The following is a 139,564-nucleotide window of genomic DNA, read 5'->3' as shown; positions in this document are numbered from 1 at the left end:
TTTCTCTTACGAAGTGGTAACAAAAGTGGTCCAGTAATTGTTTAGTGTAAGGGTTTGATGTTTTTTGTTTCGTTCTTACGTAGAGGCAACAAAGGTGGTCTAGAAATATTTAGATGTAATAGTACGAGGCTGCTTTTATATAATGGTAGTGAAAGTAATCGAATACTTACTGTGAGGCTAATGAAAATTATTTCAGTTGAATTAATTAGTCAATAATTATTTTACCTTATTTGTTGTCTTTAACACGTGTTCCAGAACTCCCATTAGCCTCCTACTTGCTCAAAGAATACAGCCACAACAATTTTAATTTTAATATTACAACTTAGTATTTTATTTCATATAGATGAAGCTACAACTGCAAATGAAAGTGGAAGTAGTACACGAGTGTGCGTGTATGAGTGTGGTCAGTTTTGATTGTGTGACTGGTATCTTTAAATGTACCATAATCTTCCAATGAATGGACCTTCAACAACGTCTGCTAATTGTTATATCTGGATTGTAAGTATTTTTCCCTCAGGAATGGGTGTGTAACTGGTATCGCAAGATCTGCCATGCATCAGTTTTCACCAATACTTTAAAAAACAATCTTTCACCTTTATTCTTCTGAGATAGTACTTAATATAGCGAAGAAGGAAAACAGTCCGATAGAGGCCGGACGGAACAACATACAAAGCGGTAGATTACGAGCATGCTTGCAAAAATATTGCACGAACAACTGTGAGAGCTGGTTTGTTTTTTCTTCTCAATGTTTAAACATAATTGGCGACAAGCTAACAAGTGTTAAATGTTATATTGATTTGTATCATATCTACCGTTGCACTATCTTTGATGAACCGATGATACATCGTAATAAATTTCGCTTGTTAAGATTTCAGTATTCATAATGCATAATCTTTTTGAATAGTCAATGCAGCTTATGTTGTCAATACCGTTCGATAGAGGTTTAGAAAATGCGTGCTAGTCCCATATTAATAAAACTTCTGTTGTCAATAATGTTTGATAAAGGTTTAGAAAATTCGTACTATACCCACATTAATGACACCTATATTGCCAATAAATGTTTAGAAACCTTAGAAACAGCATTACAGTCCGTCTTTAACGAAAACATGTAATCATTGTACCTGCTCAACCCAGCCATTTCCCCTCCATGATACTTTGGTAGGAAAATATACCGAATATGTAATTACATAATCAATGCACGCGATTAGTTTGGTTACAAGACGAGCTACATTTCATTTCTTAAGATATATATATATATATATATATATATATATATATATATATATATATATATATATATATATATATATATATATATATATATATATATATATATATATACAAAATAATAATATCATACAGATAAAATAATTTGTAATTCATACTCTATGGAAGTTCGAACCGAGAGTACGACTAAAAAAGATCTAACCTGTATGATAGTATTATTTCTGTTAAAATATTAATTCTGCCTACTATTATTAAGCATTCTTTCACAGGAAACCAGGGATAGCACTTTCCGTTCTGTCTGGTGTATATGTATAGTTATAATTCTGTGTGTGTGTGTGTGTGTGTGTGTGTGTGTATATATATCACATTTTGTCCAAGCCATTAGATTAATAATTAATCATCTCCAGTTTATATCATCTATGATTCAGCTTAGGAAGCTTAGAATGAACAACGTATTGAGCGTCCTACGTATTTATTTCATATAGTTGTGTGACACACGTATTTCACGTGGTTATCTGTGGCTCAGGTAGATGGCCATGTCTCACAATTTTATTTCAAGTGGTTGCTTCTGAGTGATCTTATCACACTAAAATTAATAATGACGATCCAGCACAGGTAGACGTATTTCATAACTTTAAATCTAATCGTCAGTGGTTGATCTGGGTTCTTGTAAATACATCTATAAGTATTCTTATCTACCTTATTAAACTGTTGGTATAATTTTGTAACTATATGCTTAAATTGCTTCTTCTGTGTTCACTTTATCCAAAAATCCGTTATTTACCGTAGTTGTTATGTTTATTCTTTCCCATTTTGTCGAAGTGCTACTACGACAAACCAATTCATTTGGAATTACGAAACAAAGTTACCAAAAGAAAGGATGACAATTTCGTCCCCATTTAATGCTGATGCGAGGTTTTGTCAATAATATGGTTTGTTGTTGTTATTGTTGTAGGGTTTAACGCCATTTTTCAGCACACGATAGGCTATACATGGCGGCCAGTATTAATGGTGGAGGAAGAACCCGGGAAAACTCCGGAAAGAACCACCGACACACGAGAAACTACTGGCAAGCTTTCTCACATCACCCCATTAGCCGAATCCGAGACTCAAACCCACGCAGACAGAGGTGAGATGGCAGTGATCCGTAACGGAGAGCGCTTTAGACCACTCGGCCACTCGGGTCCCCATATTATGGTTTGTACCGAAGTGCACCCTCAGTCAGGGATCACAGGGACTTTATATGCAATAGATGCACCCCGGTACCTACTGCAAGTAACATGCCTTGTGATGCTAGAATAACGTTATATGCAATAGACACTCCAGTTTAATACTTAATTTAACATCCCATGTGATGCAATAATAACTTTCTATCCAATGGACAAACAATAGTTAAGTCAGGAATGACATATCGAGAGTGATGTAATTGTAACCTTCTAAGCAATCGACACTCTTCGGTAGCTACTGAACATGCAAGTGTACCTTATTTAATTATCGCTTTTAGTTGTTATGGAAAATCACAATTGTTTACACTAAAGAACATACCATCTAAACTTAAACTAACCTTTTTTATTCGTTCCCTGTTCTACCATTTTAATGTCTTGAAGTTCTGTTTCATGCGTGATACACATTATTTACAACGAATTTTTTTCCTTGCACAGGCAAAATCTTGACAGAGTTAAGACAATGCGACGTTAATTTAATGATTCTGCCTCGTATCATTTCGGACATGTTGGTTGGTTAATTCTCATCGAATGAATACGGACTGTTAAACAACATGATCACAGTTGTACGTTGAAGATGCAAATAAGAACTAACCAAATATGCGTGTAAGATTTTAAGTATTATCACAAATGATAACTTTTACAATGAACCCACTCTCCCCCAACCGCTTGGTTATAGCGTTCGTTTCCGACAGTTAAGGGCAGTTTTGAAACATGTTGTTATGACACGGTGATTGAAACAAACCATATGGGACTTATGCATGACTAATGTTCACTGTTGTTATAACAAATTGGCAAGCCATACATTAACCAAACTCAGTTGATATGGATATAATTTGCACACCATCTGGATTACGTGAAAGTAGTAACCCTTTAGATATTGTGCAAATATACAGATCATAAACATTCAGTTTTCACTGAAATTTACATTTTAATTTTAACTGACCCTAAGCTACAGATCTGGGTACAGTCATGTTCAGAGGATACATATATTAAAGAAACTAAACATCGAGTATTGAATGAATGTAAATGAACACATTAGAGAAGAAACAGAAAAGAGAACTGAATGGGAAAGTGGAAAAATAAAACAAAGCAGAACAGTATGTAGCACAAAGTTTTTTAATAGATAGAAAATTAGATAAATTGGAGAATTTATTCCAGATTGAGAAATCTAATAATTAATGTCCGTTACACTTGCACTGAAACTCAGTAGCAATAAACTGGTTAACTCTCTTTAATGATGTCAACATATTAAATGAATTTAACGACATAAAACGTTTCCACATTCCAATTTGAAAGAATAGCACTTTTTAGTTTTTATTGACGACTGTATAAAAATATATGGATCACATTATGACACTTTATTGCGGAAGAAGTATGAATAGTTTGGCATTTCTTTAATGCATTAGTATACATAGTGCTAGTGTTCAAGTCAAAATGTAAATTTTCTTTTAATTACCGGTGTATAGATGGCACTCATACTTTGTCACATTTGAAGTAAATATAGAATATTGTCATCTGGAGTACATCCATGCTTTGTCAGATATTGTCACCTTGTGTATATCCATGCTTTGTCAGATATGACTATAGAAGTAATTATCGAATATTGTCACCTGGCGTACATCCATGCTTTATCAGATATGATTATAGAAGTAAACCTATAATATTGTCAAATGGTGTACACTCATACTTTGTCAGATATGACGATATAATTAAATATAGAATTTTGTCACCTTGTGTACACTCATGGTTTGTCAGATTTGACTATAGAAGTAAATATACAATAATGTCACCTGGTGTACATCCGTGCTTTTATCAGATATGACTATATAAGTAAATATTGAATATTGACACCCTGTACACCAATGGTTTGTCAGATATGACTATAGAAGTAAAGATAGAAGATTGTCAAGTGGTGTCCACCCATGGTTTATCTGATATAACTATAGAAGTAAATATATAATATTGTCACCTGGTGTATACCCATGGTTTGTCTGATATGACTATAGAAGTAATTATAGATTATTGTCACCTGTTGTACACCCATGTTTTGTCAGATATGACTATAGAAGTAAATATAGAATATTGTCACCTGGAGTACACCCATCGTTTGTCAGATATGACTATAGAAGTAAATATAGAATACTGTCATGTGATAAAGCTTACCAGTAGTTTGCAATAGGCCATTCGTTTTTACCGAGTTCTTACGGATTGCTCCTTCACCAGTTTTACTGGCTGCCAGTTGTATCCTATCGTGTGCTGAACAATGGCACTATAATCAACACAGCAGCACACATAGCTGTTACATTGAACATCAAATGCAGATTCTGTTTTGACAATATGAGACGGTGTGAAAAAGAATACGCACTATACAGTCGGTTTGTTGTTGTTGTTGTTGTTGTTGTGGGGTTTAACGCCATTTTTCAGCACGATAGGCTATACATGGCGGCCAGTATTAATGGTGGAGGAAGAACCCGGAAAACCCCGGAAAGAACCACCGACCCACGAGAAGCTACTGGCAAGCTTTCTCACATGCCCACATTGGCTGAATCTTAGACTCGAACCGCCCCAGGCAGAGGTGAGATGGCAGTGATCCGTAACGAAGAGCGCTTTAGACCACTCGGCCACTCGGGGCCCCCACAGTCGGTTTCGACAATATCAAACAAAAAACAGCTATATAGTATACACTATATTTTTCTTTCTTACCTTGATACAATTCGTATAGGTTAGCAATGGGTACACTAGTTTTACTATTTCCTCGTTTATCCCCTAGTTTATTCACTCTTGTCAGTCACAATGTCTTACTTTAATGACCTACCTGTAGTAGTATTTATTTTGTTACCTTTGTAGTTAAGACAAGGTATTCTGGCCGTGTTCTGTCTTTCTATTCACGAGAATTTTGCTCACGTTGCACATAATGATATTCTGAAGTTTATTATGTGGTTTTAGGTGTATCATTATTTTGCGTGTTATTTATATAGGAAGGATTGTAGGAGTACACTCAGGAATTAAGCATAGCTAGTGCGACGGGAAAAGGAAAATATGGAACACGTGCAAACTTGATAGAAAATGTTGAATGAAATGGACGAGAACCAGTTCTGAGGACATACGAAATCTATGTAGATGCTAGATCTGATATGGTTTAATTGTTCAGATAGTTTACCAATTTCTTACTTGGTACATGGTTTCTATACTCATATGGGTACAAAATACGAATAACAAGCAAATTAATGTTAAAACAATGACGAAAAATGCAAACTCTGAAAGGAGAAACAAATTGTCCAGCACGCATAAGCAACCGGCTTTTCTGACTGCCAGTAATCTAAGGAATCTATACTGCTACTCATCTATGCTAACTCGAACAACTATTGGATAAGTTTACTTTCTTGTCCTTTCGAGATGGAGTAAAATAATTCAACTTTTGTATTGTTATCTTTAATTATAAAGGATGGTTCAGATGCTACACATGATTTCATATTATCAGTGAGACGGTCATTATCATAAGCACTAAGAACATGTTTCGGGATTACATCCTTTCCTGCAATAAATTATTTCAAGTTATTTCTTACTACTTAGGAACGTATTAATCCATTTTATATTTAACCTACGTAACAGTTTAAAGTCATCATTAGTTAAATTTCCAAATCTCAGTATCAACTAAATGAATCATAGCAAAGACGAAAACAAGATGAAGCCATGATAAGCGAAGATCCTGTAAAGGTTATATCACACAGAAGGGCGTTAGGGTAGAACTGAATTTGGAAGACAACATGGAAAATAATCATAGGAATTTTATGATGCTTGGAGATCCTGTAAAGGTTATATAACAAAGAATGACGTTATAGTAGAACTGAACTTGGAAGACAACATGGAAAGCAATCATAGGAATTGTATGATGCCTAAGCCACGATTTTAATGAATGCATCTCAGTAACATAAAATGGCGAAGCATTTTTAAAACACAGCACTAGGTGCTGAAATCACGCAAAGCGAATGAAATTAAACACTATTACACTATGTATTGCTTGGATACATGTCTTTGCAGCAGTTTTAGGAATCTGATTTGTTAGGTCAAACTATTCAGCATTTTATTTTCAATATCTTCAACGTAAACGATCAAGAAAATCTAAACATATTGTCCCTAAAGGATATGCCAAGCGTTTGTCTACATGCAACCCAGTGCCGGGAAATTCTTTACGGTAACTTTAAAATCTGCGTCAGCGTTCGCTGGCGTTTCTGGCAAGATACATAAATGAAGAAACCTTCAATAAAGATTGTGCAGAGATTAGAAGTATTGTAACTTGGCTATGTCAATTCGAGGTCGACAAATGGATAACGCATGGACTTTTACATGTTAAAATTGTAAACAGCTGACAATGTAAAATCAGATATTAACCTTTCACTATATATAACAGTACATATACAAGAAAACGAAAAACATTTCCAAAACAATTTACCACGCAACATTATGCTGTCTACATTATACTTCATACAAACTATTTACGATTATAAACAACTGGTCTGCCAAAAAGCTAGATACTGAAGAATGATAAAACTAGTGGGTTTTACAACTGTTTTACAACCAGGAACTGGTCTGTCATCAACAATAATTATTGAAGACGTGTTAAAGCTTGTAATTCCATTTTCATTTAGCCAGACCACAATCAAGAATATGATAGCAAAAGGACTTTTGCATGACATAACTGCAATTCGGTAACAGTTAAATTAATTATGTTTTGACAAAAATTAGTTTCTATAATTTCAATGAGCGAAATATAAATGGAAAAACACCATAATATTGTCTACAAAACCTTATAGCGATTACAAATATTAGGTCCAAGGTCCATTATAAAGGCATGATAAGTAAATATATAATTCTATGAAATTTACTCAGTTAGTTTGAGGCTTCATCTACACAGGTTTAGTTTTGCTGGTGTTTCAGCAACTGGATGACATATCATAAAGCTAATACAATTGTTATTCAACTAACATATACCAAATTTGGTAAGTAAATATAAAATAGCCTTTGCATGACATTATCCATTTCACTTCTTTTCAATATGTCTTGTTATGCTGAGGAATTATCTCCGCTCAAATTTCTCTACCTCGTCGGTTGTCTTTTCATCCAACTGATGGTTGAGTCTAGCTACACCTTTACAGAACTAGATTATGTCATTTTTATGAACGATACTCTTCAATCTGATCTGAATGAATTTCTAAGTCTTCAAGAAATTATTCTGTATTAACATGATACTCTCCGTTCGTTATATATATATATACATATATATATATATATATATCTCGTACTTTAAAAATAAAATGGCTTTTAAAGTGTTGATATAAAGTCACTTGATATGGAAATACTACTCGTATATCAAATTATGGGCAATAATACGAATGTACAAACATTCTAGGAACTGATCTGTCCTATAGATCAAAGATTTTCGACTCATTGATCATTGGTGAGGTATGAAAATAACGATAAAAAGTTATAATAATCCCCGTTTTCTAAATGAATTTAACATGGTACACAATTTCATCGCAATTCTTTCTCATTCCCCCTTAATGCATAAGGGATAAAATACGCATAAATCTAGAGTGAGAGAGAAACAGTTTTGGTCTGGATTATAACCTAAAACTGAACTTGCGCCACGTAACTTACAAGACATACGATTTCTCGTACCATATATGTATACATCCATTGGGATCTATCTCTAGTGTTGATATAATCAATGATACAAAGTTACAATAGCCTGTCTTAGTTGCCGGGACACACGTAATGTAATGCATTTAATCCTTTGTTTTTTGTTGTCGTTTCTTAAACCTATAATCAAGTTCTAAAAATCGATTATTATTAATCAAATATGGAAATGTCCAAAGCCCCTCCCCCCCCCCGTTAACCATCGTAGCAAGATACGGATGAAAATCAATGAAGAGAGAGAGAGAGAGAGAGAGAGAGAATTTGTGGTCGGTAGTAATGTGAATAATATCAGAATAATGACTGTAAATATAATACAATATTTTAACAACAGTTTGCTGGTTCGTCATTTCGTTTAGTTTATACTCCATACTAAAGGCAATGCGCCTGTGAATGGCTGAGCGTTCAGTGTTCAAAATTGTAATGATGCGTTTGTAGTAATCTACGTTCTTTATTAAAGCCATCTTTCAATTAGAAATCATAAGTGTCTTATATTGATTAAATCAATGCGAATAAAAATAGAAACTCAGAAAGAAACTAATCAACTTATTAATATGCAATGGTGATTGTGAATAGCCATAAAATGCATAGAACTAAATTTTGTAGCGGACACACTCAGCAGGGATGTGAGTTCATTCACTCGGTCAATATTTGAGTTGCCCGTAGTCAGTCTTAACTGCGTTCACAAGGCAAATATGTGTACTTGTATGTGAGAAAAATAAAATGTATGCATAGTATATACGCTGTATCAAAGATATACCAGCCGTTGCATACATTTTTCATTTAAAGTAAACTCGACAAGCCTCGTTTCCTTTCAATCAAATATGTATACATCACGTGGTCTATCAGTGCTTTTTTAAAAGTGAGAGCTTTAATATACATTCGGAAAAATGATTGTCTCATTATCTTAATCTCTTGACATGGAGGTTGTATTTATTGGAACTAAACTACTTTGCTCATTATCTTAATCTCGCGCTACGGGTGCTGGATATTATTGATCTGAACGTTTCCCTCATTATCTACATTTGCTATCATGAGAGGGTTGTATGTATCAGAACCGACCTTTGCCGCTTTATTTAAAATGCCCTGCCACAGGTTACGTGCTTTGGAACTCAAGTACCTGCTAGTTTAGAAATCTCAGTAAATTGCTACTCCCTAATTTCTGCGGTGTACAATGCGCACTCAATTACCTATCGAGCGACCTTACAAAATAAAGCACATTTTTTAACAGAGGGACACGATTGTCAGTTCCCTACTACTCTCAGTAAATCTACCGCTTATAACGCTCACTGAATTATGCTATTATTTACGTTCTCACTGATTACGAATGCAACAAGCTGGTTGGGTGGTGGGTAGCATGTACTCACTATGATTAGTAAGACGCGGTGAATGGCATTGTCTTTATCAGTACATACTCGAAGATTAGAAAAAACAAACTGCACTCACTAATGCTTAAATGACTTACATGAGCGTCTTTTTAAAACTTATTTTAAAAGACCTTTAATAATAGTATTAGAAAATGTATTTAAGTGTATAGTACAGCCAGGACTGTAAAATAAGGTTTTAAACATTAGAATATTATTTAAGTGTATAGTATACTAACTACTGTGGAATACAATCTTAACTTTCAGAGCAAATTATAAACACTAATGTAGAATGAGGTCTTAAACTATAGAATGTTATTAATGTCTTAAACTCTAAAACACAATTTAAGTGTATAGTACAGTCAATAATAATGTTAGTGGTCATTACCTTTGACCTTATGGCACAATTCCACTTTAATATCGTTGTTACAATTGAATTTGTACTGAGCGTGTCCTCTCCACAACGGTAACTTTTCCTTGTGGCCGGAGTGGCAAGCAATGTTAATAGTACGGGCGTGTGACACACATTATAAATCTTGCGGACATTTTTAGCATTATTGTCCCCTTGCATCAGAGTGGCACAAGTAAAAATGGTGGTGAAATTTTAAAACATCTCCATGTACCCAGGGAGAAAATACTGTTCCTTTCATCTACTTTTACATCTCTTTTTTAATAATACGTATTTTTCACGATGACTCAGGCAAGTAAATACTGTTTAAATCACACTGTAATAAGACTGCCTATTCCTTATGTGTTAATAATAATGGCTGCTTCGGGACTTTACAGAAAGAGGAAATTATAACGGAGCATGTCAATCCATGTTATCTACCCTTGAGGTATTTTTTGGTGGCAATGTGGTCCCGCTTTGGGATTGAACACAAGTAGCATCAATATACACATCACAACAAAAATGCATGTACTACAGCAATAGCAACACTAGACAACACTCCCAACAAAGTGCATATATTACATCATTAGCAACAATAAACACCACTTCAAACAAAAGTGCATATATTATAGCAGCAACAGCAATAAACACCACTCCCAACACAAGTGCATTTATTAAAGCAGCAGCAATACTGGACACGACCCGCAGCAATGCATGTATTATGGCAGCTAGAAAGACAACAATTATATAGATTGCATCTCCAGTATTGGATGCATTTCCTTAAAATATAGAATTTGCTTGTAAATTAGCGGTAGTAGTTGTCTAGTAATATAAGTAGTGTAGTCGTAGTGGTAGTGATAGTGGTAATAGCAGTTCTTAATGCTGCAAAATAGTAGCAGCTGAAATAGTAGCAGTAATAGTAGTAGTAGAAATAGTAGTAGTGGTAGTCGATTTTGTAGCCCTGAATGAAGATTGTATCACACGGCAGGCAATGAACATTTATTTTCTTCTTAATTCGTCTTCTGCAAATCCTGCACGATAACAACCCAAACATTTTAAACGGTTGGACCCTACTCAAAATTACACGTGCAAATATTGACTTGGAAATTAAGCATAGTGTCTGATAAGGTTCTAAACGCGCACATACCTAGAGAGCTCTCGTATACATGGGAAAAGCAATTTGGTCTCCATAAAACAACAAATGGACAGACTGGATTCATATATCTTGGAACTTTTGCTCATCGTTATACAAATTAATTATCGAATCGAGAGGCACATTATTGTTACAAATAGGCTGGACTTAAGGCAGTGAACTACTACTATATATATTTGTTTGACTAAAGGAAATGCACTGTACGTTGAAAAGAAACAAAGAATTTTGTTTAAAAGAAAAGACTCGTAATTATTTGCATTTTAATTATGTTTCTATGTATTTATTCGATTTTTAAACATTTTCTGAATAATCTGACATTTGTTGAAATGTTTGAATTTGTCTGTGTGCCTAATGTGTTCCTTACGTGGATTTTGAAACCCAGTCGAATTAAAAATATATTTGATTTCTTTCAATGTGTTACAACACCATTTCCAGCATATTTTAATAATATTTATATTGAACGTTACATAAATTCAAATCACAATGAAAGCATAAATTCAAGCCACAAAACAATGTTAAGCGACTACGTACTACAATTCAATTAAACATTGTCCTTATCAAAAAGGGGTCATACAGCATGACTCTAACATCAACCCCAGACACGAGTGGAGTTCATCCCTTGCCAACAACCCATTATGCGTTACCTAGTATAAAAAAACGTGGTATAAAAGTAGCTCTATCTTTCAAAATGTAACGTATTCCATGCAAATATAACGACTTGTAGATGTATGACGCGAAAAGTGTGTAAAGTTTTGTCAATAGTAGTACATTTAACTCTTATCTCTGTCTCTAATCTCTAACTACAAATCATTCAATACAATACATATACTAACTAAACTAACCTAGGGAGCGAGGTGAGACATCTCCTCTATCTAAATTCGATTCGCTCTGTCTTCCAGAGGCGGAATAAGGTATTGGTATACAAAATCCGGCACTGAACTCTATTCCTTAGAACTTTTTTTAGCGTATTGTATTCTGATTGCCAACGACACGACCTTATTGGAACCCATATTTAGGTTGTCATTCGTGGTGCTTTCAATCGGTATGCACTTTAACGAAGTAAAGTGGTATAAATATTATTTAAAGCATCATATCCAGAATCTTTATAACCGCTATAGCCCATGTGTACCTTGGATATCAGATTAGCAACAGAAGTTAATACGTAATCTTTGTAACCGATATTGCCCTTGTGTGTCTTGAATATCATCTAGATTAGTAACAGAAGTGAATACATCAACTTTTTAACCACTATGCTCTTGTATGTCTTGAATATGAGATTAGTAACAGAAGTGAATACATCAACTTTTTAACCACTATGGCCCTTGTGTGTCTTGAATATCAGATTAGTAACAGAAGTGAGTACATAGTCTTTGTAAACGCTATGGTCCTTTTGTGTCTTGGATATCAGAAGTGAAAACGTAATATTTGTAACCGCTATGGCCCTTGTGTGTCCTGAATATCAGATTAGTAACAGAAGTGAATAAACATTCTTTGTAACCACTATGGCCTTTGTGTGTCTTGAATATCATATTAGTAACATAAGTGAATAAATAATCTTTGTACCACTATGGCCTTTGTGTGTCCTGAATATCAGATTAGTAACAGAAGTGAATAAACATTCTTTGTAACCACTATGGCCTTTGTGTGTCCTGAATATCAGATTAGTAACAGAAGTGAATAAACATTCTTTGTAACCACTATGGCCTTTGTGTGTCCTGAATATCAGATTAGTAACAGAAGTGAATAAATATTCTTTATAACCACTATGGCCTTTGTGTGTCCTGAATATCAGATTAGTAACAGAAGTGAATAAATATTCTTTATAACCACTATGGCCTTTGTGTGTCCTGAATATCAGATTAGTAACAGAAGTGAATAAATATTCTTTATAACCACTATGGCCTTTGTGTGTCCTGAATATCAGATTAGTAACAGAAGTGAATAAATATTCTTTATAACCACTATGGCCTTTGTGTGTCCTGAATATCAGATTAGTAACAGAAGTGAATAAATATTCTTTATAACCACTATGGCCTTTGTGTGTCCTGAATATCATATTAGTAACATAAGTGAATAAATAATCTTTGTACCACTATGGCCTTTGTGTGTCCTGAATATCAGATTAGTAACAGAAGTGAATAAACATTCTTTGTAACCACTATGGCCTTTGTGTGTCCTGAATATCAGATTAGTAACAGAAGTGAATAAACATTCTTTGTAACCACTATGGCCTTTGTGTGTCTTGAAGTCCAGATTAGTAACATAAGTGAATAAATAATCTTTGTAGTCACTATGGACCTTGTGTGTCCTGAATATCATATAGATTAGTAACAGAAGTAATTACAAAATATTTGTAACCAATATGGCCCATAGTGTGTATTGCATATCAGATTAGTAACAGAAGTGAATACGTAATCTTTGCAACCACTATGATCCTTGTGTGTCTTGAATATTATCTACATTAGTAACAGAAATGAATACATAATCTGTGCAACCACTATGGCCCTTGTGTGTCTTGAATATCATCTAGATAAGTAACAGAAGTGAACACATGATCTTTGTAACAACAATGGACCTTGTGTGTCTTGAATATCATCTCCATTAGTAACATAAGTGAATACATAATATTTATAACCACTATGACCTTTGGGTGTATTGAATATATTAGTAACAGAGGTGAATACGTAATTTTTACAAACGATATGGCCCTTGTTTTGTCTTGAATATTAGATTAGTAACATAATTGAATACCTAATCTTTATAACCAATATGGCCTTTGTGTGTCTTGAATGTCAGATTATATATATATATATATATATATATATATATATATATATATATATATATATATATATATATATATATATATATATATATATATATATATATATATATAATATTGATAATCAGAAGGGCATTCCGCCTTATTTATTTCAAAACGTTCATGTACAAAATTGTTATTATATGCGCATATGGCTTCGTCAGTGAATCAGTGTTTCTTGCATAAAATAATATAACACAAAAACTCATTTTTCAGTGAGTCACAAAATCTTACATACAATATTATAACATAATACAGCGTTCTGTCCTTGGACCTTTATTGAAGCTTAAGCCAACTTTGTTTAAGTTAACAATGCGGCTTAACGAACACTCTACCAAAAATGTCAGTGTTTCCAGACACAGCGGTTTAGTTTGTGATAGAACTGACAAGTGTTCTATAATTGATGCTAAATCTCGTTACCTGACACAACGGTTTATTGTTTTTTTACAGATCTGGGAAGTGTTCAATGATTGATGTCAGGTCTTGCTAGCGAGGACGGTTTGGTTTCCGTTAAATGCTATTAACCTATTGTGTTTGCAGAAGCGATGCTTACCAGTCACGACAATATTTTGTTATTAAAAAACTGACTTGAGATTGTGTTATGTAATGAAGAAGGATACCACAGGAGATTGTGACATGGTTTGGTCATAGAGAATGATTACCATATGACATTGGGACATGGTTATGTCACGAAAAATGATCACCGTCAGAGATTGTGACTTTGTCATCTCATGAAAAATGTTTACCATCTGAGATTGGGCTATTGTTTAGTCACGCAGAATTGAATAATTGTAATATACTGTGACATGGACTAAGTCATGAAGAAGACTGTGACATGGACTAAGTCATGAAGAAGACTGTGACATGGACTAAGTCATGAAGAAGACTGTGACATGGACTAAGTCATGAAGAAGACTGTGACATGGACTAAGTCATGAAGAAGACTGTGACATGGACTAAGTCATGAAGAAGACTGTGACATGGACTAAGTCATGAAGAAGACTGTGACATGGACTAAGTCATGAAGAAGACTATGACATGGACTAAGTCATGAAGAAGACTGTGACATGGACTAAGTCATGAAGAAGACTGTGACATGGTTATACATGAAGATTGATTACCTTATGAGATTATTATTCACTTGTGATAATGATAAATGTCTAAAAGTTAATCAGCGCTTTTGGACTTTAATTAGAATTATTCAAACACATATGGATAAAGCATGTAAAATCTTCTGAAAACAATGTCTTATTTAAAATTAGGGAACTTTCGTTGAATACATGTTTAGCATATACATGTCTGGGATACTAGAATAGCATTTAAGTCTCAGTTTTACTTTGAATTAGGGAACATTCCTCGAAAACAAGGTTAGTATAGAACTGTCTATTCTGGATAAAGTCTCAGGAGTTATATATTTAATTAAATTCCTATGTTGATGAGATATAAAGGTCCTCTTGTGAAGTTATTTAATTCTGAGATACGAATTCATCTATACAATGGAGACGCAACATTTCAGTTGGTAAAGTGTCGAAATCATGATACAAAAGACTCGGGTTTTATAATCGTCCAGCTGACCTAAGTTTTCTGCTTCGCTGTGTCATTGAGAAAGGCACATGTCTCTCATTTACTCGCCATGCTATTGCTAGTAATGTGCTAGACGTGTCCACAATGTCAAATATGTGCCAGACGTGTCCTGAAAGGCAATAATGTCCTCGACGTACAATTAAACCCAATAATATCCTTGACGTGTTCAAAAGCCAATAATGTCCTGGACGAGTCACTGAAGTCAATAGTGTGTTATACGTGTAGCTAAGCTAAGAATGTAATAAAATTATCGTTAAAGCCAAAAATGTGCTAGATGTTTTGCTAAAGCCAATAATGTGCTAGACGGGTCATTGAAGCCAGTAATGTGCTAGATGTGTGATTAAAGCCAACAATGTGCTTGGCGTGTCGTCAGAGCTAATAATGTACTAGATGTGTCGTTCAAGCCAGTACTATGCTATACGTGTCGTTAAAGCCAATATTGTGATAAACGTGTCGTCATAGTCACAAACATTCTTGACGTATTGTTAAAGCCAATAATGTGTTAGGCAGGTCGTTTAAGCAAATAGTGTGTATATAACTCTCGCATGAGATACACCTGTCTACTCTATATAATTCTTGAGTGTTATTTATACTTTAAACATATACCACATACAACATTTTGATATAAGGAGACCAATGTAAATTAATGGAGGTTAAGGTTGTGCTGGCTATGTTCTCATTTTTCTATATGTGCTTACGTGAGAGGAATCTTTGGATTTGGATGTTTTTTTAACGTAGCTTTAACAATTTTTCAGTCATATCGCTACGATGTCTGCGGTGTAACAGTATATAGATTATGTCTAGCACTGGGACATCATGCTGCAGACATATAGCATGATATCTCACCCAGTCGCATTATCCTGACACCAGGCCGATCAGTTAACACTAACCTCTTAATGTTGAGCGCCATTTCTGTAATTCTTTGGTATGACTCTACCGGGGATCGAACCCACGACCTCTCGCATCCGAAGCGGGCGCTCTAACCACAAAGCCACCGGAGAGGGAAATCTTTAGATCGTAGTGGAAATAACGTCTTTTATGAATCAAGCCTCCTACTTGCATAGTTCCTAATGTGCTCTTTGCAGGTGGAGGAATGCCTCCCAATGTGCTCACTGTCTGTGGATGAATGCCCCCATGTGATCTCTGTAGGTGGGGGGAATACCTCCCAATGTGCTATCTGAAGAAGGGTGTCTTTTAAATCCTATTTAAAATTATATATTTTAGGAGGTCAGTGAAAGAAGGAGACCGACAAAACAAAAATAAACGAAAACTTGACAGTATACCATGGACGAAATGTACTTTTGTGCCAAATGGTGTTTAGCTCAAGTCAGAAATACAACAGATTTTAAATCAGTGGTCCTACCCTTTTATTGGGCTGTGACCCTACAAATATTTTTTGAGGTGGGGCCTCACAAGCCACTCTTCCACATTTTGATAAACTTTGCCACCATAAACAAATCATGTCAACCATCTGCGAGCCTCCAGAACGTCCTCTTGACTCTGCTTTAAATGAATATGTCAAATACTGGATAAATACAAATTAGTGCATGATTTACATGAGGAACCATGTCATACACACCCCACTTGCGCCTTCGAAAAACTGCAGTAAAGGTGAAGTAGAAGTTAACGTTTTATACGCTTACCTTATGGGTGAGCATATACTACTAAAACCTTTGTGTCCGCCAGCTGGTCAATATTTCCAATAACTTTTATGTTTCTGCATGATAAATTTAGTCTTTCGTCATGTACTCTTCCAAACCTTTTGGATGACTTGCACTTGTGACCAAGGAGAAAACTGATTTGGGGGTCAAAAGGTTAAATAACTCGGTCTCATTAACTGAAAGAAGCAAGATGATTTCGGCACAATAACACTCGTTCTACATCATATACCAACTGTTACACGCCTCCAATTGTATTATTTCCAAAAGCGGAGAAGGATATTGTCAGAATCAAAGTCATACTTCACACTAAGGAAAATTATGCCCAGCATAACACAAACTAGGATAGCGTCAAAGTCAGACTTCACGCCAAAGGAAACATACCGAACATAATACAGAAAAAGATCTGGTCCAAATCAAAGTTATACTTCAAAGCAAGGAAAATAACACCCAACATAAAGCAGACTAGGATATGGTCAGTCATACTTCACAAGGATGTAAATAATACCGAGCATGATACAGAAAAAGATATGGTCCAAGTCAAATTCATACTTCACACTAAGGACAAGAACATCATAAAGCAAACTAGGATGTTGTCAAGGTCATACATTTAAACCATAGAAAATAATACGTAACATAATACATTCTTTGATAAGGTTAAAGTCGTAGTTCACACCAAGGATGTGAACACCTTGCAACATACAGTTTTGTAAAAGGTCAAAGTCATAATTCATACCAATGAAAATAATACCCAGCATAATACAGAATAGGGTAGCGTCAAAGTCATAATTCATACCAAGGAATAAAAACGCCTAGCATAATACAGAATAGGGTAGCGTCAAAGTCATAATTCATACCAAGGAATAAAACGCCTAGCATAATACATAATAGGGTAGCGTCAAAGTCATAATTCATACCAAGGAATGAAAACGTCTAGCATAATACAGAATAGGGCAGCGTCAAAGTTATAATTCATACCAAGGAATAAAAACGCCTAGCATAATACAGAATAGGAGATGACCAAAGTCATACTATGCAGCAAGGAAAATAATGCAGAGCATAATACAGGCTAGGATATGGTTAAAGTCGTGCTTCACACCAAGGAAAATACTATCGAGCATAATGCAGACAAATATTGTCAAAGTCATACATCATACCATGAAAGATAACACCTAGCCTAAAACAGACTAGAGCATGGTCAAAGCCATACTTCAAAACCAAGGATAATAATACGGAGCATTATACAGACTACGTTATGGTCAAAATCATAGTTCACATCAAGGAAGATAACACCTTGCATCATATATTTTTGAATATGGTCAAAGTCATACTTCAAACCAAGGAAAACAATGCCCAGCATAATTGTCACAAATCAAGGCAAGAAATAACTTGGTTTCGCCTTAGATTGAATTGATCATTTTTGTCGTACATTCGTACACCGTTATCTAGGATGGATACTTCTTTTTCTAGGTAAGCGACTGAACTAGCATGTATCTCGGTATAGATCGCTTGCGGCGAGAAACGCCAAGAGCACAGTATCCACGGATATGTTACCCTTACTAATACTCATTCTCCTGTAGGTTTAAGACAAGTTCTCTTTCTAACAGACACACTGGTCCTTTGGATCATGTGAAGGAGTGAACGTTCTCCAGTTTTATTCTGAAGGCATGGGGAAAGTGTTACGTTTGTATTTCATCATATAAAATAAAGCATATTCAGTTTTTAATGTCGTGGCTTGAAATGATGCCTTTACTACTACGCGGACATTAAACGTTGTGAACCTTTGAATTACATGTTGCTATTAGAATTTAAATGAGTAGCATGTATCTATAGATTTTAATTACCTGTTATTGTGACCAGTTTGGTTTTATTGTAGCCATGTGTACGTATGTCTGGTTGATCCTTGAAGGGTGGGTGTGGCCAATACATGTGTGGGCCAACCCAATTCAGGAGAACTGTGTGCTGTCTGTACGTATGTGTAAGCGGGTATATCAGGCTGTCTGCCTGTTCGCCTGTGCGGCTGTATGAGCATATATAACCATCAAGGCCATTCAAAGACGAAACCGTTGAGTGGTAAACTTGTGCGCATGGTGGATCTATGAAGGGTGTGTAGGGCCGATACAAGTGTGGAGCAACCCAAAATTTCAGGAGAACTGTGTTTATCATTGGGAACATTTGCTTGTTTTTACAAATATGTATGAATCATACGGTTGTACAAAATGAATGATTCATGTTTGTTTTAATCAATTGTTGATTCAATTAAGTACAACTGAGTCATTTTTATTGCATGAGATCATTTGAATCTTACTTTCATCACGTGAGATAATATGAATCTCAGTTTCATTACATGATCTTATTTTGAATCTTTTTGTTCATTCTATGAGATTATTTTAATCTCACTTTCATTATATGAGATTAAATGGGATTATTTGAATCTTACTTTCATTACGTGAAATTATGAGAATCTTACTTTCATCACATCAGATTATTTATAATCAAGGATGGTTAACAGATGGATTTCATCATCAGGTGCATATTCTAAGCATTATGCATACTATAGAACATAATCTTGAATGAAAGTTCATAACTGACTTAATTAAATAAAATGCTATTTTCAATACTAAGTTTAACTTTGTTTTCTTTATCTGTTTGTGTTGTTGTTGAGTAAGCAAGGAATTATGTTTCACTGTTTTATTATTTCCAATTATCTTCTTTTTCATTTGTTTTAATGTCAGTTACAAATATCTATACTGGTTACATAATTACACTTTGATATATGATTTATATCCATTGTGCCCAACAATTATCCATTAAGTATTTTAAAATGGATTTATTTAGGGCATTGGATTGGAATGTTTCCACATGAAGAGAAATATATTTTCATTCACTTCATTCTGTCTTATAATAAATCAATATCGACCAGTGGCAATACCTACTGGAAATGTTTCTAGTGTAATTAACTTCATTCTGTCTTACAATGGGTCAATATCGACCAGTGGCAATACCTACTGGAAATGCTTCAAGTTTAATTTAGTTCATTCTGTCTTACAATTGGTCAATATCGACCAGCGGCAATACCAACTGGAAATGCTTCTGGTGTAATTCACTTTATTCTGTCTTAAAAATGGTCAATATCGACCAGCGGCAATACCTACTGGAAATGCTTTTAGTGTAATTCAGTTCATTCTGTCTTACAATTGGTCAATATCGATCAGCGGCTCTACCTACCGGATATGTTTCTATTGCAACCTCCATACGTTAAATAGGTCAAAAAGAAAGGGAAAATAATGAGGTTATCGAAAAGGGCTATAACCTAAGCACATAAGCACAAACATACATAGAAAACATTCCGTAAGTGCATACAGACATGCAATGGAGCTATGTCATATGCATATACAAACATTGATCCATGCCATAAGTACTTAAATACATTTTGCATGATCATTCATGATAACAAAGTGTTCATCAAAAGATAAACCAGACAGACATGGAAACCATGCCATAGATACATGCCGATATGGAACATAACCATAAGCATATACAGACATAGAACTAAGGCATAATAACACACACTTAACCATATCACAACTACAAAGTTTCTCTGAACATATTTAAGCACACAATGCAATTAACCATGCCACAAGCACAGAAAGACACTGCAACATGCCATAAACACACACAGTCATGAAAACCATGCCATAAGCACATACGGACATAGAACTAGGAGCTATGATATAAGTATAGACACACAATGAACCATAAGAACAATACATAATCATTGAAGCATGCCATAAACACACAAAGACATGGAAACCATGTCATAAAGACATATATAAATGGAATTGAATTATGTCATACGCACCCACATACATTGAACTATGCCATAAGCACACACAATGAGCCATGTGATAAACACACAAAGACATGGCAACCATGCTATAAGCACACAAAGACATATAAATCAAGCTATAAGCACACAAAGAAATGGATACTATGCCATAAGCACACAAAGACAATGAAGCCATGTCATAAGCACTCACATACATGGAAACCATGCAATATACACACACAGACATCCATACTATGCTATGAGGACACACATACATTGAGCCATGCAATAAGCACATGCATACATGGACACCATGCCATACGCACACATTGCCATGTAAATCATGCCAGAAACACACATATATTGAGCCATGCCATAAGCACATACATACATGAAAACCATGTAAAAATAACTCAAAGACATTGACCCATGATATGAGGACACGCAGACATGTGAACTATGACATAATCACACACATGCATTGAGCCATGCCATAAACACACATATATATTAAACCCTGTCAAAAGCACACAGACATTGCACCATGCTATGAGGACACATGTACATTGAGCCCTGCAATACGAATATGAATACATGGAAACAATGTCATATGCACACACATATATGGTAACCATGCCATAAGCACATATATAAATGGAAACCATGCCATAAACACAGACACATTGAGCCATGCCATAAGGATATACGTACATGAAAACAATGTCACAAGTACACAAAAACATTGAACCATGATAAGAAAATAGTACATACTGCTCAATAAAATATATAAATAACACCAAAAAATGGGAAATGCTGCTTCTTAATAGGAATTAAGGTTTTGTAATGACCCTGCACACAACATAGAGAGTAATGAAACGGGCAATTTCTAGTCTTTACGGCAATTGCATCCTTCACAATCAGGTCTTTTTTCAATTACTACAATCAATGGCTTACAAGATCACCACACAGTACTATATAATTTTTTTCTTCAAATATCGCTAATACGTCGCAAAACCGGTAAATACGGTCAGCAAAATCAGAGTAACGGATACCGTAATCGTGACCTAATTGAAACAGATACGTTGGTTATGATAACGGAATCAAACGAATCTGCTTTCACTAGCGCATCTTACGGGAGTGGAGATGGCGTACCATTTTTATAAACGATAAACAATTTTTGATGGGAAGAAAATAATTCAAAGTACACTAAGAAAGGTTGCCGTAAGTAAATATTAGCTGATTATAAATGCGTATAAATGTACAGGAAACCTCCTGATGATTTCGAAAGACGCAAATTTGACATCATAAAGAAACAATAAGTGATCGCATGAAATGATATTTAATAGATGTCGCAGCTTCTTATATAATATACTTTGTTTCATCTGATCGATCATTGCATCTAGCCTTCCTATGTCGCTTCCATCGCTGTTTATAGCTCAAGGGGCGTGCGCAGGACAGATCGAGTCTACTTTGCACGTAAAAAAGGCTCTCTGAGTTAGGGGATTTTGGTTAAGCAGTTAATTTTGGGTAAATTGTAAATAAAATATATTTCCCTAGTATAAGTTTCACCAAATATATATGTTTGTTGTAAATAATTATCCTGTTTACATACGTTTATTGTCTTATGATGTTTAGGGTTTCCAAATTTTTTTCTCCTTCAAGTTGTCCAATCTTATACACATTTTCCAAAAGATTGCCGAAATTCCGAAGCTTAGCTTAATTCTAACTATACAATATTTAAGGCCTGGGAACTTTCGATTCTGAATAGAACAAGCCGATTCACAAGCAACGAGACCCCTGAGTTCCATTCGCAAGAATATGTAATAGACCCGGCTTTAGTACTCAGTAATAAACTAAGTAACCATCGATTACTAAACCGAATGAATGCTTTATATAAAGATAATCTAGTTAACCTTCGATTACGAATCCGAATGAATGCTTTATATAAAGATAACGCCATTTAAATTAGGATGATATAACACTGTCAGTATTTATAACACCGAGTGGATAATTTTGTTTCTAATACGTACAGCGTAATGACATCTATATATGATTTTATTGCGTTATACAAACCTTCTGTATATAATATAATTTACCCAGTAGGGGAAGGCCATATTGCCTTTTTATATGGATGCGAGGCTGTAGAGGCAGTATAATAATTGGAACCATTCTCTTAATAATAATAATAATAATCCCATGTATGTATGTGTGCATGTGTGTGTGTGTGTGTGTGTGTGTGTGTTGGTAACTTCTATATGTAATTGTACGTAGTGTCGTCATGGCTCTCCACACTTTCTCTTTATTAGTACTAAAATATAATAAGTATAGAACTAGTTGGCATGTACCAATTGGTAATTTCTATATGTAACCAGCAGTGGTTACATTATGCATGTACCGGTTGGTAATTTATATATGTAACCAAATGTTATAACACTATGCATGTACCAGTTGGTAGTTTCTATCTATCTATCTATCTATCTATATATATATATATATATATATATATATATATATATATATATATATATATATATATATATATATATATATATATATATATATATATATATATATATATATATATATATATATATATATATATATATATATCCAGCAGTGGTAGCAGCTGCAACAGCATCTCATTATCAATAAATTAATAATAGTAGTAGTAGTAGTGCAGACATAGGGATAGCAGTACGGTCGTATTAATAATAATAATAATAGTGATAGTAGTAAGAGTATATAAATAGGTATGGCAATATAGTAGTATTAGTAGTAGTAGTAGTGTTGGTGGTACTAGTAAGCAGAATGATTTTAATCTGGCTAAATGGCCTCGGTACCTCGATGCCAGAGGTCGCAGGTTCGAACCCCGGCAGAATCATACCATAGGTTTAAAAAAATGGTACTTATCACCTGAAACTCACTGGCAGCTGCTACGTGCCTGCGGCATGATGCCCAATGGTAGACATCACTATGACCTGCCACACTGCAGACATCGTAGCGATATCACTAAGATCGTTAAAGCTACGTTAAAATTCCACAACCTAAAACACACTCCTTTGAGCTACGTATCTATATAACTAACCTGACAGATAGATAGACCAGTGGACGTAGGTAACTATTATTACACGGGGATACCTGCATGCTACCACTACACATTTCCGTTATGATTCGAATTTTTTTTTCTTCAGATTTATTCTCTCTATTAGCCATGATTTTTTCTCAAGTTAACCTAAAAAATCAGAGATATTCATGCCGTAACATAAGCCACTTGAATATTCGTTGCAGTATTTGTCTGTACACGTCAAAAGTTTGCAAGATAAGATCAACACTTCATGACAAAGCTTGCTTTCATGCAATGACTGGTTGGTTTTGTGTATGATAACACGACTTTGCTTGGGCACAAGTACAATCATTACAGAGAATACAGTCTGGTTTACTTGGGAAAGTTGCATTTTAAGGGATTTTTATTTATGCTGTAAGTATCAGTCTATTATTTACTTTTTTGAAACCTAAATTCCTATTAATTCAATGTATGAAAATGGGATAACGTTGTACATAACTCAAATCAAGATCACTAGTAACTCCGAGAGCTAAGTTAATGGTCATCAATTGAATTCAGAGTATTCTAAAGTATGTATACCCACCACTTACTCCATACCTACATTATTAACACTAACGAAAACTCCCCAAACACAAAACACAATGCTTCGTCAAATCATTGTAACCATTAGCTACTATAAGATTCACAAGATCACTAACATCACACATCACCTCTAAGATCACACAACACTTATAAGATCACACAAAACCACTAAAATCACACAACAACTCTACGATGGCACATTATCAATAAGATCACACGACACCTCTAAGATCACAAAAAACCACTTTGATGACATAACACCTCTAAGATCATAAGAAAAACCACTAAGATCACACAACACCTCTAAAATGGCACAATATCACTAAGATGTCACAACACGTCTAAGATCACACAACATATCTAAGATCACAGAAAACCACTAAAATCACACAACGCCTGTAAGATCATACTACACCTCTAGGATCACACACAACCACTAAGATCACACCATACTTCTAAAATGGCACAAAATCGCTAAGATCTCACAACACGTCTAAGATCACACAACATATTTAAGATCATACAAAAGCACTAATATCACACAACACCTCTAAGATCACGCCGCACCTCTAGGATCACACACAACCACTAAGATCACACCACACCTCTAAAATGGCACAAGCTCACTATGATCTCATTATACGTCTAAGATCACACAACATATCTAAGATCACACAAAACCACTAAGATCACACAAAACCTTTAAGATCACACACAACCACTATGATCACACCACACATCTACGATGCACACTGATATCACACAATACTAAGAAGACTAGGAAATTTAGAGATGATTACAGTTTGCACGTAAGAAAGAGTATATTGAACTGCAACTTTGATAAATTCTTTACACGTCACAATGTTGATGCGATTCCAATTATACAGATATTTTATTTTATAAGCATGCTGATATTTGTACAATAATTCATAAACTAATTATTAGTTATCTATATTACATGGATACGGATAGAATATCCCTGTCTATATTTTGCAGCCCAGTCCTCGTGTCAGCATTGTTACGTTGAAAACCCATTTCACTTGGAGTCAATAGCCCTGAATCACAATCATAAAAAAGATATAATGGCTACAGGTGGAGAGGAAAATGTTGGTTACAGTCTTGCCAATGTTGGGACTCTGACGCTAGAAAACAGTAAGTGATAAGTTATATATACACAAATAGTAGATTTTGATAGATATTCATAAGATACATATACAAATCCAGTGGAGTTTGTCAGTGATCTATAAGTTAGGACTGTGCCACTACAATACAGAAAGTGATCCATAAGTTACATATAAAAATCCACTGGAGTTTGTCAGTGATCTATAAATTACATATAAAAGTCCAAATGGAGTTTGTCAGTGATCTATAAATTACATATAAAAGTCCAAATGGAGTTTGTCAGTGAATATTTTCATCCTCTGCCTACTGATACTTGTACTATATTCATCACATGGTGGAAAATGTTAGTGTCTATTGTATACTCATTTGTTTCTTAAGGTGTTACATGCCTATTGGATTATGACAGTTAATAATGTCATATTCTCATAGAGTTTGTTACATGAGTCTGGCATATTTATTCTAATATTTCAGTGTGTATTTTGAATTTCGATCTTAGTTTCATACTCTTTTGTTACCTAACGTCGGTCATACTTAATGTAATATTTCAGTAAATATTTTCATACCCTGCATGCACATGCTTTTAATACATATATTCGAAAGGAAAGACAAGAAAGACTGCGTGTAATAGCAATACAACAGACAGTGGAAAACGCATCAGAGTTGGCTAACAGTCATACAAATATAGTATATGCCTAGAACGAACCCATATAAAAGAGATTAACAACTGACCCCACTCTTTGTTCGGTGTAGTGTGTGGCTACATAATTTGTATTCATATACAGTATGAACCGAGCGATAGCGATTGTGACTGCACCTTGACTGGTATGAACAATCTTGTGTCACTGTTGGCAGGTAATCTTACCACCGCAATGCCAGGTTTTGTTTTTACCGAGCTTAAAGAATTATTTATTATTTTTCTTCATGTATAGTGGCAAAATGTCTGCCCTTCGGAGAGGTATTAGATTTTTGCAACAAAAAGGTCAAATAACTATGTATTATTTTTCTCGCACCGACTAAGTTCAGACTACGTTTCTTGGGATGATCTCAATCTACAAGATATTCTTACGGAGTATATATATATATATATATATATATATATATATATATATATATATATATATATATATATATATATATATATTATGACGACAAAGAAGACTGGTAACGATGACGGCGATTTTGTTAGTGATAGAGCATCCCAAGACATATGTGTTATCTGTGGCACAAAGTAGATTCATGAAACCAATGTTTCTTTTATTACAGATTTTATACATGCATGTTCTTAAAATATTGGAAATTAGACGTCATAAGAATACAACTTTGTATTTGTATGTTTTCAGCTGACGAATATCTAATCCAAGGAATAGTGTAGCCTTATAGTTAAAGTCTCCAAGAACATGTTTTGCAAGATCGTGTGTAAAATAAATCTGGTCATCCAAATCCGGTATAAATCAGTCTGTAGTCTACTTTGTTGTCATAAATCTCAAACTTTTATTGGTATTAATATTTGTATTTATCACAAGCATGTGTCCGCAATAAGGCACCACAAGACTGCATTGATCGCGTAATCATATGAGGTGCCATTTTATTATTGTATGCTGCATAATACATTCGATGTATGATATACGTAGTATCCTGTATGATAGCATAACTTCAAATTCATTACATTATTATTACTTTCAATTTATTGTTTTATAAAATTAAATGCATGATATATTAAATTTGTCTAATGAATGATTTACATTCCTCTGTACTGAATTAAATGTATTGGATATAAGCCATATTTCCAAATATTAAAAAGCAAAATTCAAATGTGAAGAAAACTTAAATTTGGTTATTTCCTATGCATTAGTTAAATACGATTTTTCAGAATATCCATATATGGTATGGTATGGTATATCATAACACATTTATGAATTATGATATAATAAATTGGAATATCAAAACGTATTAACCACACCACAACATTAAATTTCGACCACACATCAATTTAACTAGTCAAAACCACACTCACACTGGAGCAAAGGTCTTCCAGTTTTGCTGCCTATACCACCCTCCTCGCGGTAGAAAAAAAACACGCTGACTGAATCTCTCTTTTTGGAGCAGTTTCCGAATCTCATGGAATATGGAAATTCGATAGGTGGCAACCTGATTATTCTTGGAGATTTCAACTTTCACTTGGACTGTCCCAGAAACCCAAACACATAAAAACTCCTAGATTCCATTAATATTTTCAACGTCAAACAGTCAGTTAACCAACCCACCCATAAACATGGTCACATTTTTGACTGGATTCTTCATAGACCTGATGATACCATTCTACGGTTCTCCATGGTATCACATGACCTTGCATTAGATCGCCTGTGCATTATATGCCATCTTGACGTATCAGTCCCTAACCCTCCACCTTTATCTGTTACTAAGAGAAACCTCCGTATGATAATATGAACCAAACTAATGCATGACATCAAAGCTAACCTAACAACTTGTTTATCTCCTACAGCAGAACAACTCGATAACTGCCCGCGTTCATTGCAGGAAAAACAAGCCCCAGCTACCAAGTGCATATTATCAATTCGAAAGTGTTATTCATGGTACAGCAGTGTCAGGGACCAGCTTCGTACTGCTAAAAGAGACCGCCGTAAAGCTGAGAGGCTTTGGCCCTCCACCAGACTCACTATTCATAAGCAAATATATGAAGCCGCTAAGAAAAATGTCACAAATATAGTCCATGCAGCGAAAACAGATCACTACACTACAAAGATCATGTAAAGTTTCAGCTGCAAAGAGATCTTTCAGATTACTAACAAGCTAACGTCAAAGAACAAATGTACACCACTTCCAACTACCTTCTCTCTAGTCGACCTTCCGGACATGTTTGCAAATTTCTTCCATGATAAAGTACAAATCATTAGAGATAAGACTGACACCACAATTTCAATTGACTCGTCGTCACCATACAGTTGGGATACGGAATGTGAGAGGCAACTATTGACAGCATTTGAACCTGTCTCTGTGGATTTCGTATGTACAATCCTGATGAAGAGTGCACCAAAGTCACGTGAACTTGATTCAATTCCAACATCACTGCTGCTTGAGTGCTTAGATCCAGAATTGCCTTCACTAACTGATATTATTAAAACCTCTCTTTCATCCAAGGAATTTCCATTATTTTTCAAAACTGCCATTGTAAAGCCTCTGCCGAAGAAACCAACACTAGACCATAACGATTTAAAGAACTACCACCCAGTTTTTAGTCTCCTATTCATATCAAAAATCTTAGAAAAGGTTGTCCTATCCCAGCTTGTATCTCATCTGAATTCGAAAAGTCTTCTAAGCAATGTACAATATGCATATCGCCCTTGCCACAGTACTGAAACTACTCTTCTAAAAGTAGTTAATGACGTTATCTCTGCTTTGGATAGCGGAAAGATTACAGTCCTCACCCTACTTGATTTGTCTGCAGCATTTGACAAAATAAACCATGATATATTACTTCACCGTCTCCACCATGTATATGGCATTCATGATACAGCCTTACTGTGGTTCAAGTCCTGCTTGGTCAACAGGACACAAATTATATCTGCAAATGGAATACACTCCAGCCCAGTTGATCTATGTTATGGTGTTCCACAAGGGTCTGTTTTTGGACCTGTTCTCTTCATTCTACACACTCGGTCGTTCTCAAGTATCATACAATAGATCATCATCCAGTGTCTCACCAATTGTACGCTGATGACGCCCAAATATACAAATCTAGTCACCCAACTGAAGTTGATGCTACCATCCAAGGTGTAGAGAGGTGCATTTCTGATGTGGAATCATGGATGATATGTAACAAGCTGCAGATGAATGATGAATGATGATACAACCGAGGCCATTCTGATCGTAGCACAAAGACTTTTTCATTCGCTTTCTTTCAAACAATAAATATCAGCAACACCAACATTATATTCACACAGTCAGTACAAACCCTAGGTGTTACTCTGGACAGTACTTTCACATTGCACCAACATGTCATGAACATCTTGCTGCATATCTTGAGCTGAAACAAATCAGATCCATTCGCAAATATCTTTCAGTTGATGCCACTAAAACACTTGTGTGTTCATTAGTACTTTCAAGACTGGACTATTGTAACTCATTTATATCTGGTTCATCTCAATATCTGCTCTAGAAACTTCAAAACGATCAAATCACAGCTGCTCTGATCATTCTTAGAGTACCACGATCAGAGCACACCTCCCTGCTGCTTTGTAACATACACTGGCTATCCATTCAATCCAGAATCAAACACAAAGTTTGTTCTCTGTGCTACGTTTCACTGATGGACTCTAGTCCAACATACCTATCCGACCTCACCCATGTGTACACACATGCAAAATACTTACGATCCTCTTCTGACAATCGTATACTCATTATTCCCACTATGAAAACAAAGTCATATGGACAGCGTTCTTTTGCATACCAGGGCCCATCAACCTGGAATGAATTGCCCATTGAACTTAGACACAAAGACACAGTGATCACATTCAAGAAAGCTCACAAAACTCACTTATTTCGACTGCAAGAACAAACTTAAAGACCTAATAATGTTTCCTACCTTAAATATTCTCAGCATGTTTTTTTTTAATGTTTTCTAATTTCATGGTATTTGTTTTTGTAATCATATTATTATATGCTTTTTTATCTATTGGTGTTGTCTAATGTTGTAAAGCGCTTAGAGCTTCTAAAGATTAGGCGCTATACAAAGTCCTCTTTATTATTATTATTATTATTATTAATAACGACCCTGACTCATCTAGGTTAGGGGCCGTCCATTTCATATGTACTCATGGAGGCATGATGTCCCTCCCAGTCGCATTCTCCTGACACCAAGCCGACCAGTTAACACTAGCTCCATAATGCTGAGCGCCTTTCGAAGCAGCTGTTAGTACAATTTTTTTATAAGTCTTTGGTATGACTCGGCCGGGGTTCGAACCTACGACCTACCCCATCTGATCTGGACACTCTAACCTCTAGGCCACCATGGCGGTCAACGATATTAAAAGTATGATTCAGTAACAATAGGTGGTGCATGATGACAACGGTTGTAGTATACGATCAAATACCGCAGTGATTGGCACGACGCGGTGATAGGGCATTGTAGTATCAACCGTATTCATCATTACCTGTAGTTTCCGATTTCAGGGATGCGGTGGCAGGCATGACGCAGTAGTAGTCATGACTAAGTAATAGGACGTCGTAGTCTCAATCGAATCAGCATTCATCATTACCTATAGTTCCTGAGCTATGGGACTGGGCATTACACATACAGGCTCTGGTGACGAAAACAATCACAAAATGTGTTGGCTTGGCTATAAATGTCCTTCGCTGTTTCAAGTGTCTGAAAGAGGCTTTTGCCTTAATTTGGACATTTTTTTTTTTACGTATAATTGTATTTGTTTAAGTCGAAATTTTGTATTATGTACCCAGCAACATATTGCAAAACATTACATTTATACCAAGACAGATTGTAATTTGCTGTTACAATAGTCTGCACAGACCGTACTGGTGGCGACGTGGTTAGAGCGTCCACCCAAATGCGGGAAGTCGCATGTTCGAAACCTGGCCGAGTTATACCAAAGACCTTCAAAACTGGAACTAACAGCGGCCTCGCTAGGCGCTCAGCATTAAGAGGTTAGTGGTAAGAGTGGTCGGCCCGGTGTAAGGATGTGACTGGGTGGGACATGATTCTACATGTCTACGGCATGATGCCCCAGTCCTACACATCACTATAAACTGCCATACTGCAGACGTCGTAGCGATATGATTGAACAATTGTTAAAGCTACGTTAAAAACCCAAATCACACATATAGTCGCTCAGTTATAAAACTTATCTAGAACGAACAATGCCAGCATAACGTTTCCTAATCACAGTGTGTGTAGCTTTATGGAATTATTGTAAAACGTGATTTAACTTGAAACAGGGTCATAACCAGTAAGATAAGTATGCTAACGTCTCAACCAGATAATTATGTCAACATGAAATATTGTGTAATACCCAACTGGGATTTCAAAACCCGTATAATTGCCATTGATGATACCTACGGAAATATATTTATGGTTCTCATATATTAATGACGGATATAATTGTTGACGCTTGTTTTATAAGAGGACGTGTACAAATATATACAATCTAGCGTTACAAGAGAAAGATCCACTGGGAAAGAATATCTTGCAATAATCAGGAGGCATCTTAAAATTCTCTCTCTCTCTCTCTCTCCAAAGAAACGTATAGACACTGTTCACTTTACTTGTTAAAGAGTTGCGGTGACGTTACGGAAATATATGAAGAAAAATGGAAGACAAAGAATATAATTATTGGTAATAAAGCACCCGTCATTAAATACGAAAGTTGTTTTGTAAAAACCTCCTGAACATTTGTCGCGGTTTTATAACAATCAATTTTCATGAAATTAATGATCGTTTATTTACTTTCTCTGGCGGCAATCTCTCATATATAGACAATTAGGTAATGTTGTATGACTGGACGAAGTGCAACAATGATCACATTGGTACGCCTTTGACATGTTAGGAACATTTGTTTGTCAATGTTGAGTTTCAAATCACTTATTACTTTTTTTCTGAAAAGCTATTGGTTCGTGTCGATGCAATACATGTTGATATAATCTGTTCAAGAGAAAGTCTCTTTTCAGGAGAAAACTGCAGTTTTCGTGTGGAATTACATTATTTCACAAAAAAGACTGTAAACGTGGAAGAAAATGTTAATCTGCTTGCAATGTAATTTCTTCACGAAAAGGTATTAATCTTCTTTAAGACCATTGGTTTATTTTTGTGAATGTGGCGGACTTATCATAACAAGTTATTCATACAAATCTTATTTTGTATATATACGGCCAGGATGCACACGTTTAAAGTGAACAAAGGGCGATTACTTTCCCTCCAAGATAGTCACTTTCTTAGCGAAAAGTTGTCTTTGTGAAAACTCACTACGGCAGTGACATGCGCGAGCAGCAGGGAGAGTGAACAGACCAGTTTTGGAGCAAATCTTCTTTGACAATAAAGCTCCATACGAAAACAATAAAAATTCAAGCTCAATAGCGTCAAACCGAAACCTCTAACCAACTGAGATTATCTCTAATTTGGTTTGCTCATTTTGTTACCTTATCTTTGACGTTCATGTTTTCAAATTTGCATGTGTTTTGTTTACCCACCCGGACACTCAGTGCTGGTCGTCACCCTCACTGCTGCTATAGCGTGTGAGTAATTAAATCATTATTATATCAATGATGGAATCTCACAAATCTAAGCTAGCTCGACAGTGACTAGATGCAGAACCTATATTTATGCCGGTAACGATGGCTAACGAAGTAGTTACAGAGGCTACCAATGGCCTTCTTCCCACGTTTTAGCAAACCGCTAAAGCAACTGGAAAATAGCAGAAAGAACTAAGAAAACAAAATAGATTCTACCAGAAATTTTGTGTAAACTAGCTGGTGCTACTTATCAACTACAAACACAACAAATACTTGAACGTTTTAACCGGCTTCGTTCTGAAGTAGCCGATATGAAGGATCGTATACCAGAAACATAACCAAAACAAGTAAGAATCAGACCTGAATTGAATGATAAATTTACCGATAATAGTATTATCTTCATACAAAATACTTAGCAATGTGGAAGTACTGTCTTCATTTTCCGTGCATAATTTGAATCAAAGACTTCTAATACCCGAGTACGCGGATGATAATTAAAGTCGTGATAACTGATACAAATGAATATTTCGTATACACTACGGAATTGATCTGGTCCGAAGTGATGAGCTAAAATATAATGAATTTACCAATGGAATAGAAAGAAACTATCTTACACAGCTACAACAGCGACAAAAACAACCATAACAAGAACAACGTCCAGTATTACAACAACCAAAAAAAAAAACAACAATCAAAGCAACCAGCCCAAATAACAAGTGCGGAAGATGCAACTTTTACCACCGGCGCCACTGGAAGTGGTATTGGTTCCGGGGGAGTGGCCTTATTATTCCATGTCCCAATAATGTCCTCGCCGTTGTTGAACGACTGGAAATTCTGAATGGCGGAAAACGAGCCGTTAAAAATTCCCCAGAAATCACTAACGAAGAGGTTGATATTTGTCAGCGATTATTTACAGGCGGAAACATGGACATGAATGTGTATCGGTCTCTCAGCGATGAAATCGTTGATGATTATCACAGTGATTGAGGGTATGTACCTAGATCAGTGACACTAAAATAAGATGATCATAGATAATGCTCAACGTGGACATGTAATGGTCAGGGTGATATATTCGCGATTACATAAATATAAAGCTATCTACGGTGACGGACTCAGTGTTGTTGTTCAGGGTTTATTTAGAATGATAGCCTCAAAAGCAATACCGATTGCAAACCAGTTATCAAGGAAAGCTGTTGACGTTGTTCGTTATATAGGTATTGGTGCTGTTGCTGATGTTGCTAGTAAAGCATTCTCAGCAATCAAGGATATACTAGCACGATTAATTAACGAAAATCCACAGCCAGTAAATTACCTAGCACTGAAGTTATACCTGCAGATGTCAGTAAAATAACAACTCAAGCTGCAAATAGAAAACTAACAGAGTCGGCAGGTGTACCCATGTCAGAAAAAATATTGCTGCTTGTCGAATAACAGGAAGTGGTCTTCGTGTTAGACGATAACTAATACAATAAAATGTTTAGAGCTGTATCTGATCCCACATTCGTGATGAACGCACCAATTCTCAAAGATGAATCTGTGCGTGATAATCATTAGTATTCTTATGATGCGTGATAACCATTATTATTCTTATGACGCACGACAGACAAATCAGCGTGGGCGAATTGAGCTGCATGTTAAGGATACAAGTAGATATTTCTGACCCACTGAAGCATTCATTGAAATAGAAGGTGAAATTCTGAGAACAGATTCTGAGATATCCGATGATTAATTGAGATCAGCTGGTCCGTCAATGATGTTTATGAAGGATGCAACTAATCACCCTGACAACAGACAGTATAATGTAAGACGACCAAGAAACAATGCCTACAACGATAACGATGATGTGGAAAACATGATTATTAGCGTTAATCAAAATTTCAACTTAGGATTCGCAGCACGTTGATCAATGCTAAACGATATATACAAAAGATTTTCATGTGCGATTCCGCTGTCATATATCTTTGGATTTTGCAGAAAAGTCAGAAAAATCATTTTCAGAGACAGGCACCCAGTTGTACTCGTAAGAATGGCTACTGACGATGCTGCAATCTGACGCCCTGCTGGTGCTGCTGGTGATGTTGGTAAATTAATACTGACAAACCTTTCATTGTGGATGCCAATAATGATAAATTTGCCCACTGAAGAACAACGGTTGCTCTCTTTTATGGACTCGGGTGGTAAATCAACATTATCATGGTTGACAATGATCACAGATAGTGTTTAAAGTAATAGTTTATTCACATGGGTGATAGCATCACAGCAAGGTGCTTCTGGACCACTTCATATATTTGTTGCTTTCCAAAATACTGAACGAGTAAACTCACAAGCACATCGTATAATGATCTTTGACAAACTTGGTGTTACTGAGGTTTCACTGATTATAAATAGACGTCAAGAGCCATCCGAAGATATGTTTTGAAATTTGATAACAATGATGTAGCGCGTGCATATCGTCGTTTGTTGACATTTATGGGGCGTGATGAAAATGTTGATTCTGGTCTGCAAATATCACAACTAGATTTTACAACGATGTATCCGATCTATTACTTTTGACCGGAACGCCTGGTTTTATTTAGACAATCAGTCGTTGATATACATTTTTAAGCTCGTGTGGCAAGAAGAGCTATAGCTAATTACAGAGAAACCGCTGCTATACTCTCAGACAAAACAATATTGCTTGAAGGTGTTGGTGGACAAATGAGTCTTTATGCCCCAGTAGAAAATATGTAATCAAATCGTTCATGCTACAATAATGTCATATCATCATGTTAGTGTCATTCTGACCCCTAGTCAGATTATAAATCTGCAATGAGTATCAAATGAGGACTGTGGATTAGAAATATTACTAGAAAAAGAACAAATCGATGGTGGTCCGAATAAACTATCGTTGTCAGAAAGTCAGCTCAGGTATTTCAATGACGACAAACGAACAAAAACCAGCGAATGAGTTAATCTTTCTGCGGGTGCAATTAAAGATATCGCTAGGACGGGTGGTATATTTCCACTTCTTGCAACTATACAAGCCTTAATAGCCGCTGTAGCCCCAGCGGTTGCAAAAGCAGCTGCTGGTGCTGTTGAAACTGCTGCTGGGATGGTACTAATGAAGACAACAGGTCACGGAATAAAAACTTCCAAAATAAGGGAAAGGGTCTAAGACTACCATGAAATTCCCACTCGTGGTACGTAAAAGGTCTAAGACTCCCCGGGACACATCGTTGATTCTTCCTATGTCTTATCTTGGTTTACTTAATGCTGCTTAGCAAATAAATATAAAAAATTTCAGAAGTGTTTTTATGCGTAACAATTACTAAAACAACCAAACCATGTTCTTGAAAAGGTACTCATTGGGTTGCATACGACATTGATCAACGTGGAATTGTTTTTGTTCGATTCGTATGGACTGGCACAATCAAAAGAATTTTTAAAATAAGTTTGCAGACTTCAAAACACTCCCGTCTAGTGTTCAACATTACCAACACAGACAATAACCGATCCGCCAATATGTGGCCGTGAAGTAATTGCTGTACTCGACGATGTAATTTAGTCAGGAACACCACCTCATAAAGTCGTGTACATTTATACAAGTAGACGGTATAGCCGACCACCGTCGTTTTAAATAGATCTTATAGGATAATAGTATATATTTACGGAAGAATAAAACTCAGCAAGGCGACTTATCTAAATATGCAACCCTCGACGAGGTCAAGGACGAACTCACCAATCTTTAGAGTCTCGCAAATGTGCACCACAATGAAGTCGTTGTTTTTCAGGATAAACAATGACGATGAGAGACAAGCAATATCCCGTTGACAGATATTATTCTGCGGGTTTCAGATGTGACAAAAGATAACTTAGTGGTGTTTGCAAAAAACGGTAAAATTAAAAAAATCGGAGGAATCAGTCTTAACACTCATGGGAGAGATTACTGGATGCATCAGAACAATTGGAGATATTATGTATGGTGATCTCAATATTAGTAAAACTACAATTATTAATGTGAGAGAAACAGAATTAGACAATGATGTGGGAACAAAACAAAAAACGTAGACAGAAATAACAACAAGATCAAAACTGAGATCAATGATCGTTTACTAACCGCAATTGATACAATGACTGGTTCTCTCAATATAGCTAAAAATACAATTACTGGTCTTGGAGAACCAGAATCAAGCGATGACGCTGCAACGAAGAAATACGTCGATGATGGCAACATCCCAATCATGAACTCGTTAATGACAATCAGTGATGGAATGACCAGATTTAGATCTGAATATTCTAATCATGTACAATCGTTTATAAATTTTCGCAAAATAATTAATGGAATTGTTGATAATTTCTTTGTAAAGCCAACATTGATCGGTATTAAACTCTATGACATCCAAAAGATCACCGACAGTATAGTATTTACAGTAACATCTGGATCAGCATTATGGACACCACTCAATAAATCCATCAAAAATCGCGTTGATGTTACCGGTATACATATTCTCAGTACTCAGTACTACGACATTTACGCTTTCTACTACAATTTCACGGCGTTATCCACTAACTGGATCCTCTGGATCTATGTTAGTGATGTTGGAACAAAGCTACGAGGAAACATTTGTTGTGGAACCATAAGAATTTTTTTTCGCATTGTTGTATTATTGGTGTCTTGAATTAATCACTAAACTAACACCTACTTAAAATATGAATTCCCTAATCGACGTTCAACATTACAGATACAATCAAGTATGTGAGTGGCAAACCAAACTGAAAAATATCGTTGAAGGGTATACAATATAAGTAAACAGATATCCTAGACAGTAGTTTGCTTTGACATATAATTGTTTATTTGGCGTCCGTTGTTATCGCTGGAACCGACATAATGTTATTAACAATAGCAAAGACATCACCAGCAGCTATAACAATTTATATTTCAGCTGAAAGAACAATTGCTGATATTCTTAATATCATTCTTAGTACCATCGCAAAAAATATATAAGGGCATAAATACAAAATTGCATTAGTATACAATAAAGTTGCAGACAGCGACACTAGCATACTCCAAATTATCTTCGTTGATATCATCAGACCTTAGCGATGGAAGAATATCAGATAATGAGATCACATAAATGACCAAGATTTATAACGAGGCAATGACTGTGTCAGAATCAACGTCTGATTTAGAAAATCGGGATTTAGAATTCTGATTTAAAATTAGGGATTATTATTAAAGTCGTCATCGCAAGAATTACTGGAACAGATCGTCGCTAACACAACTCCATCAAAAACCAAGATGATATAAGCAAGCTCAACCAATCCTCAGTTCAGCGTCAACTTTCCAGCTGCAATTCCAGCGAAAGAAATATTACTAGCACAATTGAGAGGATACCATAGATGGCCAAATATTAGATCAAATTCATTCGTTGGATTGCAAGCAAATAAATCTTTGGTATTTTTGTATACAAATAAACCCGATGGAACTCACGATTGGCAAATTGTAAGTATTCACACAGGTAATTGGCAAGTCGAACAAATCAACGATGAATTCAAGCGCAGAATTGAATCTAAAGCTGGAAAGAACCCAAAATTAATATTACTGTTCACGAACCAACATTATCAACCGCGATAAAAAATCAATTCGGTAGATTATTCCGTTGATATATGTCAATCACCTTATATATACCAGAACCGTATTAGGATGGCCAGAAGTTCCGCTAGAATATGAAGGACCACCATAACCAAAACGTGTTGAATTTTCCACGGATAAGAAAATATTTCTGAAGCTTCCAGAATATCGAGGAAAATTCACTGAAAGTATATGCATACTAACACCCAAAGGTTTTGATGGTTCTTTATTTCCTAAAAAACAGTTTTTTTTAACTGCGTCTGAATGTACAAAACTTCATACATTAATAAGAACATTATATGATGTTGATCACGAAATCCGTATTCCATATATTGATGAAGAATTTATCAAAACATTTCCTGAAAACATTAAACCTAATTACACACGTGCACTTGCTGACCTACGAATTTTTTTTTTTATAGCGTCACACAATACAATAAAGATGACGATGAAATGATATAGCATTTAAATCAAGTTGCATCAGATCTCAAATATGTCAACTGGATTATCATTGAGGAGGTAATGTTTGACGGAGAATTAAGAAATTTCTAAAATCAGCCAACGATCTAATCGATGAATACCATCCACAAATCATCACGCGTGGAAAAAAATAGCCCCACCGGCAGATATCTTAAGGTACAACAATAATCCATATGTTGGTGGCAGGCATATTTAGCCAGGCATTGCTAATATAACATCAACGATCGCAGTCAATCTTGTATTTGATGCAATCGATGGCAGTTGCTATCAATAGTAGATCTTGAAAAATCCTGCCAGGCTCTGCAGTGATATATTTTATATACAGTCACGCCTCAAGCCCCACCTGGATCTTTGATTGCGTTAAAACCCGTTAATCTAGTGTATCTGCGATGTCATAATCCGCTATTATCAAAGATGCATTTCAAGCTTACTAATCAGATCGGACATTTGATTGATTTGTGACACTAACTTCTAAATATAAATCTGTATGTAAGATCATAAAGATTTTTTCATAGATCTTCACGTTCATGATTGATTTTCAATCCTGATTCCTAATCATTCGAAATAAAATACATTATTACAGAATTTATTTTTTACTGATTCTCGTCCAGACTTCAGATAAGTAGTACTCAAAATAATGAAAATCAGTCAGATTGTATAATTTGATGCGGTAAATGATCCTCAAAATTTTGAAGGTCAGATTTTATAATTTGATGGGGTAAATGGTATTCAGAATAGGGAAACATCCTACTGAAAATAGATAATTGCATCAAAATATTATTATTAGAAGAATTTTTATTATCAGAATAAATATTATTATCAGGATAAATCAATTTATTATCGGAAAAAATAAAATCTTATTCTTCACTGATTATCAAATTCGCTGGGGTAAATGTTACTTAAACTTTTATCATCGATCACATTTCATATTTTGTTGGGATTAATGGTACTCAAAGTAATATTTATAGGACTGATTTCATAATTTGCTGAGGTAACTGATACTCAAAATAATAGAATTTCTACTGAAAACAGAAACTTACACAATAATAATTTCACAAGATTGAATAAAATTATTTCTGAATAAAAATATATATTATTATCAGATACAATAAATCTAAATCAAAATAAATATTATAATCTGAATAAAATTAATCTGAATAAAAATAAATCTGAATCAGAATATTATAGATAAAATTTAAATATAAAATATAAATATTATATTCTACATAAATTTTTTGCTATAGTCAGAAATAAATTATTCTGTTTAGCTATTACCACAGTCACTACTGACAACACTTTCACTTTTAAAATCCATAGTGACTTTGTCACTGTTTTCATTTTCACTTTTACAATGGATCTTTCCTCGATCTGACATAATTCAAAAATAATTTTGTTTCTTATCCGTGAGATAATTCTGAGAAAAACAAATGTTTCACTTCTGTATCTTTAACTGTCGCCAAGAATTGTAACATAGATTGTTAAATCAGCGTAATAAATCGATATTTTGCTGGTAATGTATATTTATCATCAAACTTTCGTTGCTGATTCAAAATCACAAATTATTATTCAGGATTAAGTTGATTAGATAATGTTATAACGTCATGTTGTAATTTTTGAATTGCAGAAATATAGCATTAATATTTTCAAAATTCTATATGTAATAAAGATATATTTAAATAATAACAATATAATGATATATACATTGTTTAACAAAAAATGAACAGTGTAATGATGAGCGGTCCCTTCATTTGCCTTTTGCCTTTCCATAGTGTCCTTTTGTGAGATCTTTCTTATTAGAGGCTTTTTCATTTTGGCTGAAATTCTTCCTGAATGTTCTTGAGTGGGGTACTCTTCAGTGAGATTGAGAGCTCACATCACGCTACTGTTTATTTTCGGAGACTCCACAAATTCTTGTATATACAACCCTCCAGCGGATCCCTAAAAGAAACGAAATTTAGAGATGTCTAGGCGTCTCATTTTCGAGCACATTCCTCCAATATCAAACCCAGTGGAGATGCAAAACGGAGGAAGTGTGCATGAAAACTCCAACATTTTAAAATATAAAAAAACAGCGAAATATTCGCCACCGAAGACAGTTGGGATTGGAACTCCAGAGCTCGAGTATGAGAATCAGCCACGCTAACACGGCGCAACGGATACATACTTGCAGAAATATGTTTCATAAATTATTATGACGTTACCTATGCTGGATTGATAGAAATGAATAAATCATAATTGTTATAAACTGTAGCGGGGATTTATCTCGATTTCCAAAACATACCGTATAAAACAATACCACATATATTTCTCTCGATTTAAAATACATGTTATGTCTGTATATAGCTATCTTATCTAGAGATCTAAAACTAACTTATCTATATTGTGCACATAAACGGGGTGCATGCTTTACTATTTTCTACCTTGAATTTTGTCGATTACGAAGTTAAATGGTGTAAATGTCCTACTTCTATTTAGAATTATTACAAAATTACGCTAATCCACTTACAGCTAATTGCGACACAAACAGTTAAGTTACTAAATATGGACACAAACAAATAATCGCTGAGGTCATCATGCAGCAACAAGCGGGGTAACAACTTAATTCTCTACCGGAGAGAGCTATTCCTGACAGAGTTATCTATATTCGTCCTGAGTGTTTGTATATAACACAGTCAGGAGATCCTGAAATATAATTTTGCTTATAATTTTCGAAAACGCCGATTTGACAATATAATCTGCGACACGCTGAACCGACGAAATGCAAATATCAAAATATTTGCCAGATGTATTTATTGATTAAAATATTTCTTCAAGTCTCTTCGTTCACAGATTTAATAGCGTTAGCGCATTGTCATTACAGCCCGTCTTATAGAACTTGCAATTTATACTTTGTGTAACGACTGGTAAATTGCATAAACAATTATCAGGTTTTTCGCCATTAATATGATCGATCAAAAATGGATTGCGGAGGCGAACTCTGGTTGATCCTGCGAATATTCTGATTAAAAGTATTCGTGACTCCAAAAGAGAATTTCGCTGCGATGGTGCAGCTCATGTGTACTCAGCATTCAGAATCGATGCTACAATGAATGATCAACAAGCGGCGACGATTGTTATTGGTCTCGACAATAAAATATATTTTTAGAGTAAAATGTATTGGAGTAAAATCGGAGTAAAATGTTTTAGAGTAAAATCGATACTTCGATTTTCCGTGACAAACGTGACCCTGTCCGTCTTCTAACTGGAAATATGTTACGTGAAATAAAAATTCCAAACCAGAAATATTGACTAGTATTGACAATCCTTATTATGAACGAGCGTAGCCTGTGACCGCAGTTATTTATGCAACATATCCGCTGAATAATAAGCCTATCGATGATGGTTTCAGACAAGTGAAATTTTCGACGCTGAATTATGTAGCCGAGTGAATTACAGAAAATTTTACAAATGCGATGCGTGTAAACGGTTTAACAGATCTAAATCGTAAATAAATAAATGAGTTGGCAGAAACTGTTAAAGATGCCGGAGCGTCTATCAAAGATTTTGCTGAACTGGGAAAGTAACTACAATTTCCAATAATGATCATAAACAATAACCGGAGAGATTTTGTACCGATCGAAATATAAATCGAAAGGAGCTCCGATAGATAGATTTGATCATAATGCGTATGCCTGGACCTCGGCTATAACAACATTTAGACGAAATCGAACTGTTAAGTTTTATAACGGTGATATGTTTGATTATTACAAATATGGGTGAAAGCGATCATGTATCCGTGCGGTTGTTTCGAAGTTCTGATGATTTAAACTATGATCAATTTGTACGACCTAATGAACATATTTATGGTACAGAATCTCTCCATGAAGAAATGAAAAATCTTGACTTGAAATATACTGATGATGCTGGACAATTACTAAGTAATTGTTTTACCGTTCCGTCAGTTGCTGCTTACTTTGCTCAAAAGGAAAATTCATGTAAACCAACACGGTTACCATTTCTTGAAGAAATACAACGCATCTGTGTGGAATACGGACACGGTAGATTGTGTATTACCTGATATGATTATAAGGATGTTATGTGAGTTCATATGGTTGCATGTTATTCCATAAGTTTTCTTGGAATAGGAGAATATTATAAATACTTTAAGAGACTTCGGCATCCATCACACGCGATGATTAGAGTTGCGGTAAACGAACTCTTACCAGATTTGACCTGACTGGGTTCGATTGTACTGAGTCATTCGAATTTGCACCCAAAAATACTTTACCCAATTGTAGCCTTTTGTTTTGGAAAACATTTTAGGGAATGCGATTCGGCTCCAATAATTTTATAACGATATATGCTTGATGTAAAAATATAGATATCGTTGATTGTTAGTGAAGAAACTATATCATATATTCTTCGGAAACAGGTTTTGTTACCACAAGAAAAGACATATTATGATGATGAAAATCCTGATATAATGGATTTTGAGAATAAAATTGCCAAAAAAAGATCATGGCAGAAAAAATAATTGGTAAATTTTACCTAAAGGAGGATCATATGATCATAAACGACATTGTACAACATTAATTTTATAAATGAAGCTGAACTCCATTTTGTAATTGCTGATACAACGAAGAGAAAGACATTTATAAGTGGAAGTAATATTAATTTATCAGACGGTACTAAATTAGGTATAATTGTGAGTTACACGAATGGTTAGTCACCGCAGTTTACTCATTTAATATCGTTGATGCTTGCGTACGTTTCAATAAAACTATTATCTATGATAAATAATGTTCCTGATGCCACTTTTAGAGTCGCCACAGATTCATTTTATATCAATAAAAAATACAGGATTGCTACAGCATCTACATATCGGCTCTGATGCATCATGGGATGAATAGAAAATAAAACAAGAAAAGATACTTAGTTATTCTGAATATGCCGACATTCGAATTACAAAAATAATCTAATATCAAAAGCGTCATCAGCATCATCGGTATATGATCTTGTGACCAGTCATAAGACTTTATCTAAACGGACCAGGATGTTCTGGTACAACAACCTTTGTGATGGAATTATTTCGAGGACTTTATATAATTGTGTTATCCCTTACACATAGACTTACCAGAGAAATGAACGAACGAGGAGTTAAATCTCATACTTATCACAGCTTCTTCCAACGGAATTGAGATACATGGACTCCTTCACGACTGGGCGAAACATGTATTCCAAACATTATTATCTGGGATGAAATATGTACAGTGTTGCTGGAGATATTAAACAGATTTCTTGATCGGTTGTTGACAAAAATACTGCTGTGATAATGTGTGGCGATCATGATCAACCGCCACCTTTTGATGGATCGTCTCCACATGAGTGCTTCAAGACATTCATTAATCATTATGAAGAAATAAATGTTGACCGTAGAACACTTGATCTAGAATTAAGAGGGCTTAATACATTATTCAGACTACAACGAGAAATAATCAGTGTGAAATGATACGTGAGATAATTTCAGAAATTCATATGAATAATATTTGGAATATGTGGAGACCAGATGATTTGATAGTTACGAATAGAAAGATAGTTCTTGATACACTTCAACAACAATTATTCCTGTTACATCAAGTAAACATTTCAAATCTGCGCGTATCATTGTGTTATCGCCCAGCAGATACTCGACGGCAGAATATCGACGTTGAAATTCCAGGTTATGGTAGTAAACAAAATTTTGTGTCAAATGATATTGTTTTATTCCTATCAGTGTTGTTGAGAACGCGTTAACAATGGACACAACTCCATGGACGCTAGGATATGCTATAACGATTCATTCATCACAAGGATTACCTTTTTATGATACAAATATTTGGAATGTTGATTATAGTATTGAATCTTCAAGTTTAGTTTGTCTGGCAGTGTCTCGAGTCAGAAGAATATCTTAGCTGCGGAGGGTTATCATCGACTTCACAGAAAATAATAATCAAACTCTAAAAATAACGATGATGTAGTAAGAAAAAAATAGTTATAAACAGTGTGACAAAAATAAACGTAACTTTGATCATGATGTTGAATTTATTATAACATTGACAAAAACAACAAAATAATCATTGTGCGAGCTGTAACACGGTAATGTTGTGACAGTATTCAAATAATAATCCAAAACAGTTTACCGTAGATAGACTTAATAGTAATCTTGGTCACACTCGGAAACATGTGATTCTGACCTGTCTTGAATGTAATCGACGTCGAGGAGCCAGTTCATAAAAGTAAGGCGATATTAATTGTGTGGTTAGGAATTACTCATAATTGTTCACTTACAAGTCCACGTTGAGATGCAGTTGAATCTAGTCTGTAAATTGCAGGTCTACCCGTGGATCTTACCATGCTAGAAAGTGTATGTGCCGTCACACTCCAAATAGGACCAGTTGCTCTTTTTTTAACCATCTTCAAGTTCAGCAGGTTCACATAAATATCTTGTATTCACATTTCCTAGTACTGGTTGTTTTGAGAAGAAGTCATGTCGTTGTATTGGTATATGCTTTTTGTGAATGCACTGGTAGGTTTCATAGACATTGCACGGGTAATTTCATTATTTAACACAGCTATTACAATTGGTAGTCTTACATTCCATTCATGAGATCTCTTATCCAAGGACTTAAGGTTGGTGGATATTTCCTTTGCATACTGGTATCCAAAAAACTGCTCAGCAAGTGTTGATTAAATCGTTCAACAATTGCCTTATCGCAATGAATTGTGGCTGCACTCATCTGATTTTGACGTTATGTTTTTTGTATCAGAGATGATACTACACCAAGCAATTCCCTGCCAGGGTCAACCTGTAGCAACTGTAGCTATAGCATAGGTCCAAAAGCAGATGCAACTTCAGTCGCTGTTTTAATTGATAGTGATTCTGCTTATTTGTATGTCTACATGTTTTAATAGTATCGTGTGGTAAAAACAAAATATCTGCATGATCAACTTCAATGGGAGCGCTGACATGACATCAACATGTGCATACTAAATTTGTTTAGGTGGTGGTAGATACAATTGCCATATTGTCTGTCGTGCTAACACATTCCAGTAACATAAGGTGTGAAATTTGCTAAATCATTGACATTACTAATCGCTTCTCTACCCCTCCAATATCCTCTTGAGCTATAATAAATTAATCCCATTATAATAATACCAATCGGTTGATTAATTACCGGCCCCCAATATTAGTTTGCCTTTCATCACGGATTTTACTAGAGAGATAGCAAGTTTTGTGTCTGAGAGATGTCTTTTTTAAGGAATTTAACGAGTGAATTAACTTCACATCTGCAATATATCGTTGTTGTAAATCTTTATATTTGTACGCTACATCATGAGCGTGACATACTTTATTAATCGCATTTATTGATTACTCTCTAGGTCTTGGGTGATCTTTCTCGTCAAGTCGGATATCAAGTCGGGTTCCAGGACCACAACAGTTATATTTAGGAAAATGTTTTACTCCTAATTATTTAGCCCATATAGTTCATGATATTTTCCTAATGAAGCAGCGATATCAGCACCAGACACTTTGTGTCCGGAAATAAATTTGTATTTTTTGTACCACATTTCTCACACTTTCCTGTAAGTGCAAGCCTTTTAGTTTTTGTTATTATTGTTGTTAACCGTCTTGTAGGGGTTTATGTTCTGTATCAAACACAATATAAATTCATATTATTTATTATATTTGTACATCACGGATGTCATTGATTTATCAACGACACGAAAGCAAGAGCCAGTCAAGCATCATCCAGAGCTACCAAATTCCATCAGATACATTATCATAAGCCAATCCGGGTCTGGTAAGATGTAATTATTGTTTAATCTGATAACGAGATGGCTCATGTGGGATAAGTAATATTCTTGGCATCATCCGTAGATGATCAGAGATGCTAGGATGTGGTTAAATATTTTAATGAAAATGCAAAATTATCGGACTAGAACGGCAACGATAGTATTGATTTTATCACTGATATTGATCGAGCCCCATCTGTAGATGACCTCCATGGATTTATTAATAATCTCGTAGTTTACGATGATGTGGTGCTAAACAAACAACAAATCCATCTCGGATAATTTCTCGAGGCAGACACAAAAACACAGACGTGATTTGTGTTACTCAGTGGTATACACAAATAATTAAGTGATCAGAGATAACCGTAATATTTTAGGTATGTTTAATGGAGATCGGTAACCTACTCTGCGAAATATTGATCAGACTTGGTGTTCAGGGGATATGGATACGATTAAGTTCAAAACCTTTTTTTCACGTGAACAAGCCACAGAACAAGGATCCTCGGTTGTGATATCGTGTAGGACTTGATAAAATGTTTAGTTACGAGACAGCAGCAGGAATGGTGACGACCAACAATGAGTGTCCAAGTGGGTAAACAAACACACATATCAATTTGAAAACACGAACATCAAAAATAAAGTAAGAAAATTAGCTTACCCAATTAGAGAAACTCTCGGTTGGTTAGAGGTTTTGGTTTGACGTTATTGACCTTGTAGTTTTATTTGTTTGGTACAAAGCATTACTTTCAAAGAAGACGTGCTCCAAAATTGATCTGTTCACCGCCCCCCCCCCCCCCCCCCCCCCCCCGCTGCTGAACAACATTTGCCTAGTTGATTCTTTACTATTCATGGATATGATAAAATGGTGCAAGACTTTACTTTATTGAGAAATAAAACTCGACACATATCGATAATTATATATCTGGATTTGGGATCTTCAAGCCTGCAAAATAGTTCTCATGGAAAATTATATTAATTAAAATGAGATCCACTACACAAAAAGTGAGAACCCCAGACATACTGAAGGTGTTACGGCTTAGAAGTCTTTGCAAATTGTTACTTCGATCGTTTCAAACGTTTACCAGGACTTTGCACATAATATCATTAACAACAATGATACAATTTGGTTAAAGGCTGACGATGGATGCTTGTTTTATATTATGAAGTAACCTCATTTACAATCTTTAAAACATAAACCTTTGTGTAATCTGTTTTCCGTTATTCCGTTATGTTTGTGTGATATTTTCATTGCTCCGAGAGATTGATATAGCAGGCGAATTTTGTGTGATAAGTTGTAGACGCGCGCTCCTTCAAAACTCGATACTCAAACTCTGTCGGAATAAATTGCTACCGCTGTTTTGACCCCTGCGTCATGCAAACATTAGTACATTGGGCTTCGCGGATTTGCGTGTTTCCACCAGCGTTCTTGTCCAATGTGAGACAATGTAGAAGACAAGCAAATGATTTAAGTCATTTACTATCACGGTTTTCATTGAAATACTCATGGTAGCAAATATGTATAGGGTAACGATTAAATGTTGATTATGACAGGGAAATGTTAGATGAATGATTTATTATTATTATTATTATTATTATTATTATTATTATTGATGTGGTTGTTGTTGTTGTTTTGTGAATTTCGTTCCCCTGCCCCTCCTGTCCCGTTTGCATGGCCAAGGTAATGATATGGCTAAACAACTTTTAAAAGAATGAGAGAAATTACATTCATCAGGCTAAATGATATAAATTTTAAAAAAATTCCCCGGCCTTTATTTGAATTTGAAACAAATTTAAATTTTGTATTAATACTGTTATATTTTGCTATGGGTTTGTTAATAAATGGAAGTTAAGTTGACTATGTTTGAATTAGTGCGTGATCATGCTTTATTTATAGCTGTGCTTGTTAAAATCGTCAGCCATTATTCCGTTTGCAGGTTTTATATCCATCATTTCCTCACTTTGACTCAAATCCCGCTTTTTTAAAATAAAAATGTTTCCCCCTTACTTTTGGTGTATGCCCGTTTGTTCACACTTGTTACGCGGTAGTGGTATGACAACCTTTGCTCTATAGCTTTCAAGCAATGACACAAAGGCTGAGTTACTTAACGTAAGGATGGACCCCATGTCTTAATTTGTCTTGTCCATTTTCGGAGGAGTATATGAGTAATACACACGCACGAATGCACGTACTAACGTGATTAAAAATGAGGGACAATATCACTTTCCACACAGAACGTGTTAACACGCTGTTGCTGGTATCTTCAGTTTACTAAAATACTGTACAGAACTATAGAAGTGATTACTGGGTTTTTTGTGATGTCTGCTGTAAATCTCACTTGTAATAATAATAAAATGATGACGCCATTACGACGGTTGTAATGGTCAATTATTTAGTATGTAGATGTGTGTCATCGTTTATATTATACATTTTTTGAATGTTTATATCACGTAAATGTGCAAGTTATTTTAGTATTTCAATATAAATATACCTATGCAAATTCAGTAATATAAAAGACAGCAACCAGTATGACCATTGAAATATTTTGACAGTTAAATTTAAAACAATAGATTAATATAATAAATTTAACAGGGATGATTTTTTAATCATAAATATAATTAACTAAAATATTATTAATGTATTAATACTTACACACTGCAAATGTTTAAGTTATTTCATATTTTAATATAATTATATGTGTTTAATATTTTTGTGATGATGTGTCTTAATGTTTATATGACTTCATTTCCACAGTCGACAAGGACCCCTTCTACATCTCTATTGTCGTCTGCCAAGATAAGATAATCGTCATAGATTACAATGAGTGGAAAGCCCGGATTCATCGTCTCCGAGACGGAAAATGCATGGCCAAGACACAGAGACTGGAGTCAAAACCACGTGACATGTGTCTGATGGACTCCATGACAATTTGTTTGCTTCATGGCGACGGTCTGATAATACTGCTGTCCATTGACTCTACCGACATGTCATCAGTTTCTACAACGACCAGGAATTTAAGCCTGTATGGAGTATTGGATGAATATTATGGTGTTGTCAGATTCAATGATAATCTTGTTGTCAGTGGAGTAAAACAGGGCACGATGTACTGGTGCATCGTGTCACTTGACGACGGACATGCTGACACGGTTCACCAGATCTGTGAAGGTGACGGACTGAGTTACGTGACAACAAAAGACAACATCATTTACATCGCGTGTTATGCTGGTCGTAAATCCCCTGTTACTGGTGTCTATGGTTTCGACATTATGAATCCCAGTCAATGCAAATATACATACAAGCATCAACTTCTTGAAGACCCTACATCAATCGTTATAAATGAAGACGGGAATATTTATGTATGTAGCTATGGGTACTATGATTCCTGTATTCATCAACTTACAGCTTTATGTCAACTTGGTTCCATTTTCAATGTGGGAATTCCACCGTGTCTCCGTGCCATATTCTGGGACAATGGACGTCTGTATGCCACGCGCGTTGGGAGTAGTGACATAACTGTATTCCAACCCATGTATCAAGGTAATTCATATTTCTTATATTTTATTGACGTAATTTGTTTTAATGACGTCGTAAATAAAATTGCATACTTCATTTATTGACAATTCTCAAATGTTTCATCTTTAAATTTAGAAAACAAAATGTAAACATGACAGGTTCGTCATGCATAGTTGTCATGCCTACATGAAGTTAAATATAAATAAATAGTATTTCTTGTTATAAATCTATATTTATGTTCTATTTAATGTTGGTAAGTGATCTACATTTATTTATACTTTTTATTTATATTAACTCATTTACATGTAAATAAAAATAACACAATCCTGATAGACAAAATTAATCAACGACTAGACGACCACGACATTTAGTACACAGTTTATCGCCTTCATTCCATGTGCGTACCATTCAATCATGTTTGATTTGGATTACAAATATTGGCGTTAGATGTATTTTATGCATGGTTGTTCGTGACACGCATTTAGAATCATTTACCAAAATATCCATATATATTGTTCATTTAACAATGTCTACAGATGCTTACTTCCTTTAAAAATGAATGTATATCTATTCATATTTTTCTTTTTATAAAATGTTTGAAATTGGAAATTTATAGCACAACATCTGTCAATAAAAAAACTGCTTTTAAAACCCAGCGGAAGATGTTGCAAAAAATCAGACAGGTTGACAGGTCCTCACTGTCCTTTCCGGGTTTCCGTTTGCAAGAAAAACTCCCAATATTTTGAATGCTTAGTTTTAATATTTCTAACACCATTTTGTCAGAAGAATGGAGCAAAAGGAAAAAGTGTATTCGTATACGCGTGTACTAAAAGAATAAAATTCCCAAAGTTCCCAAAATATAAGAAATTCTTTGTCTAAGATGGCGAACAATATCTCATTTGTCTGGTAAAACATGGACTCGCCCACGTACGTATTTGGCCTTATTAGTAAGGGACATCCTGTGTAGTGCTATGATGATGTCAGTGAGGTTATATATTTGAGATTATTGAATGAAATGAGCACATTTTGGACATTTGTTTCTAGGACTAATACGCTTTTTAAGTCCACCCCACCTCTTTTATTTAATTAAACGCGTAGTTGGATATATAGGGAAATCGTGTATATGTTTTAATCGTTTTACATCCTGTTACATTTTTGTCTAAATTAACCTGTTTCTGTGTGCGTCGGGAATTGTGAAATAATATATGATACTGTACAGTTACGTATGTAGGCTCTAATAAACAATGACAAAGAAAAAGTGAAAACAACAATCTTTAAAAAGTTAACAAATAATGTATTTCCCTCGAAAAGCAATGTAAAATTTAAAAAGTAAGAGCCAACGGCTTTAAGAATCAAATCCAAAACTAATCCAAGAATAATCCGCGAATTAAATTTTAGAAGTATAGTAATAAAATGTTCAAATGAATTCAAATTCGAGTCCTGATGAAAATTCTAAAATGGATGGCGTTGACGTATGCTATAGCTAGTATTGTGCTGTTGTTTCTACAGTTCTTTGTTGTTCCAAAGACAATATTCCGGTGTTTGAATTTACTAATAAACTTTCAAGAAATGTCTTTGTCCAAGAATTCTGCATGAACACTCCAATATTTCCAGGAAAAAGAATTATTCTTTAAGAATCCAAATAATCTGAGTAAAAATTAAAATGTAAATCCAAACTGGTTACAAAAACAATTTTCCAGTGTAAGAGTTGAACTAACTGAATTCTCTATAGACATCGATATAAAACATTTACACTACGCAAACCACATGCCCGAATGAGGTTCACGTGATCATCTTCCAGAACAGTTTAGAAGCTATTTGCATGTCTAAGGCCACGTATTCCAGTACAGCCTTGATCTCACTATATGTATCCATCAATACAAATAAATAAAAAAGAAGTTGTTTACTTGATTCTCAATCAAGGCCAGGAACTAGGTCAGCGAAAAGATAGACAGTCCTATGTTTAGGTGTTTTCACTAAAAACAATCAGGTCAAACTAATTTCTGGAAAATATCAAATTCCTAGTAAACAAAGTTAAATTACTTTGACTTGTAATGAAATTTAAACAAAGGATTTTAAAACTTACAAACAATCAAATCGAATCAAATATAAATTAAACCAAATATGCATAACACTTCCCCATAAAGAAAAAGAAATGTTTATATGTTAAAACTTTCTTTTTACCATAGATGAATTATACATGATGTTCAAAAGAACTCTGAAAATTATATAAAGTGTACATGAAATAATGCATTTCTACACACAGGAAAGTGCATATGCTAGTATATTATCTTTCCCCTTGATGTGCCTGATATCAATACTATATCCCTGTAACAACAAACTCAACCTTGGTAGTCTTTGATCTTTATATTTCATCTTGCCGATGAATGTAAGGGGTATGTGGTCACTAAACACAATAATCAATGAAGGAGCTGAACAAATGTAAACTTCATAATGTTGTAAAGCCAAAATCAAAGCCAAACATTCCTCCTCGATTGTTGAATAATTTCGTTGGTGCTTATTTAATTTCTTAGAAAAATAGCACACTGGATGATCAACATCATTTTTGTCTTGTTGAATCAAAACTGCTCCAACCTCAACATCACTTTCTTCAACAGGCCAGTTATATGGTTGGCTGAAATTTTTGGAACTGAAATAACTGGCGCGGTTTTAAGTATGGCTTTTAACTTATCAAAAGCCTCCTGACATTTTTCGGTCCAAAGGAACTTGTTTCTTTTACTCAGTAAATTTGTCATAGGTTCAGCAATTATAGAAAAGTTGGAACAAATTTTCGATAGTACCCACACATACCGAAAAATCGCATCATTTGATTTCCATTAACAGGCACAGGGAATTCAAAGTTAGCCTTGACCTTAGCATCTATAGGTTTAACTTGTCCATGGCCCACAATATGTCCTAGAAATGTTGCATTAGCACGGCAGAACTCGCTTTTGGATAAATTAATTGTCGAACTTGTATCTATGAGTCTGTCAATGAAATTCCGAATTGTTGCTAAATGTTCTTTCCAGGTGTTGTTGTAGATGATGACATCATCGATTATAAGCATCACAGTTGCATAGACCAGATGTAATCATATTAATGAGACGTTGAAAAGTACTTGGCGACCGTTGCATCCTAAATGGCATTACTTTATATTGACAATGTCCATCTAGAATCATTAATGCCTAATTTTCCTTTGCTCTTTCCTTTAGTGTAATTTGCCAAAATTCTTTTCAGCATGTAAATTGGGTGACATGCTTGGCATTTCCGATCTTATCAATACAGTCACCAATTCTTGGTACTGGAAATTAATCTGTTTTTGTCACACTATTCACCTTCCTATAATCAGTACACATAAGGAAAGTTTTATCTGGTTTTGGAAGAAGCATGCTTGGTGAACTCCAATCACTTTTACTGGGCTCTATATAACCATTCTCCAGCAAATACTGAATTTTCTTTTCAATTATTCCTGTGGAACAGTGGAACAGTTTGATATTTCAATACTGTATAAGATAATAAGTAATGTAAGTTCTGTTCCCGTTCCAACAATAGGCTGGGGAAACCCACCACTAGATCAGTTAAGGGACACAACTCTAGTAGCCAGCGTGGTAAGAATCCGTTCTCTAGGAATGCAGTTAGTGGTCATTCTGTAGATGGCAAGATTGGTGAAGCAGAGTTTAAGGATTAATGGCAGAAGATTGATCATGTGCTTTGTAACATTGAAAGTGTTATGGGGGTTCGGGGCTACCGAGTACAGTTAGCGAAACGTTAAAATCAAATCATTACTCCACCCTAAGACAATCGGCTTCAGAGTCAATTCCAGGACTACCAAAAACAAGTAGAAGATAAATTTCAGTAAATACTTCATCTGTAACTTTTTATGTTACTTTTAGTCAAAAATCCTGTCTCTACCAGCGGAAATAATTCCTTCCATTTTCAGTCTACAATACCCTTTATTTTTATATGAAAACCTGTTTATATAATCATGGTAAAAGTAAAATAGTAAATCTTGTCAGAGTTTTATGTCCAAAGTTATCATGTGTATATACACTGATGGATTTTCCTGCTACATATAACTATATAACATACATCAACAGGGGAAAATACTTTCTTGCATTGTTCATACTACATCACGTCTGCTCAAAATTTTAATTCTTTGCTGTGCTCTGGAATATTACTTGGGTTATAGGTCCTCCCCATCCTTTACTGCCTTCTTTGCATTAGAAGTGCTATTCCTTTTTTAAATCCAACTACATATCTACCTACCTACCCATTTAATCATCACCTACCTAGCAGGCAGAGCAATATTAGAATTATGTTATGGACTAACTAGTCATCTTTTTAGTGCATACAAGTGACTTTTCCTATCAGTTAGGAGATGTCTCGTACCTTTGTATTGTACTCTCTTATTCAATACTGCTGTTTTCAATTGATCAAAGCTCTATGATTCTTGAAACAAATTGTCTAGGTTTTAACGCACGAGTAAACATTCTAAAGGTGCTAGTCCTTAGTCCATTATATGTTTTATGAGGTAATGTGATGAAACAAACATGGTTAATCGGAGCAGATTATTAGGAAATTTAATTGTTTGATTCGATTGACAATGTGTTGAAATACCCACATAAATGGTCTGACATATTTTCGGTTTATAGGATTGTTTCCATAGTATTCAAAATAGATTAGTTGTCTGTGTGATTGAGTCAATGATATTCAGAATATGTCAATTTTCTAGAAGTCAGTTTTATATCTTGATTAAAATGACAATTGCTTACAGGTTCTAGAATTTCGCCAATTAAAACTATTGAAGAATTTGGTAACGTAAATTGTATAATTATTGTGCAAAACTCCTTTTAACAAGGCTGTCATGAAATTTCTTCCGGGATATTTGTAGATATTGATTAATTTATTTCATTTTTTATCACTAATAGAATGAGACATCTCCAAGATAAAATCGTGAAATGGTCAATTTCTTATGATGCATTATACGGTTAATATGCAACACTATAAGCTTTATCTTCAACAGGTTGGTTGAGCAGTCATTTCTAAATCATACAAAATAATTTATGTATGATGTCCACAGCAATGGCTATATTTGTTGATATTTAAATTAATAAATATCTGCAAATCTTACAACTGCAATAATTTATAATGACCACAGCAAAAACTACCTTAGTTGATATGTTAATATTAATAAATATACATTGGCAAATGATTAATCATGTTTATACTTCACTTCTATATACCTTTCCCTTTCTTATCTAGAAGGAGAGTAAACATCTACAAAATAAATATTCTGTCTCAGTGAATAAAAGACGTGACGTATGACCTGATTAACAGTTGGAATTCCGGTAATATAAATATAACAGGTAAAACATAACAAGTGGTCCGAAATTTGGAAATATTTCACTGAGGTAAAAAATTGGAAGAATGAATTTAACGAAATCTTTATACATCTCGTGGTATATCATTGATACAGCATACTTATATATTTAAGGTCACAGAGACGAGACATGTTTACAATTACGCAGTGGCATATGCATGAAATACCAAGTACAGCGCTTTTAGGATCAATTCAAGGGCTGCATAAATGAGCATGTCTAACCTATTTAATATAACAAATAAAGGAAACCACTTATTTAGGGAATTGGCTTATTTTGCATTGGAGTGCACCCCACCTCTGATTCACTGATTAGTCTCATGATGTCAAGATGAGATTAATAACCCTCATGCAGATCAAAAAACTGTACCAAAACATACTGTATCAATAAATATAGTGGACTGATTGCCAATATTGTATGGATGATGTCAAGATGTTGTCTACTTCTGCCCTGAAGATACAGAATAGTGGCGCAATGACCAATCCTTCAATACAGTACACCTATTTATTAGTATCATCGGTGGATGTACTGTACAATCATGAACCCCTATGAAGACACGAAATAGCGCTATAATATGTGAATACATTAGAAAAGTTGAACAATGTTGTGGGTGATTTCAAGAGGCCCTCTCTACCCCACCCACACCGTGCGCATGCAGAAACAATGCCAGAACATGCAATGTGTGTGAATACTGTAGGAAGCAGTACTCAAAAAATCTGATAGACCGATGCCTGGTGCCCTTCAAATTTCAGATCGGGTCTTTGCTGTATTGTAAGTGAGGTGTTTGTCGGTCTTGTTGAAAATAAAAAAATTCATAATTTGCCAGAGAAAATTCGACCACAATGAAATGTTTTTTTCAAAATGTTTGAAGACTAGTCAATTATTAATATATAATGTGATTTTAGAATAACGTTTTCTATGTAGCAGAAGCCAGGCACAACGAGTCTAGAGCGTTCCGGATCTGTCTCATTGATTGTTGCAACCGGTGCAACGATTTGTGGTCGCTTAATGGCATTTACAGCTAGTGCGTATACATGACAAGCTGTTAATTGTCTACTCTATTATTGTAAACAGAAGAGCTATGGCCAAATGCAGGATATTTTGTTGAGGTATTATAAGTAATAAACGAATAAAATCTGGTCATGTTTGCTCTTGTCTTTTGATTATAAAAATCGGCCGTTTGGTGCTGTTGAGATCAGCAAAAATGCTTGTGCTGGGTATTTTTATTTTGTAATGATCTTGTTTAAATGCTACTGTTGTGTTGTTGTAGGTGTTTGAAGTTACGTGGAATGAATACTTACTCTAGTGTAATGAAATACTCAGCTGGTTAAACAAATTAAGCAGCATCTATGAACAGCATTAACAGTTAAAATAATCTATATAAATCAAGACGCGCTTCAGATGCTAATGAACATCAACACCATCTATCTACCGAGTAAAAAGGACATTGTTAGAAGAATTAGACATTGGCCGACCTTGGGACCTGGAGCAAAAGACTGCATTAAATTGTATGTCATCTAAATAATCAGACAAGCCAATTTAGTATGATTTAGTTTCTAATTTTAGGCATATGCAACCTGGAATTGGGCTTGTGGAGTTTGAGTTGTGTTTGTGCTATTGTGTAAGCCACCAGCCCTGGGCCTGTGTCTAGAAAATGTTCTTTAAGCCCTGGAAACCATGGGCGATTTCAATCATGCCTTGGAATTACATATGATCCGCATGACTGAAAAGGTTGTATTGTGAATGAGTAGAACTGTCAATTTAACCAACATGGCACAAGCAGAACAAATCATAGTGCACCAGCCTGCCTGACTATAAAGCATATGTCATCTTTGTTAAGCTATTTGTACTGCCAGTGAATGTATTCAGCCTTACGAACAAGTTGTGCATGATTATTGTGATCAGGAGTCTGTTTCTTCCATCCAAACAAACCACACAGACGGCTGACCGTACTGGCCAGACCACAGTGCCAACCAGGACCGCAAGTTATATATGGTCTTTGGTATGCCATTTCGATTGCGTATAAGCCCATCCAAAACTATTAACAAGCTATGCAGCATCACAGTTGTGTGGAGTCTGTTTTCTCAGACTGGTTGACTCATCAACCTGCGACTGAGCCAGACCAGCATTAATAGACTGGCATCCCACAATGCGATCAATATTCCTGGCATATATATATATTGAAAAATGATTTATGCTGATAAAGATCCGAGTGGCGTCGTCCAATAGAATCAATTGTACTTGTGAGGATAACGGCTTGGAAGATAAATGTGATGATGATATTTTGGCATTCATAACACTGGACAACAAATTTTTACAAAAGTCATGTTACTGAAATAAAATTAGTCAATTCTTATCAATTTTTATGTGCTGAACACGAATATGACAGTCAAATTGCAAAATTGGCTCTAGTTTTTTTGTAATCTGCAAGAAATTAATGTTTACATAACGAAATGCATTCCAATAGTAAAAGGTCAACTGTAATAGCCTACCTATAAAAAATCAAGTCATGGACTACATCTTAGATTTCTTCGCCTGTCTCTTGTACAGCTGTTCGGGAGCATCTCTGAGGAGTGTCCAGCAGTAGTCAGCCAGCATTGTAGTGGACCATTTTCCCTGGTATCTTTGTTCCATTGTTGCGATATCTTGATGAAAACGTTCGCCGTGTTCATCACTAACAATACCACAGTTGCTAGGAAAGAAATCCAAATGGGAATGAAGGAAGTGAATCTTTAGAGACATATTGCAGCCAAGTTTCTTATACTTCATCAACATGTCTTCTACTAGTTCCTTATAGTTTTCTGCCCTAACATTTCCGAGGAAGTTTGTAGAAACTAGGCGAAAAGCATTCCATGCTTGTTTCGCGTCACCTTCCAGCAAGTTGTTGAACCGGTCATCTTTGAAAAGCTCTCGAATCTGAGGACCCACAAAAACTCCCTCTTTAATCTTTGCTTCGCTGAGTCGAGGGAATTTTTCATGCAGGTATCGGAATGCTGGCAAAGTCCGGTCAATGGCTTTCACGAAGTTCTTCATCAAACCTAGTTTGATGTGAAGGGGTGGTAGCAAGATTTTCTGAGCCTCAACCAGAGCTGGGTGTTGGATATTCTTCTCTCCAATGGCTACATTCTGCCTGTGAGTCCATTCCTTCCTCATGTAGTGCATTTCCCTTGCTCGGCTATCCCACTCGCATAAGAAACACATGTATTTTGTATATCCTTGCTGCAGTCCCATTAAAAGGGCAACTACCTTCAAATCACCACAGAGGTGCCAGCTGTACTTGTTATACTCAATGGAATTCAGTAGCTGCCTTAAGTTATCGTATGTCTCTTTCATGTGGACAGCATACGCTACTGGAATAGATGGAAGAATGTTTCCATTGTGCAAAAGCACAGCCTTGAGACTCAGTTTCGAAGAGTCCACAAATAGTCTCCATTCTTGTGGGTCATGAGTGATTTTTAAAGCATTCATGAGGCCCTCAATATCGGAACAGAATATCAGATTACTTTCCTTTCTGAAGAAAGGCTCCAATTGCTGGTGGCGCTTTCGATATGCAGTAATTGTGACATCTTCTTCTAGAAGATTCCATTGTTGGAGTCTTGATCCTAGCAATTCTGCCTTGTTCTTTGATAAGTCCAAATCACGAATCAGGTCATTTAGTTCTTCCTGTGTTATTCTGTGTGGGGTTGATGATGCACCACAGTGAAAATCTGGATCACTGCATGCTGATGGACCAGGAGAAGAACAGGTCGACTCACCTTTGTCTTCGTCAGATGAATCAAGAGAATATTCTGCTGGAGGTTCTGGAATAGGAAGTCCCTCACCATGTGGAACTGGTCTCAATGCAGACGGAATGTTTGGGTAGACTATTCTCGACTTCTTTCGCTTCGTTATTCCGCCGGAAAGAGGAGGAACCAAGCAGAAGTAACAGTCATTTAGGTGGTTGCTTGGCTCTCTCCACACCATTGGGACTGCAAACGGCATTGATGACCTTTTGCAATTCAACCACTGTGAAAGCTGTGTTGTACATGTAGCACAGCATATATGCGGAGCCCAAGGCTTGTCTTGGTCACCAACCTTGCATCCGAAGTAAAGATGATATGCCTTCTTCACTTGAGAATTGATACTTTTCTTCTGGTTGGCAAATGTCACTTCCCCACAAATATAGCAAAAATTGTCCGCGGTATTAACACACTTTCGAGGCATTACTGTTCTTTATTGTACGTAAATGGATAAAATAATAAGTTTTATGTAACAGTAGCTTGAACTGTCTCGCACAACGTCTAAAATATTTTAAATGCTGAACCTATCTGATTGGGCTTTATATAGTACACTGCTTACGTCAGCTTCAGCAGCCGCCTGGCATTAGTATAATAGGCCTACACATGTATAGTACACTGCTGACGTCAACTTACTTCAGCAGCCGCATGGCATTAGTATTGCATTGCATCAGAAAATGATGCAATCAACTGTGGATGATGTGAGCATGATGGTATTATACAATGTTACATCATTATTCCGGATGTTGCTGCAGTCCTACTGGAGAAATTTACACAGTGAAACATAGAAAATGAGGTATATGAATATCTTCAAAACGAGAGCCAATACAAATTTTTCACGGTTATATTCGTGTTCGGCACACCAAAATACTACAGATTAGGGCCTTTTCAAGTCAGTAATGATTTCACTGTTGACCAGTGTAATCATACCACAATTATTAATGATTGCAAAAACTACAGAATTACAGAGTATCACCTTAAATATTTGCAGTCCTGGTCACAGATCCTGTCAGGGTGTGCGATTTCATGAATTTGCAAAACTGTTATGAATTTACGCACTTGGAGAGCATTGATATAGGAGAACTCCACAAAGTTGTTTGCAGTCTTGCATATGAAAATATTCTCTATGAAGTATAACATTTATATTCAACCATTCACTCTTTAAGTGCTTGTAATGACAGGTCACACCGGTCGAAATATATTATTGCTTTTGTTGACCTAAGTTTTTTCATATAATTAGGCAACTGTTTGAACATTTGAGGTCTTCGACTTGATATGAACCAGAGCCTAAAAATAGCAGTGGTCAGAGCTCTGTGACCTGTAATTTACCTTGTCGGACCAAAGAGATAAACTTGGAAGAAGCTTATCCTACCTCCTGCTTTTCCAAATAATGGAAATTAAAATTATCCTTCTCCAGCACCAGAATTGCTTTCTACGCAAAGCGTAAACATAGCTTTAATAATTTGCCAGTAATATTACTACAATGTCTTCGGTTGTCATCAGTGTGGCAGTTTATAGTAATGTCTAGCACTGGAGTATCATGCCGCAGACATATAGCATCGTGTCCCACCCAAACACATTATCCTGACACCAGTCCTAACATTATCCTCTTATTGTTAAGCGCCATGTGAGGCACCTCCTAGTACCATTTGTAAAAGTCTTTGGTACGGCTCTGCTGATGTTCAAACCAGGAACCTCCCACATCCGAGGCGGACTCTCTAACGATTTATGCCAAAGAGGTGGTCAGTTTGTGAGGTAGTATTATCTTTTCTAAAGGTATGTATTATTGAAGAATAATTTGTGTCTTACGGGTTTGTAATTGTAGTAAATACCTCATTAAAATTCAAAGTGAAGTTGGTTGTGCTAAAGCTAGGATGATATTTGTTTGTTGCAGGAAATCATAAAGATTCAGAGGTCCCAATTAGCGATGAAGGAAAACAACCGGTCATTGATGGGACATCCACGCAGATTGAACCAGACATTGTAAGTACTCAATATTTCATTTATGCATCACATCCAGTTTAGCCCATTATGCCATTAACTCACTTCCACTGTGATATGTATCACAGCACACAATTTGCAACATGTTATATGGATTGACGATAAACATGTTAAAGTTGTTCAGTCAATTTTACCTTTAAATCAGGATCATTTCTGTGGTAGAACTGAAATGTTATGCTTGGGTGATCTCACTTCTCTGTTTTTGAAAGAGACATTTTCTAAATGCAACAAGAAGTAAAGGATGACATGAAGGTAGAGCTTGGTTGTATATGACTTTTCTGATTTTCTATCATTGTGTGATGGTTTGAAATTTATGCTGAGTTTCCATCATTGTTTAATGGTTTGAAATTTGTGCTGATTTTCTATCATTCTTTGATGGCTTGAAATGTATGCTGATTTTCTATCATTGTTTTATGGTATGAAATTTATGCTGATTTTCTATCATTCTTTGATGGTTTCAAATATATGTTGGTTTTCTATCATTCTTTGATGGTTTGAAATTAATGCTGAATTTGGTATTGGATGAGTTCAATTTTGCTAAAATTCAGGGTAAACGTAAAGTTGTAGTTTATTTAAAGCTGATATAGGTATGACTTTGTTGTGCTCTAATACCATATGATGTGTACCACTAAACATTATTGCAGATTGTCAGTTGTCATGCAAATAGTGCACATTTACTTACTAAATTGCTGTTTTCCAAAAAGATGACATTTTAACCCAGAAAGCTTTTATGAGAAGTTCACTTAAAATTTTCACACTTTTCAGCAATAAAATGGGTAAACAAGTGGATTTAGTAATTACATCAAGTCTGTAAAATGCCTGAAATCTTGAAGTCAAGAAACTGGTGTCACATATTAGGTAATGCAATTTTGTTTAAGATCACTGAAACAAAGCATGGATTCGAATCCAACTTGAGTTGTGTTATTAACAGTCATCACAGTTGTATCAGCAAGTCTATGTTTTGAAGCATCATATGTGATGTAGTTCATCGTCTGAGGTAATCTCAATGAATTGATAAGTTTTTGAGCTACATCTCTTCGAACACATGTATACAAAAGTTCTTCCTTTTTGCTGTTCAGTTTATTTAAGAAATATTAATCTAGACATTGCAAGTATTGGACAGAGGCATAGCTTTGAATGAAAGGGGGTGTTCTTGAAACAGAAAAGGACAGTGAACAGTTTGTCTCCTTGTTTCGATTTGAGAGCTTCAATAAGATTTCAAACGCCAACAAGTTGGCAACAGTCAGGTTAAAATTTGATGAATGAAAGTATGTTGTTTAAATTTTATATCCTTGATATTGTTTGTTTCAAATTAGTAGAGAGGTACAAACAAATGGACAGGAGTGTCTGTGAATCATAGAAAATAAGCATAGATGAAAATACTGAAATAGTTATTTACTTTATACTACAATTAATACTAATGATTATAATAAATGTTATATATTATGATGGTATCTCTGTAAGGAGCTATTCATAGTGTACAGTCGTAGGGGGTTGGGTAGTACTTTCATTGTAATGGCAGAAAATTATGGCAACAGTGATGTCCATGTCTTTAACTTACTTATCTTGAAACATTCAGTGAGTGTTCGAAACAAATGGAACACTTAAACATAACTGTATTTTGTTTTAAAAGGAAAATGGATTTTTGTCAGTCTTAAACAACCTTTTTTGGTTTATCATATTTCTAACAAATGGTAGCGATTTTCATCTAATAATTTTGTGTATGTAGACATTAAGACTATATATATATATATATATATATATATATATATATATATATATATATATATATATATATATATATATATATGGTAATCAGCGTCAAAGATCCATGAGACAGCTGTAAGACTGCAGCTATCAAACACATATCATACTGTGTACATCAACATCCATCACTCACAACAGACTTTAAATAAGCCTATTGTATTTCCTGTATCACTGATGTGATGTTACAGTGTTATGATAGTAAGGTCTAAAAATAAGTTACAAAAGTAAGTGAAAACCAATGTTCATTAAAACGTTCAGCAAATAATGTACATGTATTTCCCTAGAGTGCAAATAATTAAATCCCAAATAGTCCTAAAAGTTATATCACATGTCTTAATGTATTTAGTTCCAAATAAATGTCAGTCGTGTTCTAGCAGAGCTCAGATTAAATGTGCTGATGTGCTTACAGTCTCATATCTGTTATTATGCCAATACTTGGAATGTTGCGCTGTGATAACTCTTGTTGTAAAACAGTAATATCATCAAAACTGCTCTTAAATGAAATCAGAATAATTTCCAAATGATTATTTATTCCAAGAAGTATAAATGAGCAGTTTGCTATTCCCATGAATAATATAAAAAATAAGTCCATCGAAATTAAAAATTGAACACAACAAGACTTTAAATTTTAAGGTAAGAATTAGTAATTTTGAAGTAAACTTCATTAACATAATAATAGAGCAAACATTTGGGTCAGTTTCCTTACTTCAACATTTAAAGTTGTTAACAGGTTTATGAATTCCTAAGTGAGAAACTAAAGGCCTAGATTCAGAATCAAATAAATATATCTACCTTCATTAAAAAATGATCTGGATACTTAATGCATAATTATATAAAAATATTAGCTATATTTTATGTTGTTTACAAGATAAATCTCTCTAGAGAGGTAGACCCTTAACCTGATTTTGGACTAGGGTCATGTACACAGTACAGATATTAATAACATTTAACCATGGAGAAAAGCCAACAATTTGTACACAATAAGTCAGTAATTATACATAACAAGTGATGCAAAGTCATTACGTATGGACCTATTACTTGTTCTGTCCGTTATTATTTGCAAATAATGTACGATTGGTTGAGATTTGACATGTGCAGATGCTACTGTCTTGATCCATATGTGTGTGGTATCAGCATACAAAAGTGGATTCCGGTTGACTATAAATATATAGGTCCCGAACAGACATCACTAGGGTTATGTGGATTGTTTTAGAAATTTGAAACACAATGTGTTTCCCCATAATTTTGTTTGTGGGATTTTATTGTTTTAGGTCACTGTGACTGTCTTAATGTGTTGCAGTATCCAACTTAAGTCTAAGATAACGAGCTCGAACATAAATTGACTATTTGACTTCCATTATTCAATTTGCAGGATTTTATATCTTTTGCATCAATATTTATATGTAGCTCCTTTAAATCAGTAATTACACAAAGCACTTTCAAATCAGTAATTAAATGAAACTGTTTTTATCCTTAATTGTATGAAGCTCACATACAAGCTATGGGCTTTCCTTATCATCCGGGTGTGGGAGATCTACCTGGCTACCTAATGGTGCCAGTCAGCAGTACATTTTAAGTAAGTGACTTTTCATAAGATGAATCCTTTTCCTTACAGGAAGTATGGGCTCTCTCTGGTCAAGTGGTCTGATGCACTCTCTTTTACTAATCATGGCCACCTCACCTGTGTGTGCATAGGTTTGAGTCTCAAGCTAAGCCAATGTTATATGTGAGAAAACTCTCACTAGATTTACTTCCATAGGTGACTGTTACCAGGGTTTTCCTGGGTTCTTCCTCCACTAGTTATCCTGGGCTGAAAAATGATATTAAACCCTACAAGTTAAGGACATGCAGGCTTCTTGCTCTCATTTACATAATAATTGAAAAATGTGACCAAATACATCTATAGAAACTTATATGCATAGTGCAATTTATTCAAGTGTATTAAATACAGGGCATGTATATACATTTGTATGAAAGCACATTTTCAGTCAGTCTTTGTCAAATTAACGAAAGGAACATTGTTTTCCACATGCATATTTTGTGATAGTATTACATATGCGAATGAAGATCATAACATAACAAAACATATATCAAACAAATAAGAGTCATATAAGTCCAAATTATTTTTTTCACTTGTATCTACAGCCGATTCAACAGAGTGTTGAGGAAAACTTAAACCAGGCAGGAATTCAGATGTCCACAGAGGAGCGGGATTTGTTTCTTAGGTTTCAGTATGGAATTGGCACAGCTATTTACTTCAGGTGAAAATAGCATTATTTCTTTACTTTTTCTCCCTTAACAAAATTATAATTCTACTTACTCAATCTAAAGTCAGATCTCCACTTTATATGTGTGAAAATCTTAGAGGTCATGTTCTGGTGACCTATGGTATTACAATAATTGCTGACTTTACAAGCCAGTTAGATCAAGTCTTATATCCCTGCATTTGTGGGACTGACCAGCATGGACGAATAGCATCAATATGTGCCGAATGATTTGATTTACTTTAAATTTTCTGCAAGCTGCGTTTCCGTTTGCTAATTCAAAGGTCACCAGCACATGATCCCTAACCAGACATTGTCAGATCTTCATGTAAGACGGTGGAGACCTAACTTTAATTAGATTGCTTTTCACTTACGGTTGAAGATAATTTTTAAAATGAGAATGAAGGTGATAATTAAAGGCATTTGTTTACAGGCATTACATATAATTAAATGCATTTATTTAGAACAAATAGAGATAAATTCAGGCAGTATGCATTACAGATAATTTCTTGCATTTAGTTGCATGCTGGACATATATAGGATCATGTATATTTCTATTATTTCATTGAGGACTTTTGTTTTTAATTTGTGCATTCTTTGAGCCATTAATATTACTAATAGAACCTAAAGTTTTTTATGTAGGAATTTTACACTTATCGCTACAAGGATAATTTGTAACCACCCTATGTGAAAACTGTGGAATGTATTGGATTTTTTCAAGTGGTTTTATGTTTCATGAACTGCAACAATCATAATGCTTGAATTTGAATTGATCAGACAAGAAAATCAGCAGTGAATATTAGAATCCTTTATGTTCATCAGTGTTGGAAAATTCCACTCTATTGTCATATGCATGCATCAGCTCACATGCAGAAATGTTGTTCCTGCCGTTGAAACATTCTTATCCTGCATGACTGCCACAGTGGCCTAAATGGTTAGAGCATCCAGTCTGAGGCGGGAGGTTGCAGGTGTGAACACTAGCCGATACATCCCAAAGACTTAAACAAAAACATAGTATTATTATCTCCCTTGCATGGAACTCGGGATTACAAGGTTAATGATGGGACTGGTTGGCCTGGTGTCAGGATAATGTGAGTTGGCGGACACAATGCTACGTGCCTGCAGCATGATGCCCAAGTGATAGACATCACTATAAACTGTTGCACTGAAGACATCATACCGCTATGACTAAACGTGTTAAAGCTTTGTTAAAATATACACCAAAAAAACAAAGGAGTCACTCATCCTGCACTGAAGCACAATCAAGCATTCTTTTTTACACATTTCTACATGACAAATGAGGACTGAAGTAAAACTGTTACATTGTGAACACTGATGTGTATTGATATCATATTCTTTTTCTTTTTCTATACCAGAAAACATGCCAATATAGGAACATCGTAATGCTTTTGCATTATTGTCATGTGTGTCTTATATCTTTGAAAAACATTGACTGAAAGTAAAATTACAGGAAACCCATTCGTTTATAGTGACAGAATCACAATGAAAACATAGCTGATTCAATTAGTTTCTGCTGTAGTGAATATTATGTTTCAGTCATCAGAAATTCAAATATAATACTGAAATGCCTTTGGGGACAGATAGAGTAATGTGCATCAAGAAATCAAAATAAGAACTTTGCTGATTTTGAAGTTGTGAACTTTTACTTTTTTCCCTTGTGCTCTACCAGGGTAGAATCGATGCCTGTTGTTTCCATGCAAACTACCTGTATTAAGTAATACGTGTTGATTATATGCATATGTGAAACCTTATACAATCACTCTAGAGCCTTCTTAGTCCCTGCAGACTGGTCCTAAAGCTTTGACACCCTAATGTGAGTATATCAATAGTATCCTCCAAGCTAAGCTTATTGTAGGATCCTTTGATAGTCTCCTTCCTTTTTCCCCACAGACCAGTTGGGTTGAAGGTTTTGTGAGTACTTTAATATTATCAATCGAGCCAGAATCAGTATTGACTGCAGCATCCAGGTCTTAAAAAAAACTTCCATTGTGCAAATCTCCATCCAAAACATATGCAGCTAAAAAGCTATGTGTACATGAAACATGAGTAGGTACAATACTGTATGCAGCAGTGAACTCCTGAGTACATCTTTGTTCACATATAATGCTTTGACATCAAATACACACATTTCAATGATATACCTCCATGATTATAAACCTGAAAATAGATCTGAAAACGGGGGGTGGGGGGTGGTCACAAATGCAAATCGATTCTTATAGCATATCTAAGATGAAAAAATATCTGGATGGTAGCAATAGACATTCCCATTAGGGTGTTATCAGCACCATATCGGGAAGAGCAAGTACGAACCAAGGTAGGGTATGAGCAGCACCCCTTCAGAGAGTGGTAATGTGCCGCACCCAGTTAGGGCAGGTGTAGCACTCTCTCAGGTGTAGAGAGCCTCAGTCATATTTTAGAGTTTCTGAGGTGGGTATCTAAAGTTTGAGTGTTACAGTAGAGCTAGATGACCATTAATCTGATACAAAAGTGGTGCTTTCTCTAGTTCAGAATGACACGTGCGGTAAGGGAGCTTTAGTATCATGTTTACATACAGCATAACATATTTTAATTTTCAGTAAGGGTCCACATAGGTTAACTGATGATCAGGAAACCCTCAAGGCTACTGAGACATTCTTTGAGCAGAGTCGCCCTGATATGAGAGACAAATGGCTTGAGTACAAAAGTCAGGGAAAACTTACTCCTGAACTGATAGGTTTGTAGGTTTATCTCATTTTACAAACTGTTTATTTTCTTTCTTCAACATGCAATATATTTACATCATTGTAATATAATTTGAATCTTCTGACATGATAATGTTGATGATGTTTGAATCTCATTACAAGTGATGACATAGATACCTGTTGGCTATGGAAAAGTCCTAATTAATACATGTCACACACAGTATTGTGTTTGCTAGCCTATATTTTGTAACCAAAGCTCAATGAAATAAGTCATGGCAATGAGTCAATGGTTTGATATTTTAGTATACATTAACGCACTCAATCTCTGGTTTGCTATTTTGTCTGGAACATACTGAGAGTGAGCTGAGACCTAATATAAACTCATTCATGCCAATCATTATGCTTTTTCACCAAATTTTGCTAGAAATTATATGGATTATCCTTTTTTGGTACATTATGAATAGCTTAAGAGTACAAGATGTCATAAAGGTACCATTGGTTACCTTTTTTCTATTTATAGCAACCCTATATGACAGATTTGTAAGAAAAAAGACATGTTTTGTCAATATGGATCTTCGCCTCCCAGATTTGTTATATTGATATGGCAGTTAAATAGTGGACCAGTCTGTAATTTTAAATACAATGGCATCAGATATTAAGTGAAACCGACTTTACAGTGCGATTTATGGCTGTTATATGACTGAAAATGTTAGATCAAATGGAATTTTTCAAACTTCAAAACTTGTCAGATCAGAACATGGACACGTCATCATGGCTTTACAAACAGAATATAATATTAATATAAAACAGAATTTGGAATAAATGCATCATCCTTATTGCATAATTTAATCATGACTTGAGGTTAACGATCTTTCAGAGACAGTTACACAAGTAGGATAGTTAAAGTGAGTGCTGAAAATAAATAATGTGTCAGCATATCTAGTGTGTGTATTCTGGTTCTAATTCGCATGGATGTGACATTAATTTTAAGCAGCTGTAGAACCAGGTTACTAGCAAAGGTAAATGTATCTTTTTCATACATGCTGTAATTGTGGTATGTAATATATATATATATATATATATATATATATATATATATATATATATATATATATATATATATATACACACACACACACACACACACATATATATATATATATATATATATATATATATATATATATATATATATATATATATATATATATATATATATATATATATATATATATATATATATATATATATATCAATGACAATCTCACACCTCTTGTGGGTGATATGTATGTAGACTTTAAAAAATAATCAAGTCTGGAACAAGCTGTACATTTCAATGGATGTTTGTTAACAAATTATACACTGGAACATTGCACATTGTGTGTTGGGTAGCAACATTTTTACTTTCCTATGAAAGTTGGATTGTTGTTTGTTGGTCAAACAGACTGTTTAATTTCCTATGAAAGTTGGACTGTTTGATGGTCAAACAGATTGTTTACTTTCCTATGAAAGTTGGATTGTGTGTTGGTCAAACGGAATGGTTACTTTCCTATGAAAGCTGGATTGTTTTTCTTTTGGTCAAACAGATTGTTTATTTTCCTATGAAAGTTGGATTGTGTGTTGGTCAAACAGAATGGTTACTTTCCTATGAAAGTTGGATTGTTTGTTGGTCAAACAGATTGTTTACTTTCCTATGAAAGTTTAATTGTTTGTTGATCAAACAGAATGTTTACTTTCCTATGAAAGTTGGATTGTGTGTTGGTCAAACAGAATGTTTACTTTCCTATGAAAGTTGGATTGTGTGTTGGTCAATCAGATTGTTTACTTTCCTATGAAAGTTGGATTGTTTGTTGGTCAAACAGAGTGTTTACTTTCCTATAGAAATTTGGTCCATAATGAGCAGCATTAGGCTTACTGTCTTTTCGAAATTGGCAAATAATAACGATTATTGTCACCTTTGTATTCACTCCTTATGTTACTGATTCCTTTTATTTCCCTCAAGATCGATGAAAGTGTCTCTTCCATTTTTATGTCTGGGCTAGGATTGTTTTAAAGCTGCAGATACGGAGTGAATTTCACTCACATGTGTTGAATGGATCTTGTGTGCTATCTTAAAAGCAAGTTTTCAGTACAGATAAATACATATAAATATAAAACAATATAAAATGCATAGGTGCAGTGCCTTTATGTTCCTGCAATGGTTTATATGCTATACAAGATTGTGTTCGCTGCCTTTTAATGAGAAAATCGTGCACATTTCAGTGCATCCATCTATCTGTCCCATTTGCTTTCACTCCATACAAACAAAATTGTTTGAAAAGATGGTAATTGTAATAACCAGTATGAAATACATGTCTAAAATTGCCTCTTCTGTCGCATACATATTGCACATATTTGTGTTATTTTTCTGCCTTTCTCTATCAAAAGCAGAAAAACGTCTTGCATTTCTCTCCACTCATCTGTCCGACCTGTTTCCACTTCATAACAAGAATTGTGCTTGAACATGTCAGAAGTTGTATATCAACACTATAATGTATGTCTCGTATTGTAGTATGGATAATATCTACAAGGTAGTATATAAACACTATAATGTATGTCTCGTATTGTAGTATGGATAATGTCTACAAGGTAGTATATCAACACTATAATGTATGTCTCGTATTGTAATATGGATAATATCTACAAGGTAGTATATCAACACTATAATGTATGTCTCGTATTGTAGTATGGATAATATCTACACAAGGTAGTATATCAACAATATAATGTATGTCTCGTATTGTAAAATGGATAATATCTACAAGGTAGTATATCAACACTATAATGTATGTCTCGTATTGTAGTATGGATAATGTCTACAAGGTAGTATATCAACACTATAATGTATGTCTCGTATTGTAATATGGATAATATCTACAAGGTAGTATATCAACACTATAATGTATGTCTCGTATTGTAGTATGGATAATATCTACAAGGTAGTATATCAACACTATAATGTATGTCTCGTATTGTAGTATGGATAATATCTACAAGGTAGTATATCATATAATGTATGTCTCGTATTGTAGTATGGATAATATCTACAAGGTAGTATATCAACACTATAATGTATGTCTCGTATTGTAATATGAATAATATCTACAAGGTAGTATATCAACACTATAATGTATGTCTCGTATTGTAGTATGGATAATATCTACAAGGTAGTATATCAACACTATAATGTATGTCTCGTATTGTAATATGGATAATGTCTACACAAGGTAGTATATCAACACTATAATGTATGTCTCGTATTGTAGTATGGATAATATCTACAAGGTAGTATATCAACACAATAATGTATGTCTCGTATTGTAGTATGGATAATATCTACAAGGTAGTATATCAACACTATAATGTATGTCTCGTATTGTAATATGAATAATATCTACAAGGTAGTATATCAACACTATAATGTATGTCTCGTATTGTAGTATGGATAATATCTACAAGGTAGTATATCAACACTATAATGTATGTCTCGTATTGTAGTATGGATAATGTCTACAAGGTAGTATATCAACACTATAATGTATGTCTCGTATTGTAGTATGGATAATATCTACAAGGTAGTATATCAACACTATAATGTATGTCTCGTATTGTAGTATGGATAATATCTACAAGGTAGTATATCAACACTATAATGTATGTCTCGTATTGTAATATGGATAATATCTACAAGGTAGTATATCAACACTATAATGTATGTCTCGTATTGTAGTATGGATAATGTCTACAAGGTAGTATATCAACACTATAATGTATGTCGCGTATTGTAATATGGATAATATCTACAAGGTAGTATATCAACACTATAATGTATATCTCGTATTGTAGTATGGATAATGTCTACACAATGTAGTATATCAACACTATAATGTATGTCTCGTATTGTAGTATGGATAATATCTACAAGGTAGTATATCAACACTATAATGTATGTCTCGTATTGTAATATGGATAATATCTACAAGGTAGTATATCAACACTATAATGTATATCTCGTATTGTAATATGGATAATATCTACAAGGTAGTATATCAACACTATAATGTATGTCTCGTATTGTAGTATGGATAATATCTACAAGGTAGTATATCAACACTATAATGTATGTCTCGTATTGTAATATGGATAATATCTACAAGGTAGTATATCAACACTATAATGTATGTCGCGTATTGTAATATGGATAATATCTACAAGGTAGTATATCAACACTATAATGTATATCTCGTATTGTAGTATGGATAATGTCTACACAATGTAGTATATCAACACTATAATGTATGTCTCGTATTGTAGTATGGATAATATCTACAAGGTAGTATATCAACACTATAATGTATGTCTCGTATTGTAGTATGGATAATGTCTACAAGGTAGTATATCAACACTATAATGTATGTCGCGTATTGTAATATGGATAATATCTACAAGGTAGTATATCAACACTATAATGTATATCTCGTATTGTAGTATGGATAATGTCTACACAATGTAGTATATCAACACTATAATGTATGTCTCGTATTGTAGTATGGATAATATCTACAAGGTAGTATATCAACACTATAATGTATGTCTCGTATTGTAATATGGATAATATCTACAAGGTAGTATATCAACACTATAATGTATATCTCGTATTGTAATATGGATAATATCTACAAGGTAGTATATCAACTCTATAATGTATGTCTCGTATTGTAGTATGGATAATATCTACAAGGTAGTATATCAACACTATAATGTATGTCTCGTATTGTAGTATGGATAATATCTACAAGGTAGTATATCAACACTATAATGTATGTCTCGTATTGTAGTATGGATAATATCTACAAGGTAGTATATCAACACAATAATGTATGTCTCGTATTGTAGTATGGATAATATCTACAAGGTAGTATATCAACACTATAATGTATGTCTCGTATTGTAATATGGATAATATCTACAAGGTAGTATATCAACACTATAATGTATGTCTCGTATTGTAGTATGGATAATATCTACAAGGTAGTATATCAACACTATAATGTATGTCTCGTATTGTAGTATGGATAATATCTACAAGGTAGTATATCAACACTATAATGTATGTCTCGTATTGTAGTATGGATAATATCTACAAGGTAGGATATCAACACTATAATGTATGTCTCGTATTGTAGTATGGATAATATCTACAAGGTAGTATATCAACACTATAATGTATGTCTCGTATTGTAATATGGATAATATCTTCAAGGTAGTAGATCAACATGTAAGTTTCCTTCATACTTTTCTTTCGGCTCGATACAGTTAGAGTAGTTTGAGATAAATGAATCAAACTTGATTTAACATATACAGATCATTGCTAATAGGTGCATTACTCAGATTATTGAGGTTCCCATTTGAATGATTAATATCAAAGGTCTTAACATTTTCATCATTCTTTTTATGCTTAAACATTATAACTGTTTGAGACAACTGGATATACTTGGTATTCATCTATATAATCACTTTACGTTGTGCCAAACTGCGGTCATATCTGAAAGGCCTGTGTCACAGGTAAATATATGTCGCGCCATCACGTGCAGGATAATCTTGATTCAGTCAGGTCTGTCTGTACATCAGTTAGTCCATGAGAAACCTATCAGACAAAGCCGACAATAGTTGTAACTATGTGTAGACCTGTCAGATGATGCATAGCATTTCATGTTAGAAGAGTTATCCATCCAAACATTATGTTCCACAGGATATTTTTTACTTTCATAACTATGGAAGTTGTACATTGATTGGCACTGAAAACAATATAAATTGTTTCAGAAAATCTAATTTGAAACAGAAATTCATTTAAAATTCTCAATCTATCCAAGATTGTTTATGAGATTCTGTATAGAGCAATACTTTCAAGTGCTAATATATATATATATATATATATATATATATATATATATATATATATATATATATATATGTGTGTGTGTGTGTGTGTGTGTGTGTGTGTGTGTGTGTGCGTGTGTGTGTGTATATACGTGACGTGTTTGTGTGTGTGTGTGTGTGTGTGTGTGTGTGGTTCCAATTATGCATGAATATTCAGCCATGATTAATTTGAGCTGTGTCTTGTAATGTAACCTAAATTAAACTGTTCTCGGTCATAAACAAAAATCGTAAAATGTTTATGTTTGGGATGGTGATTGTAGACTGTTTTTGGTCCAAAACAAGTACAGTTTTGGTCTAGGATAATTAATGTAAACTGGCCTTGTTACAAAGCACATATAAAATTTATGTATTTGGTAATTACTGTGGCTGCCAGAAGAAGAAAAAAATCATGATGACAACATATTTATATAAAAAATTAGTGCAACGCCTTCCATGTCATTGATATTATTGCAAGCATGACTCAGTAAACTTAACAACATAAACATGCATTGAGGCATCGATTTAATTTTATAAATTGTATTTATCATGAAAATGGAATGAAAGTTGACAATTTAGGAGTACCTGAGTATAAATATTTTCCTAATTCATTAAAATTATTGATTTCAAACTATCTCACAATTCATGTGTTATCAGAACTATTTGTGTGTTATCAGAACTATTCGTGTGTTATCAGAACTATTTGTGTGTTATCAGAACTATTCATGTGTTATCAGAACTATTCATGTGTTATCACATCTATTCTTGTGAATCTAAAATTGTTTTCTGTCTTCTCCAGATGTCATCTATGCAAAGGAGAGGAATCCAGAACTACACGACAAGAAAGATGAAATCTTGGTAATGATGGAACATTTAAACATCATTGTAAAGGCAAGGTCGTTCGATGAAAATGGGGTGAAGGTCAGTTAATGACAAAATATTCTACTTTTGACCCTTCTGTTTATTTGAAAATGTTCTCAAGAGTCCGAATTGTACAACATGCTACTCATTGTGATATGAATACTGCCACTGAATGAATACATCTTGTAAAAAATTAAAACTCGTTGAAAATTTATAAGCATGCAAACAAATTATAAAGCATACATTAGTTTATTAAAAAGTAACGTCATTACAATTTGCTATATCTTTACTGCCAAATTTCGTTCTCATCCCAAACTGCTGCTGGACGGAATTCAGCCGGCATCCCTTCAAAAATTTCATGATGTTGTATATCTGTGTACATATATGGGAACAACATTTAGAAAACTCTTCTTTTCCTTACATCATTTATTGACGACAAGTGACCTAAGCAAAGTTTGTAAAATTAAGTTTATCAAAGACATTTTTCCCAGGGTCATCAGGTCATCCCAGGGTCATCAGTTCAGTCAGCATTCTGCATGAATATATATTTGGCAAAACACTTTCCTAGCGGAATATTTTCACTTTGTCACATGTATTGTGCCTCCTTGACATCAAATTTGGTTAAAGTATTACAGTTTAGCAGAGAATTCATAAAATTTGAAAATGCATGGTTTGTCTTTATTCCTTTATTTATCCAGTTTCGTATTAAGGCCATACTGCAGTCCTAAAAGAAAAATAATTCTAGACATAGGCCCAAGGCAAGTGACTGAAATCCCATGATCCTGGTCTAAAGTTTCCACATGCCCAAAATTCCCTTTTTAATATTGTCCAACAACGTTGCAATAGTTAAAATAAGAAAATAAATTAAATAGGGTTCAAAAGGGAAATGCAGATGTCATTAGTTTTCATCACTGCATTCACAAGGGAGTTTATATTCCTAGTGTTCAAACTTCTCTGCTGAACTCTCTGAGTGAATCCTGGTCAGAGCCGAGTTGACGTATTTCGATTGCAGTATGTGCACATAATTAGACGCCATCCTTATTTTTGGCTAATGTGTTTCACAAGTAAACCTCCGTCAGCTAAGAGTTCTGGTTTTTATTTATGTTGGGTTATGCTGATTGCTTCCTAAATCAGCTTGAAAAATACAATACATTTGAACGCTATTCCAACAACTGAAATAATCATGTTTTGCTTTCTAAATAATTATACAATGAAGTCCGATTTCAAAAGAAACATTGCTGCTGTTCACAAACTTATCAAAATTACATATGACCTAAACATTCTTATTCAAGGCAATGATATGTAATAACTTTTGTTCTTGTACACACGTCTAGCATCTCTTTGGTAACCTATAATGTGTTTTCTACTTCCTGATCCTACCTGTGCAAATTACCACAATGGGCTCACCTACTGCAGCCGTCAAAACATCTCAATTAGCTATTGTTACCCAATTAAGTAATATGTGAAATTGTAGTTTATACATGAACTCGTTGACTTTAATTACCACTACTTAAACTGCTCAAGTAATAGTTTTACATCAGCTCCAATCATGACCGTTTAAAGTTTATGCATGCTACATATAACAGGTATATATTGAAAGTATTTTGTTCTCCATTTTTTTAAGATTACTGAAAATTGTGTTTCCTGGAAATATGACAGTGTCAAGGAGTTTTGTAATAGAGAAGACCCATACATACGGCTATCGGATTGTTGTTCTATTTTATTTTTCATGTTGAGTTTAGAAAAGAAACAAATACAGGGGCACAACAATATCAGTCAAATTGTAACGAGTGGATTGATAAATACTAACCGCAAACAAAATGATACAGACCACCACCACCACCCTGCTCCTTTCCAAAATGCATACATGAGGATTTCGGAAGACATAATCAAGTTTGAAGAAATTGGTTACCATTTTCTAACATTCTATTTAATTTCCTGTTACAAAACTTGATTTGCATTTGATTTTTAAAAACAAATAATTATGTATTATTTGTTTGCTTTGATGTCCGCTTTGTTTAATGAATCTACTCAGATGCTGACCAAAGGCAAATATACATATAGTTACATGCCATAACAGCCATCTTTTGAATCTGTCTTCCGTTCATTTTCATTAAACATTATATACAAGGATATAGGTATATAGTTTAAGTTCAAGCTTATGTGGCCACCATTGCTAACAATAGAACGATACAGTTTGGCCACAGTTAACAGAAGTAAACCAGGCATTACAGGAGTACAAGTTTTTGTTGTTGAAAATTATGGTGGCTCATCAATCATTATATGAGTTCATGAGTTTATGAACGATGATGGTCCACCATTAAATATAATGGCCAGAAATATGAAGAGGAAAACCTTTTCTAAAAAATCATTCCAGTTAAAACTCCCCTTTTTTGAAATTCGAAGAAATTGTATTTGAAGCACCCTGGCATGACAAGCATTTGTTCATACAAATGATACAGATCTGCGTCAGTTAGGATTGTCATGGCTAACATAACAAAAATATATACAGCAATTAATAAGACCATGGCATAATAACTTTGATACAACCATGCATATTGTCTCTTCTCCGCCATTCTTTTCGGTTTTCCTCAATCACTTCCACTCATTATATCTGTAAAAGTCAGACATACCTACCTCCGATTTCATATCAGGAACCGTATATACTTTGTCTAACAGTAATATTTGAGAATGTCTGCAATTTACCTGCCTGAATGATGATTGTGCAAGTCATCACATGTTCTCATTAAGTCATATTCACACATGCCCAATCTTCCATAATGACAGTATGGGACACTGAAAATTTGGTTAATATTGAGTCAGTCATAGACTAAAACAGTCCGTGAGGGTAAACATTAAAATCGATATCATCTACATTCTTGCTAATCCAAATGCAATAAAACATGTGAATGCTAATTTTACAAACAATTCAGATCTTCTGTGTCAATCATTGGTTGTTAAATATGATACAGATCTACTGCCCATGCAAGCCATTGTAGATGTTATCGAGAAAATGCTCTTAAAGTAATTTCATCGAAATACAAAAGCATTTAAATTCAAAAGTGTTCAAAGAATATTCAAATGTGACAAAATCTTTAAAAAGGGATATAGCTATGTAAAATGAACCCAACATCCAATTATCAGGCAATCTGACCAGAAACGTTTCTGAGAAGAACTGTATGCAAAAGGTCGGGTTAAAAAAGAAACACGGTTATCCACACAACAGTTTGTACAAACCAGTTTGATCCATCGTCGTTTTCCAAAGCTTTTCAAGAGATATAGCTTTGAAATATTGTCAATTTAATCATCAAATACATACAAGATTAAGCTACACAGCACATCAGTTTCCACTAAATAAAAAATGGTAATTCAAAGTGTTTCCATTCCGGTGGTATTCTATCAGGCTGTTGAAGGAATATAACTATTTTATCGTGGTCATTCATTTATGATAACGTTGAGTTAAAGCCTTATTGCATATTTGGATGGAATCAAATAGAACTGTGGAACCAAAATTGGTCACAGGTTGCATATATGCTTCTTCTAAATTGATGTAGAGTCAAAACTGTTTTATAAGTCATATTCACCACTGAACATGTGAGACCTTTCTCGATTGAAGATTTACAGCCGTTTTAATTACAATCCATAATTGTGTGTGTTATTTCACCGTCATTTCGTATATCGATTCTAAGTTGATCAAGGGCTAAAAACTCCAAGAGTCAAAGTAAATATTTTTCATCATCAAACTCATTTGAGTTTCTATGAATAGAACGGTTATCTGTGAACATAATTTATATCAAACAAAAGACTGTACATGCTACAGTGTTCACCTCCCAAAGAGATGTGCTCAATCAAGGGAAACAACTTTTAGAAATAGACTCAAAATTCGGTCGTCAAAATCAAAGTTCTTCACTTCATATTCGGTTCAAATCAAAATAATTTTCTCTGAAGTAGTTTTCACATCTTTGTGTTTAGATGGAAAGACAGACACTGTCCCTTCACTTAATGGCATGAAACACTATTGAGTAGGAAATGTTGAGTATTTACAAGGATGTGAATCAAGAGTGTCTTGTTATCAAGCAATAGCATGGTAGATAATACGAATTGTACAACCACTGTACTAAGGGATTTCCTGACAAGTAAACAAGCCAAACTCCCATTAAGACTTCTCGACAGGTAAAATTCTTCGCATGAGATTAACTAAAGATTATATTACGTTTGCAAATTTCTTCAAATTTGGTAATTAGATTTTTATAACTGCTATCAGAAACCTCCATAAATATGTAGCGTAAGTAAAGTAAGTAAATCCTAGATTATTTATCTGAGTGTAAAGACGTTAAGGTAGACGACAAATCTGTCAAGTAGATGAAAATTATTTCAATTTCCATGCGATGTTGGAGTGCTAAAATCTTAATAGTGCTATGTCGAGGACGATAGTTTCTTTGGCTTTTTTTATCTGAGACAACGTGTCTAATTGCTGGCTCCTCTGGCTTGCTTTTGTAGTTTTGTTTATGGTTTTCTCACAAGAAAATAAAAAGAAATAGAAGATATAGATACAAATATCCTTATGGTAATATCACACGTTTCTACCTTGACTTTGTTACCATAATGATTTTTTTTCAGTATAAACTGAACCTAAAAATGTATTTGGGGAAAAGTCCGTGGTGATATATTTTCATAAATGTACTACTTTGAATCGGACTGCATATTTCCTTTTCATGATTATGGCATTTGGTGACACGTTAATGTGCAAGTTTGTTTCTTATTCATGTGGCGTGCAAACAGAATTGATTATCCTAATCGCTAAACGATTGTATTTATAAAAATGACAAAAATATACCGAAAGTTTTTTAAAAAATAAATTGCACATACGCTCGGCTCGCTTACTTTCTCCATTCTTCTGATCCCATCAGTTTTGGAGAGTTACGTGGAGTCATTAAGAAAAAAATAATGCACTAAATATATTCCAAATTATTTCAAGGTTTAGAGTAAGCTCAGAATCGTGAACAATTTTATTTCGTTTTAAATATTTGACAAAAATAAAGTTTGTAGACTGTAATGTTCAATAGTTATGTATAATAAAACAGATGATCTGACCTTGACGCTAATTTTATTTTATTTACGAATGAAATACTTAATGATTGCTTCAAAACATGAAAATCTTTTTCTCTACCTATTAATTTAAACAAATTTAATTTATTATGGCATACATTATTCAGTCTTAAAATTGACTGACTATTAAATAACTCGAAACAGTATCGTTATTATTATTTTTCCCATGCTAGAAATCACACGTAATTTTTTAAAACTATATTCTCCTACATTTTCCTCAATGATTGCGACAGCATATGTACATATTTTAAAGACTTGGCACATTCACCCTTACAGCAATGTCAATTTTGGAAATGCAATAATGATGATATACTATAGACATTTCAATAATCGATTCCACGACAGAATGCACTTTTAAGAATATATCAGCACATATCAGACCTTTAGAACATAATAAGTATGTAGGTTTTTTTCTGGGGTATAACACAATTTCTCAAAAGTACAGGATATGCTATACATGGTATCCAGCATAACTGGTGGAGGAAGAACCCATGCAAACCCCGGCATGAACCAACTACCTATGGGATATTACTGGCATCATTCTCCCATATATACATGGGGCGAATCCAGGACTCAAACCCATGCTAACAGAGGTGACATATCAGTAATTGGTAAAGGCTATAGACCACTCGGCCACCAGCAACCCCAATGAAATATTTAGAATTTGAACACCAATTAAACAGACAAAATATAGTACAACCAGCATATTACCTTTATTGTCATCCAATAAATGTTCAAGGACATCAGCAAATTAACTTTCTCGTCGGACTTGACCAGACATTCCCATTATTTAAGTTCTATGTAATTGTAATTTGCATAAATAATGGTGGTTGTTAGTTCATGACAGAAACAATTATTATAAATTAACAATTTTAGAAGAAAAATGCAGCTTAGTATGGAAGGATGATACTAACATTATAGAATTAGCCCATCCGGAATAGAAAGTTTCACATTTTTGGGTACATTTAAAGATAAAATATGTCTGTGGATTTTGTACATTATTAGTTATGTTTCTACCTTCATTTCTATAATATTTTTACTAATATCAGGCTGAGTAGTTCATTTCAGGAAAACTGTCAGAAGAGCTGTTATTGTGTGTTTGTATATGTCCATCTTCTCTCTGTCTGTCTGTCTGTCTGTCTGTCTCTCTCTCTCTCTCTCTCTCTCTCTCTCTCTCTCTCTCTCGCTCTCTCTCTCTCTCTCTCTCTCTCTCTCTCTCTCTCTCTCTCTATATATATATATATATATATATATATATATATATGTATTAGGAGGAGAACTACTTCTTCACCCCTTGTATGCTTCGTGTGGAATCTCCAAGAGAAGTTATCGCTCCTGAAGACGATCCTCGTATGTTGAGCACATCAGTCTTGTGCTGGGTTTTTAAAGGAACATTTCTGCCACCTTCCATCTTCGATGGGCTCCTTGCAGCCTGTTTAGCTCGCTGGCCAGTCACAAAGAAGAAGGATACATCAAAATATATAATATCCTATGCCTGCACTGTTTTTGACCTTGACCTTACTCACAGATTGACTTTGAATTGTGAGAACCATGTTGTTTTTGCCAGAATAACTTGGTTAGTGATTGATGACATTAAGACCCCTGATGCAAAGTTATGTACCAGAGTTAGAAAGTTCATTACTGGGAACCTCTCCAAGATTACCAGTTCCCTGAACCAGAACCTGCAATATGAGCTGTGTCTACAGAGTCAAGAATCTCAAGATACCTCTGAATATAGCAGGATCCGTTTTGCACCATTTGAGATGTGGTTTGAGGATGAGGTAAATTGTTTTCAGCATTACATAATGTAGGAAGAATGTTATTTTTATATTATTGTATTATCCTGAGTCTATTATTCTCATTTAGTATTGTCTATTTAGGTATACAAGTGCCCGAGTTGTAGTCAAGTTTAATATATCCCAGTAGAAAACATTGTACGAAAACAATTTTCTAGGGAGAATGCAATAATAAATTTAGTATGTCAGATGATATCATGCTCTATAATACGATATTGGCATGTGGCAATAAATCCCATTGGATCCGAATAAATGATGGTTGTTGGCAGCAGATTCCAGAATCTCGAGTAACTGTGTACTATACTAAAATATATTCTCGAAGTTAGACAATGTAACACCACAAATGTATAATGGAATGTACTAAAATACTAGAGTCACTTCAATAAGTAGCACTTGAACAGGGATTTCTAACATTGTTTGCTAATTAAACTAAAATCCGGGGGAAAATTCACATAGCATCATTGTTTGTTTAATTAAAATACAAATAGTTTGTTTAATATATCCATTTATTTGACTATATTATATAATATCCTGGATTTACTACTTTGATATTTGATTTCAGTTTAAAATAATTGGAGCATGTCTTATATCCTTTTTTAGTAAAGGAACATGGAGTTACATCTATCTTTGGTTTTGAAATCGTATTTGGTCTACTCTGATTTGTACCTCAATATTTGGATCATATGGTTATACGACCTAGTGAGCTTATATGGAGCTGTCTTTATCATCCATCCATTGTTTGTCCATCCATTAACAATCGCTTATCACTACTCTGTATCACATATTTATGATACTGTTTAGAGCTAATTTTGAACAAGTTCATCTTGTAAATCTCTTGAAAGGATTTATTCTCAGCAAAACTCATGCACATTGGTAAGGTAATATTGCATGTGAATGACTGATCTTGTTGCCACTCTGGGAGTCATATTTCTGATCTAATTAGGATCAGACTTGGAATATAAGCTTAATTCACTAAGTACTAATGGGTGAGTTTCATAACAATAGATCCATGCATATTAATGATAGGATCTTAATCAAACTTGGTATATCATCTTGAGCTGAGAAAAATTTGATAAGGAGTGGGATCCACACATAATTAGTGAATGATCTTATATCCGATTGAATGAGCATGTTCATATTTGAAGGACATACTACTGCTGATCATGTTTGAATCAAACTTACCTATAGGCATATGTCATCAGATATTTCAATCGGTTCATTAACGAGCTAACTATGTGCATATTAATGAGGTCTTTTCATTTGATTGGCTGTATTTTAACTATTCTGGAGTCAATAAATTGTATCTGATTTAAATTAAACTTAGAATATGAGCTTTTTGGATCATAATTTCGGAATAAATATGAGAAGGAATGATATCCAAAATATTAATGAAGTGATCTTTCAGCTTATTGGCTTAGTCTTTTACAACTATGCAGGTCATATTTCTGATCTAACAGTTATTGGTTTTGTATTTGATTCTGAAGTGGTTTGTCTTTTGGAAAAGTCCGTTCATTCAAATTGGACGAAAACATAAGCCTGTTTATTTTACTGTCAACATAATATACGAATTGTACCTATGGGTTATTTTCTCTGGATTTTAGCACTGAGAGTCCCATAGTGAATATCAATGCTTTGTGCTTAAAAATGGGGAGTCCTATCCAGATTTGCACAAACTTCCCAGAGCCACTTCCTATGCAGTGAAATCGAAATACTGTTTTATTCATTTAAGTTAGCATACTGGAATACTATTTCTTGACGTTTGTGCAATGATCAGTTACATTGGAAATTTAACAGTATGTTTAGCCATTGTTGACATGGGTGTTGAAATAATACTGACCTTCTTTCTTTAGGGACATGATCCTGATTCACCCATAAAGCCTGAGCACATGAACCATGCTCGTCTCTGTGTTGCACTTGTAACTGTTTGTGGAAAGGCCCTGAAGGAAATACTCCTAGAAAACTTTCCTGTGTCATATAAAGACATCTATCAAGCAATCTTGGCCAACCAAGCTAAATTAACGGGGGGACGGGGCAGGCCTCTTCTTAATCAGGAACAAATTAAACTTGTTTTCCCAGATCCTCTAGGGCAGAAAACAGGAACAGTGGAAACGTTCGACCTTTCCTTACTCTATACATTGATTAGAAATGTTAGCACAGTTCAAGCTCCAGTAACAGGGTGGGCAATTGATCCACAACCAGGGGATAACAGTCTAGGAGCTAGTGTGGAGCGAATTCGTTCATACAGGAATCACATCAGTGGTCATTCCCCGGACGCAAAAATTAACCACCAAGACTTCGAGGATTACTGGAGAAAGTTTGAAGATGTGCTTCGTGACATTGAAATTTTCATGAATGGAAAGGTGTACAGTACTGAGTTAGAAAGGCAAAAGAGACAAGTGATCTCCGTCTTTGATGCATGTTAGCTACAAATTAAAATTATGAATATTGATCAGTAGATTAAATTTAAGCGTATGTGTTCGGTATGATGGTATAGTACATTTACATCTTATCATGAAACATGGGACAAAAAAAATGGTTTCAACTTTAGTCACCATATTTGTTTATATGAGGTTTAAACTTCAGTGTCTTCTGGATACTTAATGAGGGTACTTAACAGTGGGGTATCACTATTTGGTGCGTAGTACATGGCAGCAAAGTAGGACAATTTACTCTTCTTAATATGTAAATAATGTTGCATCATATCATGTGCACTTACTAATTACAAATTAATTAATAGTGACAAGAAACTGTCGTTTTCTGATTTGTTCGACCGCTTGATAAAATTGTTGGTTTGACATTAGAAAGTAAACGTTTCAATTATAAGCTCCATTTTTACCAGTAAAAATGTAAAGTTCTTAATTCTTATGTAGATATCAACTTATTATTGGTAGACCCAGCTAATTACAATCATATTTTTATGGTCCTACATGAATGGGACAGCTACCTCTTAGGAGTCACGTTCTGGTGATATATGCTACTACTTGAATTGCTAAATGTATCAACCAATCAGATGAATTAATATATTTTCACATTTGTGAGTTGGAGCAGTGTTGCTGAAGACCAAGATTCATTGGACAAAGTGATAAAAAAAATTGGTTTGGTTTATTCCGATTTGTGAAAATAAAGGCAGAGCAAGGGCACATATTCGCATGTATGTTGCGTATTAAAAAAAACGTTAGCTTCTACTACCAACCAGACTTGGCAAATCACTGATTCTGCCAATCCCAGCTCTAATAAGACACGAGGAATATAGTATTGTACACTGTCCTCTAGTAATGTCATTGGACAAAGTGATAAAAAAATTGGTTTGGTTTATTCCGATTTGTGAAAATAAAGGCAGAGCAAGGGCACAGATTCGCATGTATGTTGCGTATTAAAAAAAACGTTAGCTTCTACTACCAACCAGACTTGGCAAATCACTGATTCTGCCAATCCCAGCTCTAAAAAGACACGAGGAATATATTATTGTACACTATCCTCTAGTAATGATAATACAAGATAAGTCTTCGGCCTGTTGAATTCCGACGTCAAGAAAGCAGCGTACCGAGGTAAGTATATAGGGTCTAAATAAATTAATCATTCAGTGGTATCTAATTTCGTATGAAACCAAACTATCTAGGATTATCATTTAATTGCAAGAACATCATCTGAACTTCACGTTTATGCTTTTAGAATTAAAAAAGCGTCTTTGATTGAAAGTTCAATCGCATAATGCCAGTTTTAGTGTGATAACTATTAATACTTGAAACAATATGCAGGTCAACGCATGTGTCCCTAGTACTTCAGTGTAAGACATCAACCTTGATAATTATGTTTTGGCAAACCCATAAAAAATATCAGTGAGGCATGTCACAATGTAGGAGTAACCCGTCCACGGGATAATAATAATAATAATAATAATAATAATAATAAATTAATAATAAAGTTAATCGATCTTTAGAGATAATCACTTTTGCCAGAAGATTCGGTCTCTAAGTGCATGTTGTTTCTCATTACAAGACTTAGCACTATATATGCAATTCAAGAATGCATTGAAAACAAGCACTCTTTCTGACAGTGATCTTACAGGACAAACATTAGAATAATAAGTAAAGTTAAACAAAGAAACAATTAACGACTGTAACTAACTGCCAGAAATCTCTCTTTACTGAAAATCGGCACAGCGGAATGATTGCCTCTGAATTTAGTCCCGCAATGTCAATCGTTGCAAGTGTAATCTATTCATATAAATTAATATATGTATCAGGTTAAAATGGTGACCCTCTCCTCCACTTACAGACTCCTCTTGAATATTATTGGAGTAGTTACCAAATATATCAGTACATGCCAAAGACTTCTTAAGTACAGAAATTTATATCCATCCACCTTCACTGATAATTTGTTCATAATACTGGACACTTAAATTGGTGCATAACTGGTGACTAATGAAACTGGATGATTTATACCATGACCCGGAACCCAATAGTTAGCATAACAGATAAATATTGAACAGTAAATACGGCTATAGTATGTTATCATCATGGTGTATGAAAAAAATGCTGCTTACTGGACCTAAATCCATGTTCCAACACAAAAGTGAAGAAATATCCACTTGCCTATCATTGCGGTTTATATCCCTTGATATGTCCCATACAACATTGTTGAATAATTGAAAGCTAACACGTATATCGCTAAGACAGAGTCAGATGACACATCCGTACAGTATATATCTCATAATAGCCCCGGTTACGTATGTCACTTGTGTATTCTTTGAGGACAAGACAATATTTGTCAGATATTGCCAAGTGCCTAATTCATATTTTTAAAAATATAAGTTGCAAGCAAATTGAAAAGATTGATTAAAACGGCAATGTGTAGCAGATACAAAACCATAAATGTGCTTTGTTACAAGTCTGGGGACCGAACTCTTTTAATTCAATGTAAGAACATACCTGCTGGCCACCTGGTCACGTGGTCTCAAAATATTCTTGCTGTGCATCAAACTCATTCTTCCCACCCACATGCAACAAAATATATGTTGTTTTCTCGATACAATTATGAGCCTTAAAACAACATGCATGTTTTATGGGTGCCAACGTAGTTGTCAAAATGAAATGTTGTCAATCATTTGGAGCTCATCCAACTTTCGGAAGATTTTGGGGTAAAAATCAGCAAAACACATGTTTTAGTTATTTACTAGCGTATATGATTGTGCTATGGGTATATATAAGGCTGTTGAAAGTCATCCTACGATGTTCCGAAATGCACATTTTTCGGTCTGGACTTTACATATTTTTCTCAAGTCGGCAATATTGTCTCGTTTGTTATTCATGGGTCCTTTGTAATAAATATATTACCTGGGTTTTGTCACCCCAATAAAAGTTTTTATCCCAGACTAATATACGAATAGTGTAGCTAGTAAACTGTTGGCTTCAACATTTTAGATTTTCATTATCGAATGCTCTCAAATTCCAGCATTACTAACAGCTATAACGTAAGCTTAGTCATTAAACTTTAGTTACATGTTTTAGATTGCAACATCTATAACAATTAACATACACATAACAAATTTTTCTCCAGGAAGGCACTGGCTATTCATTCTCAAGGTGGGGACTGATTTATTTTAGCTTGAAATAATTTAGATTTTTTATATCTCTGTTGAATTAATATCGTTTTACAAGTAATATGGATATAATATGGTGTTATTTTGCTATAAATAAGAGCCAAATATCTTTTTAACTATTCACATCAAATTAAATTAAATGGTGTCAGGCCCCTTTCCCAGAATATTGAATTGGTGGTCCCTATAATAATTGCAGTATACCCTACATATCGCGTTACGTTTAGATAAACAGCAAACCAAAAGTTGCCGCAGTACCCGTCTCATATATATATATATATATATATATATATATATATATATATATATATATATATATATATATATATACACATATATATATATATATATATATATATATATATATATATATATATATATATATATATATATATATATATATATATATATATATATATATATAACTATGACGGTATAATGATAGAAAAAACATTTACATCAGCTATTTAAGTACAAACAGGTTGGTCAGTCGATTTTATTTATAAATCACCAGTTTACAATGCTTTCATTGTACTGATTATATTTGTAATTAAACTTTGCATATCTAGCAGACTCATTTAATTTAAAGTTTTAAACAATTAATGTTACTATTGATATTTCAGCAGGATACACAGAAACAGACGAGATAATACAAGGAAATATTGACATTTTTTCTTGCACAAAGAATGGTTGATAATATACTGTAGAGATGAACAGCCAAAACCGGATGTATATCTGATAAATGTGGGTGAACTCTATATAGTTTTCACTTGGTAACGAGCAAACTTGTTGATATTTTCTGGATGCTGGCACTCACACTCATATATATATATAAATATATGCACACACACAGTCATGTTGACGCATTGTGTGGAGTAGTTCAGCAGAAAGTGTGTTTGCGTTCCGAGATCCAATATCAAAGACTGTAGGAATTTACAGTGCCTCCTTGACCTTTGACTTGGTTATAACATCCAGTATTGTAAGCAGATTTGTACTTTTGGAATATTTGTTTCTATAATCAAACAACGAGAGCCATGTAGCATTAATTGAGAAATACATTATATTGTGATGTGACTGGTCATTTGGATGTTAAGAGGTCTGTAAGGATGAGGGGATTGACTATGGAGATGGTTGCTATTACTTGTCAAAATCATGATGGGGTTTTAACTGAATAAAATAGTAAGATTTAAATAATGTAGATTTTTGATATAAAAAAAATTATTAGTTGTCAAATTTTATTACTGATGTTATAAACTCGTTAACAGTGTAGATGATTGCTGAAATGTTATAATTTGTTTGCATGCATGATTACTTTTCTAGTAATCAGCTTAGAAATAGTTTTACATTATTCACGCAGCTATAATGCTGATTTAGATTCATTGCTTTCAAGGAACCATCCAGCCATGAAAAATATGGATCGGACTTGAGTGACATTTATTTTCAGGGAAATATCCAGCCAGGAAAAATGCGAAGAGGACCTTCAGTGAAATTAGTATTGAGTACTAGAGATTTTCAACTTGAATTGTCATTATACTTGTACGGATTGTTTCCTCTGTTACTTGTTGAAAAAGCATTTAAAATTATTATACCTATCAATTTTGTGCTGTTGTTGTTCTAGGGTTTAGCGCCATTTTTCAGCACAATATAGGCTATATATGGTGGCCAGGATAACTGGTGGAGGAAGAACCCTGGAAAACCCAGGGAAGAACCACCGAATCACGAGAAGCTACTGGCTGGCTTTCCAACGTACCCACGCTAGCCGAACCTTGGACTCGACCCCACGCAGACAGAGGTGAGATGGCAGTGATCCGGAACGGTGAGCACTTTAGACCAATCGGCCATTCGGGGCCCCAATTTTGTATCAGCTGTATTATTTCTTTTTCAGGTGACAACATAAACCCCTTTATAAAGTGACAACATCAGCGGCTAAATCAGATGACAAGATCAGTAGACAGCAACAACAGCTACATAACTATATCATTACTTTTTTGCAGAAGCTCATTACAATTGTTATTATAATTCTTGTTTGTTTACCAGTGATTGGATTGGCAAGGATAGAATTCTTCATCAAGATAACTATACTCAACAAATGACAGTTGAACAGTTATGATTTATACAGAAGAGCTTATGCAATAGCCGGTATCCATTAGCCAAGAGCACTTAGTCATATCTACTCTTCTTAAACTACTAGGAGAGTTACCATAATATATAGCAAACACACTCCCCCTATGGTCTGCTTGTCCTATATGAAACAGGTGACAGGTCGGTATCCAATATTGCTATATGCACTTTATTGTACATCAGGCACTATTGATTTATCTTTGAATTCCAAGGACAAAAATGTCAAATATTTGATATGCAATTTGATCAGTTGAGTAGATTGTATAAGGTGAGTTAGCAGGTTAGAGCTCACTCTGTTTTGATGGCAGTGGATCAAAGTCAAGATCACTGGTTGTATAATGTAAACTGGTTTTCATACAAGAATCTGCAATTTCTGGATATTGTCGTGGTTTACCCTTTGGGTAATAAATCATTTTTGATTTGAGGGTCTAAAAGTGAAATGGCAAGGTCACTGTGATTAGGAAGAAAATGGTTTCTGCACAACATCATATTTTTGCTTCTCAGGCCCGTACCAAACTTTGTGGATGACTTTCACATGGGGTCCTGAAGATGGGAACGTAACTTATTGAAATGTTAATATGTCTGTTTACATATTATATTGAGTTCTGAGTTTGAAAACGTGATATAAAATGGGCAGTCATTCATTGTATCATATAAAATCAACTAAATTCGTTTAATTACATATTTGCAAAGTTCACCGTAATACAGTTATGCTGCCTAGAAGCTCAGCATACGCCAGGTTCGCACTAATTTCTTGCATCTCACATAATTGTGTTTAAAATTTGTAAACTATGACATGTACTATTTGCTTTTACAGGCATGATCTATAAGAGGTTACTATCAAGGATAAGAGTGCTTGACTGGATCAGAGGTTACTTCCCTTGTTGTATAGCTGTGTGTCAGTGGATACCATGTACCAGCAGAGTTGTCCCCAAAATGCGAAATCCTATACGAAGAATCTGTTTTGTCAGACATACATATGTTCCAGCATTGTGCATAATACCATGTCATGAATCACTGCCGTACCAAGTCTTGGAAATTTATTTATTTCAACAGGATGTCCTCAGAATCCAATATGGACTTGAATTAATTATCAGCCTAACTAGATGGAATGGATTTTTATCTTTGATGTATTGTATTATTAAAAGTTATTTCAAGTGCATTATTCTTAACAAGACAACATCGACAGCTAAATGTGAATGTTATGTTCAAGGGTTTTGCAAAGGTTATGTTCAATGTTTACATTTTCCATCAGAGCAAATGAACCTTTCAAATGCAAATATGACCCTGCAAATGCAAATATGACCCTGCACTTTAAAGAAATTGATACAAAACCCTCCATGTTTATATACGTTCCCTATATGGTTCCCAAAATCATTATATTATCAACATATTTGTTGCAAAAGTAAATGTAAATATTCTTTTAATTATTTTTCCAATGGAAGGTATTGCAAGAACATAATTACAAGTATACCCAATACATGTACATTTATGTTTCTAGTAAAAAGAGCTTATGCAGTGGTCTTCTCTCCCTTTTCCACTAACAGTGGAACACATGGTTAGTATTCCCATCAAACTGAGATAATTGCACGTCTCTATTGTACATCAGTAACAATGCATTATATGATTCGAAATGAATTTGATTGGTTGTGCCTTAAAAACCCCAGATAATTATTGATTGTGACCTTTTAGTGCACATCAGAAACCACATTGCCAAACAAAACACAAAAGTTATTATCATCCTAACAAGGTATAGCTATATGAAATATTTGTTGTTGTTGTTACGTTTTTGTATATTAAATGTCATTATTCACCCTATAGTTGATTTGTATATTTTGGTCTTAAAGTTTGGTATAACTGTGCACACTTACTAGTATCTTAATTTTAGGATGGTGTGCTCATTTAACAGAAGAACAAGACATAATTTCTCCAAGATGATATGATGACAAGATAAGTACTATACTGCCTACAAAGGACCTTCACTTTATACTAAGATATCCAATCTGTTGCAATGTTCCTAATCTTATTAACACATTAACCCCTGGAGGTTTTTCTCGTATTTGCCTGAAATTCGAGTAGGAAAAAAAAATTGAAAGCTATTTCTGAACAGATCCGGAAACACAAAATCTCAGGTGATCGTTCAATAACGTAATACCTAGTTGTGTTAGAAACATTGTTTTTCATTGGCTATTTGGTTCGCGTGTGAGCAGAAGGATAAAAGTTGTAGTTCTTTTTTCTTTATTCCAAATGCCCCGCTTATCCTACTTTTTGAAAGGTTCATCTGTCTTTCCATACAGGTTTGCCGTAGATCTGAGACCACAAAGTCTAAAATCCGGACACAAAGTCGGATTCCGACCACGGGCGAATTTTGGTAGAAAAATTCGGGTCCAAAAATGATGTTTTTCCTCTATATTATCTTGTGCAACTAGAAATTCCAGATTATTTGGTATCATTGTAGAGCTACATCTGCCTACCTTTCTATAATGCCCACTTTAGTGTATCATGCATGACCGTGACGCTACAGAGCTCGGCAGTAGGCTACTACCACTTGCCACGTTAACTCTTGCTAGTGGTTAATGTATTAAAGAATAAATAATGTAACAAACCTCGTTAGTCTTATTTTTTGGATCATGTTAATAAAACTTATATCAGGTTACATCACTGTTTAGTATTACGATCTGTGTCTCAACCAGAAATACATGAACATATGACGCAACTTGTTGTTCTACTCTGTCATGCTTATATTAAAGTTGTTCAAGGTGCAACACTACAACAGAACAACAATGATTACCATACCTGTATATTTGTAATATTTCAGAAGTGTTCATCTAATAAATTATTCTTTATTTGTTTTGGGGTTTTTTCATGGCAGAATAGAATGATAAAACTTGTAATTCAAAGAGTGTTGGGGCCCCGAGTGGCCGAGTGGTCTAAAGCGCTCTCGGTTACGGATCACTGCCATCTCACCTCTATCTGCGGCGGTTCGAGTCTCGGATTCAGCCAATGTGGGTAGATGAGAAAGCTTGCCAGTAGCTTCTCTAGGGTCGGTGGTTCTTTCCCGGGTTTCCCGGTTCTTCCTCCACCATTATTACTGACCGCTATGTATAGCCTGTCGTGTACTGAAAACTGGCATTAAGCCCCACAACAACAACAACAACAACAACGAGTGTTAACATTTCCATCAGAGTGCAAATTAGGACATTGTTTTTATGACTGGATTATATGTTCAGTTTATGTTGATACATATCATGAAAATAATAATAGGTTAACATATGAAATTGGTTCTCAGCTTCATTTCTAATTTTGAACCACTTTATTGGATATTTCTTTATGTCTCACTGTGGACTTTCAGTGTAATCAGCGGCAGCTAAAATTGCAGAATAATGCCCTAAAAACAAAATTTAAACGTTGCAATGGTTAAAGAAATAACCAATATTTATATCTTGGGAAAACAACATGATTAATAACATGCAAATATCAAAATATTTTTTATACAGCAAATATATATTCTGTTTCACTCTTTATACTGTTACCATACTGTGCAAATGTTAATCAAAATGAATTGAGATATATGCAAAGTTTAAGACGTAGTGTGGAAAAAATATCTCCGCTTGAATGTGGATTTAACAGCCGCATACTGCTTTATGCACTGTATGGAAGGAGAACTTACTCAAAGAATCGTCATTGTGCAGTGTATAAAAATAAAACCCCTAAGGAATCTCTATCTAATATATAAGGAATCTGGAAGCTATAATAGGGAGTCCTGTGTTTATACAATCAAGACACAATAGATACATATAACAAGTGAATTAACTAAATAATACTTGTAAAAAAACAATGCAGAAACCGGCTTATGTTTATCATTTTGCACACTGCCTAACACAGTTATTGATACTCGAGACACTTGACTACTTCTGGTTTTTGGTGTGTAGAGTCATATAGTTCTAAAATGTGTACTGGATTTCTTTGTGTGTAGGAAAAACAAAAATTCTGCATGATATGCTTGTATTCAAAAAGTATTACTCCACTTATGTGTTTCAGAGATCTAGTACTGCAAACTAAATTGACATACAAAATTCAATAATAGACTAAGTCCAATTGACACACACAAACTCTCCAATAGCAAAACTCAGTTGACATACAAAAATTCAATGGTATCTTAATCCCACCTGACAATTAACTAATAAGTGAAACCCAGCTGAGAGACAAAAATGCGCTAAAATTCAGTTGACTTACTTAAATTCCCTACTATGTAAAAGCAGACTGACATAACAAAATTCACTAATAGGCAAAACGAACGTGACAGACGCAAATTCACTAATAGGCAAATGTCAACCGATTTACCGAAATTCACACACAAAGGCACAACTTGATTTACATTGTTTTTGTTTAAGACCGTTTTGTATTCCAAATATGTTTATTAGTATGCCCTAGGCCTACTTCATGTCCTCTTGATTTTTCCGAACAAAAATAGAAATATAAGCTCTCTTCAGCTCAACATATTACAAAATAATGTAGTAAATTAAAATTATTAATGTAAAATATTAAAACAAATGAAATGGAACACAAATATTTGATTGCTTTTAGTGTTAGTTATTAATTTTGAATTCATATTAATATAATTAGATTTCATTTGTTCATTTCGTGAAATAAAATCAACGGAACACAAATATTTGATTGATTTTAGTAGTAATTAATTTTGTATGCATATTAACATAATTAGACTTTATCTCTTAACATAAAATCATATAATTATTGCCACATGTCAATAAAAAAATTAGAAGAAAATATATGTGAACTATCGCATTTAGATTAGTGTAACCAAAATAACATTTCAATGTTTCAGTAACGATCATATCAATTTTATTTCATAAATCAGGTCAGTTTCTATGCTTTGAAAACCGTAATGAGTTTAAAGTGACTAAAAGTATTTATTGATTTCTCAAAACAAATTGTGTTCTTCTCATTTTTACAAGAAAAAAATATTTAAAGGGTTAGTACATTTGTATCAACAATTGTCGTTAAATTGTTTTTAAAAAAACTCTTGCATCAGAAAATTAACTTATAAGGTTGCATCATTGCTTTGGATAAATCATGATGAATTGTTATTACCCAAACTCAGAATATAAATATCTTCCGCATTCAAAATTTCCAGCAATATCACATTACAATCATCGGTGTCTAATGTTGATCACGTGACCTATGATATTTTTAAGAGCATTCGTGAATGAAATTCATGTCCTAGTGTCTATCGTCAACGAGCAATTCGTTCTATGTAGATGGGCCCTGGTACGCAGAATAATGTATTTATAACTTCGTTTTAACAGTGCGAACAATAAGAATACAAGTGTTGGAAGATCAGTGCGATTTTCTAGATGAAGTGTACACATAGGTGATGTTTGATAGGTATACTGGACTGAAGCCGGTCAATGACATATAGCATAGAGAACAGAAAGTGTGCATGATTCTGGATCAAATGGATAGCCAGTGAAGTTTGCAGAGGAGGGAAGAAGTGTACTCAGTTCTTTATACTCTAAGGATCATTTGAACATCCGTGTTTTTAACTTTTTGAAGTTCTTGTAGGATATACTAAGACGAAATGCATTACAATAGCTCAATTTTGAACTACTAAGGAATACGTGTGTTTCCGTGGCATCAACTGAACGAAAATTGCAAATGAAGATGATATCTCTTAGCATCAAATAATAAATAAATGAAACAAAATGGTTTCTTGGTTTGAGATTTTACTCAAACGACACCAATTAAGCATACATAATATAAGACCACTGCCATGCAACCAATGACCACAAGGTTAATTATTTCAAGTAAACATTAATGTTGTGGTCTAGAATTGTATGAAATTCAGTAAATTGCCAAATTAAACTTAATATGCTTTCATTTTAGCAACATTGTGAAAATGAGTTGGGCCAATGTATCGCCAGATAATCCCACTATTAGTGCTTACAGTTAAATTGAATTTATTTGTTTGTTTCTTGTTTTTAATATAGTTTGAGAATTTGAGTCATGCTGCTAAGATGTCTGCATTCCGGCAGTTCTTTTTCAACGACATTTTAATACGGGTTTTGAAATTCCAGTTGGATATATCACAGTATTTCATGTGGACATAATCATCGGATTGAGACGCATTGGTTTTGACCCTGTTTCAGGTTAAATCAGAAAGTTGTATCATAATTCCATAGTACTACACACACTGTGATTAAGAAACTTTTTGCTGGCATTGTTCATTGTAGGTAAGGTTTATAAGTGAGCAAACTATGTGTGTGTTATGGCTTTATAATGTAGATTTAACAATTTTTCTATCATATCGCTACGACATCAACAGTTTGGCATTTTATAGTGATGTATAGGACTGGGGCATCATGTCGTAGACATGAAGCATCATGTCCAACCCAGTCACATTATCCTGACACCATGCAAACCAGTCCGTACAATAATTCCTTAATAATGAGAGCCAAGCGAGGCAGCTGCTAGTTCCATTTTATGAGTCTTACATATGACTTGACCGGGGTTCCTACCTGCGACCTCCCGCAACCGAAGTGGGCGTTCTAACAACTTAAGCCACTAGAACGGTCATTGTCACTACATTAATTATGGAGATAATGATCAAATAAAGTAAACAAAAAAAAAACTATACAAATAAAAAACAAGCAAATAAACTAAATGTTGATAATTTAATTTAAGAAGGTATCCGAGGGTAAACTATGTAAATGCCAATGCAAATAGACGAAATGCCAGAGATAATGATAGTGTTGTGTAAGTCCTATAGTTAGCATCAATTCTCGACCAGTCGGCAACTGCAGTTATATGCCATTATTTCTGAAGCATGCAATTTTGAATCATTGGTATATAACATAAATGAAATTATTTTAAGTAATGGTGTTAAATTATTATATCTCTGATATCTACAATGTCAACATCAATGAGAAGATGAATAAACTTAAATATATTATAAATTCAGGTATTGAACATCACCTTTTGGTCCTCATTGTATTGTTTATACATCTATTTAGCTTGAAAAAATAATCTACATAATATATTTTTAAAGTAAAGGCATTGATAGTCTCTGACCTGCATAAAACGTATGTATGTGTACGCCTATCTACCACCCCATATATATATATATATATATATATATATATATATATATATATATATATATATATATATATATATATATATATATATAGAGAGAGAGAGAGAGAGAGAGAGAGAGAGAGAGAGATAAATAGATAGAGAGAACCTCCACTTGTATAGGCACGTATTGGGTGATGGTGTGCTGATTGGCGGATTGTACCTTCTTTCAAGGTGTCCGCTTTATTTGGTCTCGTTATCTAGGAGATGATCGCCCTCGGTGTTATTGCACTGATCGAGTAACTATTAATATAAGGTGTGAAACTTATAGGTAGAATAAATAGAGATTTGAGCAGATATATAGAACATAGTGACTCTTGGATGCATCCGTGGAGCTATTTAAAAGAAACAGAACCAACCAACATTTTCTGTCGGTTTTTCCACTGGGAATATAACCTTACTCCCCTCTCGTTATCAGATCTTACTATCGACAGTCACATACCAAAGGCTATTTAGTCGGGCATAGTATGGCAGACCAAAACAATCCTAGTTTCACAAGGTTAATGTACTTCCTAATGGCTATCCATCACTCGCATTAACAGCACACGAAACATAACAGTTCCATTCTCGTCTCAATTACACACATGAATGAATGAAATCCATTACATGCCTGAACTACGCTATACACACATTCTAGTCTTTTTCATACGTGAAATCATCTAAGATTGGTGAATTCAAACAGATTCTCGTATCAACTAAAGTAATACATGAAATCCTAGCATACCCAACTCCTATACAAACAATACGAGAATTGCAAACAATTCATTACATTTGTAAAAAGGAGATTAATGAATGATATCGAATAGATAAAACTCAACACAGTTATACTCGTATCAGGAAAATTGATATACGAATTTAAAGAAATAAATTCATGCACATATAAGCAATTAAATTCCAGCAAGTCATAATATTGGCATCAACGAATTACATGGAAATCAAAGCAAAAACCACGTGCTTCAAGGTTTATTTGTTTGTACCGCCAAATTCGTATCAGACATCCGGCCCATTTTATACATGTTTCACGAGAGAATTTCTTCCAAATTGACTCTCGAAGTCTTCTTTCTTTTCACTCTTGCGGGAAAATTGCTGACTAATTAGATTTTTCAATGGGGGTAATATTTACAGCCAGAGAATTGGTGTCAACTTGACAGCTACTCCAGAATTACGCTTCTGTAGAATTTCAATTTTGACAGTTCCGATATGAAATCGAAGATAACCCTGTCCCTAACAGTCCTTCTCACGGTTAAGTAAACGAATGCCTAATTAAGAATCACTCCCTCCCCCAATTATAAATCATTGCAGTATAGCGATATACCAAGCGCCTGTCCCCATAAATCTAATTAATTATTCTCTGTCCCATTGCAATGGGCTTTCCATAGATCAACATAAATTTGCATCCTTATATATATATATATATACCACATACATTAAAAAATAACATGGCTGATATACCAATACTGTTGATATATATCAAATTGTGATCTGGCCATAGCGCAATAATACGCATACGTAAACATTCTCGTAACCGTGTGCTATTGATTCTAGATCAATGATGAATTTATTCACATTCATCATAAGTGACATATGAAAATAACGATACAAAGTGTTAATAATTACCGTTTTCTAAATGAATTGATTATGGTACACAATTTCATCGAAATCCTTTCTGCTTTCTGTTCCCCCTCCGTTCTCATACATAAAGGAAAAATAAGCTGAAATATGGAGTGAGACAGAAAAAGAATTGCGGTGGATGGAAACCGTGAAATTGAACCTACACCAAGTAACCTACAAAATTATGTTTCTTGTAACGGTTTGTGTGCATTTTCTTGGTATATCTCTACATAATTTATATAATAAATGTCTCGATTAGTGATGTATTTAATGTTTTGTTGTTGTTTCTTGAACCTATCATAATGTTCTAAACAGTTATTAATTAAATATGAAAATGCCGCCACCCCCCCCCCCCATCCGTGTGTGTGAACCATCGTAGCAAGATACGGGCGAAAATCTATGAAAAGACGAGCGTAGAGGATTGTCACTTCTGACATCCAACAATGTCTCTGGGTTTATTAATGATGGTAAAAATTAAGTCAAACCGACCAAAGGATGAGAGAGAGAGAGAGAGAGAGAGAGAGAGAGAGAGAGAGAGAGAGTTTTATAGTCAAACCGTATGTGTGAAGTAATTGCGAAGTGCTTATTAATGAACATGCTCTTCGTCTATATTCTACTTCTTGTTATCTTAAATATTTTGAAATCTTTTATAATATCCCAATCAATCTTGTGGATAAGCCAAACTACAAAATCTTAATTATATAATTGCATCGTACTGGATTTTAATAGTGATGGGTGTAAGCAGTTAAGGGGAACACTATGGGGCTGAATGGGAATTTGCATTGCTGAATCACCGTTGGGTGGTATGACAATTTAAAAGGTACGGCGTGGGGCCGGAATGGGCCCTACATAAGTTATTAGTACTGATCCATTGTGGGAATAAAAGAGAAATAAATTAGAAAATGAGTTTTACTATATGAATGTTTGGGAACTCGCAAGTCATCTGAACTCAGACACTGTTATATTTTCATCCAGTGTTTTTTTTTTTTTTTTGTTTTTTTTTTTTAAATTTCAACAGCCCACCATTTGCTTTCTTATTCATTGCTCATCGTCTGTTATTATAATGAATATGTATTTAGCTTATTTTATATAGAGTGATCTGAAAATGCAGGTACGCTGTCCCACATACATTTCTAAAATGATTTCATTACCCTGGAAGTTGAATTGGAGCTTCTTAGCAACGATAATATGTCCAGCTTCTTAGTGTTTAAACCAGACCTCCAATGTCTAATTGTCATACGTATGCACGTATTATTAGCATATCTCCTGATATGGAAGGGGTCTCCATTATTTAAATGTCACACGTGTGCACGTATTATTAGCATATCTCCTGATATGGAAGTGGTCTCCATTATTTAACTGTCACACGTATGCACGTATTATTAGCATATCTCCTGATATGGAAGGGGTCTCCATTATTTAACTGTCACACGTATGCACGTATTATTAGCATATCTCCTGATATGAAAGGGGTCTCCATTATTTAACTGTCAGACGTGTGCACGTATTATTAGCATATCTCCTGATATGGAAGGGGTCTCCATTATTTAAATGTCACACGTGTGCACGTATTATTAGCATATCTCCTGATATGGAAGGGGTCTCCATTATTTAACTGTCACACGTATGCACGTATTATTAGCATATCTCCTGATATGGAAGGGGTCTCCATTATTTAACTGTCACACGTATGCACGTATTATTAACATATCTCCGGATATGGAAGGGGTCTCCATTATTTAAATGTCAGACGTATGCACGTATTATTAGCATATCTCCTGATATGGAAGGGGTCTCCATTATTTAAATGTCACACGTGTGCATATATTATTAGCATATCCATTGTTATGGAAGAGGCCTCTATATTCTCCTTGAAGTTAAATGTGTCTTAACCTAAAAGAATCATGTAGATTCCTACAGCGAATTAAATAGTCGCGAAAATAAGCATAATTTAAAGCAACGCCTATTTATTTGTTATGGTCAGATTCATGCAATAAATATTGCTAAAGAAAATAAGAAAAATCCGAGAGAAAAGTACAGATGAAGTCCGCACTAGTATATTTCAGGACATTGTACAGGAAAATATAGGATGAATATTCACTGAGATCACAAATGAACATATATTATGTCCATACATCGCAACACTCCAAGTTCACTTGCATGGTTTTTATTGTTGCATATTTGTATAGCCAATCATGTGTTTCTAAATTGCATATTAGCACTTTATGTTGTGCAATAAAAACGAGACCCAGATACCCAATACAAAGAAATATTACTGTTTCAAATTACTAAACATGCATACCTGAAAATGTCCGGGTAATTCCTTATCGTCATTAATTAATCACAGTTTATTTTTGGAAATTAATCCACGCTGTCATAAAGTCTGGTGAATACGGTGTGATACAGTCTGGTGAATACGGTACATTTGCTCCTAGATATTGCCGATTTACTCAGGCTGAGGAATACTTTTCCAACACAGACTCCCCATACTCAACAAACGATCAATACAATTTGATAAATCTGTAAATTCCTAAATACAATTTGAACATACCCATGGTCATTACATGTTTGATTTTGACAAGAGATTGATTTCGTTTCCTATTTAACCATAAATTTAAAATATAGCATGGATAGAAAGTCCACAATTCTGAGACAACTTAAGGAAAATGTACACTTATCATATGCAATTTTATAATTGATCATCTATTATTTCAATGATTATAAAATACGCAGATAACAAAAATAGGAAACGATTGTAGGATCATGTCACACTTAGCTTAATTTTTTACAAATTACCTTATCTTACATATGCTAATAATTTCATTCCAAAAGAGTTAATGCTTGTCGCGACAAGTTGGATTTATGATTTATGTTTATATAAAGACACGTTGACACCGACTATGTCAATGTTTGTTTGCACTGACCTATACCAGGTCACGCTGACACTGCCCTATGGCAAAACATATTTAGTTAGAGCTATGTCAATGTATTTTTGTACTGACCTATACCAGGTCACGCTGACACTGACCTATGTAAATGCACTTTTGCACTGACCTATGGCAAAACTTGTTTAGACCGACCTATGTCAATGTACTTGTACACTGACCTGTACCAGGACTATTTTACAATGACTGGTACCAAGACTATTCTTTACCAAATATGCGACGGAAAAATTTACCTGTTTTGCTAACCTTGCCTTTCCTATCTCAGTCTGGTTATCTCAGACCTGTCATCTCAGTTATGGTGTCCATGCGCTAAGAACTACTTTATCAGGGGACGCAAGCAATGCTGTCTTCTGCTTGGCCTGCTTGGGGTTGCTTTCCGATCAAACGCAGACACATAGGGATATTTACTAAAAGAGAGAAAGAAATGACAAACAAAGATAAGATGATTTTTTATTTAAAACAAACGATAAAGATAAAACAAAGGGAAATGGGCTACAAGCTAAATAATATATTGACTCTTAAAGGTAGCAGAGCAAAAAATCTTAAACGTTTACCGCATTGTGATAGAGTTGAATCCAAATTGTACCTGCAACCGTTAATGACAATGCATTTACCAGTCAGAAGGAATCATTTATCCTTCCACAAGGTATTCCACAAGCAGATTTCCCTATGGCATATCCTTCCACTACTAATAGCAGCATTTGCAATGTTGTCAAGAAACCGTGAACTTGATAAGCTCAGCACATTGTTATCTGCTAGGGTCTGTTTTTGGAGGGTGTTTCATACAAGGAGGTAATTTTACAATCAGTATTAATTACAACACAAGTATGTCACAAACTGTTTCATCTCCTTAAAAGTACTGGAGAGTTATATACGATAGTGACACAGATCAGTAATTTCCCATGAATAATCAAATCACAGTCACTCATGCTACTTGTAAGTCCTCGTAATGGCCTGTATAGGGCTGTGTACCCACTATCCTTTCATCATTTACAAAATTTTCTAAATTCGAACTGTTGGAAATGGAACCTTTTTGCGTAATAAATATGAATTACTTATTGTTAATTTCATATAACATCCATATCTCAATGCGATATGACCTCAATACTATCAAACGTTTTATGTTATTTTTTTTGGTCACGAGTAAAAATTGTGTACTTCGGATAGAACGGTTATGTCACAGACCTCATTAACGTATGTGTGATAATGAGCCGCATGTAAACATTTGCGCGTGAACTATATTGCAAAAGTGACGAACTCTTTTCACTTTAAAGGAAATTATTGGGTGAGGAAAAACAATCTACGTTGGGGTTTGCACAAAGACAAAGAAATGAAACTCGCAGGGTTACATTATATGTCTCCCCACGAGGCTTTCATCGTGGGGAGACAAATGATGTAAACCCTTGACTGGGATTTCCTTGCCTTGGTGCAAAGCCCATCATAGATTCGATTAACGCTGACTTTAATCAAAAATATTTTACACTGACCTATACCAAGACCATTTTACTTTGATCGATCTCTTGACACTTTCAGACTGACCGATATCAAGAAACGCATACACTGATCTACCCAAGACACACTAAGACATACCTATGACAAGACACTTTTAGACGGACCGATACCAAGACACGTTTACACTGATCTACCAAAGACACACTAAGACATACCTATGACAAGACACTTTTAGACGGACCGATACCAAGACACGTTTACACTGATCTACCAAAGACACACTAAGACATACCTATGACAAGACACTTTTAGACGGACCGATACCAAGACACGTTTATACTGATCTACCAAAGACACACTAAGACATACCTATGACAAGACACTTTTAGACCAACCTATACCAAAGCACACTAACACTTACCTATGACAATACATTTTAAACCGACCTATGAGATTACAATTTCAGAGCAACCTACACCAAGACAATGGCAGGCAGACCTATGCCAAGACACTTTTAGACCGACCAATGTCATGACACTTTTTTACTGACCTATACAAGAGAATTTTACACTGACCTAAACCAGACACTGTTACACTGAATTGTTTTTTCCTAGAGTAAGCTTACATATGTTCAATGGCTAACGAATATTCATTTTCGTCGGAAGAGTTACCTTTTTATTTTATTTTTCGTAATATTGTAACGACTGTCTAGGAAAGAAAGCTCGTTTTCAAAGTAGAAAAAATAACATCAAATTCACTACGATTCTCCTGTTCAACGAAAAACGTTTCACAATTTTATTTGAATCGATATGCGACCTTAATCAATGTAGTCCAAGATCAGTACAGTCAGTACAGTCTAATTGATATGATATCCATGTTGCGTTCATAATTAATCATTATGAATGTGTTTTGGCACTAAATGCATGTAGTTTCCTTGTGAAGTGACGCATGTTCAAATTATTTAATCATTATTTGCCACATATGCTTCAAATATTCCCACTGATGCATATTTGATGAACAATTACTGAAAAATAAATATTCTTCAGAATGTTTGACTTACACCTACAGAATAAAAGTGTTCAAATAAATGAAATGTGATTTTCATAGAAGAGCCTTCACTTATTTGGGACACTATGGACTATAAACCACATATACTGTCTTATATAGGTAATACATGTGTACTGAACTATGGACTGTAAACCACATATTCTGTATTATATAGGTAATACGTGTGTAATGAACTATGGACTGTAAACCACATATTCTGTATTATATAGGTAATACGTGTGTAATGAACTATGGACTGTAAACCACATATTCTGTATTATATAAGTAATACTTATGTAATGAACTATGGACTGTAAACCACATATTCTGTATTATATAGGTAATACGTGTGTAATGAACTATGGACTGTAAATCACATACTCTGTATTATATAGGTAATACGTGTTTAATGAACTATAGACTTAAAATCACATATACTACTTGTGTACTGAACTATAGACTGTACTTGACATATACTGCCTTATGTAGGTAATACGTGTGTAATGAACTATGGACTGTAAACCACATATTCAATATTATATATATAATACTTGTGTAATGGACTATGGACTGTAAACCACATATTCAATATTATATATATAATACTTGTGTAATGGACTATGGACTGTAAACCACATATTCAATATTATATATATAATACTTGTGTAATGAACTATGGACTGTAAACCACATATTCAATATTATATATATAATACTTGTGTAATGGACTATGGACTGTAAACCACATATTCAATATTATATATATAATACTTGTGTAATGGACTATGGACTGTAAACTACATATTCAATATTATATATATAATACTTGTGTAATGAACTATGGACTGTAAACCACATATTCAATATTATATGGGTAATGCTTGTGTAATGGACTATGGACTGTAAACCACATGTAGTGCCTTATATAGATAATACGTGTGTAATGAACTATGGACTGTAAACCACATATTCTCTATTATATAGGTCATACGTGTGTAATGAACTATGGACTGTAAACCACATATTCTGTATTATATAGGTAATACTTGTGTAATGAACTATGGACTGTAAACCACATATTCTGTATTATATAGGTAATACGTGTGTAATGAACTATGGACTGTAAACCACATATTCTGTATTATATAGCTAATACGTGTGTAATGAACTATGGACTGTAAACCACATATTCTGTATTATATAGGTAATACGTGTGTAATGAACTATGGACTGTAAACCACATATTCTGTATTATATAGGTAATACGTGTGTAACGAACTATGGACTGTAAACCACATATTCTGTATTATATAGGTAATACGTGTGTAATGAACTATGGACTGTAAACCACACATTCTGTATTATATAGGTAATACATGTGTAATGAACTATGGACTGTAAACCACACATTCTGTATTATATAGGTAATACGTGTGTAATGAACTATAGAGTGTAAACCACATATTCTGTATTATATAGGTAATACGTGTGTAATGAACTATGGACTGTAAACCACATATTCTCTATTATATAGGTAATACTTGTGTAATGAACTATAGACTGTAAACCACATATACTACGTGTGTAATGAACTATGGACTGTAAACCACATATACTGTCTTATATAGGTAATACGTGTATAATGAATCATACTCACTACTTCAATTGCGATCTAAACGATTTCCGGCTGTATTATAAAAGTTCCATTCAATTAATTTCAATATTCGACTCTTCTCACACCCCACATCCACCTCGCAGTGGAAGCATTAATCTGTAAAGCAAAAACCATTTCTAACTTTATAGTTTAAGTGTGATTGTGATTTATATCATTGTTTCTTCTTTAATGGTAAAGAATTAAATTTATTTCAATTACTATCAGAGGTACAGGGGTTAAAGAGTTGGACTCAGAAGGCTGTCGATTCGATTTTCAATATCGTGTCAGCCAGTACCTACTACAGTGGAGGTCCATGGGCAACCAGATTTCATCGATTTTCACCATCGTGTCAGCCGGTAACTACTACAGTGGAGGTCCATGGGCAACCATATTTCATCGATTTTCACCATCGTGTCAGCCAGTATCTACTGCAGAGGTGGCAACCAGATTTACAATATATCCCTCATAACGCCATTAACTATATCGAATCAAATATATTTATTGTGTTGACAGAGAAAAAGGAAAGAAGAAAAAGATAAATATGCCATACATATGTATTCATGTAAAACTTTTTTCATTTACCAGGTCCAGACTTAAAAGTGTTTCAGGCAGGTAATAAGGACAAACAAAAACACACAAAAACCACACACAGACCAAAGAAAGAAAAGACGGTAGTTTATGGCACCATGCCTGTCAAGATTACCAAATGTTTGACAACTGATAAGGCTGTTTTAAGTCCTAATACATCTATCGTGCCAGAAGAGTTTTAATTGAAGTGTTTTGTTTACCAGAAGAGTAGCAGCATTACGTTGTAAATTAAGTTTTTATTGACGCATCAAACTGAAGTTAACGTCATAAAGGGTCCTCTACCATACTATGCCCACATTAGGAAATCAGGTCAATATGCGTACCTGCTCAACTAAATGTTAAATCCCCACAAAATAGCCTTTTTGCTTTGAAATAGGGACATCCCCCCTTCAGCGTTTGTATGGTATGAACTACGACTACTTCAATTGTTGTGACAAGGTATGAAAAGTTTCCTGGTCCTGAATTTAAATAATACCTGTATGTAGATATGTAAGATACAATCAATTTGTACAAGTACAGCAACTGAGTAATCTATTAAAGTGGACCTAGAATGACATATTGCTCTTGACTGACTCAGGTTCTAAGCCCTTGAAAAACTATATTTACAACACAAGTGTTATTACCTTTCTTAGGAAGACTAAGATTTTACACTATCAAGTATTTACAGCAACGATGATTTACTACCTTAACTGGCTCCAACTAAAACAGTTTTAAGTTTGTTTGTGGTAACAGCAATATGGGCGATTCTATTCCATACCTTCAAAGCAATGGTTCGATAATTACAGATTGCGACGACAAAGCATAATTATTTAGTTACTTTGTTTACAGAGAAAGAAGTTTTAAATGAAAAATAATATTCATATACCTTTACATACTGATGTAAGTTTAAGTTTTCAAGAACTAACGCCTAACAAAATATCCTTAACCAAAAGACTTCCTCGTTGTAAGTCTTATGGTTCCCATGGTCTAAATAACTGTATTCTGCGTGAACTGTATAATGAACTATAACACCAGCTTTCTTCATATTTTAACATGTCTTTAAAACATTTGGAGAAACAAAACACGTTTATCCCTTTCTTTTCAAATAGAGAACTTTTCCATTGTATCTAATTTCAGACCAATACCGCTTCTCGTTACTGTTGGCAAAGGCTTCAAGGTAACGTTTTACAGACATCTGAGATACGACATGTCTCTTATTCAGCTATGAAAGAGTCTATATAATATTTAACATTCGTCTGACGTATACAATGTCAATGTAAGACGTAAAATAACTTTAGATACATCTGACGTATACAACGTCAATGTACGGCGTAAAGTAACTTTAGATACATCTGACGTATACAACGTCAATGTATGACGTAAAGTAACTTTAGATACATCTGATGTATACAACGTCAATGTAAGGCGTAAAGTAACTTTAGATACATCTGACGTACGAAATAGCTCTTATCCGTGCAATGCTTCACATAAATTTGTCGTACAAAATGTCAGTTCATAACAGGTGGCGTAACTACCGTGGTATCTGTTACAGCCGTGCAATGTGGCCCGGCCGTCTTGGAGGCCCGACCCAACCAGAAAAATATAAATGATAGTAAAGGGGAGGGCAGTGCAAAACGTTACCTGTTGGGCCCGTGGTGACACCACTGCACATAACGTAAAGTAACACTTTACCTACAGCTGACGAATGAAAGGATTCTTGTTATAGATTTAAATGACCATGTTTGGGCATTTATTGAGGTGTAAATTGTACCTAAGTACTCACATAGTAAATATAATCCGATGTACGAAACTAATCTAATTCAGCTATAAAAGTGTCCTTGTAACATACATCTGACAAACCAAATGTCACCTTACTGCGTAAGGTACATATCATGTACGGAATATCATCCATATAGCGTAAAATAGCATATTAAATTTTAAAATTAAGGCACGGTCACCTAAAAACAATCAGGGTAATATACTGGGGCGTAGACATAAATTTGTATCTCTTTCACTAATGGTCTAGTCTCTAAACCTTCCACCTGACTGATTGGTTATATATATATATATATATATATATATATATATATATATATATATATATATATATATATATATATATATATATATATATATATATATATATATATATATGAAGAGACAGACAAACAGATAGACGAGACAGACTGAGATTAATTAGATATCAGGTGTAATAAGATACACATGATGAATGTTTTCTGTCTGAATATTTAGGGTAAAGTATAAAGGAAAATGGACATTTTTGTTCGGCCATGTTCCCCTTACTTAAACCGGCTGTTACGTTATGCTTAAATATTATATTTTTGAAGATAATATATTACGACTGTCTTTTCTTTAGATACATAATAGTTAAACGTGTGATGTGATGTACGTTTCAGACTGGCTGAGAAATCAAGCAGTCAAGTGTCCATTACTGTTATGATGCCCAACTGTCACAAATCAAATAATTAATTAGGTCCAATCGTCAACACTGCTTTATTTTATGCGTCCCAGCACTCAAGAATGCATTCCCTTATGAGACACAGCCTTTAAGAGTTATTTACCTTACAAGGCCGAAATAGTCAAGATTATTTCATCTAAGAGGCTCAACGGTTGAATGTCCTATACCTTTTCAGGCCCAAACGGTCAAAAGTCCTTCATCGTATAAGGTCTGATGGTCAAGATTGCTAGATGAAGCCCAATGGTCTGGAGCTCTGTGTAGTATCAGGCCCAAATAGTCAATGGTGCATTACATTATGAGACCTGACCATCAAGAATCGTTTACCTTATGCGTTTCCAAAGATGATGAGACATTTACCTTCAGACGACCAACGGTCAAGGGTCCTTCATCTTATGATTCCCAGCGGTTAAGTATCATTTATCGTATCAAGCCTAGTGGTTAAGGGTCCTCTATCGTATATGACCAATGGTCAAGCGTCCTTTGTCGTATGAGGCTCAATGATTAAGTGCCATTTATCGTATCAGGCCAAACGGTCAAGATTTCACTATTGTATTTTATCCAAAGGTCAAAATTCATTTGTCGTATGAGGAACAGTGTTTAAGTGTCTTTCATCTTATGCGACCCTACGGTCGACAGTCCTATATCGACTGAGTTTCAAGTTAATAAAATTATTCAGCAACGTTACATACACACCTCAATTATTTTCCCTGGAAAATTTCAGCGGACAGCCTTGGAAAGTCGTGTCTCATTTTAATCGTCACCAGCTTAGTTCTAAAAAGTGTAGTTTATTTTTTTATATTTTCGTAATGTAAAATCGAAAATAGCATGAACGTTCACACCCTGAGAAAATTTATGATATGGACTTTTCTTTCAAAACAGATAGACACTTCAGCCACGAACATGACAAGTTACTTTTGACATAAAGAGAAATGCGAACAGCGTAGTTATCTCAGTGAGCTATGGGGTCCTCTGTTTGTGTGTAGCATTATACAATTTTCATACAAATATGTTTTTAATTGTATCCCTTTATTTGTGTTTGTTAGGAATTTGTAGAAGACGTTTGATGGTTCAATTCCAACCGTTTGACCAGTCAGAATCAGCTACTGTGTTTGTCTTCGTAGAGGGAACCTTACCTGCCTAGTGCAGTGTAAAATTTATGCGTACGTAGCCGTATTAAACACGACAACAAATCAGTCCGAATCGAATATATTTGTACAGGAATTTAGGTCAAGATAAAAAGGAATTACATAGTATTATAAATCTCTCCACCTGCCAGGATTAGATTAAAAAATTAGTACAAAAATACCCTGACCAATTAATGATTTACTAGCGTGCATAATGGAGACAAAGTCAAAACTGCATGTTGAGCCATGTAGTTCAAAGAGTGTCATAAGTAAATTAGTATTGATAAATATATCATTGTGTGGAGGTCTGTGTCAGTAACTGTTCTAAGTACACCATAACATTGTGTGGATGTTTATGTCAGTAACTGTTCTAAGTACACCATAACATTGTATGGAGGGCTATGTCAGTAACTGTTCTAAGTACACAATAACATTGTATGGAGGGCTATGTCAGTAACTGTTCTAAGTACACCATAACATTGTATGGAGGTCTATGTCAGTAACTGTTCTAAGTACACCATAACATTGTGTGGATGTTTATGTCAGTAACTGTTCTAAGTACACCATAACATTGTATGGAGGGCTATGTCAGTAACTGTTCAAAGTACACATAACATTGCGTGGAGGGCTGTGTCAGTAACTGTTCTAAGTACACCATAACATTGTGTGGAGGTCTATGTCAGTACCTGTTGTAAGTACACCATAACATTGTGTTGAGGTCTCTGTTAGTAACTGTTCTAAGTACACCATAGCAATGTCTGGAGGTCTATGTCAGTAACTGTTGTAAGTAGTCCATAACATTGTGTGGAGGCTTATGTCAGTAACTGTTCTAGGTTCACCATAGCATTGTGTGGAGAGATATGTCAGTAACTGTTCTAAGAACACCATAACAATCTGTGGGGGGTTATGTTAGTAAATGTGTCTAAGTACTCCAAAATATTGTGCGGAGGTCTATGCCAGTAACTGTTCTAAGTACATCATAACATTGTGTGGAGGTCTGTGTCAGTAACTGTTCTAAATACACCATAACCTTGTGCGGAGGTCTATGTCAGTAACCGTTCTAAATACACAATAACATTGTGTGGAGGTCTATGTCAGTAACTGTTCTAAGTACACAATAACATTGTGTGGAGGTCTATGTCAGTAACTGGTCTATGTCCACCATAATATTGTGTTGAGGTCTCTGTCAGTAAGTGTCCTAAGTACACCATAACATTGCGTGGAGGTCTGTGTAAGTAACTGTTGTAAGTGCACCACAACAGTGTGTGGAGGGCTATATCAGTAAATGTTCTAAGCACACCTTAACAATGTGTGGAGGTCTATGTCAGTAGCTGTTCTCAGCACACCATAACATTGTGTTGAGGTCTCTGTCAGTAACTGTTCTAAGTACACCATAACATTGTGTGGAGGTCTATGTCAGTAAATGTTCTAAGTACACCATAACATTGTGTGGAGGTCTATGTTAGTAAATGTGTCTAAGTACACCATAACATTGTGTGGAGGGCTATGTCAGTAACTGTTCTAAGTACACCATAACATTGTATGGAGCTCTATGTCAGTAACTGTTCTAAATACACCATAACATTGTGTGGAGGGCTATGTCAGTAAATGTTCTAAGTACACCATAACATTGTATGGAGGTCTATGTCAGTAACTGTTCTAAGTACACCATAACATTGTGCTGAGGTATATGTCAGTAACTGTTGTAAGTACACCATAACATTGTGTGGAGGTCTATGTTAGTAAATGTGTCTAAGTACACCATAACATTGTGTGGAGGGCTATATCAGTAACTGTTCTAAGTACACCATAAGATTGTCTTGAGGTCTATGCCAGTAACTGTTCTAAGTACACCATAACATTGTGTGGAGGTTTATGTCAGTAACTGTTCTAAGTACACAATAACATTGTATGGAGGGCTATGTCAGTAACTGTTCTAAGTACACCATAACATTGTATGGAGGTCTATGTCAGTAACTGTTCTAAGTACACCATAACATTGTGTTGAGGTATATGTCAGTAACTGTTCTAAGTACACCATAACATTGTGTTGAGGTATATGTCAGTAACTGTTCTAAGTACACCATAACATTGTGTGGAGGTATATGTCAGTAACTGTTCTAAGTACACCATAACATTGTGCTGAGGTATATGTCAGTAACTGTTCTAAGTACACCATAACATTGTGTTGAGGTATATGTCAGTAACTGTTCTAAGTACACCATAACATTGTCTGGAGGTCTATGTCAGTAACTGTTGTAAGTAGTCCATAACATTGTGTGGAGGCTTATGTCAGTAACTGTTCTAGGTTCACCATAGCATTGTGTGGAGAGATATGTCAGTAACTGTTCTAAGAACACCATAACAATGTGTGGGGGGCTATGTTAGTAAATGTGTCTAAGTACTCCAAAATATTGTGCGGAGGTCTATGCCAGTAACAGTTCTAAGTACATCATAACATTGTGTGGAGGTCTGTGTCAGTAACTGTTCTAAATACACCATAACCTTGTGCGGACGTCTATGTCAGTAACTGTTCTAAGTACACAATAACATTGTGTGGAGGTCTATGTCAGTAACTGTTCTATGTCCACCATAATATTGTGTTGAGGTCTCTGTCAGTAAGTGTTCTAAGTACACCATAACATTGCGTGGAGGTCTGTGTAAGTAACTGTTGTAAGTGCACCACAACAGTGTGTGGAGGGCTATATCAGTAAATGTTCTAAGTACACCATAACATTGTGTTGAGGTATATGTCAGTAACTGTTCTAAGTACACCATAACATTGTGTTGAGGTATATGTCAGTAACTGTTGTAAGTACACCATAACATTGTGTGGAGGGCTATGTCAGTAACTGTTCTAAGTACACCATAACATTGTGTGGAGGTCTATATCAGTAACTGTTCTAAGTACACCATAACATTGTGTGGAGGTCTATATCAGTAACTGTTGTAAGTACACCATAACATTGTATGGAGGTCTATGTCAGTAAATGTTCTAAGTACACCATAACATTGTGTGGAGGTCTATGTCAGTAACTGTTCTAAGTACACCATAACATTGTGTGGAGGCCTATATCAGTAAATGTGTCTAAGTACTCCAAAACATTGTGTGGAGGTCTATATCAGTAACTTTTCTATGTACACCATAACATTGTGTGGAGGGCTATGCCAGTAAATGTTCTAAGTACACCATAACATTGTGTGGAGGTCTATGTCAGTAACTGTTCTAAGTACACCATAACATTGTGTGGAATGCTATGTCAGTAAATGTTCTAAGTACACCATAACATTGTGTGGAGGGCTATATCAGTAACTGTTCTATGTACACCATAACATTGTGTGGAGGTCTATGTCAGTAACCGTTCTAAGCACACCATAACAGTTGTGGAGGTCTATGTCAGTAACCGTTCTAAGCACACCATAACAGTTGTGGAGGTCTATGTCAGTAACTGTTCTTTCAAACGTCCTGATCACTATCCTTTCATTTGCTAATAAAGAACGGAGTGCCCCAAAACAAACAATTTAATTGTCAACGAAATACATAAAATAGTTAACAATACCTTTCTTGCGTTCTTCCTCTTTTTTTAATATCATTACATTATTTGCTTGAATTTATCTATCTTTTAAGTGATCGTCATTAGCATAGTGTATATCCCTGAAAAAAGATTCAGACAAATTTATATAGGTTGGACATCGGCACATCCTATAGAAAAATAGTTTGTGTGCAAATCATGAGTGTATGTTCCAGTGACCTGCCTAAACGAGAAAAGTATTAACGAGTACAAACTGCATCCGATTGGACTATGGGCAGCGGATAAGATATGCAGGATCTTGGAAAAGATTTCCAGAATGCTCCTATGAGTTGCAAATTGTAAAAGCGACGACCCCTGATCATTTTGGGGCCCCTGAATTTGTCCTACCCTGTTCGTGATCCTGGTTATACTTATAAATTTGGATGATCCATTTCTGAAAAGAGAGGGGTGGGTGGAATATATTACTCGTATTAAATACTTATTGGATTTAATATTTTTCAATTGTACATAGGACATATATAACATAATACCATATATATTCAAATATGTCATGTTTAGACTTATTCGTTGATCAGCAAAGTATAATCGAAGTGGTCAGTTACGATAATTACATGAATTAATTATATCAAATACATTTCTTAATTTTGTCATTGTTTTAAAATATCTATTTACTATTCGGGATAACATACCTTTAAGACATTGTCATCTACATAAAACAATGAAAAATGTGCACAATGTTTATCTTGATCCCAGTAACGATCACTCTTTAAAATGGGAAATTGACGTCAGCGTAATCATCACTTACGAAATTTGCTGTCATACTTTGAGTGGGCTTTTCCGACGTTGTTCGCTCAAAGCCATAAGGTCGGTTTTCACATGTATAGCTCATATATAATCTTCTGGATAAGAAAAAAACCAACCCACCATGTAACGCACAACGGCACACACACATGCAAAGAAACACACACACACACACACACACACACATATGTGTGTGTGTGTGTGTGTTACAGCGAGACCGTCCTTACAGCGACAGTTCATTGACACATGGTAATCATTATGGCGACAGTGGCATTAGGGTGATCCTTATGTGGATTTGCTTGCTGATTGAATCACTTACAGAATTTCATACAAGTATCATAATATCATCGATAACTAGTATATACAAATTTTGATGGAAGATATGCATGATTTTATTAAATATTTGTATGCAAGAATTTAACCGTGTGTTAAGGTTGTTTTCTCCCAACGTCAGTGAATAGGCTCACCCATTAAGGCGACATTTCTAAAAATGCTTCCTATTTGTTCAAAGTTAATGACAATTTTTAGTAGATATATTCAATTGACTTAAAATGAAAATATACTCTTTTCCGTTTCTTTTGTCTCGAATCATATTCCTTGTTAAGACATAACACACTCAACTTTTCGAAACAGGTTCGAAAAACCGACTCGTAGTTAAAACTAGTGTTATCTTTAATGTGTGTTTTGAAAAGAGTACATAAACAGAATTAACTTAATAAATAAATCATAAAAATAATTTTAAAAATACCTATTATAGATCAATAGATTAATTTTAAAAAAATACCAATGTGTTACGCATTTAAATATTTTATTTTGTTCTTAATTTATACTATAACCAATGTTTCTCTTTCCGTAAAAGGTAAATCGGCTGACAACTAGGACCTAGAAAGTTCGAAGGATATTCCTATAGAGAACGCTGGTAAGTATCGTTATATATTATGTGTGTAATACATAACATTGTTTGTTTTACTCATGAAATTAAGACGTATAATAATAGTTCGTTGAAACTTTAACCTAAAAAATAATGCTTAAATTATCGAAAAGAGTTACAAACTTAAGTAATCGAAGGTAAGGTTTGAAACTGGAAGTTACACATAAAAGTTCATAATATTTGTACTGGAGTGCTATGACATCACGGGTCTTAAATTTAGCGATTGGTGAATAAGTAAATAAAGACGTCGGCCTTCAATAAATTATATCTATTTGGTGTTCCTTGTTCTATATTAACATACATTTCAGGGCCAGATTAGGTCAAGTGTTTGGGGAGGGGGATTTTCAAAATTTCAAACGGGCCTTGACATTCCTCGAAAGGGCACCATATCAAAAGTCTGTTTGCTGAAAATGTGCATAATAACCAAGAAATGTGCGCAAGAAGAAACCAATGATCAAACTTCAGGTGACATGTACGTTTGTGCACGTAGGCTTTTTCAGAGGGGAGCAAAGAATCATGATCCCCCTCCGATCAGGCCCTGCATTTTATTTCCAGTTTAAATTGAGTGGCACTATATACCCAAATACACCCAATGTCTATTAACTATCGGTGCTTTATATATGTTGTCCTTTCAGCTCTTGGTCTTTTTTCATTGGCCCAGTTTTCGTCCGGCAGTTTGTTTCGGTCGCTTGCACTTGTATGCTCCATCTGATAAAAGGACATAGCTGGACTACTGTGGTGATCAGAGTAGCAAGTAATTGCTTGAACTTTATTTCCTTCTCCATTACACTCTTTGAGTGCCAGGTTTGTTCAAAAGTAAAAAGAAGAGACTGACCAAAAGTTGTTGCCGGCACCATACAAAGCTCGACGTAGCTTTATGATCTGCGTTTTTGTAACGGAAGACAATCTGTCTACAAGTTCTGTGAGCTTTAGGCTTTAGTTGTTTCCATTAATTGGCTTGTTTTAGGCGATTGTTTAAGGACTCTGCATAGTTATTGGTCCATAACTTAGAAATGATATTGATCTTAATGGTTGGTAAACATGTTTTGACATTTTACCTTTGAAATGTGTTTTATAATACATTTTAAGTCTTAGATATTTATCGAAATATACAGAGAGGTTGTCTTCTCACTTTGAAATCTCGAGGTTGTCTTTACTAAAAACTAAGCCGTGTTTGTCTTCACTGAAGATTATATTTATAATCTTCTCTCTCTCTGTATCATCAGACTCATTTTTCAAGACAATGCCTAATGTTATCTTTCAGATCGTTTGTAAACAGCAGATAATTTGCTTTGGGTAAATTGCTTGTTAATGAATTTCTTATTGCTTTCTTTTAATCGGTTCCAAATGTCAGGTTGTGAGTCTAGTTTTTTACTAACATGTGAAAAGGAATGGTGATAAGTACGCTACTCACCATCCCAAAGAAGACAAAGAATTCCTTGAAAAACTGGATACTGGTTAGATTTTCTGCTAACCACAATTCTGTTCTAATAACATATTGTTGCGACAAACACTTTACCAAGATTAAACGTTCTGTCGATGCCGATCACATTGCCTTCCTCCCCATAACAGGTTTTCTTCAAGTCTAATATTTGATCGTCAATGTCGACAATTATAATTTGTTGTTTTCCTTTCCTCATTGTAACTCCCTGGATGAAATGATTGTCATGTAGCTTTCCGATTATTGTCAATATCTCGTCCGCAGGATTGTTCCAATGCACCCTCTGAGCTATTTTCCTTTTGTTTTCTCTGTGGATTTTTTCCTGAAGTTGGCGACCTGGTTTAGGAGCCATGAAACTCTCATCATCAGCCATCTTGCTCAGAACTTCCGTCGCCTTCTTTCTTCCCACCTTTCCGTATGCCATTTGGAGGATACGTGGATCCGTTCCTGTGTATGCTTCAACACGTTTTGAGTTTCCATCCGGATGATTTGAATTTGAATTCTTTACACCTAAATACTCAATCACTGCGAGATTTTTAAGCGACTAAAACATTTGGGTGCTTCAGGTACAGCAGTAACAGTCTTCCTGTAGTCATGGTTTCCACGCTTTTCTAAATATAAGTTTCCAGATCTTTTCCAGGTTTATACCAGGATGAAATTATTTTCTCCAAGGTCAGCATATGACATTGATGAAAGGAATTAAAGAACATTTTGGATTATCAAACATGAATTTTCTAATCTGAAGATGTTTCTCTTTCAAGACTCTCCAAAACATATGTCAGAAAAGATGATCATGTTCAAAACCACAAGATGAGTCACACGAAACAAATTTTGACTATATTCCCATAAGCTGGCATTTAGAGCGATTTCAATCTACATAATAAAAATTCTAACTTTACTTTGCTGACCTGCATTATGTTGCTACATGGAAACAACACAATGAGCATAACTTATTTTGTTTTCTTTCAAATCTTTAATTCCAAAGAATTCTAGAACAATATGTGTGCATGTTATACAAAGTAAACATTTCCTATCACAGTATGAAAAACCCCAATTAATGTAAAGTTTTAGAATCTTACCTTGTTACCAAAAAGGTATAACCCTTAAATTATGCGTGCCAATGCAATCTCAAACAAGATTTTTCAACCAACCTAAACTCCTTAAGACGATTTGGTTAACAATTCCATCATTTAAAGGCATTTGCAAAAGAGTTGATTTAAATTTTGAAAACAGAACTTCAAAAATATATTTTGTTGTATAAACAAGGACTTAATTTTCTGTAAAATCAACTTGTCTTCTTGTAGTTCAATAAACCAGTTCCCAAACCTGTATTGATACATGAGTTCTTATCCTTTCTTAATATATAATAAAAGGGACGACAATTTCCCATTTCTCCTGCGTTCCATTTAAGATCTGAAACCAATGCTTCAAGTTACATGTACCTGTGTAATAGTTTCGCACTAAAGTCCAGCTCAGAGATTCGAAATGTTTCTAATCCTGGTTTCCGCCGAATATTCCAACCCCATTTTTCACATTTGGACACTTTTGATAGAGTGTGGGTTCAGAGCAATTACATTTTAAAAACTTGGAATCTGCCAGCGGGCCTAACAAATTTAAACTAGGTTATATTGACTGAAACCTGCATGAAATTGATAGGAAAATTATTTATTTTCTGAAAGATGGCAAGTATCATAAATGTTATGACTAGACTAGATGAAACTCAGCATAGATGAAACCTGACCCTGTACTCGCCATTTGCGTTAATAGTCACATGACTTCACAACTCTCAAACAACGACATCAGAAGTCCATCAACAACAAACTCCTTTTTAATGTTGTTGTACAAAATTTCAATTATATTAAATGAAAATGTGATACCTTTCGTAAAGACCAGAAAGAACATACAATTCTCAACATATTTATTTCGAGAACAACTACAATAAACTTGGCCACTCTGATTCATCAAGAAGAGCAATCTTGTTCATTGCTTCGTATGCTCCCTACGTAAGAGAACACATGTCAACATGGTAGTCACGTGATACAACAAAACTCCGAAGTTGGTCTCGGAATAAATATAGAGAATTGTGTGCTTATCCGTTTTTGTATTTTTATTACAACCAGTATACGACTTTCATTTAATATTTTTTCTACAATATTTGAAAATGACGGTTGTGAGATTCTGTGTGCGACGTGCTATAGAAACCGCTAGTATCAGCTCAGATTTCATTAACGCATTAGTTTCATTGTCCTTCAGCAGATTAAAGACAAATATTTTAATACTATCTTAAATTCAGAGAAAATAATAATTTAATATCGCTTTTATGCAGGTATAACGCGATGTAACAGCGTTTAAGTTTGCTAGCTCATCTGCTAAGCGGCTATGCTTTAAAGCCACCATGTTGGCCTCCTGTGCTGCTAGACTGGTTTTCATATCTTCCATTAACAAAATATACGGATATCGAGCTGTCTGTTAAAAAATGTCTACTAGATGAATTTTATCCACTGAGCGTTTGGATTGTCTCAACAAATATATTTATGTCAAGCACCCAAATGATCCATACTGCAACCTCCTAATATTCTGGTTAGGACTCGATAAATTTAAATCACGACCATTATCATTTATCCCGACCTTTTCCCGATCTTTCAAGTAGCGTGGGAACCCAGTGTAGTTCTTGTCGTCTTACAGCTTAGTGTAGTAGCGATGAAGAGTTGATATATCTGAGGGCTGAGGATCATTTGAAACATATGTTACCTTTCTTTCACGATCTTTTTCCTTGGTAACGACGAATACCTGGTTTAGAGTAGGGCCTGAGTATGGTCCCATGAACCACAGTCGCCGGGAAAGTCGTTGCGTTTCCCCCCTTCACTACAACATGAACATTGCCTTTGTGTCTCAAAGGTACTCTTTCTGCTGGCGCACCTTCACTTAAAAGCGTTTTAAATAGTTCATTTTCCATGAACCATTTTCCTTGATTTTCCTTCATTGGTTAACACAAAGTAGAATAGAGACGGCATTGAAGAGGTAGTGTCCACCACCGCTTGTCGTCAGGGGGTTTCCAGAAATTTGAATTTGTCTATATGTTTATCGTTATGGTTCTTTTCTTTACTCATTTAAATATTTGCAAATGAGGAAATTACTTTTCTCTCCTTTTTTTGTATTGACCATGAAATGTCCTCGTGTAACCTTCTAACCTTGTCTACTCCTATGACAAAGGTAGCTGAGTCAACTCAAACTAAGCACACTGCTTTTTCTGTGATTATTGCCATATCAATGGACTGTACATGGATGCTAATATAAGCATGTTTCTCCATCAGTATTATAATCAGAGACAAACACATCTAGGATAGAAAGCCTGTGCTTCGTAAACATTTTCAGACGTTAAATAATAAGAGAAAAAATACATTTATAAAGTTCCCACTGGTAGAATTAAATTTGACGTATTAAGAGTGTAGGACACATTATTAATAGAACCACAGGGATTAAAAATTTGAAGAACAAATACCTAAGCTGTGATCAAATCTTTGAAAGATGTGTGCTGTTGTTATCTGTAGTGCTTATAAAGAATATAAATAAGAAAGAGACAAGATAGAATGTGTGTATGTGTGTGTGTGTCTGTGTGTGTGTGTGATTTCAATTTTTAACGCAGCCTTAAAAAAAATTCTGTCATATCGCTGTGACGTCTGCAGTGTTGCAGTTTATTGTAATGTCTATCACTGGGGCGTCATACTGCAGATATGTATCACGATGTCACATTATCCTGACACCAGACCGACCTGTCCTAACAATAACCTCTTAATGCTGAGCGCCAAGCGAGGCAGCTGTCAGTACCATGTTCGTAAGGCTTTGGTATGACTCGGCCAGGGATTGAACCCACGACCTCCAGCATCCGAGGCGGACACTCTAACCACTAGGCCACCGGAACGGTAGAGAGAATGAATGAATTAAGGAATATGTAGAGAAAGCAATACTTACCGACTAAACGGAATTACGAAGAAAGAGAAACGAAAGCGAAATATTCGAGAATTTAACTTAGCAAGAGTCATAAACATTTTCTTTTACATTACAAATAATGCGACATGCTTGATCAGTGAACAATGAGTTACACTGAAACTATTTACAAACATTATGTTATGTTTTATTTTGTGAGTGATACCATGTATACAGTTTAACAGGAATATTGTATATTTCAATTAGATCAAGATCAACTTGTAAAATGTACATACTAAAGCTGTAAAGTGAAGAAAGAAGGACCGGTTATCATTCTTATTTACTTGATTTATATGTAAAGGATACTCTGTCATGCTACATTTTAAGGCTGAACTAATCTCTCTCACATTATCAAAAATAAAGGATACTTACTTTGGCTTATTTATAACTGGAATATTATATCAATATTTCTCCGGCAAGACTGTGTAAACATAGTCCGATATTTGCATTCCATTGTATAAGACTAAAGTAATGTAAAGATTTATATATGCAAATAAATTACATGCACGATTCAACTAAACGACACATCCAATCAAGTTGAAAGCAATATCCTACTCTGTTAGAGGTCCAAATTATTTGAACACGACCCAGTTTTATGGCAGTAAATTATTAATTCATGCAGACTCAAGTACACACAAATCTTAAAGTAAGAGCATTCTAAACCTTTTAAAATGTTATTTATATTTGAGAGACATCTACAAATCATCGAAACTTTGAGATTCAAGTAAAGACGGTCATTTTTCAAACCGATTCTGCATACTCGTAATGTTTTTTCGTCCTATAACAGTCCCGTCTTAAGTGATTTATTCTTCTGTACAAAAGTTGAGAGTACTCATTTTTACGAAAAGGAAATGTATAATTTGTTTATGTAGTAGCTTTATAAATTTTCAAAAAGCAGTTATTGAGAAAAGAAAAAGATCATCATTTGAAAATAAAATATCAATCGGATATTGAACAAAATATAAATGTTCAATTTTTTCACAATGCAACTATTTTGCATTGAATGTTCCTACTGCCTACGCATCTACTTGTGTGCTAAATCTCTGTCGATTTGACCAACATTTGGTTTTTGTTTTGCTTTTTTTTTACTTTTTACTTTAACATATATATATATATATATATATATATATATATATATATATATATATATATATATATATATATATATATATGTCTATTATAATTAGCATTATTATTACAACCAATCATGAACAAAATCTTCACAACTAAGTTTCACGAAAAAGCGCCACGAATATTGTTTTCATAAATAGCTTCACAGATATATATCTTCATATTTTTCTGATCTTCGATCTCTGAACTGTTGTCTGACAAGTCAAAACTTGTTGCTACGCGACACCTAATAAAGCTTGTTTGAATCGTGAAATATTGCCCTCACGTGGAACCTAATGCAGCCTGTATGAGAATATCAACCGTTGCTGCTTCCTGAGACCTAATAAGGTCTGTATGGACATTACAAACCTAAGTAATATAGAAAATAATGGCACTGGGCCACTTTGTATTATTCAGTTTAAATCTGGTAAGAGATTCTCATCCACTCTAAACAGTTCCCGATGATCAATCCCCTTCTTATCTTCCAAAGTTTATTGAAAACTCATAGCCACTCCTCAAAATAGTTGTTATGACACCAAAATAGACGAGTATCTGCGCCACTGACCATCACAAATAGCAGTATTACTAAAATTACAATTTATCTTGGGGAATCCAGACGTGTTCTTATACTACTCATTTTTTAATGTTAATTCCACTGTAAAATTATAATGCCTGATACTCTAGAATTTGTTAATTGCTACATAATCAAATTCTAATATTTCTCCTCATCATTACGTGGAGTCATACAAATATATACTTGTCTATTGCCGCCATCATCAGGCTCATGCCCTCTTCTCAATACAGATGGGAACAGACTGATCACTGACAAAGAGAAGATTCTGGAAAGGTTAGCTGAACATTTCAACTGCGTCCTGAACTGTCCAACTTCAATGATGAAGCCATTGATTGTCTGCCCCAAGAGCCAGTCAATGAACCACTGAATGACCCACCAACCCTGTTGGAGAACTCAGAAAGCAATACATCTGTTCTATAGCGGCAAGTCTCCTGGCTCAGACTGAATCGCAGCAGAGATATACAAGGAAGGCGTTGCAGTTCTGAGTATAAAATTCCATCAGTTGTTTCAGCTCATGTTCTCAGCCATGCAGAATCACGAATCGCCATCTGAAGAAGCAGCCGGACGTGGCCAAACAATTCACGATGTTTAAACACATCGTGGTCGATATATCTTTTGCAAACGCCAAACGTTTGTGTCCTGTATGAAATTATCGCCGTACTCACTGTCAAGCATATACCGCACGTTCAATTTTTGCACAACAATCTATGAGATTTATCTAAGTATTTGGTTTATTAAAATAGGACCAAACAGAGCAAAAATAACCGGATGAATGTTTGCTGCAATAATATAGTCTCGGCAAATCCAGTTAGATCAATGGTATACCCATGCAACACTCATCATTTCGTGTGCTGGATGACCAAATCGTGAGAAATACGGTTCACATTCACCCAGTCCAAGAAAATTAACAGAGTAAGAAGCCAATATATCGACTGAAATTACATAAACTGGATTACATGTTGTATTCCGAAGACCACCATATCAAAATTCAACACATGAACGCGATATATCATTGCGACATTCCCTTGGTGTTGGACGCAATGAATTGTTTTGCTGGACGATATAAGCAACCACAGACGAGATTTTCATACAATTATTCAGCAATTCATCTATGTCGATTTGTGAATCGACGATAGTGTATTTTAGCGATATCTGTTTCATCTTATCATGGAGAGATTATTTGCGATAAAGTTTACATCACGGTTGCACGAACTGATCGAACCGATAATTCCGATAATGGATCCGTCTGATGATTGACAACAGACCCAGGATGACTCTGAAAGAGCCAGACTGTTACAGGATCGTGCTTACTAATATTATCATTTTCCTCACAAATATTATCGTGGTAAAATTTGGCAGTGTTCCTCGGTGGAAAGTTTGTTACGCTTGCCGTCTACGTAAGAATGTTTTGGTCAACTATATCTACAGCTGTGCCTCTTGTTTTATAGTTGCCAGATTTATGCAAAACCTCGGTCATTGTTTTTACTACCATCGGAAACTTTAATCGCTTTTCTAACGTGGCGACATCTACTATTCTAGCTCAATTCGCTCTAGAATTTTCTGCTCATTCGTCCATTTTCTCGTCGAGCGTCTATAAAATTAAAATGCCATTTCACATCGGTTGAAGAGCATTAATATCAGGCTCGTTTAGTGGATTTATGACAGCTAAAAATTGAATTGGAATACTTGACAGAAACGGATCATTGTGAATATAAGTTGAATATTAATATAATATGAATTAATTAAGTTGTCCTTATATTGTAAGATAAGGATAATTGTTATTTGCTATGGTATATTGCAGTTATCGAGGACAAAGCTACCTGATGGAGAGTCATTTCTTCCCATCTGCTCAGGTTGTCCAGTCCCCTCTGGTCACTGGCTAGCTTTAGCTCTGTTAGTAACTTGATGTGGCTTGATTCACATATATATTCGATGCATCTGTAAGTTTGCTCTACCAATACACATATCATTACAAGAGGTGGAAATCGATATAAAACGATATTTACTTATGCAAATTATTTTAATAATTAGCTGCCGTCTATAAGTATTAGTCATTTACCAACTAAATCTTTTTAAATTGACAATTCATCTGAAACAGCTGTTGAAGGAACAGGCAATATTTTTTGTTAGTAAAAACGAAAAAGACTTCGGAATTGCGCGCCTTATACATATTAACGCAAAATGACATGCTTCGTAATATTGCCCTCCACATCCAGCGCCAATTCCATGCTAACTGTTTTATCCAGGCAAAAAGGAAAGCATAAAAGAAAGAGTCAGATGTGTTCCAAGTGCACAATCAAGTACTTTACGTATTATTTTGTTGACATCTCTGGTGGAGTAGTGGTTAGGGCGTCCGTCTCCGATGTGGGAGGTCGCGGGTTTGAAGCTCGGCCGAATCATACCAAAGACTGAAAAATTGGTACTAATAGCTGCCTCGCTAGGCGCTCAGTATTAAGAGGTTAGTGTTAGGGCTGGTCTGCCTGTTGTCAGGATAAGGTGACTGGGTGGGACATCGTGCTACATGTCTACAGCATGATGCCCCAGTGCTAGACATCACTATAAACTGCCACACCGCAGACAGCGATATGTTAAAGTTACGTTAAAAAAGTCACACAATCACACACGTTATTTTTTTAACCTATTTCACACAAAATTTATTTGCTTGTTTGTCTCTTGTCTACTTTTGTCGGGTCTGAAAGCCACACTACAGTTCAACACGGGCAATATATTACACTGAATTCTGATTTAGTTATTGTTTTTTCCGGTCCAGGTAAACACTAGCCACCAATTAGTAATTAATGCAGTTTATTCGCTGCGAGACAAAGAACAGAAAAACTTTGCACGAATAGCGCTAATTAATTTTTCCATAAAGTACTTAATTTTTACGGAGATGACGCCAGTGCGTACGGATCGCGCAAAAGTTTCACGAATTCATGCACTTGAAAAGCATTATGGGGCGATAACTCATGCATACTAACTTAATGTAGCACTTGCGAAAATGTTTTTGGCGCAGTATATCATTTTTATTCAACCGCACATCCTTAATAAATGGCGACATCTTTTTTTTTTGGATGGGCAACTATTTATACATCAGCTTGACATGAAAGGTTTTCAAACTAAATTTAATTAACGTAAGCATTATGTTATAATTTGAATCTTGCTTCAAGGAAATTTTACATATGCGTGTTTAAAATACGAGCTAGCTAGGAAACCAAAAATGGCTGATTCCCAGCGTGGTTCATCTTCAGATCAGCAAATGTAGAAAAAGGAGAATACCAGGCCCAATTAAACTACAGACAGTTTCGAATACCAATGCAATTTTAATTTCTTTTCGCAAAAAAATTTATCCCCGTGGGATCATGCGCTACAAACCTATATATCCCTATCCGAGTTTAGACAAAGTGAATAAATAAGGATGAACAAAAAATGAAATTAAGAAGTGGATATATAAATTGGATCAAAATACCTATGTCTGGTGAATAATGTAAGTCATGCTTCTGATCAAATGGATTACCCTTACATGGCCTAAAAATGTTCATTAAAAATCACTGACAATTAAGAGGTAGTCTGTTTGAAAGCATTTTAGCTGCCATGTCATGGATGAGAATGGCATAACAAAATAGATGCCAAGTATATTACATGCTAAGTATATGTCTGTAATATGCATACTGGCAATACAATCAGTAAATCACGTGCGAGGGTACCATCTATCACTCTCAGATCTACTAAAGATGGAAAGACCATCAAATGCACGTGTATCGATAATATATCGTTTCGTACCCTATGTATCGTGAATCGTATTAATACGCGGCACAGGTGCATCGCTTCACCCATATTGATATTTGAAAAATCATAAATTCATTGCATCGTAAACTTTAAATTTGCTATTTATTTCTTTGACTATAACAAAAGCAGGAATCACTCTAAAGGAAATGGTGTTCTGCTGGCCAACTTAGTTTCTCCCCAGTTATAAAAGAAAAGACCAGCTGTTCTCTTTTAATTGCTCAGTGTTGCAACTATTTCTGATATTCTTCAGTTATAATAGTTTGAAGATGGCTGTGACAACAGCCAAAATGGATGCATGATCGACACTTTGTCATTTAAGACCAACAATATATCATTAGAAGTCTTGTCGGGATACAATAAATGTGCTACTTCAGTCTATGACAAATATTGCTAGCCAATGTTTAGAACATAAAATAAAAATAACATTTTGCTTGCTTTGAGTGAATAATGGATGTTTTTCACTAAAATAGTTTCATTCACCCGATAAAACATGTCTGTTATTTCCGTATTTCAAGACAATTTCTTTTTGAAGACACTTCAATATGTGGGATGTGAGAGGGATTAACTTCATCTTCTAATGGGTCCAAAAACTAATATGACCACACCATTTTAGTAGGAGTTAAATAATTTACTATGGCTTGAAAATTATATTGCAGCTTTTGTATTCCGTCCACATGGCTGTCTGTGACACTAATTCTCGAGGAGGAAACTATTAAAATATTTTAGCTATGGCGAGCACTTAGCAAACATTCCGCAAGTCCACTGGGATTAATTGGTAAAGACCCTTTACTAACCACCTGCACACACTGGGATTAATTGATAAAGACCCTTTACTAACCACCTGCACACACTGGGATTAATTGATAAAGACCCTTTACTAACCACCTGCACACACTGGGATTAATTGGTAAAGTCCCTTTACTAACCACCTGCACACACTGGGATTAATTGATAAAGACCCTTTACTAACCACCTGCACACACTGGGATTAATTGATAAAGACCCTTTACTAACCACCTGCACACACTGGGATTAATTGATAAAGACCCTTTACTAACCACCTGCACACACTGGGATTAATTGGTAAAGTCCCTTTACTAACCACCTGCACACACTGGGATTAATTGGTGAAGACCCTTTACTAACCACCTGCACACACTGGGATTAATTGATAAAGACCCTTTACTAACCACCTGTACACACTGGGATTAATTGGTAAAGTCCCTTTACTAACCACCTGCAATCACTGGGATTAATTGGTAAAGACCCTTTACTAACCACCTGCACACACTGGGATTAATTGGTAAAGTCCCTTTACTAACCACCTGCACACACTGGGATTAATTGGTGAAGACCCTTTACTAACCACCTGCACACACTGGGATTAATTGATAAAGACCCTTTACTAACCACCTGTACACACTGGGATTAATTGGTAAAGACCCTTTACTAACCACCTGCACACACTGGGATTAATTGGTAAAGACCCTTTACTAACCACCTGCACACATAAGAATAAGCTCATTTTATACCCCAAAAAGGACGATGAACCCATTTTAAACATTTCAGAACTAGAAGTGAAAGGCCAAGTGGCCAGTATACCAGAAGCCCCCTCCGATAGTCCGAGAGGTTGAGGCCAAGGTAACCGCTATCTACATAACAGGCCTCCCCTTGGAAACTGAAAATATAGAGATAGAAAATAAATTAGAAAAAAAGCTGAAGATCAAGTTTAGAAAGAGCCGGATGGCAACAGTGTAGGGTTATCAGACTTAAGACTGGTATAAGAGTACTTACTCTAGTGAAAGAGGATGCAGACAAGATCCCCATTTTTCTGTGATGGGATTTCTCTTAAAAGCCTGGCACAGGGGCTGCGAGAATGACAGGCTGTGCCCCAGGTCTAAGCAGACGGGGCATGGCCCAAAAGATTACAAAAATCCCCCAGCCCATAGTACTTACGCTAATCAAATCTGTAATAACTTCATCAACGTGATAGGAGTTGTGAGAGAAATACAGATAGACAGAGCAATGGGGCCTACAAACACAGAAATAGACTAATTGATAGCACAGTGCATAAATACCCAAGTAAACAAACAACAAGATACGGGGAAAAGCACAGAGGGCAGTCAGGAAAGTGTTGCACAGGCCCCACCAATATATACCATATAAACATCCACAGTCGAAGTAGTTAGCCCAAACATCTCTCATGGTGGGCAGACTTATAATATCCAAGTTCCCAGCATAGACAGATCCGCAGTCTCATATAGGACGGAGATAGGCTCCATTTCCTGCAAAGAATTGGAGTGGGATAATTTTAAAGAATAAAGCAGCCAACCCCCAAGAAAGAGCAAGAAAAAAAGCCCGAGTTGACACATTAGAACAAAGGAAATTAAAGCAAAATTGGAGGAAAAAATGGATGCAATTTTAATCACTAGTGATAATCAAGAAGATATTAGGGGTTGGGTAGCAACAATAATTCGAAACAATAAAGGTATATCATGAGAGCAACTACGTGTAGTGGCTTGTTTTGAGTACGTTTAATCCATATAAAAATTAAAGACTGACGTTACGTTAACGTTCAATTTCCTGCACAAAAAAAAAGAAAAGATATTTTTATATAAAACCTATACACATATTGACAGGACATTATAATTGAGAATTTAATAATGGGAGGGGATTTTGACTGTTTGAAAGACGATGTAGATAGGAAAACATATTTAACACAAAACGATAAATTACTCAGGGAGGATATGAAAGTTTTTTTTTTTAAAAAAAAAAAAACACAAACTATTGGATGCATATAGAAGATTAGACATTTTAAGGAAAGAATTTTCGTATGAATATGTTGTAGACCAAGCCGGTAGGCTTGGGGTGCATAAAAGATTTTAGAATAACTGAGTGTTACCTATCAGACCATAAAATGGTTAATACAAAATAATAATGGAGAAAAAGAAAACGTGGGGAGAGGCAGGGCAATGGAAATTAAATTATAAAATATTAGTGGAAAAGGAGTATGAAGAAATTATAACAGAAGGATTGAGTAGTTTTGCAGAGAAAGTTAACCAAGATATTGAAAATGAATGGGATGTCTTGAAACAGAAATTAAAAGAAAACTCTAAATTATCGTAAACTAGGGAGAGAGAAAATAAAAATTGAGAAACAAGAACTTAAAAGATTTTTTTTTACTTTTTAGACTTGACATAAATAGATGAGGAAAAGCAAATAGCACAGCAACTTCTAAATGCACTTTTAGAGGAAGCAAAATGTTGGAGGGAATTAAGAACGGAGAAATTTAGAATACTTTACAAAAAAGCAAAGGAGTTATGTAAGAGGGAAGAATTGAGAAAGGGAGGGGGAGTAGAATCTGGAAAGTATAAGGGATGGAAATATTTATACACAAAAAAATGATATATTGAAGTGTATAAAAAATACTATCAAGATGTACATACTTCTTAAAAAATAGAAAACAAGATAGTAAGTGAATACTTGCAAGAGGTAAAAGGTGAGGAGATGTCATCAGAACACAAAGACAAGTGTGATGATTTCATCTGAAATGAGGAAATAAAGAAAACCATTTCATCCCTGGCGAAAGGAAAATCGCCAGGGAATAATGGACTCACCACAGAATTCTATCAGAAATCCCCAAAAGAATTAACGCCGATTTTGAATCACTATATAATAACATAGTGTTAGGAAAGGAAAACATTTATAAACAAATGAGGGAGGAAATGATCACGATATTATACAAGGGGAAGGGAGATAGGGAAGACCTTAAGAACTGGAGGGATAAATGTCGAGTATAAAATATTGAGTAAGATTTTATCAAATAGAATATAGAATTGTGTGAGTAAAATAATTAATGAAAACTAAAGTTGTGGTGAAAAAGGTAGGGATATTCTAACCAATATTTTAAACATACAAACCGTGATAGCCTATATTAACCAATCTGGTCAAAAGGGTGCCATGATACTCTGACCAAGAAAAAGCATTCGACAGATTAGAACACAAATGCATACAACAGGTATTGAAACAATTTGGCTTCGGAAAAAAAAAAATTAGGAATGGGCCGAAATCTTGTACACTGGAATAAAATCGAGATTACGGGTACACAGAAATCACGGAAGAATTTGAAATTCAACGGTCAGTGAGGCAGGGATGCCCACTGTCCATGCTATTATACGTAATAGCAATTGGCAGGAATTAAAGTCCTTACAAGTTCAAAGTATGATATTTAAATATTTACACAATGCACGGCTTACGGGCGAAGTGGCTTTCAAACGCCACATGGTTAAGGAAATAACCAAATGCCCAAGATATAAAGCAGCAAAATATCATGCAATAACCCAGTGTGAGAATAATAAAGTAGAAAGAATTAACTTCATAATGCAGATAGGCAAACAAGGGAGAGAATGAAGAAATAATGTATTATATCTGGATGGAATATCTGATAAAAACGTATACAAACTATAACTGATTATATTGTTAAAACAATGTTGAAATGTGGTCACGTAGTTAAGATTAAACAATAAGTGCTTCACTAAAATAAAAAAATTCAAAAATTCTCCACCTTGTGGAAGACCTTTGCGGGGGATCGGCCTCAGTTCATCGCCCCGCTTAGAGGGCGATTCCAGTTTGTGCGCGGGTTGGGGCTCCTCTCTCACTTGTTACAAGTACACAGGGATGCTGGAATGGAATTTTTAAATGTTTTGAATTTTCGTTCTTTTTAACGGTATCTCCCTGGTGGCCTAATAGTTAGAGCGTCCAACTCGGATGCGGGAGGTCGTGGTTTCGATCCCCGACAGAGTCATAAAAGAGACTTTTATAAATGGTACTAACAGCTGCCTCGCTGGGCGTTCAGTTCATTAAGAGGTTAGTGTTAGGAATGGTCGGCCTGGTACCAGGATAATGTGACTGGGTGGGACATCATGCTACATGTCTGGGGCATGATGTCCCAGTGCTAGACATCACTATAAACTGCCCCACTGCAGACATCGTAGCGATATCACTGAAAAATTGTTAAAGCTGCGTTAAAAATCCAAATCACACACACACACACACACACACACACACACGGTATATCCCTGTGTTGTTCTTTTTATTTTCGCTCATTAGCATAATCAAATATTTAAATTCACATTACAAACCATTTAAACCCACCAATCTAACACAACATTAACATACTCTTTAGATAGGTAGACCAGGCCTTTCAGACGGGGAACAGGGAACCTGCGTACCGCATGAAGTATTGAGCGTAGATAGCATGAAGTGAACTGTGGGGTAGTTAATGAAATCCTCGGACACAGCACATGGACAAACATAAAACAAAAAACATAGGATACATGAACACAACACTAACAACATGATTTAATCCACAATAACAAACACACGCAAAACAAATAAACATACAGACGCACAGGGAAAAGTTTTCCCCTTTCATTGGTTACTTTCAATTTGATTTTCGGCCTTTTTTCTTTAGACCTCTTTTCCAGCTTCAGGAAAACTCGAGGCACCACAAGACCATGCTCCAAAACAAGGAGCAGCACGATTATCATATAAAGGAAGTGTAGCCCCTTGTACCAGGCGGGGCAAAGTGCCCTGGAATAATATTAAAAGAATGAAGGAGTAACTTACAACATACAAACATAAAAACACATTTAAACGTTTTCTTTATATTTGTCCCGTTTGATAGAATATCAAAACGTCTCTAATTCTTAAAGAAATTTAAAAGCAATAAAGAATCAAAAAGAATTCCAGAAAGGGAAATATTCCTATTTTTTTAAAAAAATAACAAGTTTACAACCAGGGGAATAATGTCACATAATGCCGTCCTTACAATAACATCTATAGCATACAGACACTATAGCAAATATACATATAGCAAACACAGGACATAGGCAATCACATAAACAACAGGGAGAATAGAATCCGCCATTGCCAGAGCTCTTTGAACCGATGAATAACCCTCATTCGCTAGAGGAACCAGCCTGGGTACCTCCCACATACACATAAAAACTTTTACTTATATTTCGGCAAAGGGGGCGGGAATAAAAAGATTTAAAAAAGTTAAACATACAAACGATTGCAAATGGATAATCAGACGTTGTAATAGTTTTAAAAGTACTATATTTATGATTTACAGTTTTAAAATGCATATATTTAAGATTCTGATCATCCTAAAATATAAGTTTAGTCTCCTGATGTGTTTGGTTTGGCAATAGGGACATTGGAAACGCTGTCGCCTTAATGATGGACTCTACAGAATGTGTGAAGAGTCTGTCGCCATAAGGATGTTTTGACTATCACAGTCGCATGTAGGCATTAAGGTGACGCAGCATTAAGGCGACAAACGCGTGTTTATATTTAAAAATAAATTTTGTTGTTTTAAACTTGAATATTGAAGCTTGATAATAGGAATTATAATTTATTTTGATGAATTCATATATAAATATGTACTAATGTTTCATAACACAACATGATGTCATTCTGTCATCAGTGCTTCTCTGTAACATATGTCGCCCTAATGACGGTTACGTACTCGTGTTTGTGTGTGTGTGTGTGTGTGTGTGTGTGTTACGCAGTGGGTTGGGTACAGTTATCCAATGGATGATTGACCACGGTGTTATTACCTGGATCGTGTAAATAATAAACAATAATCAAATTAATGGATGGAATAACATATATCCAAGCAGAGATATAGATTAAAACACAAAATCCCCTGTATGAAAAATATAACGCTTTCATCAATTATATCAGCAAATTGAAATTGAAAATGACATTTGAATGATACAGTTTGTCTTAGAAATATAATTACCAAATTTATTTTTAAAAATGCTATTAGCAGTTCTATTTATACAGATCAGACAAATTTCATCATGAAATCGAGTGAACGATCGAATTGAATTTAAAAGCATGCCTAATTAACCTCTCTGCTTGCCGGTCCTTCCAAATTCAGGTTAGAGTCGAGGTATTCCTTTTTCCCATCTCTCTCTCTCTCTCTCTCTCTCTCTCTCTCTCTCTCTCTCTACAGCCTCATTTGCGGGGAAGCTCTTCAGCGTCGACACCCACTTCCGGTGGCAATGCAATCAGCAATGCCAATCATTGATAAAAGGAATCTCGAAATCAATAACGCATATAAAGACAATTCTTCCAAACGTAGGATGATAAGATAAATGGTTAAGCGTCCTATGTGACTAACACAAGCAAGACTGGTAGAATGTTGTAGAAAAAGCCTCCTAAGGACAAATTTTTACAATTTATAAATGAATATCCACTTTGAAGAATAATTTAAATATTTCCTTACAAAGTGTACTAAACTAAATTCCAGTTTAGGATGTTATGTTAGACCATAAATTACCCGGCGAAACGTGTAAATGTAATAAAATTCAAGATGATGTTGTCATTGTTGTTTTGGGGTTTAATGCAATTTCCCAGAACACTATAGGCTATGTATGGCGGCGACCAGTATAGCTGGTGAAGGAAGAATCATGGAAAAAACCGGTAAGAACCACAGACCTACTGGAAGCTATTGGCATATTTCTCATACACCCGTAGTGGCTGAGTCAGAGACTCGAACACACGCGGATAGAAGTGAGATGGCAGTGATCGGTAAAGGCTAGCGCTTCAGACCACTATGCCACCAGGAAAGATTTCTATATCAAGAACGAAAATGTATCAGTTTCTTAGACAATGTTTTAGGTGATGAATTCCATTGCCTCATTTAGTGTGAATTCTGTGAATATACTACTGAAACATTTAAGCATATTAGTTAGCAATATTATGCACGAATTAGAAACCGAAAACTGGATGGCTATTCATGCTTATTTTACATTCCAACCGAATAGTGGACTGGATGGCTACCCATGATGATTTTACATTGCAACCGAATGGATGAATGGATGGCTACCCATGATGATTTTACACTGCAACCGAATAGAGTACTAGATGGCTAACCATGCTGATTTTACATTCCAACCGAATAGAGTACTGGATGGCTAACCATTATGATTTTACATTCCATCCGAATAGAAAGCTGGATAGTAGTGAAGTGGGATACCCTACGAACAACGGGAAAATACACTACAGAACCCCTTGGGATCGTTTACGGACCAGAATTATAGGGACAATGGGAAAATACATTATAGAACATCGTGGGACTGTTTACGGACAAGGTTGTTCAGATTACCCTGTGACTGTTTACGGACAATGGGGATTTAACATGGAATCTACATATGATGTATACTGGACCTGTTTACGGACAAGGGAAGGTGGGGTCTGTATAGCGTCTGACGTCACGGTATGGGAGATTGGTAACAATGTTGCAACCATGTGAGGTGACGTCACAGTACCGAAGATGAGTAACAATGTGCAGGTGTGCACTGGGCTGACCTCAGTCGGTAATAAAGAGTGGGACTTAGATTTATATAACACATACGCCATACAACATACAGTCAGAAATACTTATACAACACAATTAAAAAAATGTTGAGGCAAGAAAGCAAATCTTTTCGAGGCATATGAGTGGCCCTGAAAAGGGCCTTTGGGTTTTGTTAACATCATTCCCTTAACACAGAGGGCAACGCATAGGTTTTCTTCTTTTCCTCAAACTTCTTCTGACGGCTGGTCCTTAGATGAGAACTCGCTTCAAAAACAGCCTTGTCTCTCCACGTAAATTCTTCTTTTTCAAACGCTCGTATACGTGATCCTGATAATTGTCCATGATGATTTCACATACATGGATAAGTCCGTACGGAACAACATTGACGAAACGAGGGTATTTGATTGTACGTTGGTCCACATCTTTGTGACGATAACAGGTGAAGGGAATGCGGTGAACTGCGGTTATTTAAGGGGAAGGGCGGATCGGAACGGATTGAGTTTATTCACCAATCCAAACACAAGTTACAAAATTCAGTCACAACACGGAGTCTGTCTTCTAATTCGAAGAGAGTGGCTTGTGACGTCACATTCCCTATATAGAGGCGTTAGCGTTTGTGCGCAGACAATCCTAAGGAACCTAAGAAGACAATGAATTGGGGTGAACCGGCTGTGGAGACGATAAGCGATGGTATAGTAGCGGCTACCAAAGTTAACACAGGCCTACTTCCAGAAGAGGTTGATTTTAATTGGGATTTAGTCGATTTTCTTTCTTCTTCGCAAGAATTTGTTCCTGTACCAGTACCTTCGCCACCTTCTCCTTCTTTGCCACAAGTGGAGAATTTTAAACAGAGACAGAAAGAAGAATTGGAGAAATTTTTTACAGCAACAGAAGGAACCAAAACAAGCTTTTTTCCTTCAACAGCAACAGCGAGAAGAAGAAGAAGTAAGAAGGAAACGACAGGAAGAAGCAGCAGAGAAGAAACAAGATCTAGGAGAGAAGGAGAATAGTGGAAGCCAAACGGTCACGGTACTTTTAGACATCTTAGCAGAGTTAAGGAGTCTGAAACAAATGTATCAGACTTCTTTATTACGACCCAAGAGAAAAAGACCTTCCCGAGCTTAACAACCCAACCCTAGTGATTTCCATCAAATCATCATCGACAGGAGCCAGTCCAGAAGTAGGCCTTGGTCGTGGCAAAGGCTTAAAGCAGTTAAAGATGATTACGTCCCGTTCCTGAGGTTTATTTTTAAACAAACAAATACCAAACGGTCCTTTTCAGGGCCACTCACTTCTTTCAAAAAGAGATATTATTTCAATTGCCAAAATCAATTAAAACTCAAAAACTCTTTTTAACCCATGATTTACGTGTGTGAGTGCGTGAGTGTAGGTCCATATTCTAAAAATCAAAACCAAGAGACCCTTACGTTTTCTGTCTGGTCTTTTCTGTGACAAATTTTACAATCCAATTCACAACACAATACAGCACTTTAAAAAGTTCATAGACTTCTTCTGTGTCTGTGTTCACTCTCTCTGTTTATTTAATTTCTTCACGTTCATTGGTTTTTTCTCTTCTTCGTCCTCACTTTCTCCTCGTCTTCTTTGCTTCTCATTTTTCTGTTTCTGCACGTGTCTGGTTTCTTCCTTTGCGGAGTGTATCTTTTTTCTTCCTTTTCTGAACCCGTCTCTTCTTCGTGCTCCTGTTGTTGTTTAGGGCATTTTGATGACCAATGTCCTTTTTCTTGACAGTGATAACAGGTATCTTGACTTTTGTCTCTTCTAGCACTTGTCTTGCTGTTTTGGAGGTCTGGACACTCTGAAGACCAATGTCCTTTCTTAATACAGATATAGCAAGTATCTTGACTTTTATCTCGAAAGGAGGGGGAGTAGTCTGTCGGCTTGTGTAAAGAAAACTTTCTTATGACGCCTCGCAAAGATCTGATCAGAAGTTCAATCTGTGTGGCTGTGTGGGCTCATCCATCGTTCTGCTCGGTTTTAGAGTGAAATGAATATTGGAAGGGAAGACACGCACCCTTTATATATACGTTGGTCTGACATGGATATAAAGTGACCCATGGCGTTTAAAATGTAGTCATTTGACTTTTTGCAATCAAGATGAAACGATCGCATCATATCGCAGAGAAAGGAGAAGAAAGCAAGAGGCAAAAACGTTTATCGCCTCGTACAGTAGCTGAAGTCTTGACACAAATTCATGCCAGTGATTTTGAAGATGACATGAGTGAGTCAGAATCAAGATCCAGAGAGTCTACACGCAAACAAAGTTCACCACTATTAGTAACCCCTGAAAACAACTATCACATAGGAGAGACGGAAAAGCGCTCCTCTAGAAAATTAAGAACTACGGCTTACACGTACACGGTGAAGTTTAAAAATTTCAAGTCCAATATACCATTGGAGAAAGCAGAGGGCTTCATCATCGAGGTGTGGGATTCTTTGTTAACCACGCTGAAACGACAATGTCAAGCCAAAGATGACGATGGCTTGAGACTTTCCATTCATCACGACATTTTAAAATCCCCCAGTTGGATCGAGTTTAGCAGCCCATCAGAGCTGACACCTTCCAAAGTCATCAACAAGATTCAACACGTGCAACAATCCAACGACAAGTTTCACATCACCGATGGGAAAGCCACATTGTTCATGACCCACGTGTCTCTTCCCCAAGGGACAGGACGCAAAAAGGTGTTATTGGTGGACGACCCTCGTAGCACCAAAAAGAGCCCATTCTGAATTAACAACCCTCAAGACCATATGTGTTTATCCCGTACCATCGTGGTGGGACGAACGTATGTGACAAGAACGACACGGAAGAATGGAAAAGAACTTGGCAAAAAATTCAAAAATCGAACCGAGCCAAACAACAAAGAGTAGCAAAACTCCTGTTACAGCAAGCGGGGCTATCCAAAGACACACCTGTGGCATTCCTGAAATGCAAAAATCGCAAGACGTCTTGGCTCCACGCTACACCTTGAAAGTGCACCCTCAAGAAGTGCGCAAACCATTGTTGTTTGGAGGCAAAGATTTCCAAGACGGAAAATACAATCAAGTCTATCATCACGATGAACATTTCGATTCCATCACCAGGATCACCGCATTCTTGGGATACGGTTATTACTGTGAGAAATGTGGCTATAACAATCGAGAGCAACACAAGCATTGTGGATCAAAATGTGAGGGATGTTTGGCCTCTCAGCTCTGTCTGGACAAAGGAAAAGCACGAGTGCATTGCCCTGCTCGTCAGCGAACTTTTATCAGTTCAACCTGTTACCAGCAACATCTAAAGAAGCAAGGTGCACAGCAGAAAAGTGATTGTCAACTCCTGAGAGTGTGTCCTACTTGTGGACAAGGCATATGTGCCAATAATTCCAAGGCACGAGTTATGTTCAGGAAAGAATCGATGTCACATTTGTCACCAAATCGTGGACTTGGAACACCAATGTTACATTAAAAAATACCATTCCAAACAAGAGAAGGAAGATGACCAGAAGAAAGGTAATTTCATCTTTTTCGATTTCGAATGCATGCAAGAAACCAGCACTCACATTCCTAATTTCTGCGTGGCTCTCCGAGCGTGCGAGAAGTGCATCCAAAAGCATATCTTTAGTCATTGCCCTCATTGCAGAAAGATTCCTGGAGGACGTGAAAAAATATTTCGAGTACTAAACACGCTAGCCGATTTTGCCCAATGGATCTTAGACATCATCGACGAGACTTGGAGCCAAGAGGACATCGAACGTTACTGATATTGTCATCGCCATGTCACAGTAATGGCTCACAATTTCTCGGGATACGATGGACAGTTTCTTTTGAGATACTATACCGAGCAAGGCACCAAACGTCCGAAAGTGGCTTTGAACGGAGCCTAAACCATTTCCACGCAAGTGGGACAAGTGCAATTTAAAGATTTGATGAGTTACTTGGCCATGCCTTTGAGTCGAATGCCTAAAACGTTTGGGATGACAGAAATGGACAAAGGTTATTTTCCGCACTTTTTCAATACCGAAGCCAATCCTACCCCATTTGCCTGAAGCTCATCACTACGACCCCGACAACATGCGTACCGAACAATGAGAAGCTTTCTACGCTTGGTACCAGTCTCACGCCTCGGACCCCTTTGACTTTCAGGAATAAATGTTAAAGCATTGTCGTTATGACGTGGACATTTTACGGCATTGCTGTGGAAAATTTCGAGAAGTGTTCATGGAACACGGACTGATCGAATCTTTGAAAGAAGCCTGCACCATTGCCAAAGCGTGTTCCTTAGTGTACCACAAATGATTCATGCCTGAAAACACCTGGCTATCATCAGTCCTCAAACAACAAACTTTGTCAAACGTTAATACTCGGTCAAAGCCCTACGCTGGCTACATTACTTGTGCGATAAGGAAGACAAAAGGATTCAACATACCCGCAACGGAGGAGGCGAAAAGACCATCGGAACGTATTCAGTGGATGGCTGGGACTTAAAAAACCCAACGTGGCACTAAAAATCAGTTTTTACAACGGACCATGGAAGACTTGTACCAGGCCACTTGTCAGGGACGCTTGAAGTTAGAACAGCAAGGATACCAAGTAGTGGAAATTTGGCAACACGAATACGATCACCGTTTGAAAACCGATCTCGAGTTTAAACGCATCATGGAAAAATGCAAGCTGGTGGACCCACTCTACCCGAAGGTTAATTTGTACGGAGGATGGACGAATGCAACCTGTTTGCTGTACCACGCTGACGAAGAGAAAGGAGAAGAAATCAAATACTTGGACGTGTGTTCGCTGTATCAATACGTGTGCAAATATTGTTGCTTTCCTACGAGGCACCCACAATTGATGACGGAACACATCGACTTGGACAACATTCGACGATACGAAGGCTTGAACAAGTGCAAAATCTTGCCTTCCACCGACTTGTACCATCCTGTGTTACCTCACCAATGCCAAGGAAAACCGATGTTTCCTTTGTGCTGTACTTGTGCTAAAACGTGCAATCAAGATCTGCCTTGTCAGCACACACAGGAAGAACGCGCCTTGACGGGAACATGGGTCAGCGTGGAATTGTTCAAACTTCTGGACCTGGGATACCAACTGTGAGAAGTGTAGTAAATTTACCAATTTCCCAAGACAGAACAATACCACAAGGGTGACCCCACTCAGAAAGGCATTTTCACAGACTACGTGGATGCCTTTTTGAAACTGAAACAAGAAGCCTGTGGCTATCCTTCCTGGTGCCACACTACCGAAGACCAAAATAAATTCAAATAATAAT

At 35.2% G+C, this 139,564-nt stretch overlaps 1 protein-coding gene across 1 annotated transcript; it reads left to right on the top strand.

The window, feature by feature from the left end:
- Nucleotides 1–25,592: 25,592 nt before the first annotated feature.
- LOC149789585 (uncharacterized) lies at nucleotides 25,593–91,528 on the top strand. The gene is made up of 9 exons (XM_089972873.1): nucleotides 25,593–25,742; nucleotides 49,628–50,410; nucleotides 61,435–61,523; nucleotides 65,454–65,569; nucleotides 68,170–68,306; nucleotides 75,029–75,150; nucleotides 81,471–81,980; nucleotides 83,846–85,543; nucleotides 90,533–91,528. Exons 1-8 carry the CDS (start codon nucleotides 25,673–25,675, stop codon nucleotides 84,416–84,418), a joined length of 2,400 nt encoding a protein of 799 aa, XP_089828999.1. The 5' UTR covers nucleotides 25,593–25,672; the 3' UTR covers nucleotides 84,419–85,543; nucleotides 90,533–91,528.
- Nucleotides 91,529–139,564: the final 48,036 nt, after the last annotated feature.

This window comes from Sinohyriopsis cumingii, chromosome 10 (genome assembly GCF_028554795.1).
Source record: "Sinohyriopsis cumingii isolate HCF-2022 chromosome 10, ASM2855479v2, whole genome shotgun sequence".
NCBI lineage: Eukaryota > Metazoa > Mollusca > Bivalvia > Unionida > Unionidae > Sinohyriopsis > Sinohyriopsis cumingii.
Note: the sequence above shows the minus strand (reverse complement) of the source record. Positions and strands in the feature narration are given on the sequence as shown.

Bases quoted from the DNA above. Each gene is read 5' to 3' on its own strand.
- LOC149789585 (XM_089972873.1), top strand. From the start codon at position 25,673: ATGGCTACAGGTGGAGAGGAAAATGTTGGTTACAGTCTTGCCAATGTT. The intron at 25,743-49,627 runs GTAAGTGATAAG...TCATTTCCACAG, and splicing joins GACTCTGACGCTAGAAAACA to TCGACAAGGACCCCTTCTAC. The intron at 75,151-81,470 runs GTCAGTTAATGA...TATATGTATTAG, and splicing joins TCGATGAAAATGGGGTGAAG to GAGGAGAACTACTTCTTCAC.